The sequence below is a fragment of the Manacus vitellinus genome, unplaced genomic scaffold (genome assembly GCF_001715985.3).
Source record: "Manacus vitellinus isolate BGI_N305 unplaced genomic scaffold, ASM171598v3 scaffold_6_pilon, whole genome shotgun sequence".
Classification (NCBI taxonomy): domain Eukaryota; kingdom Metazoa; phylum Chordata; class Aves; order Passeriformes; family Pipridae; genus Manacus; species Manacus vitellinus.
In genome coordinates, this window is record NW_021940750.1 from 33,974,569 (window position 1) to 34,118,747 (window position 144,179).

Sequence of the window (144,179 nt, forward strand, 5' to 3'; positions counted from 1 at the left end):
TGACTATTTGCTGATGGAACTTGGAGCAGTAACATCCCAGCCTGTGCCTTGTGTGCAGGTTTTCCCTGTGAATCATAGCATCAGTCACATGGGGAAAAAACACACATCTTTGAGGATATCCTGCATAATAGGTTTCTCTGAGACTAGGGCTGCAAGTGTACATCAAATATTGACAGTACACAGTCAGTGTCTGGAATGGTGCTGAGGGTCCTGGAATCAGCCACTTGGATTTTTCAAGTTGGTTGCTGGGAGTAGAGTTTCTGGCCCAGCTGATATACACTTGCATAGGAGCAAAGAATAATGTGTGTTGGCTCTGGATTTACATTAGCTCAAGTGCTGTCCCTACCTGTTTGATTGTATGTTTTTTTTATTCATACACCTTGTACTTTAAAAATGTGATTTTTTTTTTTTTTCTTCTTCCTCCTCCCCCTCTCCCCCCAGTATTGTGGCTTTGGAAGACATGTAGGCTTAAATTAAAGTGTTTCTTAAAATACAAAAGCATCTACTTTCATTAAAGAAGCCTATCAGGATCACTACTTCTGGTGATTGAAATTAGCAGAGCTGTGATGTGCAGGAGGCCGGACAAGATTGTTATCTTCCCTGGCCTTTAATGATCTGTAGAACTGCTTTAGTGCTGTCCACAACGGGAGCTGTTTGACAAGCTGTCAGATTTTATAAGGATATTAGCAAGGCATGATTACACTCACTTTACTGGTTATAAATGTGTATTTGTATCTGTAATAATAATACTGAGACAACTCGGGTGGTGGTTTTTTTTTTTTAATGATTTACTGCAAATTTGAATCACAAGTAACTTCCACAAAACTTCACTTTGAAAAGAAAGGGGGAATTTACACACACTAAAATGTAACTTAATTAATCATCTAATAACTGCAAACATGCATTTTGTGGGCATTTTCTGAGGTGGAAAGACAAGTTGGTGAAAGAGTTCACTGCTAATTTGAAATTAGGAACAGGGATGCTTCAATTTAGAGGGGGATATAATGACTTGACTTTCAGTATGAATGTTGCCATGGACTACTTTAGGTCCCAGGTCCCACTCTGGGGCTGTAATTTCTGTTCTTAAAAGAACCCTTTCTTCCTCTGTACTTGGCCTTTTCCAGCAGGTGATGAGGCAGCTGCTTTTCCAAGGTCTCAGAACACAAATTAAAATAAAAACATCCTTTTATGTAGTACCTTCAATTGAACGGAAGCATTAATGTACCCTATGATGTTAGGTATTGTCTACATTTGTGGAATTTCTATAGAGGCAGTGTTAGATACAGTAAATGTTTAAGGGCCCTGTTAAGTGTGACTGGTAGGACAAGCTAGATCCTTTCATCTCTTAGTTGCTGTTTTTAATAGGATCTGGCTTGAAGGGTTTTGAAAGTTGTTGCCAGGTGTTTGATTACTGCTGTGTCTCAGGAGATAAGGCTTGTTTTGTGTATGTGCACTTGTGAGGAGTTTACAGAGATATTTTTGCCAGTCATCTGTGGGTATGTCTACATGTGTGTTAGTTACAGGCAGATACAAGCTCACTTTGCTTATGGGTTTAATATGTTTATATCCTGTGCCTTAGCAGAGTTTACAAACCCTATTAACATGGGTTTTGAGATGCTTTGAGCATGGGTAGAGTGCGTTTTTGTCTGCCTGTGGGCATAGCCCTATCGATTTATGTTTGTAGAAGGAAAACCTTAGGCAAAGGGAGTTGCTCCTCTTGGATTATGCTATCCCTTTGGATGGCAAGAGGCTGCACAGCTTGCAGTTTTCACAGGACCACCGCAGGGCTTCTTAGCATAAGGATTACAGGTGGGTATTGATCACCAGACTGTTGTTGTTCCGCTCACACAAATGTGATTTGCTGGGCTGATAAAGGCAATTCCTACTTGTTATTTAGGTTGCATAGAAAATGCACAATGCCTTTTGGTGCCCAGTCAGGCATTTTAAGGATTCAGGGATGGATATATGCTTTGTTGTCAACAATGCAGTACAACCACTGAAAGGCTTGTTACAAGACTGTATGATCAAAGGATAGCAGCCAACTTACAAAAAGTGGTATTAGGGAAAACCAAAGTACTCTCATGCAAAGCGGTTGATTGATCTGACATAGGACAGCTAGAAAACAGTAGGTTTGTAGGTAGGGTTATCTAATACTGTTCAGGTAGTGGCTACTGAAGGCCAACAGTCTCAGCAAACACAGCAGGAGTATTTGCTCCTAATACAATCTTGTTCTTGCTATGAGGCCGACATGACCTGGCGATGTGTGCTTGCAGCCCAGAAAGCCAATTGTATCCTGAGCTGCATCCAAAGCAATATGGGAAGCAGGTCAAGGGAAGTGATTGTTTCCCTCTACTCTGCTCTCACGAAACCCCACCTGCAGCACTGTGTCCAGTTCTGGGGTCCCCAATGTAAGAAGGGTGTGGACTTGGAATGAGTTTAGAGGAGGCCATGAAGATGATCAGAGGGCTGGAACACCTCTCCTCTGAAGACAGACTGAGAGAGTTGGGGCTGTTCAGCCTTCAGGTACTGGAAGGCCACAGTTAGGTCACCACAAAGCCTTTTCTTCTCCAGGTTGAACAATCCCAATTTTCCTCTTAGAAGAGGTGCACTATCCCTCTCATCATCTTGGTGGCCTCTTCTGGACTCACTTCAACAGGTCCATGTCCTTCCTGTGCCTGGGACTCCAGAGCTGGATGCAGCACTCCAGGTGGGGTCTCATGAGAGCAGAGGGAGACAATCACCTCACCCAAGCTGCTGGCCATGCTGCTTTTGATGCAGCCCAGGATACAACTGTCTTTCTGGGCTGTGAGTGCCCATGGCCAGCTCGTGTCCAGCCTCTCATCCACCAGCATCCACAAGTCCTTCTCAGCAGGGCTGCTCTCAATCTGTTCAGCCCCCAGCCCCTGTTGATACTGGGGGTTGCCCTGACCCAGGTGCACCACCCTGTAAGAGGTTTGTTAAACCTCTTGAGATTCCCATGGACCCACTTCCTGATCTTGTCCAGGTTCCTCTGGATGGCATCCCACCGCTCAGGTTTATCAATAGCATCACTTGGCTTGGTACCACCTGCAAATTTGCTGAGGCTGCACTTGATCCCTTTATGTCATTAATGAATATATTAAATAACAATGGTCCTGATACGGACCCCTGAGAGACACCACTTGTCACTGAAGTCCATCAAGATGGAGAGGTAGGAGTGGCTGGACTTGCACCATCGAATTTAGGCATCTCATTTGTATTCCAAAGCTATCCCTCTAACTTGTAGGGAATGAAATGTAACAATGCTATACTTTGTATCTCTAAGGGAAGATTGAAGTAAACTGTATATGTTGCATAGTTAATGATAAAGAAAGTTTTGGATATGGTAGTGATGGGCTGTGAGAATTTGACAAAAGAATTATTCAAGGTGTATAGACGGTCACAACTAAGACAAGAAGTACGGAATTTAATATAGGAATGATGTAAATTGGAAAACTTGGTGCAAGCAAGATAGTGTAGGTTACTGAATAGTCATCTAAGGAGAGCAGTATTTTGAAGTCTTGTGTTCCTTGTCTATGGCAGTTGGACCCAAGCAACAAGTCTGTCTACAGATGTGTTACCCATGTTTCCAAAACTAGGATCATAAGAACATAGGACTGGGAAAGGATCTTCAGATCTTTAAAAAGTAGTCCAGCTTCCTCCACTGAAATGGGTCATCCTATCTCTAGATCACCTCCCACTGATGTTTTTTACCTGCTCTTCAGAAACTGTCTCAAAGGAACAAGATTTCTCAACATCATTCTGTAGCAATTGCCAATATTCACTTGGCTTTGAAAGTTTTTTCTTGTCATCTCTGCTGAAAAGTAGCATGATTTCTATTTTCCCTTCTCAAGTGGATATGGAAAGTAATTTGTCACCAGTCTCTATTCTACCACTTTTTGTGTACTGAAGGATTCTGATCAATTTTCTCTCTTCTAAACGAAATAAACCACACTTCTTCTAGCTTCCTGCAACATTCTTGTTTTCTAAACTGCTTTTTGTCCTATAGACACTCCTCAAATGTTCTGTCTCCATCTGTGTTTTATATGGCTGGGATCATACTTCACCTAATGAGATTCCATAGGAGGATCATTTGATTCTTTGGGCAATATCCTCTACCTGCATAAATCCCTTAGTATCTGCATACTTATCTTTTCTTTCTCATGCAAGCTGGGGCCAGCAGAATGGGGTCAATTACTTCTATGCAGCAGTATTGTATCTGAAACTAGGGGACAAGCATGGACATTGCTTCCATCCAAGTCCAGAGATACTGGAGGCACAGGATCCCACTTTCCAACAGGTAGCTGATGACAGATTTCTGAATTTACTTGCTGAAGTTCCTCTGCTGAAGAGTGCTATTTAAAATGGATTCTTGGATGGCTTTTTTTTAGAGCAGCTGTGGGATGAACAGATTGGAGAGGGAGGTGGTGTCTCACATATGTGCCACCTAGTAAGCAAAGGATCTTGAGCAGACTCTTCAGGCAGAGTGTGGCCTGCTTGTGGTTGAGGAGTTAGAGATTCTCTTCATCATTCCTTTTCTATTAATCCCTGTTTAGAAGGTTGTTTTGTGGTTGTATTTTCTTTTTTTTACCCCCTTGATTAAGCCCCAGCAAGAAGAAAAAGGAAAAACTCTAACCCACTACAGTACTGCCTAAATTCAGATGTAAATCCAAAATTTTTTAGCCAAAATGATTTTTTTTTTTTTGGTAGAAGCAACTAAACTGAGACAGTGGAACTTAATTAAGATGCAGAATAAGTGAAATCCACTTTTTTAATAACAAAAACTGCATGGCCTGCTAACTGTGCACTGTATGCAGCAATTTGTAGCTTGCAAGAGGAGCGCACAATGGGCAGCCTTTTGTTTGTGAAAGCTAAATCGTTCCTGTATGGTCCTCAAATATTCATTTACCACGTAATTGATAAAATGAGCGAGTGAAAGAGACACTAAGAGGGAGTAATCCAATGCCAAGCACTGGTTTTCGTAGTTGATTTTAAATCTACATTACGTTAATGATGTTCATTTGGAAAATGTGTCCACTCCCTAACTTCTGCCGCTGAGCGTTCTCTTAATTGGATTCAGATGGTTGGACTGAAACAGTTGCAGGGTTCGTATACATATACAGGTTCCAAGCACTTTTTTTTTCCTATTCAGTCTTTGTGAGCCAGAGTTGCTTTCACTGTGGCTGTTGTCCAGACGTTCTCGAACTCCCTCGTTAAAGATCTGTCTGATAGAAATGGGCACAGTTCTGCTGGGACAAATGTGCTGAAGATCTCATCTGAGGCATGACTCCTCTCCATTGGGCTGGCTGGGTTGGGTTGCTGGTCTCTGGCCAGAGTTCATCAGTGAAAGAGTTCATCTTGCCAGGCTTACATTGCAATTTGTCATTCTGAAAACACAGGCTGTTGACTAAATAATTCTAATAGTGGGAACAGCCTTTTGTTTCCAGTAAAATGATATTAGGAGTTGATGTTTCAGAGGCATTTTGACAAGGCAGCATGTTTCTGTGTAGAGGTGCTGTGCTATGATTTTCATCCCTATGCTGAAATTCAGAGCTACTTTATTATCTGAGCAGCCTGACTGAACTCAAACTGTATGTGAAGTAGAAGTATTCAATGTGGTGAAGGTATCAGACAGCATCATTTTCCCAAGTAGCTGTTCTAACACATAAGTACGTGGTTTGCTTTGAAGAGGAAAGAAAAGTTGTGACTTTCTATGCAGTTGTGACTCTAATAGGCACAGTTCTTATAGTCTGATTTACTGTGCTCACAGGCTAACCAAAGTTTACTCTCTAGTTTCAAAGAAAAATAATTATGGATGGGAAACTCTTTAAATAAAAGTGTCTAACTTCTATCAGATGTTTTTGTGTGAATTTCTGAAAGGCAACTTCATCTAAGCAACTATTTCTGAAAGTAGAGTCAAACAAAGACTTTTCAGACACCAAGTGTTGTGTAGTGATAGATGTGCAAGTATTTCCCCAAACGCTGCTGTTCAAGGGGATAATACCTTGTTGAAGGTTTATAAGAAATATAAGAGGAAAATTAAAAAAGACACAATGGCTGTTGGGAGACGGTGTTTTCATATGAACAAAATCAGTACTGAATTTACATTGTGAAGTTATAGTAAGCCACAGACCCAAGAGGGAAAATTAAAAGATTACTTAAAACCAACAATAAACATGCAAATTAAAAGTCATCAATTTTAAATGAAGTCATGCACTATTAAAAATAAGCACAAAATTACATACTAGTTTGGATGTGTAGTTTATAGAATACACCAAATGTTAAAATTGAATGAAATTAAGAAAAACATTTTCCAAAGGCAAGTAAAATATCTGTTTAATTAGATTGTAAAGAAAGGAGATTAAAAGTAATATTTTGTGAAACAGTAATTACTGTTTTTCAGAAGTAGTGAGGTTCCTGTGTGTTGATCTAAATTTAACGGTGATAGCAGATCTCTTTGGGGTCTTTTGTTTTGTTTGTGTCTTTTAATTATTTTAAATGGCAACCACCACCTTTATTTTGTTTTCTTTGCCCTGAACACACTGCATGGCTGTTTGCTCTAATACTCTGCCAGCTCATGAAAGTAAATCTGGGAGATCAGCTCATACCCTCTGGTTCTGGAAGGTTAAAAGCCAAATCATTGCAGGGGACTATACAGCAAGATAACAGGAAAGGCAGCTGAAACCATTGGGAGGTGGGTTGAGGTGCTGATGGGAGCCTGAGATGTAAATAAACCAGATTGCTCTCATTTCCTCTTTCCACTGTATTATGCATTCCAATAGCACTATTCATCTTTATGACAGACACCTATTGCTTTAACTTTACTGCGGGCCACTGAAGTACATTAAAGTGGGCAGGAAATGGAAATAAATAGAGTTCAGTGGAGGCTGCCGGATAACTAAACACACCACAGTCATTTTTAGTGTGGGGGTCATGCGTTTTTTAGCAGATTTATCATGTTGCTTGACTTTTGTTGGAAAGATGGGTGCCGTTTAAGAGATGCAGTATACTTTTTTTTTTTAAGTAGGAAAAGGTGCTTGGGTACTTTGTTTTCAAACTCTTTGGGATAACAGAGATGAAAAGAAATTGGGTTGAGCCTCAGCTGGGTAGAGTCAGTGGGATATGTCTGTATGCACTACCTCAGGTTGTGGTTAGAAACAGAATAATGTGATTGGAGATGTGAAGAAATCCTGCTAGCAAATAGAATGGGAGGAGGACCACAATCCATTGGTTTAAATGAATCTTTCACCTAAAGGTAGTGAGGCATTCCTGTAGGGAGGCCGAATGGAATTTGGCCTTAAAAATGCATTTGCTTGTTTTTTAAATGCCTGCACATTTTGCTCACTTTGGAAATGTGGATTGCTCTTCTGCTTATTCAGAGGGATGTTTTCAAGGATAGCAAAGTTACACTGCAAGTTCCAGATACCCTTAACCAGCGGGAGATAGGACTTCAGGTGAATTCTGTTTTTGTGAAGGCTTCATGTGTTTGTTTTTCCTTGATTGTTTATATTCTGATAAGATTAAGTCAGTTACGTGAATGAATTCACAACACAGGTTACTTGAAGACTTACACCTCATATTTTTACTCCCTTGAGATAGTCAGATAGTTGGAAACTTTTCTTAAAAAAAAAAATAATTATTAGCACTGGTCTTTTTTTTCTTTGATTACACTGAGCAACCCCTGGGTTTGCTGAGTATAATGATTTTGTATTTTGGGGTTTTTTTGACCATGACTGCTTTATAGTTGAAAGCAAGCCTCAGCCTTTAAAGTATTTGTCAATATAGAAGATAATAGTGGATATTTCACAATGTCATGTAAGATAAAAACTAATTTGTAAGCAGCGCGGCAGAAATCTGGAAAGACAATTAAGACAAAAAATCATTAACATTGATTCTTTTGCACTGGAATAGTACATTCCTGTCTCCGAAAGCATCCTTTAAAAATGTTGTTCACCTAGGTCTGTGTTTAATTATGTATTATAGTGTGACATTCAGTGTTTCTTCTTTCTTTTTAATTATATTTATATTAAGAATTTAATTCAATTCAGAATACTGCTCCAGATACGCTCGCACTGCAGAAACTATTGCCAGGCAGAATTGCAGGTAATTACTGAGGCTGGTTGTTGGCAATTTGACTTTTCATCATTTGTTCGTCATCGTTTGTTCGCACTCTGTGGACAGTTCCTCACCGAAAGGATTAGGTTACAGATGGGTGGGTATTACTTCAGGGACTTCTTAAGTGAGAATCCAGATGCTTTTCTGCCTCCTTTCCTCTTGCTTAGTTTGGGAGTTAGAAGTCAGTAGCTGCAGGTAAGTTTCAAAGCTTGTATCTTTGTTTCTCTTATGCAATGGAAAAAAACTCTATATTGCTCCTTGTTAATTGAACAGAAAATCTAACTGCAAACTTTAAGTTAACTTTAATTTAAGAAAATTAGAGATGGAGCTAAAATGTCAAAAGAATCTACTGGAAGTGCAGTATCCCTGACAGACTGTTTTCAGAAAAGTTTAGCTACAAGAAGGTAATTTGTTATTTCATGCTTTAAAAACCTGGCTATGACTTAGGTACCTAAGCTGAAGGAAGGTTTTTGGAGATATTGGCCTTTGGTCACATCTCAGATGTTTTGAATATGTGTGTAGTTTCAAGGGCAGTGGTCTCGGGGCTGTGGTGTTTTACAGTTTTGAGATGTGGGTTTTGTTTGTGTGCCCCACATGGTGTTACTCGAATAGCTGAAGCCCTGCTTGATCCTCACTTGCTTTCATGTGGAGGCAGCAGAGGTGAAGTGTACGTCAGAGAGGGAAGCGTGAATTACAGTGACTGTTTCTTTCTCTCTGTTATGTGTTGCTGGATGTGTTTTCAAACCTGTGCTCATTTTCCCCACTCATAATTTCAGAGGTAAAGCCTGAAGGCAGGCTTCAGGCTAAATGTGCTGGTGTTGAAGGAAATGGGTTTTTTTTGCAGTTTTTCTGAGCTGGTTTTCTGAGCTTACTGTCCTGCCCAGTTGAGCTTGGAAGGACTTGCAAGCTCTTCTTATGTGGGCAGTTTGCATGTGTATGTTTAATTTCCTAGCAGCAGTTGGCAAGCTGGCTTGTGTCTGTAAGAACTGCTTGCTGAAAAGCAGTGGTAAATTCAGGCATTTCAGAAAATTTGTCCTCATATAACAACACGTAATTGTCTCATGCCTTGACCTTACTGGGGGCTGCTGGGCTCCCCAGTACAGTTGCTCCTAGTGGGACCACTTATTTTACAATTCTAACAGTCTGTGATATTTGGATATCTATAATTTGTATGCAGAAGTTAACGAGTTGAGTCTGAAATTAGGGTTTTGGTTTCTGCAGTAGGAGGGGAAGCTGTGAACATTACAGCATCACAGTATTTTGCTTATCCTGCTTGTTCAGGAGGTAAGAACAGCATTTGGAAAGTAGGTGTGACAAAGACAGCATAGTTTATTTATGCTGTGGAGGAACAAAAGAGTCATGTTCTTTGTAGCACAGCAGACTAAAGTGGTTTAGGAGCACTGTTTGGAATAGAGGCTTGTACGTTGTACATTTAGTTTTCACACCATTCCCCCCAGCGATTTGCACACCCCCTTTGTCTGGGCTGCCTCTCTGCTGGTGGAGCTGCAAGAAGGATGGCTTTAGCTGCTTCACCCCTCCTGTGTGTGTGTCTAACACATTTGGTCACTCAAGTTTTATTTCTTCCCTCTGTAAAACTTGAGAGTGTAACTTCCACTCCAGCCTTGTTAGGGCACAAGCTGCCGAAGCAGGGGCTCCCCAGGACCAGGCATTGTCACCGGATAGTAAAACCTCTTTAATGGGGCTGGCTAAACTTTTAAGTTATGGTTAATGTTTTTAACAGTAACTTGTGTTTCCTCTGGCCTTCACGCCCAACCATTAGCCAGGTGTTTTTGTTGCACAGAGTGGAAAAATAAAAGTAATCTAACTGTCCAGCTGGGCCCTCACTGAGGTGCTGGAGGATGTTGGCCACAGATGCAAACTGGGGGTCACAGAGGCTGGTTGAGTGGGTTAAGAGGCTCCTTGTAATGCCTGGAAAAATATAAGCATTGGAAATGAGATGCCCTTTTTTTTTTTTTACCATAAATAAATTACAAGGTTTAAATTTGGCATACTATGTGCCCATATGCTTTTGCTCTGTGTAATTTTCTAAATATATTATTTTCTTTAAATTTATTTTTGTTCCCCCCCTTTAATATGGCATCCACTTGATTTCTTTGTAACTGCAAGACAGGCCTGACTCTGATGTGCCTCATGCTGTAAACTGTGTTTATGGAGCTAGAATTGGGGTCATTAATTTTCTTTACATCAAAAGAAGTAATTTCTTTTAAATGAGAAGCCTGTTTCACCTAGTAATTCGCTTTAATTGCTTATTTGAAACTTTTGACATTTGATAGCAATTTAAACATTGCCAGATGAGGCTCATGCAATTCGGGAACCTGCAGGTGCTTCCTTGTGTGCCCAACTTGGATCAAAGGAGTGAGCCCAGGGATGTGCCTGGCCGCAGACGGGGCACCCAGTGCTGGAAGGTGCTGTGTTCTGGGGCTGTTTGAATAGATGCTGTGTGTCAGCCTCAGCAAGAATTTGCTCAGAGGGCTCTCTCGGAGAGGTTTCTGTGGAGCACAGAGCATGGTGTTGTTTGTTTTTCTTGGGAGATAGACTGTGTGGCCTTTGTTTTGCCTAAAGCTAAATAGTGCTTGCAGCACCAAGTCTCTGTGTTTAAGTCTAACCAATAGCACTTTCTGCTGAAGGGTTAGAAAAAAGTTTCTGAAATATTAATTATTCCCTTTTTTCCCTGACTAATATCTGTTAATTTAGTATTATCATCTTTTGGGAGGTTTGGAGGGAAAGAATTTCCCTCCTCTTGAAGGGTAAGCAAATGGTGCAACTTCAGAAGCATTTTTATTAGGATCTAAACCTCAATGAAGAGAAGAGACAAAAATGAAAGTGTCTTTCACTACATTTTTTATATTGATTCACTAATGTGAGTGCAATTTATTGTTCAATCAGCAGCAGGAGTAGCTTTTCTTAGCCTGACAAGTATTTTTTTTTAAGTCAGTAAATAAACAATAATTTAGATTATTGCGGAAAGAGCAACTTTTGTTAATGACTTTTGGCTGTGGAATGCTAGATATACTCACAATGGCTTCTATCAACACTCTGTGTGTCTTGTGAGAGATTAAAACTATTCCAGGAATAGTCCAACAGCTGAACATGAGATGAATTCTGTGCTGCTGCTGCAGAAATTAGGCAGTGTTTTAGGACTTTCTGAATTCAGAGCAAAGCAAAGTACCAGTGCCAAAACTTCTTTAAAGAGTTTTATTGATGTGCATTGTAATTAAAACCAGAATTAATTTTCTAACAGGACATTCGTTTCCTAGAGAGCAATTGCAGCTTGGCATAAAGTAATACACTTTTAAAAACAAGAACTGGTCTGGGGATATCCCCAGCATATGTTGGATGGCAGACTTATTAGCTACGTGTGCCCTCCTTATTAACAAGCAAATTAAATATTTTCACTTAAAATAATTATACAAATAAACCTTTGGCTGTGCTGAGATTTCATTAAAACCTTATTTGTTTGGAGAGCTCAATGAGAGTGTGTTAAGTTGGGTCAGTTTTACTGCATGGCATTAGTCTCGATAGCAGATTTACAACAGGGCTGGATTTAATCTCTTGACTAATCTTTACAGTAGCAGGCTTGGGATGGGAAGGAATTTGTGCATTCCAGGAGATAGGTAACTCTATCTCTGAAGTGGAAGCATGGTGCTGGGTTTTAAAATGTCTGAGGAGCCTTAAAATGAACTGGCAAAGGGGTGGTGGGGAATTGCTTTGTAGAAACAAAATAGGTGTTGCTTTTGAATCAGCTTCTTAGCATGTACATTGTCACACCTTCACACACGGCTGTAGGCTCAAATCTATTTCTCATCAAAGCAACTGTAGCATAAGGGAATATTGCAACCATCTGGGTTGCAAAGATCAGAAATAACGGTCCTTGCTAGCAGAGGAACCAGCTGTGGGCAGCACCACGTAAACTGGCTTTTATGCCACTTGATTAATCATTTCTGAGGATGAAGACAGCAAAACGTTTACCAGGTCATACATTAATGTTTTAAAATGCTTTAAAGTCTAATTTGCCTGGGCTTCTGGTGGTGGTATGCCTTTGAATCAAGTTATGATATTTGTAGGTTCAGCATCTCAACTAACAATGCTCCTGAGCATGGGAAACACAGGCACTTTAGATGTCTCCAAAGGAGAGTTAATTAGAAAAATGAGCAGTTATCAAGTACACCACAGCTCCACTGTTTAATTCTGATGATAATTTTCATGCTGGGTCTGATACAAATGAATGCACTTAAGGTTTATTAATCCACTGCAACCTGTGAGCCTGTTGAGGTATTCAGGGTAAAAAAGACTGAGAGTTACCAGAACAGATTTAAAGTACTTCCGTGAGCAGAGAGCAAATCAGAGAACTTTTTTTTCCTTTCTTTTTATGTTTCTGTATTCACTCAGTATGGGTTTTTTTTTTTCCTTTCTCCACTTCTTTAGGACCCACGATTATCAGCTTTAATTTTTGACAAGCTTCAAGTGCCTGACTATTTACAGAAAAACAGGAATGAAGGAGAGAGCAGATGCGAAACTTGTGCCACTCACTTGAATCAGCTGAAGCAGGAAGCCATTCAGATGATGCACACCCTCAGTCAAACCAGCTACCCAGAAATGCCCGACCTCCCGCCCGGTGCCGGGGCGGTGACCAGCATGGTACCCAGGATGGTCACTGTCTCCTCCCAGAGAGACCTGCCACTCATTGCTGGGCAGGTGGGCAGGCAGCCTGGGAAGTCACCAAATCTGTTCTCTGCAGCAGAGAGGAAGAAGGGACTTGGATGGTCTCAAGGCGTGGGCGGTTTCCCGAACTCCAGCGTTCAAGTGACGGTGGCCCCCAGCGGTCTCAGCGGCGCTCTGAGCTCGGTCACCATCCAAGCTCAGCAGTACCTCGAGGGCATGTGGAGTATCTCCAGGGTGAACAGCTTCCTGCCTCAGGCTTGTCTAGTAAGTAGCAATAATTTAGCTGTTTGAGTTTTGTTTAAATGTGTGTGGACATACAGAGAGATAAAGATAAAACTTGAGATGTATACATATTTATCTTAGCGGGATCAGCTAATGGTATTCTAAGCCATGTTTCAAGGGCTGAAAAAGAGCTTTGAATGATGTTCTATCAGATGTCACAGGGAATTTGCTTTCTTATCTCAGATGGTGAGATCCTTTCCTCAGATGTTTTTGCACCTACTTTAGCTTCACATACGCAGGCGATGTTATTTGTCTGTCACCTACCAGGTAACCCCTTTAGAAAAACATAAAAGGCCAAGTTTGTCACATATGAAACTCTGGAAGCTTCATGGGATTATATCAAAGGTGAACTTGACCCTCAAGTCTAGCACTGAGCTTCTGATGCTGTGTACAATTCAGCAGTTGCTGTTGATGGACCGTGATGAGCATTAATCTTCAGGTTAGATGTGTTGCAAAACAGTTTGCTGCTGAGTAGGGTGCTCAGAAGGTTGCTTCAGAGCCACATGCCTGTAAATGTCATTGCACTTGGATTTTAAGCATTGGTGTTGATTTCCTGTATTCTGCGTGCATTTTAAGAACTCTTGTGGGAAATGAAAGAGCTTCATAGAGGTGCATGTTACTTTTAAAATCAAGTTTATTACGTATTTGTGACTATCTATGGAACTGTGCTAAGAAGAAGGATATAGTGATTGGTTTTGACTAAGATCTATTCCTAAATGGTTTTCACAAGGTAGTGAACAGGGGAGTGTGTGTAATGATGAAATGTGTACAATTTGAAGTAGTGGTTTTCACTTAAAAGATGTAACAGATCCTGCAAGACCAGGTATGTTGGTGCTAGACAGTTTTAAATTTAACATAATGCCTTCTGTGCTGTTGTATGTAAACACTGCCTAATATTGCTTCGTAGCTTCAGCTGGTTGAGCTCCAAGATCATCAGTGATAAATATTTAACAGTGCTGCTGTGTAACATTACTTTTGCAGCCTGACTGTTGCGTTTTCTTCCAGAAAAGGCTTGGAGGCATGATTCCTCCCTCCCATGCTTCTCTCATATGGAAATTTGTGAATTCACCTACATCCCATCTCTGAGGGGTTCCCATTTAAATCCAGTGAATACCCACTGGCATCAGATCACTCAATGAGAAAAGGAAAAAACCTGGCCCATTCAGCTCTTCATAGTTTGTAAGGAACTGCTGCTATAAGAGCTTTTCTCTAAGATGTTGCTCCATGCACTAGGGATAAATTTGGCCAATGTAAGTGTATGATGTTGTCTTTAAATTACCTTTTAAATTCTGTGTATATCTCAGAAATGTAAAAGGAAAAATGGGAAAGCTACTGGGTTAAGAAGCCTGCACTTTGAAAGCAGAAGTATTTCCATTTGCCCGCTCATTCCTTGTCTGCCCTTATTCCTGTCCTAAATAATTCACTAACAGCCAGCTCCAGATTTCTTCCTGCTTAACCATGCTGACTGATAGATGTGGTTTTCCCTAACCACTGTACTATTCTAACATAAAACTGTTGCCTCATTTAACCCCTGTGAAGGAAAAATGTGTATAATGCAACAGAGATTAAGTGCGATCAAGAAATGTGCAAAGAAACTCAGTAGCCTGGAAAACAGTGACCTTTAATGAAAGGACAAACAAGCTGTTGGAGACAGCTTGGATGTGATCCAGGCACCTGCAAGGGCATTTTCGATTTATAAGCAGTTTTTGGAGAGGAGTTAGTCTTCAGTTGTTTTATCTCTTTTAATTTTTTTAAAAAAAATTCACTTACATCCAAGTGTAGTTACCGAAAACCGTGCGTGTATCTCTTTCCAAATTCTACTTCTTGTGTCTGTCTGAATTCTTCTACTGCCTTTTGTGTTATTAAGAGCCTTGTGTCTGATGAAGCTGTTTGGGTGGGTGAGGCAGAAAGTGCTTCCCCTACGCTCTTCCCCTGAGGAATCACAGGTGTTGAAGGAAATAGGATTGGAGAGATTTCAGGAAAAATCTAGTATAGCCCTTGTCTAAGATAGCATTCACTGCATAACATTCTTGTCCAATGCTTATCTGACCTCTTCTTACAATTTTTCAAGGACTGGGATTTCCCTATTTCTCTTGATTCTCAAGTCTGAACTTCCTTTCCTATTAGAAAAGTTTACTTGATTTATTTCCTTTATTTTTTTTTGTTAAACCCTGGTTAGAGAGATAATTTTGGCTTTTCTTTCCTGAAGTTGAAGGCAGAGTTTAGGTTTCAGATTAACCCAGAATAAAGATGTAGATGTATATACTTTTAGTGATGCCTTTAGTAAACTTTCCCATCTTCTTGTAGAGCAAAACTGGTCTGGCCAGAGGAATTCTGGAACAAGTAGAACTACTGCAGTAGAAAGGACAGCACTGCATGTACTGTATGTGTGACTGTATCTTGGAGTCTTCAGCCCCAGTTTAGGCAAGATACTACACAAATGGAGAAGAAAAAGATGGATCTTTTCCCAGGGAGTTTACACTCTTGGTGGTGATACCAGCTATTTTAACCACTCTGTATATTTCTGTTTCACTAGGAATCTTTTTGCCTTTTTTGCTTACCAAAGGGTACTTGAAACAAGTGCTGAACTCCCTGGTGGGAAGCTGTTACCCAATTCCTAACCTCTCAGTGATTTAACTCACTGAGGCATATGAAATGAGAGTGATTAATTTTCTAAAAATGGGAAGGCAGGTACTAGGTGAAGGCTGGGGTTCATCTCAAGTATTTTTAGCTGCCCAAAAGACAGTTGTTTGTTCTAAGCTAATTACTGAGGCTTCTCTTGTAGCTGTGGAAGAGCAACAGGCACCTCCAAGAGGTGCCTTGTCCTTCTCACCTTGGATGAGTGTCCTGGTCTGCCTTGGTCCACCGAAGGTGCCTGTGGCTTTCAGCTGGTGCTGGCAGAGCCCAGGTGGGTGATGTGGAGCAAATCCTTGCATGGTTGGCTGATGCAGGGTACTGTGTGCCCAGTGCCTTCTGAGAGTGAAAATACACCCCAGTGTACATCTGCCAGACCTCAGGAGACCTTGTACCTACAGACATTTCTCCAGGATCCGTATTTTTTTATTCATGGTTAGTTTTAATAGTGATGGTAGTGGAATTGCCTGTGGAGAGGGAAAAAAATGATTTGATTTTTTGCTCCTCTCATCTCCCTCTCCAAACTCGCATGTATTACCTTGTAATGTCACTTACAGTTGCGAAAACACTTCTGGGCTGAACGCTGGGGGTCACAAGTGCAGGACATCGTAAATTTTTAATACATGTTTGGAGTTCAAGTGTGAAAAATCCATTATATAGATTATAAATTTTTTGAACAGGAACGTGTGTTTGAAGCATAGTGAGGCTGCTACTCAGACCAAAATAATAACTGGGCTTTGGGAGCTGTGAAGAGGAACAGTAATTAAGGATCTGGAGGAAGGTTCAGGGAGGGGAAGAGTAGGATTTCAACCAAGGTGCAAAAGGTGAAGATGTAATCAGTTGCTTTACCCAAGTGGCCTGTTGTGAAAAATTACAAATAATAATCACCAGTAGCAGTGATAAGTTGTCTGACCAGACAAAAAGCACTGTGGAGAGAGCGGGTATAACTCTGGGTAAGACAGGTGATTTGTAGTGGATGCCTGCCAACTTTAATTAATAAATAGTTTTATATTGATGTTTTTAGTTCTAAACTGACAAGTGAATATAAGGTTACTACTCAAATGAAAAAACATTAACATTGCTCAGCACTGGCACTCAGTTAAATGCAAAAGCAAAGAACTGAGGGTAATTTAGGCTTCTCAGATGTGTTGGAATCTAACTGAGAGGTAGAATATTAAGACCACTGAAAGTACGTTGTAAACCTATTAGAAGTATCTGCATTTATTTTGTATTGTGTGAAAAAAAAGGTCTTACTGTGTGCTTTAAATTGACTGTGTTATTATTATGCAGTGTTATGTACTGCATAAAAGTGCTAAAATAGCCATGCCATGTGCTATAAAGACATCACAGTGAAATAGAGCTTGTTTGCAAATTGCTTTTTCTTTTATCTCTGTGCAAAATGAAATCCTTGTCACACTATTTCTTATTTGAATACATACAATTGGTACTGCTTATAAGGCAAAATATTGTGACTCCTTGAAACTTTACCAGTTTGTAAGTTGTTTTAAAAAATATTAAAAAATGCTCCACTAGGAAATTGAAAAAGTTGGAGTGCTGTAAAATTCAAAGTGACTTAAGTAAAACTTTTAAAGCGTATATATGTAAAATTGTAAAATTATCAAAAACTTCGTGTACATCCCTGAGAGTATTCACAAATTTAAAGTTAGGTGTGAGTTTATGGCCTGGGTCTGCAAGGTTCAAAGAGGGAGGGTCTGCCCACAGCACATGTAAATGGGTGTACAGGTTATAAAGTTAATTACGTTTGCTTGTCTTATGTGAAAAACCTCTGAGTTATTTTAGTCACAATTCAAGCTTTCCTGTAGTTTCTATGAATAAGTCTTTTCCTTACCCTAATCTAAACCAGATGGATTCGTCAGAGAGTAGTTCAGCCTCTGACTTTCCTTAAAACCTCTTTGTTTGTTTATAGCAAGGGTGACTTACATTTTGTTTAAAAGATGCAATAAAAAGCTGACTGCAGAAAACAGAAGAATGGCGAGATTTACTTTCCAGCATTTGCTTTTTTACTTTGATAAATGTCATACCAAATGGATTTTTAAATTAATTTTTAAAATCCTTCTTGATAGCTTTCTCAGTGACCTTTTATTAATACAACGTGGGAAATATATTTTGTAATGAAACAATTAAAATACAGTGTGTTGACCATAAATCTTGTCTGTGAGACATATGGATGTCTTTGAGCTTTGGGATATTTCTGACTCCATGTATAACATCTTGAATCTCAAGAAGTCAATGTCAGACAGCTGGTGGGGCCAGGACTGCATAGAGGCTTTTTTGTCTTCCTTTTAGCTCCAGTGGTGTTGGTGACATTGCTCTTGTAGAGGAAGTTCATGAAGGAAAGGGGGTGGCAAAATACACTACTCTTCAAAGTTACTGAAGGTCACTTTCCATAACAAATCTCCACGGGAGAAGGAAGCCTTTTGCTCCAAGTTACTAAATGCTTTCTCATACTGACCTGATATAAACCCCCCATGGAAAAGACCTTTCCTGTGACTGCTGCATCTCTGCTGTGCAGTCATGCCTTGCTTTGTACTTTGCTGCCTTAGCAAATGCAGAGGGAGGGACGTAATGTAGGAGGCCAATGCTGCCACTGTCACCAAGCCCCTGCCCCAGCAGCCAGGTGGCAGACTGGATTGGAAAGTGTGAGTTGCAAATTCAGCCTTAGCCATCCAGATTGAAACCGTGGCCCTCTGTTTTGTACAGTTGCTAAGATCTTTGTGCTCTCTTATTCCAGCTTGTCCCCAGTGTAGGATGCTGAGGGTCAAAATGAGGTTACTTTTTAATGTATTTCCAGGTATCAGAGTGATGTAGGAAAAATGTCAAGAGTTAACAGGAAGATTATTGGCTACAAGATGGAAATGAGCATGTTCTTAGATGAGGGTGTGGACTGCATTTCTTTATGTTGTGTGTTTGACACTTCCACAATAATACTGGTTTTACAGTTGTGGGACAGGGTAACTGTTTGTAGGACTCAGACCCTCTTGTGGCTCAAATTACAACCTGAAAGCAGTTCTTTTGATCTTTCACCGCTGCAGGGTAAGCAGTTGTTATTACAAGTCTCAAGGGGAAACAAGTCCATACTTGCCTTTGTTGACAATTGAAGTCAACAGGCAATAATAAGGAATGTTGGCCCAGACTTCACCTGTAACTCATCAGAAGTAGGTTTAAGACAAGCAGACTTGAAAGATTATGTGCAATTGATAATCCACTGGATTTACCTTTCGCCCACAGGTCATTGTCTCATCTGGCAAATGTATCGTAAGGTACACTAAATACCCCAAATATTTAAGTTTTCTACTCTTGCCTTTCAACTAGTTTCTTTGGGATGGCCTTTTCTGTTCACTTCATTTTCTTCAGCTTCTTTTGCTTCCTGCTGGTACATTTATACTGTGAATTTGCTCTCCTATGAATTCTTCAGTGTACTGATGGTTAATCAATGCATCCCATGCCACCCCAACATTTCAAATCACCGTACAAGGAAGGTTTGTACTTTTTAGCTGGAGCTCAGAAGTGTCATCCAGCATTTGAAAAAGGCTTTACATATCTCACATAGAACAGCTTTTATGAGGCTACTGTTGCTCTGCACTGGCTATATGGGTTAAGGGTGGGCTGAAGCTGAATAATGCCCTTTGGGTTCAAAAGTTAATACAGCAGTGAAATTGGATAATTTCAGACTGAGTTTAGACTTCAGTTGTGTGCAGGCTGGTGGAGAGAAAGTCTTTTGCAGTGGTCTCTGTATACCACATGGAAGGAACTGATTTGCACAGCTGGATGCAGGTGTGGATTTCCCAGTTGTCCTGCTTGTGTAAAAATAGGATTTGAACCTTTTTTTTTTTTTTTTTTTTTTAAGTGCTTTGAATATAACATTTGCTCCATAGGTTGTTTCCTGGAACTGTGGCATGTTGAGGTTGTGGGACTCCAGGCAGTTGAGCTGTGTACAGTGTGAGCATTGCTGAAAGCATCTCCTGTTGTTTTGTGGTATGAGTAGCAGAGCGTGGGGCAAAAATTGATGCTCTTTGTTACTTGCAACTAGAATTACTGAGGTGCCCTGGGTGGTAGCTTCTGAGAGGAGGTCTAAAAACCATCAATAGAAAAAGCATCTACATTTGTGTTTCAGCACTTAGGAGACAATTTATGATGTATAGAGTTCATAGATATTTCAAGCATTTCATATGTGTGTGTTTAATGGAATGGATTGCCACTTTACTGAATATAGCATCAAATCAGCTCTGTTAATTGAAAAAGATTTTTCACATTATTGCTAATGATGTGACACAGTTTTGTTAGAGATGGTGCATAAAATAGTGCTACTTGAAGTGACATTAATGTATGCATTTAAATTCCTTTTTTCCCATTTACGTGCATTATTGATTTTATTTCATTGTTGAGCTGCTAATGGATTTATAATTTGAATACAGTCACAGTAATCAATGATAAGATTATTAGACTTAAAATAGAACTTTAAAACTATGATGAGGTAATTTACCAGTGACGTTATAGTGAGTGGGCTGCCCAGCCAGGAGAACTGAGTGGATGAGGTCCTCCATAGACAGATAGGAGCAATCCAATGTTCAGAAGCCCTGATCCTTCAACCACCCTGATATCTGTTGGAGGGACAACATAACAGGGCATAAACAATCCAAGAGGTTCCTGGAATGTGTTGGTGATAGCTTTCTTCTCCAAATGATAGAAAAGCCAACGAGGAGAGGTGCTATGCTGGACCCTGGCTGTGATCGGTAGCACAGAGTCCAGTTGGAGCCCTACAGCCAGTGGTGCTCCCCAGGGGTCAGTACTGTGTCCACTCTCATTCATCTTACTCATCAATACCCTGGATGAGGGACAGAGTGCAGCCTCAGGAAGTTTGCGTAGGATGAAAAGCTGGGAGGAGTGGCTGATACCCCAGAGTGCTATGCTGCCGTTCAGCAAGACGTGGACAGACTGAAGACATGGGAGAAGATGAACCTAAAGAAATTCAGCAAAGGCAAGTGCAGGGTCCTGCACCTGGGGAGCATTAATCCTATGTACCAGTACAGACTTGGGGCTGACCTACTGGAAAGCAACTCTCATGATCCTGATAGACAACAAGTAAAGCATGAGCCAGCAGTGTGCCCTTGTGGCCAAGAAGGCCAATGATATCCTGGGCTGCATTAGGAGAAGCATTGCCAGTAGATTGAGGGAGGTCATCCTGCCCCTGTACTCAGCCCTAGCGAGGCTGCATCTGTAGCACTGTGTGTAGTTCTGGGCTCCTCTGTTCAAGGAAGACATGGAGATCCTGGAGAGGGTCCAGGGGAGGGGCTGTGAACATGATGAGGGGACTGGAGCATCTCTCTTATGAGAAAAGGTTGAGGGAGCTGGGCCTGTTTAGCCTGGAGAAGAGACAACTGAGAGTGGATCTTATCATTGTATACAAGTATTGTAAGGACAGCTGTCAAGAAGATGGGAGCAGACTCTTTTCAGTGGTGTCCAGTGACAGGGGAAGGTGCAACAGTCACAAAATGAAATGTGGGAGCACTGGAACAGGCTGCCCGGAGATGTTGTGGAATCTCCTTCTCTGGAGACATTCAAAACCTGCCTGAACACAATCCCGTGCAACCTGCTCTAGGGGGAGATGACAGTGGAAGGATGAAGAAGGGGAGAGTGGCCCTTGTGATGCCTGGCTTGGGAAGGGTCTGGATTTAGTTTGTTCCTGCCAGGTAGCTGTGTGGACATCCCCTTGAGTCTGGTCAGCCTTTCCTGATGACTCTGAAATACTTATGGGGGCCTGTGGGAATAGCACAACCTTCTGTTACTGTTAAACTAAGATTGTAGTGAAAAGATTATATGGGAATGGTAAGAACATTAATAATATCCTGCTGGGTCTCAGCTGCAGCCCATCTAGCCCAGGGCTGTCTCCAGCAGTGAAGCTGGAAATGGCGTTTAGGGAGAGCTGCTCTCTGCAGTCTGCTCATACTCCCCAGTGCCCACACTTGGAAAATTCACAAGGAGGCACTGTCTGTTCCCTTTAGTATCTGTTTGTGGACCTGCTGTGCAGGAATTGATCTAATTCCTTTCTGACCCTGCAAACACTCTCTACCTCCACAGCACTCTCTACCTATGTCAGCAGGTTCCACAAGTTTACTGTCCCAGTGCACTTCCATGACTTTGTAAACCTTAATCAGCCTGCCCTCAATCTTCCCCCCTCCAAGCGAGAGTCTCATCCTCTTTCATCTCTCCTCCTGGGCATTTGCTTCATCTTCTTGACTATTTACTTGCTTGTCTCTGTCATTTCCCTTACTCCACTATCCTGTCTTGAGATGCAGGACTAGGACTCATAGACGAGGGGCAGACACTGATCTCTTCTCTGTGGTGACCAGGGACAGAATCCGAGGGAATGGCCTGAAGTTGTGTCAGGTGGATGTAGGTTGGACATCAGAAAAAGGTTTTTCACCCAGAGGGTGGCTGGGCACTGGAACAGGTTTCCCAGAGAAGTGGTCACAGCACCAAACCTGATAGAGTTCAGTGCTTGGATGTTACTCTCAGGCACATGGTGTGACTCTTGGGGATGATCCTGTGCAGGTCTAAGAGTTGGACTTGGTGATTCTTGTGGGTCCCTTCCAACTCAGCAGATTCTGTGATTGTGGTTCTCAGTATGTAAACACCCTCCTTGTTCTTTGTGCCCTGCATTGTGATGTCCAAAAGTTTTTTTTCTATTTTTTCTTGGCTCTGAATCTTGATTCAGAGGAACTGTCAATAACCCTTGGATCTTCCAAACTGTAGCTGCAAGTTTTGGGCTCAGCACTGTGGAGGAGTTATTTAGTTATTTTTCCCCATGTACATGTCTTATCTATGTCAAATCTCACCTGACACTTCTTCGCTCACTCACATTTGGGAAATTCTTCTAGAATTCCTTAATACTGGCATTTGGCTACTTGAAAGAGCTTTGGGACATCTACGGGCTTGCAGATTTCACTCTAGTCATGGTGGATCATGGCTGTCTGTGTGCCTGGGTTACACAGTTCCCACGTTGGGAGCAAACAGCACACAGCAAGGAACAGCCAGAAGACAAGAGCTGCACCTGCACAGCTCCATCCCTCATTTGGGCCCTCAGTGCCCTTCAGCAATCATCCCAATGGTCACAGCTGTGCAAACTTAATGCTGCTTCGTGAGCTTGCCTGTAATTGAATCTTAGTCTGGATTTGGGTGTACTAAATACCCAGTTTTTCCTTCAGATAATGAGGGCTTGTACCTCTTCAAGTGAGATACTAGTCAATGGGTGGCTTGCATGTGGTAGCTGTCAGGCAAATTGATCCCAAGGGATGTTCTTTTTGGAGCAGTTACATCTAATATGTAAGCAGTTCAAGCATGATTGAAATAGAAATTAGGTATGACAGTCTCCGTCCACCTTTGCCTTTATTTGATGACATTGTATGTCAATCATTATAACAATATAGTGATTATAATAAAATTGGGAACATGGTAATTCCTTTGCTGAATAGAGAGTAATCAAGGTACAGTGAGATTTGGTTGAGTTGCCTAAATAATTGAGAAATTCTGCTGTGGAATCAGGAAGGTGGCACAAGTTCTCCCAACTCAAAGCTCTGTATGTGTCCTGCGTTTAGTGGCTGTTTGAAACACATCTGGCCTTGGGAAGTCAGTCCTAATGGAAAAACATTTGTCTTCTTGTTGGAAACCCAACCCTAAACTGACAGAAATTTGCATTATTATGAGCTTGTTAATGAATTCCTTTGCTTGCTTATATCAACCTCTGACAAAAAGCAGGAGTTCAACTGTATATTTGCCCACTTGAATAAATACTCTGAGCAGTACACAGCTATATTTTTTGGCTTTGGAGGCTGTAACTATTGTAATACCTGTCAGCAGGAAAGGCTCTGGGCAACACTTACTGCTTGCCTGGAGGCGTTGGAAGAAACAGTTCCTCTAGCCTGGCTGTTTTAAATCCACTGCACATGAAAAGTCCTTATTTGAAATGTTAATGTGCAGCAGGATCTATGTCCTTCTTGACAGCTCATTTCATGGCTTCCTGACTTTCCAGGTGGTGGGTTTACATGAGCAAATAGGAGGGTGAGGTTCATGTGACTGGTGGTCGGATATCTGTGAAGAAGGAAACAAAAAGAGCATTGCTTGCTGTCTCTTTTGGTATTGGTGTCCAGAGTAGCTGAAATGTGGAACAATTGGTTTGTCACTGCCTGTTGGCATCTTTGCACTACCAGAGCCCTGGCTTCAGAGCCTGAGAACGTGGGAAATCTGAAGAAAGGAATGACATTTCATTTTGTAGATGCAGGTCAACCCAAAACCTTAATAGATTTCTCAAGGACCAAGGATCATGGTTTAGGAGAGATCTGGCTCAGACTGAGATCAAAAACCCCTGATCAGAGAGAAGAAGCTGCTAATTCTCCATTCTTGTACTGTCAGGGGTGCCAGTGCTGGATGTAGCTGGGTGCATGTGCCCTGCACTTGGAGGATGAGGTCTTTTCTGTGTGTGAAGCACAGACTACTTGTAATTTTTGGTGGTTGAGATCCAAACCCTCAACCTGTTTTAGTAATTTACATATAATTTCAAAAAGCAAGAGCTCTGAGGTTGTCTTTGGATCGCCTATATTACTTTCCAGTCTGTGACAGCAGATGGGCCCTCCTATTTCTGTTTAATTCTATTTCTCTGTAATTTTTCTCCTTCTGCCTCATTTTCAGAGATCAGTGATAAGCCAGGTATTAGCAACTTTTGCAGCTAAAACCCTTTTTTGAGAGAAGGGATACTGTGCTCTGCATTTGATTTGCACTGAACACGAGATGCATATAAAAGTTTGAAACTACAGGTTTAGGCATTCTGGTTACCACATCACAGCTGCAGGTTATAAAATGACTACAGTAGTGTATTGTAGTTATAAAATGCCCCAGTTATTTTATAATGAGCCCTGGATGAAACAACGTCAAATGGCAGTAAAAAAGTTTATCCCAGAACATGTTTCACTTCAACCTGGCATATGCTGCCCTGTTAACTTTATGTAAAGCTTGTCAGTCAGGAGGAGGAATTTCACACAGAAGACGTGTGCAGGACTTATCCATGCTTACTTGAAAGTGGGGTTTATGTTATGAGCATTATCCAGCTAGAGATTTACGTCACATTTGTTCCAGTTACTGGTCATGAGAGTCTTTGCATGAATCATTTAGGCAGAAAATTATTGTTTTATCATATACAAACAGTAGCTTTAATATATTGCAAAATCATTAGATCGAGCAGTTTTTACAATTTAATTGACTGTGACATTCTACTCAGAAAGGAGAAAATGGTAAGTTAAAGCAAATACTCAGAATTCTGTATGTCTGACTGCTGGTCAGAAAGGGATAAAAACAAGAAGAAAAGGGGGAAAAAAATCACCAGTACAGACTCAGGCTGTACTAGATCAGCTAGAGCTTTACCTGCAATACACTGTTGAAACCCTGTTGAGTGCTTTCATTATGAGACTAACTTTTTGAAATGAAGTAAATTGTATTGAGTTCTGACTCTGATTACACAGATGTGTTAGACTTGTTGAGGCTCTTGTAATTTTCTCTGTTCTGTCTTCTGTGATTCTCTTCTTGATAGCCTTTTGCAGTTCTATCCAACCTTCTGGTTTTCTTTTGCCACGACAGTACTGTCCTGGGGCTAATCCTGGGACTAGTTTTTCTCTCTATTTTTATAGTCCCATGTTTTTCTTGCCTGTCACCAGATATATGTTTTGCACGTGTTACAGAGATCAAGTGGCATGACTTAGCTTGGCTTTTTTGGATCCCTGGACAAAGGTCAATGTCCAGATAATGGAAGTATTCGGGAAACTGAAAACATTAATGGTTTAGTTTTTGGCTTTGCATTTCAAACTTGTAAAGAGCTTGTTAGGATTGTAATTGTCCTTTGGATGGTAATGGCTTGACAGAGTACTGCGTACCTGGATATTTCATTTATGGCCAACTTCTTTACAGTGTGATTTTGGACTAATCTGACTTGTTTAAACCCAGGCAGATGTTTCCTGCCATCTAGCCACGGCAGAGAACCTGTGTAATGTGAATGTCCCTGCTCTGCCCAGCACACCTCTGTAGCTCGAGGATGTCTGGTCACCTCCATCTCTTCCTACTCTCTCCCCCAGCCTTTGAGGGGAGTGTCTTAAGCGGGAACAACTCATGCTGTAATTTCTTGTTGTGGTCATGCCAACTTCAGCTGTGTGTGTGGACGCTGCCAGATGGAAACACAGCATGTCTAGCTCTTTTCCCATGTCCTCAGAGTGGGCACTGGGACCTGGTACCAAAACCCTCCTGTCTGTGACATAGGAGAAAAGGGGTCCTACAGAGCAGTTTTGGAAATCCTTCCTTTGAGGTTTAGCTTGTTTCCAGAGGGTTAATGGCTTTTGTCTAGCGAACCTTTTCTTAGAAAATTAAAACAAACATTACTTTCTAAATGTGGAGGCCTATGACACTTTAAATATTCAGTGCAGTCAGTAACACTTTATAGTGACAAGATTATGATTCAGCATTTGATCATGAGCGATTTATGAAAATTCAGTAAATTTTGAAGCACGGTTCCCTCTCAGCTGCAGTCTGGAGTCTTCTCTTTGTGCAGACTTGCATGCTTGAAAAAGTCATGCAAAGTTGCTTGCAGTCCTTTAGAGAATTATATTTTCCATACACACTTGAGAAAAAAGTATGTGTTGAGATGAGGAAGGAGCATGAAGTAATTCCTGCATTCTTTTTTTGTGGTGTGACAAGCTGAAGTGCCCAGGTCCATCACCTGTCTTTAGTGTTCTTGCCTCAGGGCATATGACTTGAACCTGGCAAGTTTCCTCATACCTGAGTCCTCCTCTTCATCTCCTGAGAGATGTAGCTGTCTCAGGGAGACCTGAATATGGCTGTGCTGGAAAATCCTGTCACTTTGGATGGTGCAAGCAGTCCTTGAAATGAGTCCTAAACTTGGAAGAAGTTTTGTGGTTTTTCAGCTTCTCACTATGCAGCAAAACTGATGGTATCTCTGTGTTTAAGAATACTAATTGGGTAGTTGAAGACAAATAAAACTATATGGGTTGTCTTCTGCAGTAGTTTTCTGATCATTTTTATTTTGCATGTCTTCACTTTTTCTCCCTTTACAAGAATCAGTGCCTTGTCCTTGGCTTCCCTTCATCCTCCTTTCATGCACACACAGAACTGAGAAAAAAAACTTCCAGATTTATCCAGAAATTACAGTTTGAGTTTTTGAAAGTGTGTTTAATGTGGGAATGGCAATTTACAGACATCCAACTTAGATATGTTGTTCTGGAAAGTATATTAACCATTTGCTATCTGAAATATCAGATTTGATTTGGATATTTCAAGTTACACGCCTAATATGTCCAAAATCATCAGTCTCTTAGAAATACAGGCTTCTAAGTTCTCATAGAAATAAAAAAGTGGTGTAAAAGGAATATGTGTTACACATTGATCATATTTTTGTTAAGTGTGAATAGCTTTTACAGGAATTGATCTGTTAAGAGGTTCCAGTCAGTTCTTACAAGTCTCTTACACTTTACTGTAAAATTCAGTGACATTTCACACTAACTCTACAGATTTCATATTTAGCTTTAGATCGTGCTATCATTGAGATTATACGCTAGTTAAAGTGCAGTTAGTTAGAAATATGTTGCTGCTTCTGCCTTTTTTTTCCAAAATTTTACTTAAACATAATTTTCTTTGTTTCAAGGTCCATTGTGTAATACAGCCCCTGCTGAAAGAGAGTGGGAAAAATGCGTTGGGAATTAACCTTGAGCCTGCAATTTTTAATCCGAGACAACATCTTATGTTGGAGGATTATGGTTGTCTTCCTGAGAGAATGTGGGGGAATATTCAGACACTAATGTGACAGTGTCTGCCACTGTGGTCGCTGGTTGGGTGTCATTCTCTTGCTGGCCATCAGACCATAGCTGCTGAGAATGGAAGTCCCTGATGTGCCAGTTTTTAGGCTCCTCGTGATGGCTCCAAAGCTTCTGATGTAGATTTTTTTTTTTTTTTTAAGTCTGCAAATTGCTAAATCCATAGTAAGCTCCACTTATTTGTTAGTGCTTTGTGTCAGTTCATGTAACTCTGAAGTTTAGATATCACAGTGGATTTTACCCATCTGCGTTTTTCTCCATGCCATGTACCTTCTGTGACTGGTATAGGTCAGGACCACACATCTGTTGCTTCAGTGCATTAATGATCAAATACCTGCTTTATCGACCCTCTCAAGGTTCATTACTCCATCACTTAGTTATAAGCAATTAACCACATGAGTGGATCTGATCCTTTTCCAAGCATCTCTGTTCCTGGCTGTCATTGCCAGTAGATCATGGATGTGCTTTGTAAAGCACATTTTCTTGCCATACCATTTCTATGTGCCAGTCTCGATCTCAAGCAGTGCTTGGTCTGTCTTTCTGCCTGCGTCGCTAAGAAATCCGATCTCGTGAGACCTCTGCATTACAAAGTGAAGGATTTTGTAGAGGGTTATTCAAAGTTTCCAGTTTGGCTTCTAGCGTGAGTAGCTTTGCTAGGATTAAGTTAATCTGCATGACTGTTCTTCTGTGTCTCAGCCTCAGATCTCTTAGGTGAGCTCTATAAAAGTACATTTTTGTGTAGCACTCTATGGTGAAGCTTTAGTCAGCCACTCCATAATACTGATAATAGTACTAATCTTTAAAGAGCAGATGTTCAAAAGAGCTGGGTGTACTTTTTGCTTGTTGACTTTGCTGGGAACTGGGAATTCAGCACTCAGTCTATAGGAATGACTCCAGAGGAAACACCAGACGTCTTTTCATGCACCTGTTGAACACTGCTTGGTTGACAGAGTTTTCTTTTACTTGGTACCTAATAACAGGGTATTGCCTCAATTAGGTATTGCCTCAATTCTCATGAGAAAATCTCTATTTGTGTTGTTGGTGTGCGAGAAAATTGAGGGTGTGTATGTAACTGGGAAGGCCCTATTACCATGTTTGCATATCTGTAGTTGTAAAACATGATCTATGGCAGCTGAAAATTTAAAATTTGGTGGCATCCCAGGAAATACCTAATTGCATTTGTGCTTCATTACAAGGCTGTCTGCTTTCCTGGAATTTATTTTAGCTAATTAGTTGGAAATGTCAAAATAGTATTTCAGATGACAGAAATATCATATATTATCATACATGAAGCAATTAACTCTTTTGACAGATATTTATTGTAGTGTCATCTTTAATTAAATCTTCAGGACTCCTAGACATAGAGCAGGTTTTTCCGAAAAGGAAGCATCCCAGCACTTTCAATGAGCATTTGACTGATGGGGCTTAATTGAAGTCGGTATTTGAAAGAGTTGGTGGCCTAAACACGAAGATATAGACATGACACAATTTCACAATACAGATGTCTGATATTTTGGCAAAAATTTCAAAATAATCATCACCTTCCAAACTTCTCAGACACTGCAGATACATTATGCTGGAGAAGATGCATCTCCAGTCGCTCCTGTTCTTTCGCTAGAGTAGTCTGCAGGAGAAAAAAGTGTCATACACTTGTGCTGCTAGGATAAATAATGCTGAAAAACAAGGCAGTATATATGTTTTTTAAAAAAAAAATCAATTTTTTATTTAGTTCTTGGAGTTATTCATGTGGAAACGTGTTAGAAATGTGACTGTTTGGTTAGTTCCTCTTAAACAGATAGGTCCTGTAGATGATGTGCCACTGAGAAACAATTCCTGACAGTTATAACTGAACCAGATAAACAGTTCTGCCAGCTCCCAAATAACACTGTAAAACAAAAGGGTTCTGCTTATCGTTTTCCATTTCTTCATGCCTGTCAAACTATTTAACTGTGCATTACCCATCACAAAGGTTCTCTGTGTTTTTCTGCTCCTCTGCTGTGGTCATGGTTTTTACATTCTCTGTTGCTGCACCTACTGTGCTACACTTGTCCAGCTGTATCACTCCTCAGCCGCTGCTGATCTTCGCCTTCAAAGACACTCACTGGAAGTGCTGCATGAGATTTTCCCTGCTGTGGCCATGTATTAACTAGTACTAACCTGTGCACATGTTTTTGTTTTTGTTTTGTTTTTTTTTTTCAGGCAGAAACAGCACCAGAAAGTGGCCGAGATGTTCCCAGTGTTCAGATCAGCTCAGGGCAGCACAACTCCGACCCCTCGGGAGCCGGAGGCGTGGCAGCCTCCCAGAGCATGGTCGCTCCGGCTGGAGTCTCGGCAGGTACTTCGGCTGCAGCTTCGTTCTTCATAAGGTAGTTTTTCACCTTTCTGGTTTCCCTAACTGCTCGTGGGTCTTCAGACAGTTGTGAAATGCTGTTGAATCTTTGCCATGGGTCGAAGGTGTACTGTGTGATGCTGGTTGCTGGGAAATGGAGTTGGTCACCTGGTCGTGACTTTGGCTTTCTGCTGCCACTGGGGTGCAGGGGTGTGATGGTGACGCCCTGTTTCTCTCTGGAGACCTCAGCAGGAACTTAACCAAAATCCTAGAAATTGTGTGTTGGGCATTTTCTAGTCCTTAATGGCCATTTCTACCATAAGCCTTTTATTCTGTAGGTTTCCTTGATGCTAAAACTCAAGTACCAAGTTTAAAAAAAAAGTTAGATTTTTATTCAGTAGCATGGCCTACGTGTCCAAATGAAAGTTTTTACATGGTTGGCAGCAACAGTTAAAGCAGTTTAAGACATTCTTTTCTTAACAGTAGCTCAGAACAATCTTTTGCTTTCATTCCTTGGTCTTATAACAAAAATGATATGTTAGGTTTGTTTGGATGTTTGTTGTAATTAGCAATGTTGATTAAATGCAATACGCTGTCAAGCAGATGGTATTTAAAACAACAAAATTCAGGGCTTTGTACTTGCATTCCAACTCTTTTTTAATTCAGAACTGAACATATTTTCAGACAATATTGAAAAACGTATGTCTGTGAATGCCAGTAAAGTCAGATTTATGCACGGAGTGAGAATACTTCTTATCATTTAATCACAATAGTAATTGTGTTGTTTCCTTTTCATTGCTCTTTAACATGTTTTGTACCATTAAATAAATGATGTTTACTATAAGTTGCAGCCTAACCTCAGAAGAAGCTGAACTTCCCAAGTTTTGTTTTTTTAGAAGAACATAGTGCAATGAGTCTTAAATGCCTACATATCACAGTCTGTCTGTACACAAGAGGTTTGGAAATGACTGCTCTAAGAGTGCTCTGTGTAAGTTAGTGGTTTGTCTCTGTGCTGTGGGTTTGAAGCCAACACAGAGAAATGGTTGCCTACAGAGGATGACTGGTTTAATTTAAAGATAGGTATCTGAAACGAGTGGGACTGGAGAGGAAGAATAAGGGGAAAAGCTCAGGCATCTCTCTTCTTGTTTAGTTACCTAAATAAGGACAGATGAATATTCTCCAAAGTATCTAGAATGGATAGCAGCACAGCTTTCATTACTGTGTTTCATATTATGGGTATAAACAGTGTGATTTTAGCTTAATCTACTTTGGATTTATTTCAGTGTTAATCCGTATGTCACAAACAAATGTAAAGACTTGTCCCTTTCATAGGGTAAGCCAGAAAATAAAATACCTTCCTTGGAACTGAAAGAAATCGGTGCCTAGCAGTCTGAAATAAGACCCAAAATCTTTTCTACCATTGATGCTTTTGTCAATGGTCAGCAAAACTCAGTTCTGTTTTTATTGTGAAGCGATTGTCATTAGCTTGAATCAAAAATTCTTGAAGTCAGCAGCAAGACTGCAAATGACATCACTGTACTTTGGATCAGGCCCTAATTGCTTCTCATGAATCTGTCTTTGCCTCAAGTGAATCAGAGTTTTATAGCTTTAGCAGCTATGTGCTAGCTAAAACGTTTTAAAAACCCATTAGTACCTTGCTTATTCCCTACCCGTGTTTCCTCTGCTCAAAATTGTTTCTCTTCAATTTTTTAACCAAAGAACAGGGCTGGTTGAAATTTTTGTGTGCAAAGCACTTCTGTTTGTTCTTTGTGTTATTGTTGATATGCAAAAAATCTCACAAGGGCTGGGGGAGAGAGGTCCTTCACTGATCCCTGGCAGTCATAAATATGTTGATCAGGTCCTCGGGTGGGTACCATTGCATAGTCCTGGCTGGGCTGCTCCCCCAACGTTGGCATTAACCTCAGGAGAGGCTCCCTCTGCCACTGCTCCTTCTCTTCTGACTCCTCATGCCATAGGGACCTTTATGGATCCAAGTTTTCATGCTGAGTCTTCCTCCCACCCTCAAGGTGAGGAGTTCTCAGCAGAAGGGGAGAGGAAGAGGAGAAGATCTTCAAGGATGAGCGAGTTACCATAGATCCTGGGAGAAATGGCTTATCCAGGGACCACAGGTATTAGGATATCAGCAGTCTGGTTTTTTTGTCTGGTACTGGTGGGCTATCAGGCTTCTTTGCTTCAGCCTTTCCAGTCCTGTGTGTTTCCCTTTGCACCATCCAGCCGTGAACTTGTTGAGGAAGAAGGTCAGCCCTGCCTCGAATCCTTTGCAGCAGCGTCCACTTCTCTCTCCTTCATCTCTCTGTTCAGCTAATCCTCTCTCAGGAAGCACCTGGAGATGAAAGAGAAGTCATGGCAGTAGTGTTAGGCTGCAGTCCCTGTTCATTACATTTGCTGATTTTTTTTTTTCCTTGCTGTGTTTCACTCCTCAACCACTTAAATTCTGAACTTTGTAGCAAAGCCAGAGTGTTACTCATGTTATGCAGAGCCTGGCACATTTTGTTCTTGTGGAATAAATGCAGTTAATATATTGATAATCCCCCCCCACACACACATGCACACATACACACATATATATTTTATTTTTTGCAAATCATTGGACTCTCTTTGACCAAGTCTATTGAGGACCTTCATCTTTTTACATGAGCCTTCTGTAAAAGGAGCTCTGGTTGAAACTTTTGCCTTAGAAATAGAGTAGCAAGGTAAAAATTTGCATGCATATTAATGTTCAGTATGTTCGGGTGTAGGGTTAGTTACTTTGGAAGACAAAGCCTTCATATGATGCTTGTGAGAACTGCATTTGTGATTTCCTGAGCTATAGTGACACTAGATATATACTTTTCCCACATGAATAAAGGATTTCAGTCTTGTTCTTCATGAAACAGCATTAACTGTGCTTGTACAGCACAATTAGCTTTTGGATTGTGACATGGTTTCCTGGCAGCATATAAATGTCTTTTTCACATTAAAGCTAGAGTTCCTATTTGGTGAAATAACAGCCTGACACTCTTGCTTGTGAACTGTTTTTTTTTTTTTGGTTGGTTGCTTAGTTTTGCTCCGGGTTGTTCCTTGAGAGTCAGAGTTTTGTGTTTCAAAGATCACAAACTCAAAAAATGGTACAGAAAGTTCATTTCCTCACCTGGAAAATAAAAACTAAGAGCTGAAGTAAAACTTTTACCTGGTGATAAGACGGTACCTATGATTAAAATGAGTATGTTTAAGGTATTCTTTGCAGTGAATGCATTGATTTTGTTAAGCATATGTGCAGCCCAAATCTACATATTCATCCAAAACTCTTTCTCATTTGAATGTCATATTTAATTTCTTGAAGCTTAATTATCTTCTGCTTAAAAAAAAGTATTTTATTCATTACCAAGGAATGCAGAGAAGTGCTAAGTATTCAAAATCAAAGCCAAATATTAAAGACAGCAGACAGAAGCGTATTAAGAAATTAAATCAGTTTTAAGCTTTTTTCCTCACTGTGATCTGTCACAGAAGGAGGAAAGCTTTGATTAACATCTGACTGTGTCACGCAAGCAAATTGCCAGACATTACTCAGTGGTTGTGTTACCGAGGGACCAGAGGTTTTAGCAGAAAATGGAGCTTCTCAGTAGGTCACTGACAGAATAAGAAAGCTCAGGTAAAAAGCACAGCTCATGTTCATGGATGGCTGTGAAGAGACTCCCAGTTCACCCTTACGATTCAAGAGGAGAAGTTTATTCTTACATTCTTCAGATTTAAGAAGAATGCATCTGGCCTTTGTCCCTTGGTGTAATATGAACTGTGCCTTGCCTAGTGCCCCATGCTTTATACCTCTTTTCAGGTGTCCTTTTTTTTTTTTTTTGTATAAGGAACCTGAACAAACTTTATATTATTAAGTGAAAATATGTGAGATAATTGTAGGGCCCTTCTGTGGGTTATGCTTGCAACTAAGTAAATATTGGCATATTTTGTTATAAAACTGTAACAAGCTCTTGGGCTTTTTTGTCACCTGGACACCTAGGAAGGAGAGGAAATGGTGTTTCCAAGAACAGGCAGGAGAAGGGCAGTGATGAGGAGAAGAGGCATGCACTTGGGAAGAGGTTAATGGGCTATCTGACAAAAAAGAAAATACCACTCCCTTGGGAGGTGAATCAAGACCCCCAGTAAATCGAAGCTGTCACCATTAACACACCATTTCTGCCTGTTGGTGGCTGGTGACAGTGGTGGCAGCAGTGCCTGTGTTGCTGTTGGGGTGAGACCATGGGGAGCTGCCCCCAGTGCACAAGCTGGAAGGAAGGTTTGAGCAGTGACAGGGCAGCTAGGATGAATCAAAGCTGTTTAGAAGAAAATGGATATCAAAGCAAGCAGTGTTGAGCAGAAGACAAACTGTATTAAGTCCGTCTTCTAAAATTGTCATCTTCTTTGATGTCGAGTTGTTGATCTTTTCAAACTGTCTTAGTCACAGGTTGCACTTGCTGCTGTGGCACTGCTGCCTTTGAAGCAGGGAAATGTTTCTGTAGTTGTAGCTTCTTTCCCTTGTATCTGCTTTCTTTTGTTTGACAAATTACTCTTCCAAACATATAACACTCACTATGCACTCACTGCTTTTCAGTTTTCTAAATTATTTCCAGTGTTGCTGGGCTTTGCTAGATTAAAAACATTTAAGTTAATAAATCTGGAGACTTACGGTGGTGAATCACACCCATTATCTTTCCACTCTCCTCTTCCTGCATGTTTGGGAAAGCTGTGTCAATTTAGACATGATATAAAACATTGCACATGATATACTTTTGCAAGCGGCTTTTCTTAACAGAATATACAATCTCCAAGTAGTGTAATTGAACATCTGAAGAGTTAAAATAAGCATAGTTGTCTTTTTCTAGAGTCAGGATATTCCATCATATTTTAATGCCTGTGAGTTTGGATTAAAGAATCTAATTATTCACTAATGAGCAGTAATGGTACATATAAACTAAGGGTCACTATCCTATTACAGGCACCTGATGGTTCACTGATAAGCATTTGGTCATTAGATTGACCATAAAATATAGTCAATAATTGAGGTTACTCATAGAGCAGACACCTTATCAGCTTTAGGCATGGTGGGACAGCTTGTCAGTACTCTGTGTCCTGATTGTGCTGTGACTGAGCATATGATTAGGGTATTGAAGCAGTCTGTATCTAATGAAACTGCAGGAAAGGCATAGCAATATTAGCACAACCACTAAATGACTAATGTGTTTTTGTTCCAAGCCTTAGACACTTCAATTAGTTCCAATAAACTCTGATCTAGTGTAGCGGTAGGCAGAGAATTCAGATATTTTGTGTACAAGCTTTCATTACACTAGTCAGAATTTGTAACATTTAGGGGACAGATGAAATCTGTGGGGCTTTGAATGAAAAATGGTGGAAGTAATAAAGGCTGCCATTACTGTTTTTACTTCCTTTTTTTTCCAGGTTTTTTTTTGCATTTTTTAGATTTAGAATATTGAGACAATGCCTAATGCCTGATTTAAAAGATGAAGCTGATAGCAGTGAACTAGATGTCTACATTTTGCTTTAAGGTCCGTTCATGCAGTTCATGTAGACTTGTGCATATAATCTAAACTTAGAATGTGTTCCTTAGCATTTTCTACCATATGGAACATTAGTCAAATAGTCTTGTCTTGAAAGCTTTTGTAGAGATATTGATTTTGCTGTGCTTCAAACTGGTGCTGAGAAAATAACCTCAGAACCCATTCTTTTATGATTTTTTTTTCCATGAGGATGCCTTAATTTTCATAAATTATTTAATATGGTGAAGGGTGCAAAATGCCTTTTGTCTTTCTGAACTGCTGTTCAGGCTTCTGTAATACGACCTTGGAAAGTAACCATAGAAACATGTTAAAAGCATCAACTGAAAATCGGTAGTTCAGTTTGACAGTGATGCAAATTCTGTGAAAGCAGATTATGATGTATTAGGAACACTTGAGGCATATATTACTGCTAACCTGTTAAACCTGATTATTCCATGACTACCAGTGCTTTCAGAATTTAATGCAGGGGGGAAAAAGAGAAGGAAAAAAACCCATACTTTTTTTTAAGTTGCCGTGTTTAAGATGTTTCTAAGTAAATCACCTCAGCCTGTCATTCTCTGTCCTGTTAAAAGCAAGAATTATATTTTTGCTAAGCTCATAATGTAGTTCCCTGTATTTAATAGCTGTAAACTTTTGCCCAGTACCCTGCTGGGATGCACTGGTATCCTGCCTTTGTGCAGAGCTGGCACAAATTAAGTCTCTTTGACAGATAAAGTGGATAACTGGGTTATGAATAAGCAGTAGTTCACCAAAAGGTGAGGAAAATGTTTAATTCATTGGATCCTGAGTTAGAGATTTTTGTGCTGACCTGTAGTAGTTAAGCTGGTCTGTGAGGCTGAAACAGAAGTGCTTACTATAGTAGCAGGTAACCATAGTAAATTCTTGATAAATCATGGGTCAAGAGAAGCAGCCTAGTCACTTGTTAAAGCTTCTTCAGTAAGCATAACCCATGCCTAAGGAATCCTGCGTTGAGGGGATGTGGGAAAATTTTCTTTGAACTGGTTAGCGGGGAAAGCAGGGTACCAGCTCTTCCCAATTAAGGCTGCTTTGCTGGCAGATTTATCCCAAACCCATGCGTGGTTTGTCTCTAATTTACAGTGTCATAGCAGTATCATGGGAGTTGCAGGGCTCCTCAGGGACATTGTGGCTTGCTGGCATTAATGCAGCCCAACAGCCCCTCTATGCACCATCCCTTCTTTGTTAAATGCCTGGAATGCCCCAGTTTCTCTTGCGACCATTTGGTCGCTGGTCAGGAAGGGTGGCTGAGAAATTTGTGGCTTTGGGGAGAACTATGGATGTGGAGATGAAGTGGAGCATCCAGCTGTTTCAAGGGTCAGCCAGATACATAATTATTCTTTCCCCCTTAATGACCTCCCTACTCTGGACTTAGAAAGCTGGAGCAGCCCGATCCCTGCAGTGTCCTCCCCACTGCATGGGGCTGGAGAGAGGGATGCCCTCCTGCCCCCTTTCTCCTCTCTGCATGGAGCTGGGAAGAGCAAGAAAGCCCTCATGCAGATGTGCAAATGGAGAGGGAGCGGGTGTCACCAAAGGGCTTGCCTTGTCTTGCTGGTGCCATGCCGTGGCTGCTGGAATGTGGTTGCTAGAGAGCAAACATGACTCGCACGTAGCACAGCACTATGTGGGGACAGGGGACAGGGCAGGGTGTGAGGCATTGTGCAGTATCTTGTATCATCTCAGGGCAGCTTAAGCTTTCCTAGTTGCTGTGGCAGCATAATACCGCCTGTAATTAAGGACAAACAAAGAGTGCATGCTTTAGGTATATCCCGTTTCACGTTAGCCTGTAAGGAGGATAAATTAGGAGATAAGCCTGAATTTAGTAGTCTTTGTCCTTGGGAACACAAATTACTCTCAGGACAGCATGTTTAGCAGCAGAACATCGTTACTGCTAATACAGCATTGTACATTTACACAGTGTGTTATCAGCTTAGGGTGAGCCAGGCCCCCTGCTATGGAGAGCTCATCGATGATGACTGAGAGATTGACTGGGCAAACAGAGATGAGGCAGAGAGCCGTAGTTCAGCAAAGGGAGGAGGCAAAGAAATTGGAGTAGCTGAGAGGAGAGGGAAGGCAGAGTTTGGATGTCAGCACTGCTGAGTTAGAACACTACTGAAAGCGTGAAAAATGTCCCAAAGTCTAACAGATTTGTGATCGGGATATGCCTATTGATTTTGAGGGGACAGACACTGAGTGATCAGCCAAGGTGGAGAGCACATGGTGACGATTTGAGAGAGCCTCAGAGGGAACTGGGTGGTGACCAGATGAACCAGCACTGGGTATCTGTGAGTCATTGCCTTGGAAGATGAAGCTCCCCATATAGAGTATTAAGGATCATGGTGTATGAACCAAGGAGAGATGATGCAAGGCATCAATGTCAGGGACATGTTGGAAGGAGAAGCCTCACTTGAATAGCATAGGTTGTAGGACTTGTGGCTGAACAGGTTGGGCAGGAGATGGCAGAGTGAAAAAAGGAGGGAACCTGCTGCCAAACAGATTGGCAGGAAATATGAAAAGGAGGAAACAGTGAAAGATGGGAAAAATGGATCTAATAATGTGGGAACCTCATGATTAGGTCAGGATTTTGGAGAGGATGTTCTAGGTCTTCCAAGTTCATAGCAAAAGCAGAATTGGGGCACAACAAAGCACTTGCAGTGTTTCCTTCTGACAGAATACCTTAAAGATCTTTAGCATGTGAAGCTACCCCTAAGGAGGACTGATTTTGGTCAGCTCTGAGTGCCTTGATGGATGATAATACAAGAGGTTCTGGAGTACCAGAGGCAGCCCCTCCAGGAGATGTGTTGACTTTTTGAGCTACTGTAGGTGGTTCAGTACAGATGGCGGTTGCAGTGGTTGGGTCTTGGATTAGCTCTGTATTCTGACAAGTCCTTGATGCCCATGAGGAAGAGCAAAGAAGAATAATTTAAAACAGATGTGTCCACAAGTATGCCAGAAGGGAGACTTCAGAGCTACCCAAGTTTGAATTTATTTGTGCGGGTAAATGGTGGTCAGTGGATTTTAAACTAGGGAAAAGTCTGAAGTATTTGACTGGAGTCATGCAGATATTTCTTCTTACTTTGTCCTCTCTTGGATCTTCTGCTTGCCTGGACTTAATATTTTCTCCCTTAATTTTAGGATTTTTTTTTATATGATCCTTTCTATATTTTCTCCTTCCTCCCTAGCTGAACACACTCGGTCATTCTGTTTTCCTGACTGTATGGAATCTCGCTGTTGTCTGGCTACCGGAGTCTCTCTTTCCGTTTGGCTTTTTCCCTTCTTTCTGCCCTTCCTAGCTTGTCAAGAGGAGTACTTCTCCTGCCTCCTCCTCACCCCAGCCTTCCCAGTCTGCCTGCTTTTTTGGTTCCTGGACTCCTGAACACCAGCGCTTGCTCTGACTCCGTTATTTGGGGCTCCTCAGCTTGGCAGCAGTGGCAGCTGCACTGGTGGTTTTGCTGCAGTGGGAATGGAGCATTCCATAGGTAAAATGATAATGGTTACTTTCCTGTGGGGATGTACTTTGACAGTTTGCACCTGTTTTGTAACTTTGTTAGTGACTTTCAGACTCTTCCAGTAACATATTTAACTATTTTAGTATGTTGTTAAGACAGACAGACTTAGCAGGTGAAATAGTTAAACCAGACTAATAGTTAATTGAGTATTTAGTTATCATGGCTAACTTGCAGTCAATCTAACACTAAGTTTATGATGTGCACGATGTGGTTTGCAGGGCAGATGGACTTTGAAGTGACACTTTCTCTATTCTGAGCAACATTGCTTTGCTTTCTTGTGCTTGTGGCAAAATAAGACATCCCACATTATCATTTATAACAAAAATGAAATGTCAAGCCAAAATAATGCACTAGCACTATAGCTGCAGTGCTTGATCAACTGCAGGATTACTCTGAAGATACTTTTAAATTCTCTATGAAATATCATTGCATTTTGGCTTTCTAAAATTTCCTTCATCTTTCCTGCTGGAGGATGGAAGATGTTTCTTTTGGCAGGACATTTCAAACAGCTTAGCCAGTACCTTGCTTAACATCAGTATAGTGCTGCTCTTGGGGTTGCTTTCTGCTTTGTTGGGCTTTTTGTGTCCACAGTGGTGGAGCTCACTTACTAAGAAGCACTGCCCTATAGAGTTTTTACTGGGAGGAAATGACTCAGTGGAAGTTAATCAGCATAAAATGAATCTAATCTAAATGTTATTACTGAAGCTTGTTGGAGTTCAGGGCAAGCTTCAGAATATCTTTTGATACGGTGTCTCAGCAGGTCTTCAGGAGTCGCTAATTTCTACTGAAATTTGAAATTATCATCTTTGAGTCAGAAATAGTCAAATCTCTCCATCCTCAGTGAAGGAAGAACATGCATCTCAAATTTTCCTGTTAAGTGCTATTTTAAATGGTGCTGTAATTTCAGCCCATTATACCTCTGAGAAATATCGCTTCAGAACTGATGTCAGTTAAATAAATCATAGAAACCCTGGGTTTAGAAGCCCATGTGCCCCTCTTCTGTTTAAAAATAGTCATTGTGTGTGCACGTGACTCCTGTACTTGGGTGATTTCCTCTGCATCATTTAGTGCTGTCGGTGACCATTTAACTCACTAACAGTACGAATAAGTAAATGCCCCCCTGGGAAGTTATTTGCTTGGCAGTATAGGTGTCAAGACTTTGACTAAGCATCTGAAATAAAACCCAGCTGAAGTGGGAATGGATCCTCTGTGGATTTTTCTAGATGTGCAATAAAATATGGAACTGAGGGAGCTGAAATTGATGGGAAAGGTTTGCCTGTGGGCATGGCGTGTGGGGGCAAAGGAAGGTAACCTGAAAATGTAACTCACCCCACAGCTTTTAAGGTAAAGGAGACATTACAGTCACAGATGCTCACTTGTATTCAGACTGGTATATGCAATCAGGAATGTGAAAATAGTGAATTTTCCCCCCTTTTAGTCCTCCTCTTTCCTGTCAGATACTTGTCTGAATGTAGTGCTTCAGACGAACCCTTGTTAGTGATGTCATGTATTTTTTCTCTCGTCTTTTCCACTTACAAGTGCATCTATGTCTTTCCTGGAGCAGCCTGAATGAGTAGAATGCTTTTACTTTTCATAGCAGATTGTTTTTGATGAATAACATGGAGTGTAATATCTTTTGTAACAAAAAAAAAATTATTGGCTTCTTTCTGTGCACTGGGAGCTGATACTACAGAGCAAAATTTTAAGTGATCTGTTTAAGTGATTACTTTAATAATGAAAGGCTAGTTAACACCATTGCTTAAATTTCATTACTTTGTAGCTTTAAAAATGTCTTTATTACTTTTTCTTGACAGAATACAAATGAGGCTAGAATTCTGTTTTGCTCAACCTGACTGTTTCATGAGTCTGTGTCTTGCTGGCAAATAAGTCCAACCTTTTTTGCCTAAGGAGTGTGCTTAGATTGATGTGATTCTGCCTGCTTTAGCTCAGTTAGGTCATGAAACAGAGCTGGGAAATACTGCTGGTGTTCAGGTAGCTGTATTTTCACTACATAGCTATGCAGTGTGTAGCCTGGGAACTGACATATTTCTATATTAGGTGTTGACAGTCTTGCTTACTTAAAGATTAACCTACACAGGTTTTCAGCAGTTTGTCATATGGTACAATTGTAAACAGTGAGTGTGGAAGTGCAGCAATATGTTCGTCTGCTGTTGCTTTGTTTAACATCATTAGTGAACAGAGCTGGAAATGGTATGTGGCAGGCTGCGGTGACTAGCTGTTATTCTGCTGAGTGTATGTGTATATATATAAAAGTCAATTCCTGAATGCTGGTCCTGGCTGCTGAAGCAATGTTCTTTGGCCAGAAAAGCATCTTAAATCTACAATCTGAAGAGAATACGGAGCTGACGTCACCCATGACAATTCTGTAGCAGCAACCTTGGAAGCTGCTGCTTTGGGAGAGCAGAAAAAGTGGCTGGAGTGTAACTATCAGTGCTTGTGAGGATCTGCCCTTTGGTGTTTCTCAAACCTGGGGAAAAATTACGGAGAAGCATAGTGAAAACTCCTCCTTGAATTCCTCTATGAATATTACTTGAGTGCTTGAAGATGGGCTTGATTGGTTGCTTCTGCTAAATTAATAATGTGGAGGGATCACTCTTGGTTCTGTATGGCATGAAGAAGCTCTTCTAATTTCAGGGTACCCAGCTGGTTTGTTTTAACTCGTCATCTTCTAGAGGTGTCTTTGAGATTATCCCAAAGTGGCTTTGTCTGACTTTTCTCTACGGTGCCTACATTTAGGTGACACTTGATTATTTCTCACTGATGTGTGAAGCCCTGATTCCATACTTTATGAAGCTGTGAATACAGTAGGGGGAGAACAACAAGGATAGTCATAAATCAAGGAAACCTGACCTGTGAGGAAAGGTTGGAAGGATTATAACTTTAGAAAAGACTGGGGTATGGTAGTGGCTTTCATACAGGTAACAGCTTCTGCAGGAGAAGGAAATAAGCTTCTCTGCATGTCTGCTGGTGAGGTGGGGGGAAGATAAAGAATAAGAGACATGAGATGTGAATTTTCTAAGAGTAAGACTAGTTAAAAACTGGAATTGATTGCCTTGGGAGGCTGTGGACTTGCTTTCACTGGAGGTTTCTAAGAATAAGTTGAAGAAATATATATTGGATTGTATTAGGTAAAGTTCATCCTACCCTTTAGCATTGGGAAAGTGTAGATAACTCTTAAAATCTCTTCTGCACTCATCTTCTTCCAGCTGCGAGAAGATGCTTTTCCTAATAAATAGCTGATTTTTATTTCTGCCTCGTGGATTTTAACAAGAGATAGTAAGAGAAAAGTAAGAGGTCAAAGTGAAATCCAAGCCCAGATTGCAAGCTTATGCTATGTGCAAGAGGCAAAGCATGAACTTAGTCTCGTATTGGGGATACTTTCTTTTATAATGCTGGCGTGGTAACATCCCCACAATATTAAATGTGGTTTGACATTTTGGAATGTTTCAGAATAATGGGTTTCTATTGAAACTTTATTACCATCACCCATTATAAAAGTGCCATTGTTTGAGGCTGTGCATTGTGATCCAGATGAAATGATTATTTATTGAGGAAGTTGAACCACGGAAATAAGGAACATTAATTGTTTGTTCTTCCTGGCAGTGCTTCTCAGCAACATTGCTGGGACAGCTAAGCAAACAAAGGTTTGGTGCTGTACTTGTGTAGTGGTACTAAGTGGGGAAAGCCTTTATATCCTCCTGGAGCTATATATGCATCCCAGGAACCTCTAAGCTTGTTCTAGGGGGAAGAAGAGACCACAACCTCAAAGTTTTATGTGTGTTTTAGAAGTGGTTTCTTGAGCAAAATTTACTGTAGAAATACAGATGATGCCTATCCTTTCCAAACCTTCACATCAGACTTAGACATTCCCAGTTTTCTCTTTAAAAATGTCTTTTTCTAAATCATATTTTATTTTCCACGTTGCATGCTGTTAGTGGAAACTGATTTTTAATTTTCCTTGGGGTTTTGGGTAGCAACTTCACTTTTTCATTGTGCTACCTTTTTTAGTTTTAGAACCACAAATCAAACAGTAATAGGGATAAGAAAAATAATAATGCCAACCCAAGTGTATTCTGTGAGTTGTGGAAGGCTTGGGACAGAGTGCTGGAGAGTGTATTGTAGGACATCCGTCTATTTATTATCTATATTGATGAGTAATTAAGGAAACAATAACTGGAACTGCAGATATGATGATAGGCTGTGACTTTCCCACTGCTTCCTTTAGGGCTGGTTTGCAGTGGGAAAAGCTTGGGATATTGGTTATGGGAGGTGATTGATGCATTGTTGGAGCTGGGAAAGTTCAGGAAAGCTTTGCTTTAGAGTAGACTGATTCTCAGTGTAAACCTGCAACTACAATCTTGAAAACTTTGCAGAGGGTTTAGAATCAGGATAAAAGTCACTTCCATGATGTCTGTCAAGGTCAAACCAAAAGTCTTGAGTAAGCATTCTCTTGAGTAAACTCTGAATGTCAGGCTATTTAAGGCCTGGACTGTACACTTTGGCCTTGACTCTTTCAGTGAAGCCCTTAAGCATTCTCACAATATGAATAATGATTGTGATCTCTGAAAGATAAGGCTGGCTAATAACACTAAAACTGTTAATATGTAATGAGTCATACTGAAATGAACGTGCAGAAGTTTTATTTTATTTTTCTTGTCTGTGGATGTTAGTACTGGGAAGCAGGACTCCCAGTTCTCTTTCTGACTTGTGGCAGTTTGTCCATAAACCCACGGTGTCAATTAAGTCCTCTGCATTTATCTCAGTTGACCCATTTCTAGTATGCATCCCAGAACATATTTCACATCCCTCTTCCTTCTGAAGCTTAATAAATTCCACAAAGTGTTAAGCAAAAATTTTGTAATTTTGCATAGTTATAAAAGTTTCAAATTTAGTTTTCTTTTTTTTTTTGTGGAGAAATTATACCCAGAAGGAATGCTTAAGGGATTTAAACTGTGCTGTTTACTTTCACAGCTATAATGTGCAGAACGTGTGCAGTGAGTGTAAGCTAGAAGCAGCTTGCTGTACATCAGACTATCTGAAGTGTCATGCTAACTACATAGGCAGAATTTAAAATAAAAAATAGTATGGTTCTTTCAATGAGCAGGCTTTGTAGAGGCTGTTGTTGCACAGTCTTGTTCCCTAGATGCTAAGCATTATGTAATTGATCTGGCCATAGTTTTCCTCACTGGTCTCATCCATGCATGGCAGAAAACCTAGTAATCTGTAAATTGTGTGGGGTAAGGAGACTGTCCCTTGTCATTTGATATTTGAGTGCCCCTGCGTGGGCCATATTTTATTTTTATTTTCTACTGCGACACGTAGCTATGAGGAAAGAACTCTCCAGAGTGTCTTAAAAGACATCTTCTATTAAAGAGGGAAAGAGTTAAACAAAATGCAGACAGTAGATCTCACAGCTGGAGGTAAAAGTAATATACATGGATGTGTCTCATGCTTTAATTGGAAGAGAAGCTTAGGAGTATGGAGCTTAGTTTCCATTGCAAGAATGTTTTGTAGAAGAGTGCTTGTGAAGGCTGAATGGGGAAAGCAAAGCTGGGTGGGAAGTGTATAACTGTGACAAAGCTGTGACAAAATGCTTGGCAAATGCCTGGAGAAACAAATGGCTGTAATGCTTAAGTTTTGCACAGTATTCCCTACAGGTCATAATTTTTCCTGTGAGGAAACAGAAGTTGATGTTGAAGAAGGTCAGACAACCCACTGTAGTGCTGAAGACGTCTGTGAGGGCTTCCTGCGCAAGATTAAATTTGAGAAAAAGAAGCAAATCAGGCAATAGGCATGGCACCCAATTAGGCTCCTACAGAAAGTGATCTGGTACGAGCCCAAATTCTGTCTTTCTGGTGCTAGGCAAAAAAGGCCCAGTTTAGGAGAGCCTTGCCTGCCCTGTCTCCATGGAACAAATTTCTCCTGAGAAAAGGAATGCTGGAGAAAAGACACAACTGGAAACTTAGGTATAGATTCGGTAATGGGTTGTTGGATAAGGACTGCAGAAAATCCAGCACTCTGGAGTGTTTCAGCATTGGTTTCATGTAAATACATCCTCTCATGAATTTTTCTGAAGGCAGGAGGTTTGTGAAGTTGGATTTTGTTTTAATTTATTTGGGCCCCTGTCCAGACCAGCTTGGCCTATTTTTTGGCCTAATGAGTACTTGACTGGGATGCCACCGAGTATGTTGTTGGTTCTGCAAGAAGTTCATAAGGATTGATGAGTCCTTATGCTGTGCTCTTTGCCTGGGCAAGTCCAGGAGCCCAAGCCAAGCATATGAGGGCTGCTGCCCAATTGGCTTTTTGTTAAAGAACTGACTGTGCTTTTTATGGGGGCTGAGGATGACAATTGCTTGAATTCATATTCAGAGTGCATGGCTTGATAGTGATGTTTTATCTAAATCAGCCTATTCTTTCCATTAGATCCTTAACCTTTCCCAAAACAACAAATAAAACCAAACCCCGCAAGCTGTTTGATGCTGCTGGTACAAGATATCTGTGATGTTCCAGCTCCAGAAACAACCTTGTTTTAATATCAGGCAAAGTCATTCTTGCATTCAGACACAAAGAGGTCATGATTAAGCTTTGTGCTCTGTTACCTGACAAGAGATGATTTTTAAGTGTGAACCACATACATCATTATTAGAGCTATTGGCCTGTTGCCCATCAAAGCACTGATTATTTTCTACAACAGCTACTCCAGTTCCTCTCCTTTTAGTTTCCTGTTATCTCACATGGACATCGGCAGTCCCTTTGCCAAATTTCTTCGTAAAACTGTGGCACTCCAGACTCATAGGAAGAGGATTTATCAGCACTACAGCAGTTAATTGCTTTAGCTAACAAATGGCATTGTCCTTTGAACAGTGGAGATGCAGAAAGGTGGCGCATATTGTCAAAAGCAAACCACTTTGGAAGTTGTTCTATCTTGGTGTGGAAGTTAAGAGAACTAGTAGTGGATTCACTATCTTAGATCTGCTTATCAAAATGTCCCAGAAATATGCTACTGAGGTATTTTGAGAGATTCTGTACTTCTAAGAAGTGGAATTTCTCTTGATTTATTAATATGCTTTGCTTAGCTAGGCCTGTTTGGGAGCAGTTACTCCTTGAGTATTAGTGCTTAGTTGGCTGCGTGAATACACAATTCCTCAGTAAATTTGTCCTTTGTATCTCATTCTCTTTAATGTATGTTTCCCAGAGGAGCTCCTTTAGCCAGATCTGTTGCAGGAGTAATTATTTCATCAGGATTTAATGTATAGCTTGATTGCGCTTTGAAGACATTCTCTTGAGGAGTTTTTATAATTTCAACAAGGGATCATAGCATGTAAACAAGAAAATAAACATTATCTTTCATATTAATCAACAAGATGATTAAATAATAATCACAATTGTTAATTGGTACTTGGAGATAGAGGCTAATGACTGTCTTGAGTTCCACAATGGCAGTACCAACAGGTAGAGACTCTTTCCTGCACAGTAAAGCTGTATATAATTTAGGAGGCATTACAGTTTTAATGTGCAGCTGCAACCACTGTGAAGTTGTGCAACTGTGTGCCTGGTGTCCTATTTCAGGCATATGTTTTCATACTGAATGAAGTATTAGCAAGGGGATTTGAGATTTAGGCAGTTAAATCAGTTCTCATTGCCACCAACCCGCCGAGGTTCTGTATAAACCCATGCTTGTGGTATTTTGCTTCGCTGTGGGATCCAGTTCCTGCTGGTTTCAGGATGCAGTTGGAGTCAAAAGCTGCTTCTTTCCTCAGAGGCAAAAGTCTGACTTGCTCCTCAATAGACAGTGGCTTCAGGCTCCCTCTGAGTTTGGAACTAGAGCCTCATTTTTTCATCATACGAATCTTTGTCTTTTTCTAAATGCTGCAGTGTTTATAGAGGGAAAAGGGAGCACGTAGGGGGTCCGCAACTCTGGAAGTTGAAGTAAAAAGGTTCATAACACACAAGTTTGGGAATATAGAACATAGGACTGGGAATTTTGGAGATCTGTATTGAAAGTCCTGCCCTTAGTGCTGACTAGCTGTCTAATGTTGACTCAAATGTGGCATTTTGCTCCTCAGATACAACCAGTTCTTTGTATTGTTACTCATTTGAAGCCAGTAACACTGCTAGAAGAAACTGTGCGGCCCTTCTGCTCTTAGTGTTTGGTTTTGCTTCTAACCTACCATAAATATAAGAAAAAGGAGTTTCTATCTCTGATCAGCTTACTAAACTGACAGCCTGAGACTGACTGACAACAAGATTCAGGGCAAGGTTAGAATTCTAGATTTACCCTTAATTTGTTATGACAGCAAAGCACTGACTTAGTTTCTCCATGTCTGTTGCTTATAATACTTCACAGATGCTAGTGCCAGTTTGATCTCACTGAAAAGTACTTGGAGATCTTAGGCTGAAAGACATGATGAAAATATAAAGTAGTCATTGTATAAAGATACTTTTGGTCATCACATATTTATAAACTAATATGTTCAAAGTGACAAGCTGTTTTGTTGCAAGCATGGACCAGAATAGGGATTTGTCCCCAGAAGACCTACTGGCATCAGTAGCATGGCCTCAAGTTGTCCACAGGTGCTGGCAGTGGAACACTTTGCAATTTTGCAAATTTTGAACATTTTACAATTGTTCAAAGTAATGTTAAAAAATAACATGTTGGATGCTTTTACGATACTTATTTGTGAGTGGACTACTATCTACTGACAGCCTCAGGGTCAGATAACACATGTGTTATTTGGGTAGTAAAGCTCTCCTTGACTTCGAGAGAGCTGAGATTTCACCCCCACTGCCACCTCCAGATACCCAGCATGTGCTTGCTAACACATATTTTTATTCTACTTAAATCTGCAGGGTGATTTTTTTTTTCCATGTGGGTTTTGATGTAGACTTGAGTTTCTGTTGTTGTTTCTTGCCGTATTGTTCAGTGTTGCTGATGGGAAATAACAGAAAAAAACTGATTATATTCCTATTTTTATTCACAGGGAAGAATGTAACAATTTTAATTGTATGTTCTAATTTTTCCTCCTTCATCTTTTATGTTTTGATTTTCTACATTTCAAAAGCAGCATCATTATCATTCAGCACATTAAAGCATGTCTTTTTAATAGCTTTCCATTTTAATGTGAAAGAATGGAATTGGGGAGGAAAAACCAATCTGTCTTGAAGGAAATTTTCTGTTATCTAAGGATTTTCTGTGCAGCCAACAGGAGAGGATCTTGAGCTTGGCTGACTTGGAGTGTTATTCTCTGCCTTGAGTAACTTGTAGAGTACAAAGAACTACTTTCATAATGTTATCACCAACAAAGTCCATCTGGTTCTGCCAGTGACAAGGGGATTATTTCAGCTTTTTATTATGTCAGTGAGATGTTAGCCTTTTAGGATTCAGATGTTAGCTGTTGGGGGAAAGAAGGGAAAGTTAGATAATAATTGAAACTCTGTTGGTGGAGAAGTTAACTGAATATTTTGCCAGTAATTTTCCTACCCATATTTCCTTCTATTGGCATCCTGATGGTTTATCCTTATGAAATCAGATTAGAATGCAATGACTTGATATATTAAGCAGGCAGTGATGACAATGAGCATCTGTTTGTCTGGTCCAGATTCCCATTAACACCTAGTAACATTGTCCTTTCTTGCTATTACTTTTATACAGAGCAGCACAGAAGCTTAACCTGTCTTCGAAGAGAAAGAAATACCATCCGCCCCTGCCACACACACACGACTTCTCTATTTATGCTACTAACTTTAGTGGCATCCTGCAGCTCTGTCCTCCCCCAGCACCACCATGCCTTCTGAGAGCTGTGTCCAAAATCAAGGACAACCCTGGCATTGGAAAGGTAACTTTGGATTTCAATTTTTTAAAGCAGCTTTCTAGACAAATTTTAATGGGGCTGGAAGCTTTCAGCCTAGAACAGAGCTGGGTTGGCTCAAGGAAAGGGTCTTGGGATAGAGAGATAGCCATGTCCTTTTGAATGTTCCTGTTATCTCCTGTTGACTTTGTGAAGAGTTGACAGGCTCAGGGCAGATTCAGTGCTGGAGTGCAGGCCAGTTAACATCACTGATAACAGTATTGGCAAAGGTTGTTTTGCCCTTCCTTCTGTTAAAGTAAGAGACGAAATTTCCTTTGATGTCATTGGTCCTAAAACAATGCACATACAGGCTTTGCCCGTGGAAGAAATAGTCTCTGCATTGCCAGCAAGGCTCAGCCACTGGTGCTGGTGCTGTCTGTCAGCTGAGATGAAGGAGATACATTGAGGGGGCTTTGTTTCCCTCTGCTTTGCATGTCATTGTAAAGCAAGAGTAGGAAAATGGAGTAGCAGGAGAGAAATATACGTTTCGCCAGCTTAGGAAATGCGGCACCTTTTGAAATGGAAAAAATCATGCTAATTTTATCTAAAATTAATTAAAATAGAAGCCAATTACTTAGAGCTTTATTCATACTTATAACTGTTTAATCACCCACACAGCAGTCTGAACACTTATTTACATAGGCTACAAGAGATTAGTGTTTGAAGATAGAATTGAAGTATGTAATGTGCACAGGAGAACTAAAATATGCACCTAGAGTAACTATACAAATCAGCATTAACAGAAAGAGATTGTCAGCCTAAATACCTACAGCTGACACTTGCTCACAGTGAATATTCTGTATTTCCTAACTCAGTGAATTTGTGCTAAATGGAAAACAAAGCAATAGTTTTGGCTGTTTTAAGCAGGTGGAAACTCACAGACCAAAATGTGGTTTCTTCTGTTTTTCCAGTGTCTTAGAAAAGAGGAGGAAGTATTAAATGGTGAAATACAGAAAACCTGACACAGTAATTTAGAGGTTCCCAGGTGGATGAGGTTTTGCTAAGGAATACCCTTTCTATGTGTGTGTTTTTAACAGAGCCCATTTGTTGTGCCTGCCTTTTTTCTGTGAGACTTAGTACTTGTCCTTGGCACAATAACAGGGAGCATGGCATTTCTGAGGCACGTTCCCTTAGGAAGACTTTTAAGTGTGATTATATATCCTTGTGCCTACGGCTCAATAAAACTATCTTTGCACCTCATAGCACTTGTGTGCCTCCAGCTATGTCTAGCCAAGAAACTTCAGCCTTTGTACTATGCTTTGAGGGTGGCTGGTGGAGCTTCCCGGCAAGACCTGTACTTTATGGAAAGCTCTGGTTTATCTGGTGTCTTGAACAAGATTCAAAAGTCTAATATAGATCAAGGGCATTATCCCAGATAGCAGGAGATTATATGCCTTGAGTCATGTGCTCTACCTACTTTCTTCATTAGTGAGTAGAGCAGAGAGCTTTCCCAGGGAAGAGCTCTACCAAAATGCTAAGGAGTATGGTAGGACCTTGAGCAAATCAGCTGTGGAAGTTTCTCTTTCAGCACAGGACATATATCTGTAGTATGCTGGAAATGTGGGTGGCATTCCTCCCCTGCCTGGCATGTTACAACAAGAATTTCCAGAGTTTATGGGTCAGTGAGTTACTATTGACCCTCAAACTGTCTGTTGTTTAGCTCTTAGCTGAAAACATTAAAAACATAGAATCATAGCATATCCTGAGTTGGACAGGACCTACAAGGATCACTGAGTATTGAAGATGCTGTTTGTTTGGGCCCAGGATTTCAGCTGAGTCCTTCTCACCACATACTTGTTAACCAAAATTTGGAAGAACCCTGTGCTGTGCTGGAGAGGATAGAAACACTCTGCTAATTGAATCAGCCCTTTAGTTCTTACAGTTAAAACCTAGACCATGCAAATGGTGATGTGGTGTGCTAGTTCCTATTTTTAATGGTTCTCAAAAAACAAAGTAACTAGGCATCTTCTCTGATCCAGTTTGATATGCAATACCTATTAAATGTCTCTCTTAACCCATTCCTCTTTTGCAACATCACAAATATCAGTGTTGGCCCATAAAAAAAACCCTCCAGCAATACAGCTTTTTGTAAAAATTGAGTCAGCACAAATGAAATCTCATGTGTCCAAATTCTTAGAACTTGTGGTCAAAGGAAGTGTCACTTCCTTATGGGTGTACTTTAGTAGTAAAAACTCATAGTTTTTTACCTTTTCTGAGCAATGCCAAACAGCTTTTGATAGCATTTAGCTCACTATGCATTAGCACTCTCCATTATTTCCTCTTCATCAACTTCTGCTGATCAAGATTTACTCAGCTGGTATCTCATGATGAGGGTGATGGGAATAAAGTAATCACTTTTATTCCTCACTGCTATAAGTATCATAGCAATTGAGAGAACAATCAGTAAACACTGGCAGTTGTGCTGTGATCCTCTGTTAACTTCAGTCTCTCTTCTAACAGCTTTTTATTTTACACTCCTCCTGCTTATCATTTTCCTAAGGTTTTTTTTGCAGCCTGTCCAGTGATGAGTATAAAATACACACAGGGGACAGAATCAGTGATGAATTATGGAGTCACTTTTTCCTACCACAGCATCTGTGGCTCATGCTGTCCTTGGTTTATGTGATCATTTCCATGTCAGCAGTGTCCCTCACCCAGCTATTACAGCTGGTGGGGCAGCTTTTTCCTCCTCACCTCCAAGGAGAGGAAGTTGTGCAAGAATGATAAATAGAAGTAACAAACTGGAAACCTATGAAGTGTCCAAGATGCTTCAGTGAGAGCAATGTGCCAAACTGAAGAGATGAATGATATGCCAACTGTACCAAAATACCATTTATTGTAAGTGATTAAGGCCTGAATACTACAGCAACTAATTATTATCTGTACCGACACATTCTTAGTAGTCTCATTTCTTTTGTAAATCTGCTGGAAACTTAGAGTAAAGTGCACATTGAAACATTTACAATGGCAAATATGAATGGCTTTCTGTATGGTCCCTGCAGTGGTAATTCTAAATATTTTGTCACCCCAGGGATACTCAAGGTTGTATTTTAGCTGGTATTCAATATGCTATAAGAGACACAGGAACATAATGTGGAAACTGTGAGGGCCAAAAGTAGAACAAGGTGTCCAGAGGGAATCTAGAAGTATAGTTTCACAAGGCTGACTTTGAGACCAGGTATCCAGGCAAAGTGGTTGAAACAATAATAAAGATAAAAATTAGCAGGCAGGGATTAATGCCGTATAGGAGGGATCAGTTGTTGAAGCTTTTACAGATGGAGCACATACATTAGCATTTTGTGGAAGAGTCAATGAACATTAGAATAGGGTTGGTCTGATTTATAGAGTGTATTTGGATTATGTAAAAGCTTTTTGACAAGTGCCTTGACCTAAGTTTCTTAAAAAACTCTAATTTGTCATGTATTCTCTAGTGGCTTAATAACTGGTAGGAAATGAGGGTAGATTTCACACTGAAGGAAAGTTAGCAGTGTTGTCATATGGAAATCCATCCTGTTTGGTGTTGTCTCTATTACATAGTCTGGGTGAGGTGGTGAAGCTGTGTATTCACAGCAGCCAAAGCTAAAACTGACTGTGAAGATTTGGAAAATGATGTCATGACGCTGAAGTTACTGGGTGAGTAAGGAGGCAGATGGACTTTCATATTGATTAATACAGGGTAATGTATGCAAGAAAAGTAGCTCTGACTATGCATGCACAAACAGTAAGCAGTGAGGAAATCAGACATGACTAGAAGCCATTTTAACAGCCAATGTGGAAGCTACAGCATTAGTTTGTTATCAACCTGAACTTCTAAAGAAATGCTTTACTGACTGTTCAGAAGGCAAAAAGATAAAGCATTGTTAGTTTTAGGGGGTCTCTAACAATATGTGATATAAATACATGTTCCTCCTCAGGATCATAATGTATAAATAACAGCCACTCATTGATGTTTTTTTCCTGTACTCGCCTTCTTCCTTGAAGTGAGATCTTTAAAGAAGTTTGAGAGGATGGTAACAAGAAATATAAAGATGTCCCCTCCTCTATCATGTATTTATCTCCAAATTACCTTCTCAGAGGAGAGGCACTCCTGTGACTGAGTGAGAGAAGGACTGAGTCCTCAGACTCCAGCATGCAGAAGCAGCAGTGGAGTGTATTTCACTGCTGGCATAGACCTTGACCCCAGTCAACCTAAACCTTTGGAGAAAAGACCTCACCAAAAAAATTAAGATCTGTACTTAGAATTTTGTCTTCCTTATCCTTACTTGATAAGCACTTTCAAAGCTGTCCTACTGTGACTATTGGCTTATCATACAAAAAACTCCCTTTGGCAAAAGCACTGACTCAATAGCGAGCTGAAGGTGTTAAGCCTTTTTCATTGGCTTCAAAGTTAAACACAGAAATAAGAGTTATTCTGAATTGGGTGATGGGACAGTTGAATCTAAGGAACTGTTTGAAGGCAGCATCTGGATTATTTTGCGTTCTTCTGTGGTGTCTATAGTTGGACAGGTCCTGCCACTGATTGTGGGACCTTTTCTTGAACTTTTGAGCCCAAAAGGCATTTGGGGAAAGGAAGAGGCTTGAATTCTTGCTTTATATAAGCTGCATGACTACAGCAAAGGTAGTTACTGTGCATTGTGAGAACCGCTGGACGAGACAGGATGTGGAGAGATTTCGATGGCCAGTTCTTGCACTTGAACTCAGTTATTGATTATTTTAGCCCAACATCTAAATTTATTCCTAATCTCACATCATCATCTCCATGTGTATCATACAGTTCTGCTACAGTGAAATTGCTATATGGCTTTTATGGTTGAATGCATTTGTTATTAGAGACCTACTTCAGCAGAGAGCCTGTGTGTGTCTTTTACAATTTGAATTTATAATTTCTCACTGTTTCAAGTACTCTTCTGGAAGGTGGAAAATAAATATCTTATTAATTTCTTTTACATTTCAGAAATACTAATTTTTCCCATTATAATAATTTCAGGAGAAGTATGTGGACTTGTCCCATGATATAAATCTTTAATTAAGCCTTTCATTAATTTTCTTTACTAATACTGCAAAATGTTATACACTCTCACAGGTGCTTATAGGGATTGTCAACGTTCAACAATACCAAGCAGGGAAAAGTTAAAAAGAAAAAAAATTAGAATGGTAGGTCTGTCTGCAACCTGTGTTTCATGTAATCAACAATGTTCAAACTCTTGCACAAAGGAAAATCCCACTACCAATGCAAACTGGATGCTGAAAGGAATTTTGCTCACTACTGATAAATGTTACATAGTAAAATTCATACCTTTCTCTTGAATGTGCCAAAAGCATCAGAGTCCAAATCATTTAGCTGAATCCTACTTAAAAGGCAATGATCCAGTGCAGTATGATTCTTGTAACTGAATCATTTTTGTGGTCTCTCTGGGTGTTATTAAATTTAATGTCAGAATAGTAGGAAAGACGTCTGAAAGCCATTTAATATTGTCACTGAAAAGAAGTTAGATTATGCTCAATTTCTGACATTAATGTGCTACTTAAGATAATTTATCATATTGTGGTATTAAGAAAGGCATCCTTTTTACAATGGCTGCTGCGTAGCATTCTAATGTGCTATTTTTCTTTAGCATGGTAGGAAACCTTTTTCATGCAAAATGTTTTTTTTCTGGGATTCTATTCAGCTCATTCTTTATAATACTGCATCACTTACAACAGCAACTTTAAGTGCTTGTCGCTTTCAAGGATTCTGTCAATTTTTTTGTGTTAGAATGACAGAATCCTCCTGTGTAAGATAATTGAAGTGGAGCATTTACAGAGGACCTGAATTGTCAGACATGTTTCTTGGACAGGTATACATATACTGCTCTCCATTTATGAGTTTTAGGCATTTACTTTCATTTATGCTTTACCAAGTGATAGCTAAGGTACTGCTAATATGATTTACTAATCATGCAGGATTTTCTTAAGTGTGCTGTCCCATTCACTGGTTCTCACGATGGTTTGATGACAGATAACAAATAGGTACTTAATTTTGTCATCTTTATTGCTCCTTGTTTCCTAATGACTAAAGCGTTATTTCTGATATAAGTCATGTATCATACGAAGTACTTGTCTATTGATGTATGTAGCACTGTATCATCCCAAGTGTGTGTATCCCTGCCAAAACACCTTGAACTGCTTAAACAAAAATGTGGAAAAGTTAGATAAAAATACATAAATTCTTCTACTTTCACCTTCTGCTGTTTTCACCTTGAAAAAATGAAATAGTTTTCTTCATGTTTTCTGGGAGTGGAGAATCAATTCTTCTTTAACAGAGTACAATATAGAAGTGATTTTTTTTTCTTTTTTTTTAGGTTCTCCCAGGGGAGCTAGCTGGTCTATGCTAGCATGGCAATTTTGCATATAAATTTGCCATCCATTGGTAGTGGCAGTATATGAAAAGCTTGTAAGAACTACCCGCAGTAAACCAATTTAGCAAGGGTTATATATCTGTCAGTTACAATTAAATCCATGAAAAATATTGGCTCTGAACTAGGACTTTTGTAATTTGATTTACACTGTAGTTGAAAAATAAGTGATTTCATTGGAAAACGGTCTTTATTCAACTGAATGTGAATTCTTTGTAATTTCTCACTGAGAAATCTTAATTCAGAGTGGTGGGTGTCTAAACATAGTTATTTAATTAACCTGCTGCTATATGCCATTTTGTGAACATTGGGCAAAATTAACCTCCTGGCTGCACGTTGCCTGTCAAAGATGTGTGTTTCCAGGGAATATTTAGTGTCTGTTCAAATTTGATATAATGACATTTATTGCTAAAGATCAAATTGGTTGTTCATTTAGGAATTATGATACTGCTCTTATGCAGAATATGACCAGCATTTCTAAAATGGATTCCAGTATAGTGCCATCACCTTCCCAAAATACAGACAGATTAAGTCACTTTATTTTAGTAAAAAGGCTTGAGCCCATATATTTTAAAATTTTACATGCTTTTTAATCCATTCCTTTTACTTTTTCCTTCTCCTTCTGTCTAATTTGAAACTTGACAACTACATAAGCATCAAATGCTAACAAAACATCACTACAAAAACATAAACACTGCACATCCATTGATTTCAGAGGAGGTACCATATGTTACAGTTATGCCTGTGCTAACATACTTGACTGGGTCAGGATCTTAATTTCCTCACCATTCAAAATGCCATGGAGTCTAGTCATTACCTAGTGAATTAGTGGAGTCTTTTCCATCTACATGTCTGCCCCTCTTTAAACTGTGTAGAGTATTTGGCAGCCTCCACTTAGAGATGAGTGAACAACTTTGATCTCTCTCTCTCTCTCTCTCTCTCTCTGTATATATATAAATTTTTAATTGTCTAAAACATGTAGTAGAGGTCCATGATTAGTCTTAAGAACAGAATTCAAATCATATGGTTCTTTAAGTGTGAGATGGTCTTTCCCCTTTCTCTGGTCTCTGAGTTTATAGCCTTTCCATCTCTCTTGGTTATGGGGTAGTAATCTGTGAGAACCTGACTGTCAATCTCCTGGCTGTTTCTGTCTAAAATTGTGTAGAATTGTGTAGATCATTCTCTCTGTTATCACTGGCTCTCTTTTCTCTACCAATTCAGCCTTGGATGTGATTTCTTCTGGGACAACACATGCCTCACTGGTCTTAGGGGAGTTTTGTGTTCATTGACATGTGACTTTGTGATAGCTCCATTCAATTCAGCATATCCAAAATACATGGGCTTTATTAGATAAAATTGCTAGCTTGCCTCTGACCATCAGTCTCACGTTCATGTCTTGCTGTCAGAGTTGCTTTGAATTTTGGATTTCACATTTTTTTGGTCTGTCTCTTACTTTTTCCAGACCTGCCTTCTGGCAGTGACATAAGCTTGATGTTCTGCACTGTCTTGATGAGTCCAGAAGTCAACTCATTATTTTGGTTGCTGTGACTCCCTCATTCCATTCTCCTCAACTCCAGCTCGTTCAGTATGTTCGGGGGAGGATCTGGAATTCACGAGTCCACACAAAAGGGTCCCACGGGACTGGCACAGTGGAGAAGGTCACAGCATGGGAACAGTGACTGCCATGTGGTGATGGGGCAGGAGGTCTCTCCTTGTGACCCTTAGGTGTGAAATGGGGCAGCCAGTAGCAGTGGAGGAGGAGAGCTGCAAGAGGAGGAAGGGCTGGTACCAGCCAGCATGTACAGCCTTCAGTTTCTGAGTTATTTCAGTATTTAGGTGAAAATTGTTAAATATGCATCTAGATTTTACTTTAATAAGGGTCAAAGATCTCAAGGCCTAGAGTTTTGGCTCAGGACTCCAACAGTTTACTGAAATTTGAGTAGATCTGTGGTTTTCTAGTGATCTCATCAGATGTTTCTAAAACTTTCTGGGGTTTAGTCCAAGAATTATCCACATTGCCCTTGTCATCCACACATGGGCCTTTACTTCCCCCCCCTTTTCTTTTCAGAAATGTGCCCTTTTGCCAGTTTTTCTCCCTTAAAATTCCTTATGTTTGCATAAACCGTGGTATGATTTTTTTTTGTATACTTCAGCATCCATCCATTAGGCTTGCCCTTACATAGCTGGAATTAATTCTAGCTTGCAGATGTTTTCTTTTGTTGCCTTTCTTTGCCCTGACTTCCACTGTAGGCTGACAGACAGATAAACTTAAAAAAAATAATTCCTTGATTGCTCTGAATGTCTCTCCCACCCTTGCCAGTGAAGGTTAAAATTACATCCATTGTTGCGCTGGGTGAGGGGTCTCTGACCTTGTGCCACCAATTTCTAGAGCTTTTCCAAATTAGGTCCTTGTTTATTTATTTTTAAAAATTCTTTATCTTGTAATGAAATATTCAAGATGTATTTGCTATCTTCTTTTCCCAAACACTTTTGATTTTAATAGGATTTCCTTCAGCAATTCTGCTGACCTACTGGTTTCTACAGAAACATGAATTTGGAAAAGTTCAGCAATGGGGTGTGAAACCCCAGTGTACAAAACCCACCAGATCAGAGCCAGTTAATTAATGAGATACTTCAGTGGTTTGCATGATTTAGGTTGTCTTCAGGCACTGAGAAAAATGTTACTAATCTGCAAGTATTGTGATGTTTGTGTTTATTTTATTTGCAAAAATGGAACTCAAATATAAAGCTAACCTCCTTTTCCATCAACATCCTCATTAAAATAGAGCCTCTATCCAGTATTTGATGTCTGTATGAATGTCTGTGTACAAAGTCTTGTATCCTCCATGATTATAAACTTCCACTTGCATTTCTTTTTCTTGCCCTGCACTATCCTCTGCATTGAAGAAGAAATACACAAAAGGGGGGGAAAAAAGGAGTTAGTAATAATACCTGGTTCTAGAAAGAAGGGTCATTTCCATCACAGGATGGATGTGCTGTCTTAGCTCTCCTTAAGGAGTGTAAGAGGAGGTCAGGGCAGGATGCCCATAACCTGGGATGACTTTTCTGAAATCACCAAATCTGTATTGTCTTTCCTTTTTTCTGTTCTTTCTCTCTCCCCTCCTCCCCCATTTCTTTTAGCTCTCTTTCCACCCCCCACCAGACCTGTTCTTATTCCTTTCAACTTGTCTTATTCTTCCATTTCTTTGTTCATTCTCCTCTAAATTCCTTATCTTGTGTTTCCTTGCTTTTTACAAACGTTACCAGTAGCTGGTACCACTGCAGCTGGAGTTGACCACACAAAGCTGGACATGTTGTTGAATAATTGCCTGTGCTGGGTGTGATCCTGAGTGGGCCTGAAATTATTGTTATTGCACTTAATTATAATAATTCATTTTCATAAGTGAATAAAAGCATTGGAGCGCAGTTATTGCTGATTCGCTCTCTAGTTATGGGCCAAAGTTACTTTCAGATTTATGAGTTCACATGTTATCTTGAATCCTCCCCTCCCTGCAAGCCCTTGTATCTGAATGATTTCCTGCACTGCACATTGCTGTCCCTGCAGGTGAGCATGTCTTTTGTATGAGAACTAGATAAAGAGACCCAGGAGAAGCTGCAGTTAAATTGATCCTCAAGGCAAGAGCTATGCTAGCTCTATAGTACACTGCTTTTCCAGCAGTATTCATTCCAGAAGAGTACTGGGATGAACTTCAGAGCTGAGAATATAAACCTGTCACTTAATATTGGTCCTCAGACACAGGCGTGCAAGAAGTGTAAGAAGAATAAATAGTATTGCACCAAACCTTTCCTTATGCACTTAGAAGTTTGTGCATGCACCTGGGATCTGCCTGCTCTCAGTTTTTGCTGTTGCTAAGGGATATGTTTGAGTAATCTTCATGCTTGTTGGTACTTTCATGAGCACTTCTGCTTTATTTCTGAGAGAAATCAGTCTGGCTCAGCATCATGAATAAGTGTGACACATTATAACCCTACAGTCTCTGGTAGATACCACTTATAGATTTATTTAGTGGGCAGAGAAACTAAAGGTGTAATCAGTGTTTTTCTACTGGCAAATCTGCTTTTAAACATTAAAAGGGGAACTCCCTTCAGCTGATTTTCTCTTCCTACTCCCATTTGTCTTGAAAGCTCACTTCCAGTGTAAAAATGAAGATGACCCTCGAGACCTGTTAAGTTTGGGATCTGATCCAGTATGGGAAGCTATTTTATAATCTTTCTGCTTCAGAGAGGTGGTCTTAAAAAGCTAATTTGACATGCAGGGTTTTTCTGAGGGTGAAGCCATCATTGTGTTTAGGGGGAGCAACTCCCTGATGAAGGTAACTCGATGTTTAGGTCAGGAGCAAACTAATTTTCCTCTTATCCAAGCTCTGGCTGCTATAATCTAATAGGTGGAAGAGAGAACAGAAAGGACTGTTTAGATAAGTGCTCTGAAAACAGCATATATTTTAAAATTCATTTTAATCAAGTGAACCTGGAGTGGGCATTTGTACTTACACATATTTATACATTTAGGTTTTATTTCTTTTTTTTTGCCCAAGGGAGGTTATTTCTATAAGCACCCTGGTAGCATGTCAAGGTTGAGCTAGCAGGCTAATACACAAAGCTGGCTTCATGCAGCTTTTATGGGGAAACAGCCTTGAATGTGTCACCTCTGATGCACTTTGCTTTTGAGGCAGCTGTTTTATTTATTCTAAGGTTTGCTTGTTTTCTGCAACTGTATTTTCATATTCATATTACCATGAAAGGGGAAGGAAAAGAAAGTGTTGAATAAGGGGCTGCTTGAGTCAATAGGTGGAAGAATTTGCTGCTACCTTTGGTGGAGCCTCCTGCAGTGCTTATGGGAAGGGTTGGTTGTTTCTTAACCTCTTTGTTTGGAAAAAATGTTGGGGAAAAGCTTTTGTAGCTGCTTTGTGGAAAATATTTTCTGTGAGGGTGCTTGAATAATTGTGTAGGGATGCCTGTGTGTAGGTTAGCTGCCATAGAGAGGAGGACATGGAAAAATGGAACAGTTGAGAACTTAAATGAAATGTTCAAATTACCTGCCCTTCCCAGCTGATAAAGGCAGGGACAGTTCAGTGTTGTGCTTCCTGCTGTTCCCACCTGTCTGCTGTAGATCATCCTGGCTTGGGCACTTCATTTCACTGCACACACTGGGTGCAGGTGTGTATGCCATCATCTTTTCATCTTGTCTGGTATGAAGGGCAGTCCCAGAGGGTGGCTGTTTAGATAAGTGCTCTGTTCGCTGCCTGCATTTCCCATTTTTTGCTTTGCTGAAGTAGGTTTTATTTCTCTGGATCCAGGAGTGACGGGGAAGTGCTGACTGTGAAGTCCATTCTTTTTGCAAAGACACAATGTGTCAGTGTAATATGTGCACACCATTTTAATGACAACATTATTGAAACATAGAAAGTAGGAGTTAAATTGTTCTGGGAGATATAAGGTTAAATTTAGCAATAAAATGGAGAATCATTCTTTATCAGAGATGTGAGCTTTCGAACCTGGCTTCCATGTGCAGTATCCAGCTCAGGGCTGAAAGTGAGCCCGACTCATAGAAACACAGAATTGTTTAGGTTGGAAAGGATCTTTAAGATCGAGTCCAACTGTCAACCCAGCACTGCCAAGCCCACCATTAGACCATGTCCCCAAGTGCCACACCCACATGTCCTTTAAATACCTCCAGGGATGGTTTCTCTACCACTTCCCTCAGCAGCCTGTTCCAGGGCTTGACAACCCTTTAGGTGAAGAGTATTTTCCTAATATTCAGCCTAAACCTCTCCTGGTGCAACTTGAGGCCATCTCCTCTTGCCCTATCACTTGTTACCTGTGAGGAGAAATCAACCCCCAACTCGCTACAGCCTTTCAGCCTGTTGTTCTCTGTAGAGAGCGATAAGGTCCCCCCTGAGCCTCCTCTTTTCCCAGCTCCCTTAAGCTGCTCCTCATCAGACTTGTGCTCCAGACTCTTCACCAGCTGTGTTGCCCTTCTCTGGACATGCTCCAGCACCAAAAAGTCTTTCTTGAAGTGAGAGGCCCAAAACTGAATACAGGATTTGAGGTGTGGCCTCACCAGTGCCAAGTGATGACTCATCAGTAGGTGACTGTGTGCTCTATGTCTGGAGGGTTCACCTGGTAGATTTGCAGTAGAGGGGTTCCTCTCTGTCACTCCCCTTCCAAATCAAGTGCAAGTGCTTTAACAGGAGTGGATGTTTAGTGGGTAAGCAGCTGTGTTGCAGAGGAAGCTCCTGGTGGGTGCTGTGGAGAGTGCAAGTGTTCCAGCTATGGTAGCCATGGAGGCTCTTCATCCAGTGAAACTACCTGGTTAACAGTGGTACTGAGAGAGTTGTCTGGTAGTTGGATAAGGAGATAATATTGTTGTTCAGCTTGTTATTGAAACATTTCAGACTGGCCATGGAAAAAGTAATTCTGGCCAAGCATTGCTTTTCCTTGAAGTTTGATCCGCTGGGCAGTTCAGAGTTGTAGTTGCACCTGTAATGGTAATTTACTTCAATGCAATGTGCATAAAACATGTTGGTGCTGACCTTGGAATAATTTCATATGGATAAATGGTTGTAAATAGGTGTGAGGCAGTATTTCACAAGTTTTTCAAGTAAGAATATGATTTCCAGGAAACTTAAAAGAAGCAGGTGTGCAGCCGTTGCTGAACTTTCCTCACACCCAGTCATTTGGCTCCCATAAGCTGCTTTGGAAATCACAGATAACATGTCTGAGCTTTCTAAAAATATTGTTTTAAAAATCTTTGTGTAGGATATTATCACTTGTAGTGTTGCAATAGAAAGGTACTTTGCGAGTGGTTTTGTTTCAAGCTTTTTGACTTTTTAATGGTTTGTGGGGAATTTTTCCTTCCTTTTTTTCTCCATTAAATCTGCAATTAACCACTAAAAAGCCTAGCAATAACAGCATAAAGGCATCTGCCTGGGAAAGTTATGAGAAAAACACCTCTTTATTAGAATAATGTGAACAAGGAATTGAAAGTTTCTAGATTTACTTCAAATGCGCTAACTGTCTGAGCCCCGTGTTATTCAGACTGATTTTCAAAGTGTTATGTCCTTTTGGCCACACTGAATGCTTGAAAGCTAGGTCACTAGAATTTTCTTTTCTTTGGTGTGGTGTTACACCTACAGTGGATCATACCTGCAGGTCAGACATTTATAAATTGAAATGGTAAAATTGGAACAGAATCAACTGAAGAGACAAAATGCACCTTTAAAAGCTAATTACTTCAGTGAAGACCCCAAGCTGGAAAATCTGGCTCTATGTTTGTCCCACGGCTGTTCTGACACACCTAACCATTACAAACAAATACATCATGGGAAGAAGAGTGGGTTTGGGAGGAATGTTTTGCATGTGTTTATCTGTAGCTGGGAACTCAAGTTGTCGCTTTCTTCTGAATTCTTGCAGGTGAAAGTGATGGTAAGGATTTGTTCCTCTCAAGGAGCACATGAAACATCTGAATCCATGTCCTTCCTAAAGGTAGACCCACGAAAAAAACAAATCACGTTTTATGATCCAGCAGCAAGTGGGCCTTCGAATGCAGGTCACAGAAGAGGTGTTGTTGCTGTCCCAAAGATGTTTGCCTTTGATGCAGTTTTCCCCCAGGATGCTTCACAGGTACTGGAGTCACTTGCATAAACCTCCTGAGTCTTCTCATGGCCACTGCATTTGATTGCCTGAAGAGTTCCTTCTGTTTCTGGGGAACTTTATTTAAATGAGTTACCTTAGTGCCTGGAAAAAAAACATGGTAATTAACAGACAAGTAGGTAAATTCTTACATTTTTCAGTTTGGTTGAGATGTAAAATTAAGGAATAATATCTGGGGAGATGGATTTGCTGACTAAATTACCTTCCTGCACTTTCTCCTGTTAGAGCAAGACAGACAGCCAATTTGAAATTCAGTTTCCATCCATTTGATGGCATGGAAATAAAGTCCTTCCCCATGGCTTTCAATGAGAAATAAACATGTGCTTAATGTTAAACTAAATGCTGTTGTTAGGAGCAAAGATAAAGCTAACCCCTTGGGATTGCTGTACTGAAACATTTAGGGAGCTTTAATAGTCTCTTCACCTTTTCCAGTTTATACTGTGGTTTTGACTGATTATTTTATCTTGACTGTTGTGCTGATGGTGGTGTATGCCTTTCTTTTGGCCTGTAAAAGAGTATATTTGTACAGTAGTAGCCCCAGACCTGAAATCAGCTATACAGGAGGGATGGCTGGTCTTGGAGAGGATTGTGATCTGCAGTGTATTCAGTGAGGTTCTCCTCATGGACACCTGAAGTTTCCTTCTGGGGAAAAAAATCTTCGGTTCAGGAAAAAAATCCTAGAACAACTTTAAAAAGAAGAACAAATTCAACAGTGTATGATGAACTATGCCAAGTTTGAACTGCTGGAAAGAAAATTAGGGTGAAAAATACCACAAAGCATTCAGGATGAAAATAGTCTATTAATGTTGAGAAAAGATGACAAGATCTAGTTCATAATCCCAAGCTCAGATCTTCTCCTAGTGTTCTTAATTTTTTGGGTCCCAGACTATAGATATGAAACTATCTATTAAGTCTAAGTTCTAGCCAAGCACTAAAAAGGGAGAATAACTTCCCCCACACAGCAGTGCCCAGAGCAATGGTAACCACATCTGGAGGCTGTTTTTAAGATCCTGCTTGTGTTCAAACAGGGTCTTTGTGAAGAAATATGAAATGGTGATCTCAACATTAGTCCAGAACTGGAAGTGAGTGTTTTTCCTCACTTGTGCTGCCAGCCCTGCTGCAAGTGACTGGTCACAGCCTGCTTCTCTGCTGTTTTTGGCACCAGTCCTTCAGGCTATTGACCTCTGGTTTGGGCTGGCTTTTCAATCCCTTGTGGTGGGCCTGTTGGGTGGCCTGTTGTGGTGTTTCTGGGTAATGTTGGCCAGTGCAGCCACTTCTGTGCAGGCGTCATTGCTGGAGGCAAACTTGCTGCCATGCACCTGCAAACAGAGCCTTATCATTTCACTGTAGTTACATATTTACACCAGCCCTCTCCCTTGCCCCCAGTTGCTCTACTTGATAGATCATCATATCGTGTATTTGAAACCTTCACTGACGTGGATAAACTGGTTTTAACACACTCAAATATTTTAGCAAGTTCTCCTTATTGATGATGATGTTTCCCTTGGAAAAGGAAAATGTGATACTGTGAAATCTTATTCAGGGATCTTAATGCATTTTCTTCAGTATGGATGTCTTTTTAATTCTCGTGAGCACTCCTCAGTAGCTTAATTTCAGTGGAGTTGCTACTATTACTGAATAGCCTTGGCTAAGCTATTATACCAGCAGGAAGCCTGGTTGGATAGCATTCAGTCTGCTACATTAGTCATAGAATCAATATTCCAAGAGAATAGGTTTAATAGAATTGAAAACTATTTTAGGCTGTAGTAGCATATTTTATTATTTTTTTAAGATAGCATAGTTACTAAAACAATAGGACTGATGCCACAAAAATGGGGAGAATACTGCGCCTCAAAAATATTGAGTCATTCATTTCATTACAGAAGAATAGTAAAAACCACAGCAGTATATGTCTTTTACTTATTTGTCTCCAATCTTTCTTTCAGGCTGAGGTATGCTCTGGAACAGTAGCAGAAGTAATTCAGTCTGTTGTGAATGGTGCAGATGGTTGCATATTTTGCTTCGGTCATGTCAAGCTTGGTGAGCTCCCAAATTCGTTACAGTTAATTACTATGTCAGTCTGGTAATTACATGCTGTCAGCTCCTGGAACAATAAACCTGGAGTATATGAATAGATTAGAATTTCTTTTTAATTAGCTTTGCAAACTTATCATGGTTTATTTCTACACCGTGACTGTAAGTTTTAATTTGAAAAGGTAAAATGTAGCATCAGATTAGCTTATTCAAGAGCAGGTTTATGTAGGTGCGCTGTGATGAAAATCAAAAGATCAGAGATGTCTTTAACATTAATTTGCTGTGGGTCTGACTTACAAAAATTTCAAACCTAATTGAATAAATAGTAATAGATTAATAATTACATACTTTGAATTTTTGCATCTGTTCTTTGTATGGCATTACATGCAATGTACAGTGGTGATATGAAGAGACACTGTCTTGTACAAGAAAGGTGAATTATGTTCGTGTTTGTCTTTTCATTCTAGGAAAATCTTTTACCATGATTGGGAAAGATAACTCCACACAAAGCCTTGGTATCATCCCCTGTGCAATTTCTTGGCTCTTCAAATTAATCAATGAACGTAAAGAAAAAACTGGAACTCGTTTCTCTATTAGAGTATCTGCTGTGGAGATCAGTGGCAAAGATGAAAACCTTAAGGATTTGTTAGCTGAAGTAGCCACTGGCAGCCTTCAGGATGGCCAGTCTCCCGGGGTTTATCTGAGAGAAGATCCAATATGTGGAACCCAGGTATAATGAATATCAGAGCATAGATTTTTTTGAGCCTGACTTTCTTCTACTTTTTATCTCCTGTTATCTGACAACAATTATGACAACTTTTAAGACAGTAAAAAAAATTTATTGCTTTTAATTTATAAACCCTTCTCCCATGGTGTACATATTTGTTTCTTTTAGTGCCCTGGAGATTTAGCCAGTTCAGCAAAAGAATAATAAAAAAATGTGCCTGTGCTAATTAGTCATTTTCTTGTTTATATTCAAGCTTCAAAACCAAAGTGAGCTAAGGGCCCCGACAGCAGAGAAAGCTGCCTTTTTTCTTGATGCTGCAATTGCTGCCAGAAGCACCAGCAAACCTGAATGCGAGGAAGAGGATAGGAGGAATTCACATATGCTCTTTACTCTTCACATATACCAGTATCGCATGGAGAAGAGTGGCAAAGGAGGAAGTATGAATCTTCTTGCTGTATTGTTTATTTTCAAATTATGTGGTCTTGGGTTAGTTTTAATAATAATTTGCAATAAACTTAAAAAGAAAAAATGAAGTGAACTCTCAAGCCAGTTGAGTCACCTTTAACTTTTGTAGCTGTGGCCAGTATCTGGTTTCCTCACAATTAATATTTAATTTGGTCATTATCACATGCTGTATTCATTATTTTCCTCATTTGAATACATCTTGAATACCAGGTTTGGCTTGAGTCCATGCAAGAACGTGATGTACAACTGTTTTTCCCCTTTTTGTTTTAGTGTCCGGAGGACGCAGTCGTTTGCATCTCATTGATCTGGGGAGCTGTGAAAAAGTGCTGAGCAAGAGCCGAGATGGAGGAGGCTCTCTGTGTCTGTCTCTCTCTGCCCTGGGCAATGTAATTTTGGCCTTAATTAATGGTGCTAAGCATGTGCCATATAAGTAAGTGAATTCTTGTCTGCATTAGCTTAAATTTGTGGCTGGTGTTACCTGAGAAATGAATTGCAATAACAACTTACTCTTCACCTAAGATCAAGTTAAAGGAAATTCTGTCAGAGAGGGATCTGTCCTCTTTTAAGGTCACTTCTATATTACAGACACATGTATTTATTCATCTACTTGTCCATATATACATACACACAGGTTTCTAAATGTTACAATGTAAAATAAAATTCTTAGTTACATGGTCAAAAATTATATTCATATTGGTATATACTGAAGTTGAGTGAAATGTTTGGGATAGTTTGGTTGTTGAAAAAAGTGGAGGGAAAATGGCCAAGATGTTTTCTTTCTATCTCTTTTTTGTTTCCTGGATTTGGAATTGCGGCTGATCTCAGCCAGCTGGACATCAGTGAACAATTTAACCAAAATTTCATAGGATTTTCTCTTCTTTTTCCAAACATAAAGCTTGTATTGAAATTTCAGAAAATATTTGAGAGTTTGTCAAGTATGGTCATCAAAAGGTGGTTATTTCTGTTTGTGTTTTTTAATGACACATCTTCTCAGTTAAAAAAAAAAAGAAGACCACCAGGTTGCACATTTGTTTAGCAGAAGTGAACACTTAGGTGTATTCCTTTGTGGAGTGTACTTGACAATAATTTTGTGTCAAACACACCTGTGGGGAGCCCAGCTGAAAGACAACAGCCACACTGGTGATACCCTTACCAGAACTTGGCCTTCAGTCCTTAAATTTAATTGCTGCTTGTCTTCATGCATTATAACTTTGTGCTGTTGTTATCAATCATGTCATTTCACATATTTATCTAGTGATGTATCTCAAACAGGTGTTGTTTCTTTCTGTATTAGGCAGAAAGATATTTTCCTCAGGCTAGTTGCTAGATTTGTGTATGGAATGGAAGATGGATGGGTTAGAGTAGGGAAGGGCAGAGCCTCAACTTTGTCGCCTACCATGGTTTAATGAGCACACAGGACAGTAGTTCCCTCAGTTGGACTATCTCAGGGGGGCAGTAGGACTCTGGGGAGCCCTGGGGAGAGGTGGCTTGGAGACCAGTGGAGGACAAAATGTCACCTCTCTTGTCAGCTTTACTATCCACAGTGGAGGATTTGCATCACCAGGAAAGCCTTCTGCTTCTCTTTGCTATGTCAGAGCAGACCATAGGTGGTAGAATGGAAAGTAGATTGGTTGGGGTGACACAATATATTTCTGGTATCTAACATTGTTGTATTTGTTTAGAAATTTCTTAACATTTCTCTTGACTTAGTTTTTTCTTATTATCAAAATCGTTTGCATAGAGTTCACAGAGTGCAACTATCTTGGTACTAAGTCTGTTCAGCTAAAAATACAGCACTCATGAGCTGTTTTGGCTAATATGAGCTAAACCTGAACTAACAGTTATCAGTCAGCTGCTTTACAATTTTCTAAGTAACAAAGAAAATGACTTATCATACTGTAAGTACACAGGCAGATAAATTAAAATATTAGTATCTTTGTATGTGTGCATTTAGGAACGTTTGAAGTGCAGTCAATAATAGGAATATATTTCTTATCTACATGTAGCATACATGCATGTATCCTATGAAAGCAAAAGCATGGTTTGTGGTGTAAAATTCTGCAGAACAAGACTGTGATTTCTTTAGGTCACTCTAGCATTCTCATTTGTTGCACAGGGACAACAAGTTGACAATGTTGTTGAGGGAATCACTTGGGAACATCAACTGCAGAACTACTATGATTGCACATATTTCTGACTCCCCAGCCAATTATGCAGAAACTCTCACCACCATTCAGCTTGCATCGCGAATCCACCGAATGAGAAAGAAGAAATCCAAGGTTGGTTCACAAACAAGCAGAAATTAATTCATTTGAAAATGAGTTTTCCTAACCTCTCGGTAGGGGAACATGGGGTTTCTCGATGGTAAGAAGTAATACAAAATGCATAAAAGCTCAGGAGAGGAACTGACAAATGACTTGGCACTGAGCCATCATCTTGCCCCCAGTCCTTAATCCTGAAATTCCCTTCTTTTTGTTTCAAGCACGTATTCTTTCTTTGCCTACATGTGGAACTATTTCAAAAGCTTCTATTTGTATTAATTGAAAACCAATAAGGAAGGAACAGAAAACTGTTGGGGAGAAAGATAATGCATAATATTTAATGGAAATTATCTGAAAAGGTGTGATTGTTATATTACTCCTAATACAGTAAAATCTATGTAGCGTGACCTTGTTGTTTTAATTCACCCTCCACTCTAATTTTATTTTCTCACTATATGTAGTGGTGATAGTATACACAAAGCATGAAGTATATAGCAAACTTGACCTTTTGATCAATTACATGTACATATATATCCTTATTTATCAATTAATATTAATAACTTTTCCTGTGCTGATCATTTGCAGTATGCATCCAGCTCCTCTGGAGGAGAGAGTTCATGTGAAGAAGGACATGTCCGGAGACCGCCCCATTTGCGACCATTCCACCCACGAACTGTTGCCCTTGACCCTGACCTTCCTGTCCTGAATATATCCAGTGATCCCGATTATTCCTCCAGCAGTGAACAGTCTTGTGATACTGTCATATATGTTGGTCCCAATGGGGCAGCTTTGTCCGACAGGGAATTGACGGATAATGAAGGTCCTCCAGAGTTTGTTCCCATAATCCCATCCCTAAATAAGAAAAGAAATAAAGACAATTCTGCTATTGGTAGGAGTTCTGACAAGGACCATTTTAAATGCAACACTTTTGCTGAACTGCAAGAAAGGTTAGAGTGCATTGATGGAAGTGAGGAGCCCATGAAATTTGCTTGTGGAGAAATCTCTGTTGGGTCCAGTTGTAGTCCTGTTCCTGGAGGTACGGAAAACACCCAGTCTAAGCTGATAAAGGAAAAAATATCCTCTCCTTCTGGAGGATTTAAGAAACCAATTCCACAAGAAACTGCATCTCCCAAGAAAGGACATAATCTTCCTTTCCAGGCTGTTGTACCAAGGGGTGGCAATGGCAACTGTCAAGAAAATAGCACACCTCACTTGAAAGCAGAGGTTTCCAAGCTGCAGAGCAGAGCTGACAACAAAATAATAGACTCCATACTGGAGGGAGAGAGAGAGACAATCACTGAATCCCTGCAGTCCTCAAGGTGTAGCCCTTCAAGGAATCCAGAGCAGAATAAGGCCCCAGCTGAATGTGTCATTAAGGAAAAGTCCTCGTACATGAAGAGACCCTTGCCAAGCCCAGCACCTCCCCCTCCACAGCAGAGAGAGCGCTCACTGGGCTCCAAAGCTGAGAATTTGGAGCTGGACAATAGCAATGCAGTTCGGACTCCTCCCGTGGGAATGAGCAAACAGATGGGAAACAACCCTGAGCAAAACCCTGTAGGAAGCACATTCCTGGTTGGTAGCAACACCCAGAATCAGTCAGGTGCGATAGAGGTTCACAGCTTCAGGTCAGCGTTCAGAGGAAAGTGTTTTGATCGGGATATACTGACCACCACAGTGACTTTGCAGCAGCCTGTTGAGCTGAATGGAGAGGATGAGCTTGTTTTCACAGTGGTGGAAGAGCTGTCTATTAGTGGAATTATGGATAATGGAAGACCTTCCAGTATCATTAGCTTTAACAGTGACTGTTCCCTTCAAGCCCTTGCATCGGGTTCGAGGCCGGTCAGTATTATCAGCAGCATAAATGATGAGTTTGATGCTTATACCTCACAGGAGACTTCTACTGGTGTAAATATTGATATTGTTGTGCCCTTTGCTAAGGATCCCTTTACCAGCAGCAGACGTTCCTCCATCAGTTCATGGCTTAGTGAAGTCAGCATCTGTACAGTTGAAAGTGATGGAGCTCAGTCTAGTGACAGTTTTGTCGCCCAGTCATCTTACAGCTGTAATAAATCCGAGGAACCCTTCAACTTGGATTCATCCCATTTATGTGTCCCCCTGAAAAGCGCTCTGAACGACAGTGGATTTTGCTTCTCTGAACTGGAGAGTGAGAGCTTGAGTTCCAGCAAGCTGTCCTCAGGCATCAGCAAAAGCCCTCAAACCTCTGAAACTACCAAAGCATCTCAGATAAAAAGTGCTTTTTGTGTCACTGATCAGCCCGTAAAAATTAAATTTAGTAATTCTCGTGATACACCTGTGATAGAAACAATACATTCTAGTCTTCCTAGGAAAACAAAAACTACCTCTTCTCCAATCCACAATAATACTGTCCTCAGCTATAAAGAGCTGCAGAATCCACATGGCATATTTGAAGATCCTTGGCTGTTACGCACCGATTATCAGCTGGAAGCAAAACCTGTGGACTCATTGCTGTCTCCAAAATCTCACACGTTTGGTACTGAGAAGCAGCCAGAAAAGGCTGCCCAGTATTTTGGCACAGCATCCAGGCCAGCGAAGTCGCAGACTATGCTTGCCTGCTCTCAGAGGGTTGTGGATGGCTGCGAAATGGCCTGCAAATCTTCCAGTGGAACTGCAAAGAAGTCAGAAGTTGTGATGAAGATGCCACAGCTGAAGAGAGGAGCCACCACACTTGGAGTGATGCCAGTGTCACATGCTAACAGTACTTTGCCAGAATCTGTGACCCGAGGGAATTCGGATGCTCCCTTGGCCACTGGCAGCTTGAAATCGTCACTGGGAAAGAAGAATGCACCACAGAAATCAACCATGTTGCCCAGGCCAGGTGGGCCAACACCTCCAACGCCTCCTGTACGCAAGTCGAGCCTGGAGCAGAAACCTGTCGGTCTGGGTAATGGTGGGGGGAAAACCTCTGGCCTGGACTTTGCCAGAGCTTCCACGCCAAAGGCTGAAGATGAAGCAGATTTACGGTTCAAAGCTGGGTCTTACTTCAGTGAAAGTGCCAGCAGCAAAATGAACCTGAAGGGTGACCACTCTTTGCCCAAGATGACGTCCAGCTTAAAGGCGAAGACATCAAAGAGTGAAACTGTGCACCGATATGGGAGCCACATGTCTCTGGAGAGGTGCGACAGCCTGACATCGGTTGGATCCAAAGCAAGTGTGGTGAGGGAGAGCGGGAGCACCGGCAACAGCCGGGCAGGGCGCTCTGTCCCCAGGCTCGGGGTCCCTCCTGCTGCTTCCAGTGTGGGTTTACCACTGCCCTTCGCTACCCCTGCACCAGGTAAAAACAGCCAGGCAAAACCCACTGCTAACCAGAAGGTACCAGCCAATGGGAATAAAAACCGGGGCCTCTCTGCCAGCGGGTCAAAATCTCTCAGCTCCTCCGTGAAGTCCCTGGCACAACCTGCAGGGAAGAGCTCTGGCATGGTCCCTGGTGGGAAGGCAACCCCCCGTTCTGTGCAGCCTGTCAGTGGCAAACCTGGCCGAGGGACCATCATGGGGACCAAGCAGGCCATGAGGGCAGCCAACAGCCGTGTGAATGAGCTGGTGTCAGGTGGCTCTGCCAAGGCGGGCCACTTCCGAGGCTCCACCGACTCCGACAGCGGCAATGACAGTGGTATTAACCTCAGCGATGAGAAGTCACAAATCCCGGTTCTGCCATCCCCATACAGCAAGATCACAGCACCACGGCGGCCGCAACGCTACAGCAGTGGGCACGGCAGTGACAACAGCAGTGTCCTGAGTGGGGAGCTGCCCCCAGCCATGGGGAGGACAGCTCTGTTCTACCACAGTGGGGGCAGCAGCGGCTACGAGAGCATGATTCGGGACAGTGAGGCCACTGGCAGTGCCTCCTCGGCACACGACTCCATGAGCGAGAGCGGGATGTCCTCGCCGGGTCGGATGAGGAGCCTTAAATCCCCCAAGAAACGATCAACAGGTAAGAAATAAAGGGGCAGGTGTCCAGGTGTGTCCGCTGGTGCTCTGCTGCATCCCTGGGGATGGAGGTGTTTTGTGGCATCTCTGACAGAGAAGAAGCGGAGGTTTGGAGGGGTCTCAAAGCAGGGAGGTGGACTGCGTGTGCCTGTGTGTGCATGTGTATTGCTGTGACAGTAGCTACTTGTCATTTATTTCACTTCAAAGCTGCAGGTGTGAGACAGGTGCTGTGGTGGAGAGGGCAGGAGAGATGCAGGGTGCCCCAGGGTGCCAGCAGCCTCCCTATGAGGGGGGAGGCGGCAGATGGGGGATATTCCTTCCTCCCTTGGCAGGGCCAGCAGTGAGCACAGCACCAGGGTGGCCCAAAACAGGAGGGTGTTATGGGTGTGTTGGTAAAAGTGAGGGTGCTGAGTGAGTGCTGATGAGTTTTTGTGAGGATCAAGTAAGTGATCCTGGAAGACTGGTGAAAGAAGGGCAGTGAGGAAAGGAGGAGCTCTGCTGCTAGGCATCTGTGAGGGAATGTCAGTGAGAGGGCTGGGACTGTAGTTTGGAAACAAAGGAAAGACCTGGAGGGGAGAAGAGTGTTTGTGAATTAATGAGGATTGCTGAATGTGCATTAGATTACCTAAAGATAAGGCTTAGAGGCAGAACATTAGGGTGCATACATAAGATGCAGTGACTCTTGGGTTAATGCTACCAGCTAATTGTAAAATTATTGTACTGCATGATAATAGTAGTTATATAAAGAACTTTTAGTGTGTATGTGTGGACACTGTAAGCAGTAGGAAACTGATTGAGCAGTAGGAAACTACTGACAGTAGCTGGGAAGAGGCTACTCTGGCTCACTTTCTGTGTCTGACCACAGCTTGCCAAGGTGGGCGTTTGAGAGCCAGGTCCCCTTTCCTTCTCTCTGGTGCCTTTCCTTATTGCTTTCGCAGGTGGTGCTCATGTAAGTGCTTTTGTAGTCGAACGTATTTGTAGCCATCTTCAAAATCAGGCTCATATAACTGCTGTTACAGTATTCGTTTTTACTGATCTAAGTTGAGGTCCTATGGTATTGTAAAGAATCTGTAGCTGATAATCAACAACCTCCTTCAGCAACCTGAGCGTACTGACTGTAGGAAACACAATAGAACTAATATCAGCAATGCTCTGAATCTGAACTTTTGGTTGGAAAGTGGTGATTATTGCAATCCCTGTAGATATCCATGATGCTCAGTTCTGCCAGTAAAACCAAATGAGTGAAGCTGATGTAGATCTCATGGTGCTTTCTGGTCAAGGCTACCGAGTTGCTTCATCAGGTGATAAATCATTCTGGAAACTTAGTGCAATGTTTGCCGCAGTTCTCTTTCCGTAGCATATCAACCTCTTAAACCTTTCCAGCAAATCAATATTAACAGCTGTATGAGTTGCACACATATTGAGAAGGCATTACGCACTGATGGATTTGTATTTGTTTTTGCCCCAGGAAATGCTTATAAGGTCTTTAAAAATGACAAACTATTTCTTTTTCCAACTGTAATTGCTCTATATCAGTAAATTATGTATTACTTTTTTTTGGAGTGCTGTAGACTTCAAGAAAGTAGTGTGTTTTATACATGAAATGAGGTTTACTAGGATGTGCATCAAATATTTCTTATGAGAAATGTTTTCTTCAGACCCTTTATTATCCTAAAATAATTGTCATCTTTGCACATTATTAGAGGTTCTTGGAGTAGCTTCTGTTGCTCCAAACTGTGTTGGAGTCCTGCAGTCTCTGGATTTAAGGACAGATCCTACTCCCATATGTCACTGAAAACCTTCCCTTATCCTTTAACCTCATCCTTGGAGAAATGATGATGACCCTGGCTTGTACAGTGGAAGGATATGAAGTTTTCTGACTTCTTGCATGTGTTTGGTTTTATCTGTTTGTCCTCTTCAGAGGACCAAAGTGGTTACAGGATCAGAGTTACAGTCTGTGGTTTTATCTGACAGGATGATAGTGGTGTTTCAGGCTAAAAGGATTAGTGTGTGAGAATGGTGAACAGGTGTTGTAGAAGTAGAATCAAGTCTTCCCCTTTTGAAAACATTCCTGTTTTGTTCTTATTACTTAGAAATTAGCAAGGATGAAATTAAGAATGAGGGATGTTTTTCTCAAGAGTGTATAAAGCAGGTAGGTCTTCAAGTATCAGTGGCTTTGTGTTGCTTTAGGAGTACCAGCTGGAATTTTGTCTTCTTTTCATGTTGAAGTTCATGACAGGGCTTACCTGACAGCCTTAACTTGCACTTACCTCTCCTGCAGACATCTCAGTCCAGAAGTTATTTTGGCAGCACTGTACTCTGAGCGGTGCTGTCTCTTCTGTTGATATGCTCCCTTTTGTAAGAGCAGAAGTAAGACGCCTTACCTCTTAGTTAATTTTTTAATTAAGAGGAAGAACTTAAGTACTAAATTTATTGTCACTAGTCACCCCAAACCTGCTTCTACTTACTGCTACTGTGTCATTCCAGCTTGTTTCTGGTGGCTTTCAGCCCTCCCTTACCTAGGGATTGAACTGCAACCTTGTTAATGTGGCCTGACCAGCTCTGTGCATGCTCTCATCCTTGACCCATATAGTGTAAAGATCAACCTTTTACAGAATGAAGAGAGACTTATAATCACAAAAAAATGCTGGACACGAAAGTACTAACTCTTGTAACCAAAAGTATCAGCATTTTTGAAAGACATAACTCATTCTCTGCGTCTTGAAACTTGATCCCTAGCAGACACATCAATGGTGGCATGTTTCCTGGTGTGATGTTTCTTGGTAGATCTGGGAGCACCCCTACTGAGGGCTGCCAGAAGTGGTGAGTTTTGTCATGCACTGATCTTCCGAGTGCTGCTACAAAGGGGTCATACATCTCAATGTTAGAGGTGGCTGAAGTTGCAGATTGGTTGGTTGATGCCTTCTGAATGCCTCTCGATCCCACAAAGTCACTGATAACTGGTGGTATTTAGCACTCTAAAATATCAGTAGTAGTTCTGGAGGGAACTGTTTGGTCTTTGCAAAGAGGTAGTACAATGAGAGGGACCTTAGCCTTGCTTGGCTTTAACTGGAGGAGCAGGAGATTTCCAGATGCATCTGCCAATATCAGTATTGGATTACTCACCATCTCATTGCCTTTGCAAGGTAATGAATACCACTGTAGTGCACCAAAGAAAAATCAATCCAGGCAAAATATTTTTGTGAGGATAGAATAAAGAACTGGTGTTCAGACATCTGCTTTGGGAGAGGAACTGCTGTTACTCCCATCTGTGAACCAAGTGAGACATACTTTGTCAAGGCAGTAACTCAATTAGCAGCCTGAGGGTATTTTACAAAAGGGAAAAGATCAAGAAAAGCGTTTCTTCCTGAGTATTCTGAGAACCTAGATCTTTTTTTAATTGACTGCAGTACAGTCTGCAGTGTGTTAAGTCTCTTAGAGTCTGAGGAATGCTTGTTTTCTGTATTTTAGGTCTCCAGCGTCGTAGACTGATTCCTGCTCCACTGCCAGATGCTGCCTCCCTAGGAAGAAAACCCAGTGTCACTGGCCAGTGGGTTGATCTGCCACCTTTGCCAGGCACTTTAAAAGAGCCATTTGAAATTAAAGTTTATGAGATTGATGATGTGGAACGATTACAGCGGCACAGACAAGAGGAAACTGAGGTCAGCACATATTTTACAACAAATGTAGACAAGTTAAATTACAATATACAGACAGAGTCCTTGCTTGAATGCTGGAATGGTGTTCAGGAAATTGATTGCAATTAAAGTACTATAATTATTAATTTTACAATTCATATGTTGGGGTACTCTTAACACAGAAAATGAAAATGATTACTGTCTGAAATTAATTGTGTCTAACATGACTGATGGTGTAAATGGAAGTTACCAATGAATACATTATGAGAAGACTTCATAATCTTAGCCTGACTGATGAAACCTTACAGGCTCCCTCAACAACAGGGTCATTAACTCTTTATGTAGATGACAGAATTCTATTAGATCAGGGATACATTGAGTTTAATTTACTTCTAATTGGAAAACACTTCAGCTAATTCTATTTTGAAGACCAGAATTCTATGTTCTACTGATGCCTTTTTCCCATTTCTTTCATAATAGCCTTTCCAGGATGTTGAGAAGGTAGGAATGCTTTTAAGAAAATAAGAATTCATCTGTTGTAGTATTAACTGTAACTCTAACATTATCATTAGACTGTGTTTATAATTTTCACTGCTGGAAAAAATATTTATCTACAATCAGTAGTAATTTCAGAATGTATTAAGAGATGCTTGCCAATTCAGAGAAGTGAACAAATGCTCAAGTGATGTAGCTTGCTGATCCTCTACATTAGAATCTATTAATGTAAACTTCAAATAAAAAGACCCCCCAAAAAGATAAAAAACACACCAACCCCACAACCAAACAAAACAACCCACCTGCTAACTCTTACAAGGAATAAGCTTGTGTCAGACTGTTGAAAGTCAGTTCACAACAGGAAAATTCATGGAATGGTCTTTTCTGTGTCTTAAAAGGGTCTGATGTATTTCCACACCAAGCTGAAGATACTAGAAAGGCGCCAGCAGCGAATCAGAGAAATAAAGGCAAAGCATGAATTTTTGAAGGAAGAGTTGGAAGAGACAAAGTGCAGGTTGATGATGGATCCAAATAAGTGGAAAGAAGACTGTAAGTATTTTGCAAAAGCGGGTATGATCAGCATCTAACAGATTTTCAACATGTCAACAGTCCCACTGAAAAACCTGAGCACCTGATAAGATATTTTGCTGAATCGAACCCTAAAATAATCTGTGACTCAGTCTGTGTTTCTTTAATATGGGATTTGAAAAAAAAAAACACCCTCCAAACCAACCAGAAGAGAACGTCAAAGTGGTGCAGGGACACACTGTGATGCTTGTTAATATTAAATATTTATATGTCCGTGTTATAGCTGGGAAACTGAGACATGAGATTTGTTCACAGACTGAGTGCTCTGTTTAACTGGAGTCTCAAGGTGGAGTTTTGCATCTGCTGAACAAAGTGGGGGAAAAAAAAAATCTGAGTTCAAGAAAAATTAAATTTTACTTTATGTTATTGTCTCTCTTGTGATAGAATAACGTTTTATGATGAGCTGTTTCTCTTACTCAGTAATTTTTTTGTCTGGCAGTTGAGGTGGATCCTGATCTTGACAAGGAGTCACAGGAGTACCTGGAGGCACTGGAACAAGTGACAGAAGAACTGGAGCAGTGCGTTAATCTGTGCAAGTCACATATCATGATAGTGACGTGTTTTGATATTGGAATAACAGATGCGCAAGATGGAGTAAGGGAAGTGGAGGTTTGAGGAGAGGTTTTTCAAGGGACTGAAGGAAGTGAAGCTGGGTTGTCCGACATGGAGAAGTAAAGAGATAAAGTAGCTGGGAAGCGAAGGAGGAAAGGTGAAGACTAAAAAGCAACAATGAATGTTGTAAGAGAAAGAAACAGCTGAGGGATGGGAATGTTCATAAATCATTTGGTGCCTCAACGTGACCTGAGCTGTACAAAGATAAAAGTAGGATCAAGTATTGCTTCTACCAGAGGGAAGTGAAAAAATTTAGTACAAACCATGATGTTAATTAACAAACAAACATACAATGGAAGTGCCTTTAAAGTTCATTTGATTTTTCATTTTTGTATTTGGTGCTAGAATTAAAGCCAGCAAACCTAAGCAGACCACAAAATGTATTCCTACGAAATATTTTATACTGTATAGTGTATTTATGACTATATGTAAAAACCAACAACATTGTAGCAAAAGCAATAAGTAAATTATGTTTTCATACCTGAACTTGCCTTCTTGTTTCATAGAAAAGCTGTTTTATGTAGCAGAATTAAAATTGTATTATAATTGTTTTCTTGGTTAGGGTTCAAGATATTTTTATGAACATTTATCTATTGAAAAGGAGTATTATGGCATTTTGAGATGATTGTTTTACCTTCAGGTTTTGTATTATTACTTTTTCAGATCAAAATAAATGTTTGTTTTCCATTTTATATATACATATATAGATATATATTAACTGCTTACCTACTTCCTTGGTTACTAACCTCAATTTTCACAGACCTGGTCTTTTTGGAGTCGTAAACTTAATGTGAGGAAGTCTACAGAGGGCACTGTGGTTTGTTTTGGTTTTCTTTTTTCCTCTCTGACTGCAGGAATTGAGAATTATGTTTATTACCAAAACCATAAAACAAACAAAAAAAAGGAGCAAAAAGTTTTTGTAAATGTTAAGTTAGGTCCATATTTTTATATAGTTTTGACTATAAATATAGCATTTGCATTTTGAACTTTTAAGACAAATAGTATATCTTTTTACAGTTTTTCTAAGGAAGGCAAACCCTCAGGATCAAGTTTATACATGCTGCATGAGATTTGTGCTTTTTTGAAGGAGGCCACTTAAGTGTGGAAACTATTGATAAATTGTTGCCAAACAAATACTTTTGGAAAGGTTTAATAGTGTATGTAATACCACATTTCATAACGAATCATATTTTCTAATCATCTTCCTTTTTATGGTTTTTTCAAATCCTTTGTATAAATATGTATTATAACAGCTTGCTTCAGTTTTTATCTGTGAATAAAAGATACATCTATTGTTATGAGTGCTTTTTGCTATGTGTGTGATTTTAATGTTCATAAGAGAGAGGATGGCCTGTGGTACACTGTATTAAATGTCATATTACTTTGTCTCTTTGCCAAGAGACATATGAGTGGGAACAGAGATAGTCATGATAAACCAATCAGGAAAGAGACGAAACACCAAAGGGTAAAATAAATAGTGATGATAATACTTATAATCTCTTAGCACTTTATAGTTTACAGAACAAAGACCTGTGACTCACATACTTGTTTTCCCTGATGAGAAAAAGCAATTAAAAATGGGTCTAAAACCACAAGAAAACTAGGAACTGGAATCAACCCCTGAGCCCCTTAGGTCCATCGTGGCAAACAACTACATTCATTTCTCTCTGACACTGCTGTGTCAGACAGTAGCTGTGCCTGATCCTCAACTCACTGATGCTGGCTGGGGTCACTCCACGCAGGGTTAATGTAAAGCTGATGCTTCTAATGACATCACCTCCAGTAATTTTTGCAGCCATTTGTCCAAATGCCCCATAATGTGTGAAATTTTCCCCTCCCTCTTTTTCTCTCCTTATGTAGCCCTAACAGCATGGCACCTATGCACTGAGTTTTCTTACCATCACAAGAGGCCTGGGAGGAGGGTTAAATTCCCTCTCCTCATTCTGCAGCTGGAGAAATGGGAGAGTCAGAGCAAGAGTTTGATGCTCAAGTATCTTTGTGACTTTGTATGGGTTACAAAGGGTATCCAAAGGTTTATCCCTGGAAAAGGGTGCACCATGTTTACTTAATAACATTTGGCACTATGTCAGGTTGTACACAAAGGAATATGGCATCTAGAATTTCTTGAGGATCCCCCTGCTGATACCCCTAAATACCAGATATATTTATTAACTTGTATATCCCGGCTATATTTACTTTCTAGGTGCAGAAAGTCGCAGTTCTTTCAAAGATAGAATCAAAACCATGTAGTGATTTGGTTGTGGTTTTTTTCAGAGCAAGGATCAGATAAATAAATACAATCAAAATAAAAAAAGGAGCACCATGCTGAGGAACAAGTACTTATTAGCAAAAGGGAAAACCTCCACAAAAATGAGGGCAAAAGCAGAATGTATTCACGAGGAGCTCTGCACTTGGTGTTATGATCTGCATTGATGCCATTACACTGTCCTCTGGAGATGCACATTTTAATGGTGCTGCAATAGGATGAGTTGACCTGTGGTGCCTCTGCCCTGGGCACACAGTCTTTTTCAAGCTAACCTGTAATGCCCTTTTGAATGGACACAAGAGGTTTTGTTTCTTTTATTTATTTGCCAGGCATTTTATCCTCTCCTTGGATAACAACTTCATTGTTTCTCCCCCACCCTTGCAGTATTACCCTCTGAAATAAAAATCAAGCTACTAATCATCCACCCCAATTTTCATAAACCTGATAATTTGTTTTAATATTCTCCTATATACTGTTTTCTGATCAGACTTGCATCCTTTGATACTTTCTCCTTAATTTCTAACTATGGTTATGTTTGCCACAAAGAAGCAAATGAGACATTTCAGGGCTGCTTAGTTCCATGTCAACATGGCAATAGCATGCATATTAAATGCATTTAGCCTCTGGCTTGGTGACAAAAAACAAGCCTGAGATGCAAAATGAGGTGAGGCACTGATGGATGAAATACAGAGTTTTCCCTATGCAAATGCTGTTATTTTTGGTAGTTGTGGATAGTAAATTATCTTTCATATCTCAAGGCCTCAGGAAATATTCCTTCCTTTTAGGTTACTTTTGCAGTTCTGTCTGGTTAGAACTTATACAAATATATACTTAGCTTATTATTCAAGTCTATTTTGCAAAAGGCTTAATTATATAAGGTTATAATGATAATTGCAAAATTAGGCTGGATGCTTTATTTTGTTCCTTGTCTATTGAAATTTAATGATTTAAAATAGCCATTAAATTGCACACTTAAAAACCTGATCATGTTGAGCTTGTTATGGTATCGTATAAAACTTTAGAAACCCAGTGGCTTTGGAGTATTGCCTGAATAACTTTTGGCAGGGATAGTTCACATTAGAATTCTTTCTCCCTTGCTTGCAGTTCTTCCCATTAAATCCCTCACCTTCTCCTTGCTGGTGCAACTCCTTCTAAGTTCCTTAATATCCCAGTTTACCAAGCAGCTCACATCACGCTTATTTCCCCAAAAGAGGAAAGAAACGTATTGACAGCTGCAGGGTTTTTTTAACTAATGCAATGGTGACTCAAAGCTTAAAAATTAAATTTCAGGGACACAAATTCCCTTTTCTTTGAACCCCACTTCTCACCAGGTTTCACAAACCAGGAGGCCAGAGGTGAGCTTGCCTGTGTGTGAGGAAAGAGGAGAGGAGAAGTCATGGTCAGGCATGTTTCAGGAGGAGATGAAGTATGGCCTGGAACAGAAACCAAGTTAGAAAGGAGGACTCTTATGGGGTGACCACCTCGAGAAAGTGAGGAGAAACTTCTGAACATGGCTTCCATGCTTACTTTTGCCTTTTCCCACCCAATGGTCATGGTTCAATATATAAAACTACTCCTGGGAGATGGGATTTCAACTCACTTGTCAGGATTTGCAAGTTGGATGGACGTGTTAGAGGAGTCAATAACCACTTCTGTAAGCTCTGCTAACTGCACACTAAGCCATGTACATTGGTGGGGACATTGCTACATTGCCAAAAGTGTTTGCAATTGTAGTTACTACAAACATAGATTCCCTATAGAGAAATCAAATGCTTTGTAGACAAAAATTTGTTTAAGTTATGTGTCAACCCTTTTACCATACAGTGCTTCTGGTCCAACCAGTTCCAGCTAAGGCAGTTCCAGGACACTGTAACTGCAGTATTGAAACATCAGTACTAAAAGAGAATGCAATAGAAATATGAGATTATTTGTTCTTTTCTCAGCATACAGAAAGTGTTTCATTTATTTCTATTTCAAGGTACCCATGTATTCTGTTTCTAGTTATAGACACGTTTTCCAATCACTTGCATTTTATTTTTAAACTTATGTGTGGAACATAACTCCAGAGGCAGCTGTTGTATAGTGTGGCTATAGGCAGGGTTTCAGGCAAAAATGTTAGCTATAAGATGACCTCTGTATCAGATGTCCAAGCTGGTAAAAGTGGACACAAATAAAAAATGGTGCCATATTTGGGCCCCAGTTCGCTAGAGCATTTAGGCACCTGTTTAAGCAAGCAAGTAAATCTGGTTTATATCCAGCAAAACACTCCAATTTTGGCTTATATCCCATTGACTTGGATTTTTTTTGCTCCAGGGCTTCAGATGGTGTAAATTGCTTTAGCAGTGTTTTAGCAGAGCTACATTGACATTCACTAGATGAAAATTCTGCTAAAAATATTTTACTTATCGATGGTATTTAGGAGAAAGGAAAGAATAGCTCTGTTGATGCACAATGATATCACAGGTGTAAATTAGAAAGCAGAAACTGCCTCCCAGGCTACTCCTGTATGTAGCATCTCATGGCTTCGTGCGGAATTTGACTTGCAGAAATATGTTTGTGAAATACATAGAATAAGATATGACCTCTGACAGTGTAGGTGTTCAGGGAGATTTATTATCAGACCTGAGGGGAACTGCCTGATGACGGGGTGTGTTTGGCATGACAGTAACCTTACAGCGGCTTACAGAGGAGCCCATTGCTTCGCTCATAGTTTCCCTTCCCAAGAGCCTTCCCTCAAGAGAGGATGGGTGGGACAGATGAAGGATGGTGGCAAAGTGAGAGGAATATTTCAGAGCAGCCCATGCAGGGACTCCAGGTGATGCACTCTTCCTCTGTGGCCTGTTTTTACTTTGTTTTTATGTCTTTTGCTTCTGACCGTTGCTTTCAGCTTGAGACAGGTCATTTCTGGGTATGGCTACATATTCCTGTGACCCCCATATGAGAGGGAAGGGCAAGTGTCCCTTGACTACGTCTCACTGTGGGATGGTCAGTAAAGAGATGCTCTTACAGCAGACACAAATAACATTTCTGCCATCTCTCCAATGCATCAACACTTCTTCAGTAGCATAATTGGCTTACTGCACTTCTGTATGAATATATTCTGTTGACAATAGGACCTTTCAAATCTTGGTGGTAAGAAGGTCTTTCTGAGACAGTGTTTGTTTGTTGGATTTGTCTTTCAAGTGGATAGCCCAGGCCCTGGAATGAACAAGTACAGCTTTATTCTGCTAAGGTTTTACTTCATCTATTTCTTTAGTAAACATTTAGTAAACATTTCCACAGAAGCTTCCTATGAGGTGGGGTAAAGGAAGGTAGTAATGCACACTTGCTGTCTGGGCTCCCTGGGACGGATGAAAGAGTTTGTTGTAACTTTGGGAAGACTTGGTTTTGGAGCTGTGCTGTTGACTTCAACAGGAGAAGAGACAGGTCACTATTTAATTCCTGGCACTGCTGGTGTTAAAGCAATATTAGGTGACCAGAAGGAGCAAAGCCTTCACTTCCAAGGTAGGGAAAAAGCAGGTCCATGCCTTCTTGTTATCTGGCTGTTCTACCTGAGGTCAGAGGATTGCCTTAGATTCTGCCCTTCAGAGTGTCGGGGACCTAATCAGGCTGTGGAGCTCCTGCCACAGCTCATGTGACTGCGTTTAAAGCACATTTTAATTGATCTGACCTTGTATAGGAAACACCTTTGGAGTCCTCATATGCTGCTCTCTGGGAGGCAGGCACAGTGCTTCAGGGCACAGACAGTAGAGAAACAAGCAGACGTTTCAGACTTTGGCCTTTGACTGGGAAAACTGACTTTTAAATATTGGCTCACCGGCACCTTTCCCTGTGTCTGTAACCACGACCCTCCATTTGTCAGCACCTGGCACAGATACACTTACAAATGCTGCTTGTTTTGAAGGGTGCCACTCATTTTGTTGTACATTACCATTTAAATGAGTTACATTTGTACCTAAAGGCTGCAGTCTCATGGGGCTAAGTGCTGTACAAACACAATTTTTTAGCCTAAATAGACAGGGTACGAGGAGGAAGGACAAAGTGCACTGCTGTGTTTCCCTTCAAATTGAGCACATAACAGTTCTTAAAATATGTCTCTCACAATGTCCTTTGCTGAGTATAGAGCAAAACCTTCAGCTGAAAACCTTTATCTGAAACCCTGCAGACCCAATGGGATGCAATTTTCGAGCTGCTCAGTTTTCAAAGTGAAGATGATGATAGTTACTTACACAACAGGAAATGAGGGAAAGCTTTGCTTCAGCTTTTGGGGAGAGAAACAGAAGGAGGAAAATGAAATAATGTATACAAATACATCCATAATGGAAGAAAATGCCAATACATGGATTGTGCACTTTGCAAAAGCTGTGCTTTCTGGGCAAGAACAAAGGAGTGGAGAAGACTGGGGGCAGCCGTGTACTGCTCCACTGTTTATATCCTTGGTCACATTTATGCTCAGCCTCATACCAACCAAATAATTTGCAAAACCCCTATGTATAGCTTTGAAGTGTCAATTTTCTAAAATACTTTTGCAAACACAAGGTTTCTCTGTTTTCTCCTTTTCCCATTTAACTGCTCAGTTTTGTGCCATACTTTTCATTACAGTGTTGGGTATAGACATTAAGCTGTGATATTTACTAAATCCAAATTCAAAAGCTAGAACTTCATGCTGCTAGGATTTTTAAATATTTTTATTTAAGCAACTATTGAAATAATGCATATACATCCCATATCCATGCCCCAAAGAACCTCCAGCAAGACAGATTCCAATTGCATGGGATTTTTGTATATAATGTCCAGTAGGCAGCGGAGGAAAGTATTGAATGTGGAAACCAACTAATTTTCTTAGTTTCAGACCTTATTATATTTCCCTATTTCTTTACTCTTTGGAAAAAAACAAAATGCAATCTAAGGTCTGGTATATTCTTGAGTTGCCCTTCAAAGGTCCTGTGACTGGAAAAATTCTCTTCTCTGGTCTGGATGTTGAAGTTACTTGATGGGGCTATCCTTGATAGACAGCTGACCCAACACTTTTAAGTAGCATCAAAGCATTACACTTCGATGGCAAATCTAATTTATTTTTCCTTTAAAATCCGAACTAGGGAAGCTATTCTGATTAACTCTGTAAGGAAAGACTTCCAGATATACTGACAACACATTGACTGGTTTACCATTGCAACTAGAGGTCCCTTTTCAGGTGTGTAATTTAAATACAGGATTGAAAGTTTTTGTAAAATTTATCCCTCCATGGTGCTCATTTGATGTGCTATTTGAATCACTCATATTACAAGATCAGCTAATATAATAGATAGGTCTATATAAGTTGGGGATACTGCTAGGAATCTTGGCTCTGTATGCACCAGGTGTGCAGCTGTGCACTCCTTGTCCTCCAAGGCCTTTTCCCATTAGCAGTGTTAATAATCAGGCTAGAAATGAGCACAGCAGTCTGAGAGCACCATATGCAAACTAACTGGGAACCTTTGGAAATGCTAGTGCCCTGCCTTCCCTTCTCAGGCAAGAGCCTTTCTCTGCTCCTTGCATATATGCAGCTAGTTCATAGTTTTCTAGCTGAGGGTAAGTGAGGTGCAGGGCTGCTCGTGGCACTCGAGGACCCATGCAAGTTGTTGCGTGCATTTGAAGTGGCTTCCACTGAGTTGCTGTTTACACAGAGCTCCTGATACTTTGCAAGGGGTGATTTAACTGTAGCCTCCCACAGCAATACGCTGCACAGGCACTAGTTCTGCTGTTTGTATGTTAAGTTTAAAATGTGGCAATACTTCAGCAAAGCTAGTGTGACTCTGTGTTTACAAAGGTGTTGCATCAGCCTTGCCTTTGTTCTGCTCTCATCTTATCAGAGTGAATGACTGATGAGTTTTGCCAGCCTGCAGGGTGTTGGCATGTACTCTTCTAAGGAACCTGTTGCTGCTTTTAATTTCTGAAGTGCACCAGCGTAGGCTGGGGAGAGGGTCAGAGCATGACTGAGCAGCTCCTCTGGTTGACAGAAGTGTCTGTGGCAACCAGACTATAATTCAAGTTCTCCTGCTAGTTCCCAGTCTCTGAGAAGGCCCAGGTCTAGTTTAGCAATGTCACAGATGTCAGTGACAGCATGGCAGGACCCTATGGGCCACCTGAAACCTTCCAGTTTTTGTCACACTGCACTGCTGTTGCCATTTCTTGTACCTTAAGTTTTAAACCATTTAATATCAAGATGGGGGGGTTTTGTTAGCAATTACATGCATCAGATTATGATCACTCCCATGCCCAGAGGGATGTGAGACTGATGAAGAAATAACAGCTTTCCCCGTGCATTTGGAACAAGGAGTGAAAAGGCTGTAGTCTATTTGCACGCAGAGAGCGGTGACCATGTGGAAGGACTCAGCCTTGTACTGCAGCCAGCTAAAGTGATGACTTGACAGCCCTGGCAATATGCTGGTGACTCACCACACCTATCAATCCAAGAAGAGCTGGAGATTTGCTCTGTGTAAAAAGAAATCGCTCTTTTTATTTGCTTTATGTTGATTTTTGCCTTCTCTAAGATGCATTATGAACCAAAGACAGTGGTAAGATGTTTCATACCTTAGCAAATAGGTTTTTTTCCCTCCATTTTGTCCAAACCTGAACTTGTCCAGGGGCCTTTGAATAGAAATACAGTTTGCTTTTTATACTGGGTGTTTCAGACATGTTCTGACTACATCACAAAATGACAAAAGGAAAACTGCAGAACACAACAACAGAAGACAACCTGCAGCTGTTAGTAACTCTGAGTTAATTGTTCTCCATTAGACCAGTGCCATTCCCAAACACACCAGTGATAGACGCAACATCAAAATTAAAGCAAGAGAGCTTTGCCTCGTGTTTTGCACTTCAGGCAGTGCCAGATACCTGGCAGGAGAAGCAGAGAAGCACAGTTTCTTACAAACTTACAAACACCTCCCCTCCATCCCCTCCCATTAAAGCTGAGCTCCCAGTGGCATTCCCAGCAGACAAAAAGTAGCCTGTGCTGTGGCTAGTGCAGAGCAAATTGAGTGCTGCCTGCCCGGCCAATTGCTGCCATGGGGACTACGAGACGCCTGACTTGCATCCACCCTTCCCTTGGTGGAGGAGTTAATTTCCTCTTCTATCTCACTGCCAGTTTTCATGAAACCCTGTGAGAATGTAATTATCGCTGAGATTTCTGTCCTTGGTCAGATTTGTTTGATGTTGGGCAACCATTCTCCCAGTTACTGAGGAGAAGGGGGAGAGTGGTGAGATGTGCAGTGCTATTGAATAAAATGGCTCAGCAGTTAGATACATTCCTATGTGCAGTATATATCTGAATAATTTGCTTTCACAGCTAAGCATGGTATTAAAACAGAAAAATATACAATGAAGCTACACAGTCCTGAGTGATTCAGTGGCTTCTTGTCTTAAACTGAGGTCATCTGCTATAATGAGATACATCTGAAATAGGATTTTGCTTCTCTCAGTAAATAACACCTTTCTCTGCTTCATTCCCAGGAATGAATATTGTAAGTAGTTGAGAAGAGAGGATATTGGTGCAGGTGGTTGATCTGTCCTCAGTGGGGTTAGAAAAGCTGAAAATAACTCTGTACTGGAATTTGCTTATGAGGATTTCTTACAGCTCCAGATTCTGATAACAGATTACACTGGCACAGCTTTACCTGAGAGTACACACAGGTAAATGTAGCTTGTTTGAACCTACATCAGTATTGATGAAGGGAGGATTTAGTCCTCAGGCCTTCATTCAGGAAAGCACCTGTGTTCTAGAAAGGATGCTCACACACTGGCTTAGCTCACTGCCATGCCTCAGAAAGCACTCCTCTAATTTACGGGCTTTGTGTGCATTATTGAAGGGTGGCGAATTAACTGGAGGTGGAAACAATTCTAGCACATTTCTTCAGCTGCTGGCAATACATGTAACTCCATTGTCTTTAATAACAAGTGCTAATTTTACACCTGTTAAGGACTTGAGAAAGAGCAGCTTGGCAGTGCTGTGCCTTCTGGGGTAGATAATGAGCCATTTTGTGTCTCCGAGTCCTGGCTCTCTCACTTACTTGTGCTGGCTGAAACATTACGAGGGTGAGATGTGGATTTTATTTCCTGCCAAGGCTCTTATATTATTATTCTGCCTCTCCCTTGCTGCTAGTAGCCATATGGGTGACTCTTTCAGGAACGTGCAAGCACTGTTATTTAGTCTTAAGCCTCTGTGTAAATGGTTTGAATGACTTTCTTGACCTGTGCGATCGCTCCTAATATGAGAAGAACATCTGAAAATAGTTTTGACTTGTACATACCTTTGTCTCTAGAAGTGAGGGCAGTCCTGCCTCAGCTTTGGAGCAGTTTGAGTGAGAATATTTGAAGTCACTAATTGTACAGGCCATCTGCTGTGGAGGGGGAGAGCTGAAAAATGGTAGGTATTGTCTTAAGTGTGCGTAATCCAATTTTTTTTGTGAATGCAGCCTTTAATCACCAGTCTTCCAAAGTGAGGCATCTGCTTCTGAATTTAAGTAGCTGAGACTAATCAGACTAATTCAAGTCTTTCTGCAATAGTCCTAATTGATCAACCTAATATCTTCGCAAAAAAAAAAAAAAAAGAGAATAGTTGTTTATTTTTGTTACTCTTTGCAGTAAGGAAGATGAGTCTTTTAATCACTTTAGTCATGAAAGTTGATGTAGAATTTTGTTTACAAAATACACCTGTTCTCATTTGTTGCTACTTCAAAGCCTGCGCTGTGCTTTAAGGAGAAGAAAGTGCTGACGTGTGTATCTCCTACCAGAGTTCCCTTATTCTCATCATAGAGCAAAAAGTTATGTTACCATGAAATACAACTTAGCCTGAAGTGGATGTGAATTATTCTGATGTAAATTGTTAGTTTGAACTGAAGTATTTAGTCTGAGGAGAAGTTTTCAGTTAAGGCCTTTCTCATGTTTGCATGCCATGCCAAAATACTTTTCAAAGCTGAGCACCCTGCTGTGAAATCATTAGTATTTAGGTGCATAGTATATGCACTCAGCAAACATTAAAGCAAGCTCTCCTTAGAAGAGTGCCATTGAGGATAAACTGAGGAAGAGCAAAGGCACACAAGTTAGTGAGTCAAGTAAGTTGTAGTCTTGGCTCCTTGTTCCTTGCTCTGGCTATTGGAAGATATCCCACATCCAAGAATTATCGGTCTGATATTGTCTGGACCTGCCCAAATGTTTTGAATCAAATGCAGGAACATTATTTATAGGACAAAAATGTGCTTCTGAGGAAAGGGTACTCATCACTGTAACACTAACAAATCTGAATTCTGCTAAACTTGCCTCAGGTAGGAATTCACTGATATTTTTACAATTGGATATTGTCACGTTCCTGGAGAAAGTTTATATGGATGAAATGATTCATTTTATTATACACATAGACACACATTCAGGCAGAAAACTGTGGTAGCAACAAAATTGCATTTCTTTGTTTTGTGATCTTGTTAAAATCAGGTGTTTTATTTGCTGGTGTTGAAAGCTAGAACAGGCCTTCCTTATAGCTTCAGATAAATCCTGACATTTCACACAGGCCTCAACCCTGGGCAGATTATTAACCCTTGAGTGAAGTCTAATGTATAGTGAAAGTTATTCATACACTTGAGCCTTTATCTTAATAGTCATTTTCCTACTGTATTAGGGAACAGTTTACTGTGCCAAGGGCAGAAAGCTCTCTCCATTTCTATTCAGCAGGCGCCCATGGCGCCAGACCTCTTTCTTAAAAGGCATGGAGAATAGCTCTCGTACTGTTCTTATGATGGTATCATAAGAAGAGAAGAAACCATAGTACTGTACATAGCAATGAAATAATGCCTGTTGGTTTGTAAGGCTGTAGGGGAAAATAATCAAGGGAAATGGCAAGGGTAATCCAATGAGAGTTAGCTTAGAAAAATCTGGCATTACACAAAGTCAGAAACACATGACAGCTTCCAACTCGCTTCATTTCACTTAGTTAATATTTTACAGAATGTTTGCATGTGTAGTGCTGATCAAAACTAAGATCTAGTCCATGTAAACCTTTTACCAAGTAAATAAACCAACATCCTCCAAAGAATACTTAAGTATAGATAATAATCTTGGCTTAATATGTCATGAGCATTTGTTACAAATGTTTTCATACTTTACCCTTCTATCTTTTACAAAGACAGCACAATAGCATTTGTAGGATGTGTCTGGAATGGTTCTTAACTCCCAGAAGTTGCAGCATAAAAAAAATCTTACTAAATGAAGTTACTTGAATGCTTCCTTTGACTTGTTCTTTTCTATCATGTCACCAGGCTAACACTTTGTTGTCACTGCAGTGGTAGAATGAAATATCTTGGTATTGCAGGTGTTGCCACAGCCCAAGATATATTTAATCACTTTGAAAAACTAAGTCTTGGACAGTCTTGGTCATAGTCATGGTGCTTTCATTTGGTTTGCTGTTCTGTTGGTGCTGTTGTTGGAAGTCTATTACATTATAATCCCAGGAGGAGTTGTTAATATCAAGTTTCTGATCTTTAAGTAAACAGTGAACCAGTTCTGTTTAATGTCTTTATCAATGATCTGGATGAGGGGATTGAGGGCACTCTCAGTCAGTCTGCAGATGACACCAAGCTGGGCAAGAGTGTTGATCTACTGGAGAGTAGGAAGGCCCTGCAGAGGGATCAGGACAGGCTGGATCGATGGGTTGAGGCCAGTTGTGTGAGCTTCAACAAGTAAAGTGGAGGGTCGTGCACCTGGGTCACAGCAACCCCATGCAGCACTATGGGCCTGGGGAAGAGTGGCTGGAAAGCTGCCCAGTGGGAAAGGATCTGAGGGTTCTGTTTGACAGCTGATTGAACATGAGCCAGCAGTGTGCCAAGTTGGCCAAGAAGGCCAATGACATCCTGGCTCGTATCAGACATAGCGTGGCCAGCAGGATCAGGACAATGATTCTCCCCCTGAACTCAGCACTGGTGAGGCCACACCTTGAGTGCTGTGTCCAGTTCTGGGCCCCTCACTGCAAGAAAGACATTGAGGTGCTGTACTGTGTGCAGAGAAGGGCAAGGGAGCTGGTAGGGGGTCTGGAGTGCAATTGTTATGAGGAGTGACTGAGGATGCTGTGGTTGCTTAGCTTGGAGAAAAGGAGGTTTGCGGTGGGGGGGACCTCATTGCTATCTACAACTACCTGAAAGGAGATTGTGGTGAGATGGTGATTGGTCTCATCTCCCCAGTAACAAGCAAGAGCATGAGAAGAAATGGCCTCAACTTATGCCAGAGAAAGTCTAGATCAGATATTAGGAAAAATTTCTTCATGGAAAGGGTTGCCAAGCATTGGAACAGGCTGCCCAGGGAAGTGTGAAGTAACCACCCCTGGAGGTATTTAAAAGATGTGAATGTGGTGCTTAAGGACATGACTTGGCAGCGCTGCATTAACATTAGACTCGATGATCTTAAAGGTCTTTTCCAACCTAAATTATTCTATGATCTAGTAAAATTTGTTAAATAGAATATCTGTAGCATTGTTACCAGAGGCTGCTTGGGTACCGGGCTCTTTGGTAAATTTAGGCAGGGGGCTCTTTATAAACTGAGAGGCTCAGAGGGGCTTTTCTGAAAAACACTGAGTCTGGGCAACCAGTTGTTGACTTTCTTTTGCATATGCAGTGGCAGAAAGGCAAGTAAGCTGTTGTGAAAATGGAGGAAACAGAAGGAGCATTTGGGAGAAATAGTGAGAAAGATGGACTAGGCAGGACTGTACCAAAGGTGTTACTGTCAAGAAGTGGGCTTGCACTGATAGCAACTAATGGGAGTGCTATCTGTCTTACTCGATTGCAGTCTCTACTATGATGTTTTGGGGGCTTTTTTAACTGGAGTGTGGGTATGAATAGGGTTCTTTAATATGTGGGAAGTGCCTTTCCACCCTCAGTTGGATGTTACAATGATCTCCTCTTGAGAAAGGATAGTATCCTGTAGACCCTGTATCTTGTCTCATGGAGGGATGTGATTAGCTTAAGGGTCTTTCTCTCCCTGCTTGCCACTTCAAGTTTGGGTCTACCTGAATCAAGCATAACAGATCTGAAAGTAGCATTTCAAACCTTGCTCTACTAAATTCCTTTTTGAGGAAGCTCTAATCTTGGTATTGTTTCATAAATGCAGTACTGTCTGTAAGAGCTAAGGTTCATGAGGTTCTTCTTGCATATACTTTTGCACATGTGTCATAAATTTAAGTTCTGGCATTTAGTTAGGGTGTCACAAACAAAACCTGTGTGGTGGTTTAAAAGATGCTGCATAATCCATTCACTTTTGTCCACATCTTACTATTTTGCCTGGTTAAATCCATCCTCTGTGCTACAAGTTTAAGACTACAAAAGTTAGAGTAGTGCATGTGTACTTTAAGTCGAGGTTGCTTCTTTCACATTCTATCCAGGTTAATCCACTTCAGCCAAATTTTTTAGCTGAAGCATTTGGAATCCTTCCCTTATACGGCCTCATTTGATTCTGCAAATGTCTCTGCAGGGATACAGACAGATGAGTATCTGGTTAAGGGCTAAATGGAAATGAAGATGTCCTTAAGACAATTTTAGGCTTTCCTTATGTTGGAATAGTTCTGCTGTTGAAAAGCTTTGAGAGCATTAGACCGAATGGGGAAGAGCTGGGATGTGAGGACAGATGATTATGATTTGTTTGGGTTTTTTTGAACACAGACACTTCCTTAGATATCCCTCTATGGGAAAAATGTAGATACTTAGGCTGTATCCTTATTGAAGGTAAAGCAGAATGGTTTTACTGAAGTCAGACTGATACTGCCTCTATAGGATCAGGCTTTAAGTCTTTTTCATCACTTTGCAGAGCAAAACAGGTGTGCTTTCCTCTAAAGAACATTGTGTTCTCTTTGGAGCTTCATTGATGAGCAAAGAGAAATCTTTCCATTTAAATAACTATATTTTATATTGATGACAATATGCCGAATTCTATAACCCCTTCCATCTCTCAGAAGGATCTTAATAAATCCATGAGTTTTGGGACACTGTTTCATCTGGATGTGGTAGATGGATGTAGATGTCATGGGGTCTTTAATTTTCACTCTTTAGATTCATTCCCCTTCTTTCTGATTAATTTCTCTATGGGGTGTCTGCCTTTTACATCATGGCAAATGGAGTGCCGGGGGGAGGGAGATGTAATGTTTTATTAGGAGCCTCTGTTTAATGTAACTGTGCTAGTCCTGTGAACTAAATATGCTATCAAATGTAATTCCCCTGAGATGAACAGACTTAGTGATACTGGGAGAGCTGTAGAACATATACAAAGCTTGAAAAGCCAAATCTTTTCTGTACCTTTTTTCTAAGCCTGACCCAGGGGTCTTTTCTGTTAATCTTAAATTTTTCTTTCTTGTAGAGAAGGAACGATATTTCAATGTATAGTATGTATTTGACATCTGATTGAATGAAAAGGCTGGAGCTAAAGTGTGATATGTATTGCAGCAGCCCTGGGAACATATCAAAGAGAGGCTGAAATCAACACAGTGTATTAGGAGCCCACATGTACAAGGCGTGTTCTCTTATTAAACAAGTTTTTGAATAAGTCTATTGATGCACAGAACTGAAGGAATTGTGGAGTCAAAGCCAATATCACTCCATTATGTCTCTGCTTTCACATCTTTAATTCTATAAGACTAAGTAAGGTCCATATTGCTGCTTCTGTAGATTGCAGGCCACTGTTTTCCTTCCCTGCCTTGGTTAGTGTGAGGTGGTGTGGTGGCACTGGAGCTGAAGCATACAGGAATGAATGCTTATCCTGTAGCTTCTCTCCTCTCTGCTGGGAGAGATTAGTTGAGCCCCCATTACATTTTCCTACAAAGCCTTCTGCATATTTACGTGTGTATCCAATTCCTCTGCTGCTGTGAGGCAGAAGCTGCACAATCCAAGAGGATTGCAGGGCAATCCATATGGCACTGATAGGCATGAGCAGTAAGTCGTGATGTGAAGTTACAGCACACTAGCACAAACTTGCCCACATTCTCGGGGCTCCTTGATGTGAAGTCACTTTATACTTTGAAAGGATAGGTGGAATAAGCTGCTTTGGGGGTGGTGTGTAATCTCCTCAGATTAACCTGTGCTTTAGCTCCTATTGTCTAAGGCTAAGCAGTTGGCAATTAAGAGAGGAATGATTTTCCCTTTTTACATGTGAAAAACAACATTACTGCACAAACAGTACTTGCTTGTGCTGTGTGTGGCTGGGTTACCTCGACGGTTTCTATATTTATCTAACATGTCTTGCTCTTGCTTAATTAGTTTTACCCACTGGTACTAAGGATGAACCTAGAGATATTTGGAAGCATGCCAGCCACAAAACAAAAGGTGTATGGGAAAGAAGTGACTTCAGATCTCCCAAATATCAATCTGGTGCTTAGCTATTAAGCTACCTTCCTTTTCATTACTATAAAGAACACTTTGAATCTGCCACAGACTATTTAAGGGATCTGAGGGCAAGACACTTGGTTTCTCAATCTCTGTTTACTTCTGCAGTGGTACAGTAATTGCAACTAAGTGGAATATTATGAAGCTTATGTGATTAATAAGCCTCCTTGAGAAACCCAGATGCAATATACTGTAGAATGATGTAACAATGGTATCTTTACTGATCAAAAAGTGATTACTTCTCATCTATAATTAGAGTCTAAATTTTTGTAGCCAGTACTCACTGAGTTCACTGCCCAGAGACCTTCCTGCTTCATAAACCAATGATTTGAGTGCTATATTGACAAGTCAAATTTATATTAACTAGAAGTATAATCGAGGACTTAATGCATCCTCAGTAACATATAAAGAAGTGTTTTTAAAAGAAGATAGCATTCTAATATGAACTAAGTGTTTTTCTAGTATCTCTTTTCCAGTTAGAAGGGGAAAGCAATGCATACAACTGCAATTTTCAGTTGAAATTTTAAAACCTAGGCTCTGCATGTGATATTGGATCTAAACTAGTGACCTTTGAATGCATACCTACCTTGTCATAACAAATGCTCCACTAAAACACCCTGCCCTCCTCTAGCCAGTAACTTCTTTAAACACCATGGCTTCTACTGATCTCTGCTTTTGCTGAACTACCTCCTGTGATGGTATTGTGGTCTGTGGGTAAACAATTCACCAATCAGTACAGTTTTACTACAAAAAGGGATAATTCTTGAATGGCATTTTGTTGTTGCTGTTACAGGCACTCTGCAGAAGTGCTGCCATGCACAAGCATCTGTGGTTACTTACACTTCCACTACTAGCTTTTTGTCTTTTCTGTATTTCTTTCCTCCTTGGAATTTTTGTCTGCATTCACCATCTCAGGCCTTGAAGCAAGATGTCAGGAAAGACTTCTTGGGAAGAGGTGCTCTTTCTTCTCACATGTTGAGATTTCTTCCTCAGTGAATACTTGTTTCTTAGCCCCTCATGCCTCCACTCAGGTGTTCACAGAACTCAATCTGATTTATTGTTGATGTTCCTCCAGGAAAGGCAGTGGTAACTTCTGTCCTCCTGATGCTTGACTTCTAGTACATTTAGGGTTGAGTTTAAGAAGTGAGTGCACCTTCTCCTGGAGCCAAACTGCTGTGTTGTCTTGGGGAGGAAATTGATGTTCTAAATACTTTTGCCTGCAACAACACCCGTGCAGGAAATATGTGTGTCCCTGTGATGGTCTGGTTGCTGTGGCTGAGGCAGCATGCTTAAGGGTGATACAGGGGCATCATTGATAGCCAACTCTGAATCACAGTTTAAGTGACCAGATTCTGTTTACAGTGCCATGGGTTGGAACATTCTGTGTCACAAGTTTGGACAGAAGTCTGGAGTCATGCTTAGTAACTGTGCTTTGCAATACCCCCTCCCGACTCACTGTCCAGGGAGTGCTATTTCGTATCGGAATGTCCACCTGGTTTAGGGGAATTTGACCCCTAGTCCTTCCACATTCACCCTTAAAACCACTAGACTGTGGTCTGCTTTATTGTCCTGTTGTGACAGTGTAAGGGACACAAGTTACCAGGTTTATGCAGTGGGGGTTTGTAGTGGTGACATGTTTGAGCAGGTCATGAATTGTTCTGTGGTGGTGACCTCTGCTGCCAACCAGCTCTGTGGCAGCTGGAAACAACAGGGGACACTCCTCATGGGCCACAACCTCAGCTAGTTAGTATGTGATTTTTCTGCTCAAATGTATTTAAACAAGAAATATTTCTTAATGAAGAAACTGATGGTGCCACCTAAACCTACTGTGCTACCCATCACCTCACTGGGGTAACTTTGACTGAAAATAAGGCATGTTGAGACTGGGGAATGGACACAATACATGTTTTATGTAAAAATAAAAATCAAACCACAAACAAAAAACCAAAAACACACACCACATTATATTTGTGTATACCTGTCCTTTTTCCCAAAGCCCAAATTATCGATCAGAAATGTGTCTCATTTAGTAACAAATGAAATAAAATTCTCCTGACTTGTGTGTTTCTGATGACAGACAGAAAGGTTAAAGCTGGTAAACTTGTTTTAAAAGCATGCTCTCAGATCACAAGCCTCTGAAAATGAGTGTTGGGTGCTTAGAGGAGCTTTATGAGCATGCCTTTTGTTAAATAGCTGCTCTGATCTTGCTTATTCAGTCTTTAAATTAATGTGTAAAGGATGCCCATAAGCAACCAGCAGCTGAATTGACTGTGATTAGATGGATTATTACTATTACTCAGCCCAACAAGTTGCTATATGTTTTGTGTACTCAAGCAAATTTTGCTGTGCAGGCAAGTGGAATGATATGCACATGGGCTATCATAAAATCCCTCAAAATATCCAAGGATTAGACAAACAGATTTATGGAGCTGAAATAGAAAGGAATTGCCTGTGTTTCTAAATTAGAGGCTTTCTGGCATTTATACACACAAATGGCTTCTATCTCAAAATACTACGTTTTGAGCTAGCATCAATTCAGTTACTCCCTTTCTCCCCCTGCTAGGAAACAGGAGTCAATTTATCAGAGCATCAAACTGATTAAAAAGACATTATCTGCTGTATGAGCTCATTTAAAGAGGTCTGGAGCTTCCACTGGGTTGCAGTGTTTGGTTGAATTAATTTCTCACAGTAAAAACACAATCTCTTGGTTATAAAATTCTTTAACTCTTGGGGTAAAATAACTAGGAAGTTCTTAAAGTTTTGAAGCCGTGCAAAATGCAGAATGTTGTGTGGATCCCTGGTGACAAAGTAACCCTTGAGGGTCTGTGTCATATAACGAAGAAAAGGCTTGGTAGTACGGACCATGAGCCAGGTCCCATAAACAGGCACTTCTTCCTGGGATTGACTGACCTGGGCTCTGAGCTCACACTCTTCTTAGGAAGGACCAGGGGCTGTTGCTGATGGCCTGGGCTGAAGTGTGCTCTGACCTGCCTGCTTCAGACAGTCACCCAAAGGATGGCCAAGGGAGGGTGGAAAGCTTTTCTTTCTTCTGTATCATAGAATCAGCTGGGTTGGAAGGGACCTCCGAGACCATCAAGTCCAACCCTTGATCCACTACTGCCATGGTTACCAGACCATGGCATTAAGTGCCACATCCAGTCTCATCTTAAAAACCTCCAGGGACGGAGAATCCACCACTTCCCTGGGCAGCCCATTCCAATGCCTGATTACCCTCTCTGTAAAGAATTTCTTCCTAATATGCAACCTAAACCTCCCCTGGCACAGCTTAAGACCATGCCCTCTTGTCTTACTGAGAGTTGCCTGGGAGAAGAGACCAACACCCACCTGGCTACAACCTCCTGTCAGGGAGTTGTAGAGAGTGATGAGGTCTCCCCTGAGCCTCTGCTTCTCCAGGCTGAACAACCCCAGCTCCCTGAGCCTCTCCTCATAGGACTTGTGTTCCAGTCCCTTCACCAACCTTGTTGCTCTGCTCTGGACCTGCCTCAGCACCTCAATATCCTTCCTGAACTGAGGGGCCCAGAACTGGACACAGTACTCAGGGTGTGGCCTCACCAGTGCTGAGTACGGGGGAGGAATCACTTCCCTGGTCCTGTTGGCCGCACTGTTCCTGATCCAGGCCAGGATGCCATTGGCCTTCTTGGCCACCTGGGCACACTGCTGGCTCCTGTCCAGCTTCCTGTCAATCCAAACTTCCAGGTCCCTTTGTGCCTGGCTAGTAATTCCTGGAGAGCTCTGGAATGGAGATTGAGGTAGAAGCTGAGCACCTCGTGAATGACAGGTAAACCTGGTTTTGAAAAAGAATCTAGACGTGTGGATTTGTTAGCTGAGATACAGTGATTCTATTACCAATTAGGGAACCACAGGAGTAAGACAAGGAATATATTGAGAATGAGGGGGACTGGGAGGCCCTGTGGACTTCATTTCCAGTTCCTTTCCAGGCCTTGCAGTTGGAAGGAAACTTCTAGAATTTGTTCTGATATACAGAATGTGTTTTAATAGCTGACTGAATTTTTAGATACCAATTTATCGTTCGTTGTCTAGGAGAAAACAGATAACTGATGACCTTAGTGCAAGACTGGAAATGACCATTAAGATAAATTCTTATTTTGTAATTTCCAGGGGTTCTTTGTGGAAACTTTTTGGCAGGAAATTCAAGCCATGAGTCAAACAGTTTTAACACAAACAGTATTATTTCAATCAAGGGACCTCCTTTGGAAATAAACTATAAAAATAGAGGAGAATGTTTTAGTTCTTCTTTAAGCTGTTGTTCAAGAGTGCATTTAATAATTTTAAGGCTCACTGACTGCAGTGTCTTACATGTATGTTAAAGTATTTTATTAACTAGAGGCATATTCCCAGTGAGAGGCAAGCACTCACGGACTATGGACCTTACTCCACAGGTCTCCTATTTGGTCCATATTTGTATTTGCCACTACAATACAGTTATTTTTCTTATTTTTTTATTGGTGGTTTGTTAGAGCCTCATAGACTACTCCTCTGACTGCTGCTTTTGGGAAGAGAAGGAAATTACTGCAACCTACACAGAAGCACTTTCCCTGGTCTTGAGTCTGAGACAATGTATTTCTGATGGCAGTTTGTTGGATAGGTGATAGCCTGGGATCAAGAAGGCATAAATTATGTGAAAGCACAATAGCAATACACTGAGATGCTGTGGTATTTTTTGTACAACTTTATAATGAGGCTGGATCACATTGTTATTAAAGTAGCATCTCCTGAATGGAGAGGGGAGGGCACCAGTGTAATGGTGATTTTTGTCCTTTTGCAGTGATTTCTGAACAGCTTACAGAGGAAATAAAGAATTCTCTGTATTTTTCTAGTGCTGTAAATCCCCTGCAGAGCTGTTTGTTTTCACATTATGCTTCCCTTGGGAAGACCTTTGCAGCCTAGGCCTCCCTGGTCTGTTGTGAGCACACCCAAGGAAGTGTTTGTAATCAAAATAGAGCAGGCAGAGAAATGGCAGGAGATGAAAGACATGGAATAACATATTCGGAATAACAGGTCATCTCTACCTCTTCTTCCAGCCATGGGCTCAGGCCTCCCTGTACACACTTGCATGTCTCCTGCACAAGCTCTTCCCTGCCTACTTCAAATGCACATTCTACTGCATGCTGCATAAATGTGAAACCAACATCTAGGCAAAAACTTCAGATTTGTTGGCCCTGAATAGAGTGTGACAAGTTGAAAGTGGGTCTTTCTTGCTTGACCTTTTTATCCTTTAACGCTCTATTGTGGTTTGCTATGTTGATAAAGATGCTGAGCTGAAATAAAGACAAGAAATGGCACTTGTATAACCTGAAGAATATCCACTTAGTTTGTAAAACCTAGCTAAGTGTATCCAGTGTATAAGTTAATCTTCAATCATCTTTCTAAAGCTTGTAGATCAATGTATTTTAATCATATTGCGTGCTATCAGTCAAGTGTAAAAATAAACTTCCTTTTTAAAGATTAATTTACTTAATTTGCAAAAACCGTATACTTAATGTGCAGGAATTTTGATTTTTTTGAGAGCTCTTTGAATTTTCATTGAAGTAAGATTTCTGTTTATAATTTCTATTTCTATTATATTAGAGTTGACAGAGAGGGAAAAATGAATAGCCATCTGCTAATCAGTTTATTTCCCGTAATGAAAACAAATGTGCAACTTCCCTAATCTGAAGGGCATAGAGCACTAACTTTGCAGGGAGCCAGTTACTTGCTGTCCAGGGAGGCTGCTTTCATCTTGCAGAAATAGCTGTTTGTGGAAGACCTTGATTGTGAAAGACTGCTGCTAAACTTGCCATGACTGTTCTGCCTGAAGCCAAAGGGGGCCTTGGTAGATACTGCAATGTGCAAGGCCTGTAAAGCAGATATCAATTAATATCTTCAGATGCAAAAGGCTCTGTACCCATGTCCTGAGCCTGGTCCTGCTTAAAAGTCAGGCAGTTGGTAGTGATCCTAATCCAATAAACCCTGCTGTGGAGTAGCGTCCAGCGCACTGAGAAATGTGATAATGTGAGTGTAGAGTTTTTGGAGTTATGGGCAGGGTCCAGTAGCCTCAGTTTCTGGGTCTAAGATGAGAAAAATTTTAGGCTGGTAGTTGCTTTGTCCACTGCAGCTTGTCTAATGCTGCAGAAAGTATGGACTACCAACTAGATAGAAGCTGTGTCTTCTTGTACCAGGTGATGTCTGAATAGTGTGAGAGTAAGCTCTTGCAAATCCTCCTTAATTTCAAGTACAATGTGAGGTGGAAGTGGTTTTTCCCTGATCTAGTGGCTTTGTAGCACGTTAATAGAAAAACTGAGAATGTTCTTGCTTCAAAATTGAGCTTGGGATATGGATTGAAGAGGAAAGTTTATCTAAACAGATAGGATGTGTCAGTGATAGGTCCTGTACACAATTAATCTCTCTGCACAAGCACAAAACAAAACCAGTGTTCTCTTAGCTATCTCTTAATCTCATTGTAGGAATGGCTTATATACCTGAAAATCTGCCTCTATGAAGGTACCGGTGAGGGAGATAAAAATATTATTGAAAGTAATTCTTACTAATGTTGAACTCTGTTAATGAAGATGGTGTTGAAAGATTTCAGTGTTACTGTCAGGCAATTAAAAATATGTCAGATTTAAGATGTTTGTGGGCTGTGTTAGACTGGCCAACATCCTGATGGAAGGAGAATTTCCAATCCAGAAGTGCTGGTGTGAGAAGGGGGGAAAAAAGAAACACTTTTCTTGCCAACATGTTGGTAGAGGGAACAATTTTCCTTACCAGCATCCTGGAGCAAGGATTTTTTTTTTTTTCTGACTGTACTAACTCTTGCAAAACTATTTCAGCGTATGAAATGTGTATGCTGAACAGTGGCAGTTGTGACCCTTTTTACAGCTGCTGCTGTTCTCTTCAGGCAGAATCGAATGAGGAGCTGGCAAGGTATTATCAGATGAATCAGTCCATGAGTTGTGGCTTAGATCCTGAAGAGCAGCAGTAGAACTTAGTCTATATGGATCTGGTGCTTGTGAGATCTGTGCTGGTCCAGGGCTGGCTTCCAGGCTGGAGCAGATGGAAGGAAACAGTGGCCCTGGAGCCCACAGAGAGCTTGGAGAGGGTAGGACTGTAGCAGCTGGGAGGGAGGTAACATGAGACAAGTCTCTCCATAAAGTTTTGGGTGCAGAAGTTCCTCACTGCTGTTGAATTGTATATTGTGCTGCTTGCTGCTTTTGAATCTTTCTACTGTGGGAATAAATCAGCAATCCCTGTTTTCTGTTGATTTAGCATGATGGCTGTGATTGTCCCAACAAATAAATGCCTAGGTAATGAATACTGAGGAGTGAAAAATAAAACCCTTCCAAGCAGACTGGTGCTCTTATTTTTCCCCTGGCTGCTCTGGCAGAAAGCAGGAACAGGGGAACGGGTCAGTAACTCATGTCAGAGTTGGTAGCTTAGTGCATCAAGCCTGTGTGAGCTTAGCAGTGCCAGTTGGACCAGTCTGCTTTGAGACTGCCCATGAGAGTTCTCTTTTGACACAAACAGAGAAAATAAGCATCAAATTGGAATAGAAATATGAAAACTTGTTTCTGTATTGAAAGCTTTTGGAGAGCTGCAGCTTTGTGACATGCCTCCTTCCCAGTTTTATGCTGTGGTGGTGATTTTTCTGACATGGAATCTGCAGTGAGGAAGCAAGGGAAACACAATTCTCGCTATAAGCGCAAAGGTGTTCACAGTCATTAGTTAAGGAAAATTTGTAGTTAAGTGGAAAACTGTGGGCTAGGGAAAATATTTTACAGGTTATGGCTTTTGAGTATTGAGCATCAAAGAAAGTCCTAAGTCCATGGAAAAATATGTGATTTATTAGAGACCTTGTTAGAAAGATGGTAGTATATTTTTATATGTGACTTCTCCATGTTAACATGGAGATTTCATGGACTGATCAACAATATGACATGACCTAAAAATAATAGTGCTTATATAGCTTTCAAATGCTTGCTTCCTTTTAAAGTAACTTCTCAGATTCTCCAGCTCCTCTAGAAAAAAACCCAACAAAACTAAAACTCTACATTCATAGTTAACGTTTGCTGCTTTACCTTTGGGAATCTGTAGATGAGTATATGAGAGTGAATGTAGATCATCCTCTCAAACGTGCTGGGGTTTCTTCAGCCTCTCAGCATCAGCATATTTTTATGTGTACCCTCTACTTTAAATACTGTGTAAGCAGAAAAATGAGCTTTATGTCCGTTCATACAGGAACAAAACTGGCTAGGACATCCTGAACTAAAGGAATGTGACGTACCATGGATTCATGCTTTAGCCTGTCTGAACTGGAGTGCTTTCCATTCTTTCTCCTTTAATTCCTAATTTTAAGTCTTCTCTCGTGGCTGTCCTTGGTGTAACATGAATTCAACCATTCTTGTGATCCCTGTCAACTCCCCAGGGGTTTCTCTCCCTTTCCTGTATTTTATGAAAGAGTTGATGAAGGAGCTATCACAGAAAAGAGATTTCCTCTTAGGTATTTCTTTGGTGTAAAGCTAAATCAGATTGTTTCCACATAACTCTGAATTTCAGAGATAAGTCTTTTAAAGAACCTGAAGTGCATTGCTCTCTTCTCTTCCTCTCCCCTCAGTGAATGAACCAAGTGCTAGTTCATGTGCAGTCCAAGTTTGCCTACAGCTTTTGATTCAAACTGCTCAGCTGATGTCTGTTGCTGATGTTTGATTTGCCTCTAGTCTATAACATACTGACACTCAGGTATCTGTTTCACCATGAAGCTCACGGGCAAGGACACAGATGGGGTGCAGTTAACCTTTCCATAGAGGAACAGACCAGCAATTACTGGCTGAGAAGCGACCCGTGTAGGTTATGTGCACAGACCGGAATTCAAAGTTCTGCATGTGATTCTGGCTCTAGCACATGCTCTGTGTACATGTGCTTAGTGAATATTATTTAAGCCTTATTTTGGCCTAGTTTAATCAACACTTTGGAATAAGCTGGTAGGTGAAGTTTTGGAGGTCTTTGAATTGCAGCTCCAAGAGATTTCATTTCACACCAATTAAGATCTGGCAATATCTTTAGCTAGTAAAAAGGAACCTCGTAAGGAGAGGAGCACATCAGTTTAATGTTCATATGGTAATTACCTATTTTGGGGTGACATTTAATAGGCTGAAGTTCACTGCTCTTCATTTTATCCTTTTGTGTGGGGATTGCTGGAAAAGAACGTGTACTTAACATTTTGGGATGTGACAAAGGAGGAGAAAATTATACCCCTTGGCTTTGCTCTTTTGATCTTGCATTTTTACCAAGGTGAAAATGCAGTGTGACTCAGATGTTAGCTACAAAGTACCTCTAGTGTTTTTTTTGTGTAGGACTTGCAGAGAAATTGGTCATTCAGATAGCAAAAGCATTTCTTTAATGAAAAAGAACTTTTTTTTTGGGGCACTTATCCATCCTTTGAATATTTGTGGTTATTCAGACTATGCAGTTACTTTGCAACAGGTGAGTTTGGTGATATTTGAAATAGAGCAAAGGAATTAAATCTGCATTAAATCCTATTATACATGAATGTCAATTTAATCTGTAGACAAATTGAAGGATCTGTAACTTTTTTTATTTTATTGTTTTGTATGAAAGCAGTATCAACACACGTGTGTTGACTTTTAAATGCAAATAATTAACCTGTCCAAAGAATTATAACAGGGGCATAAGCCTCAGTTTCAACCAGTGAAAACTAAAGCCACTGGGATTTACCTGCCTTTTTTTTTCCTTTTCATTTTAGCATTTTAAAACGGACAACTGAACATTTGAGAATGAGCAGTTTTAATAACAATAAAAGTTAAGGTTTCTTCACCATGGGAGGATATGGTGTGTATGAGACTGTCTCTCAAGGCTTCATGGGGAGCTACTAGTAGGGAGGGGAATTACATGGAGTCTTACTTCCATACCATGAGTCTGTCTATTGCAAAATGAAGGTGTGGATATACAGGAGAAAAGTGAACCCACTGTATCTTCAAGTTACACTAATGCATATAAAACTTAGTGACTTTTCTCTGAATTTTTTTCTATTTCTGAAAAATCTTCTCTTTAGGCAGGTACGTACCTGTTTTCAAAAAAGCAAGAAATTTATGCCTGAGGAAATATAAATAGCAGAAGGTGAGAGGAAAATGGACAAAGAAAGAACGTGGATGCTGATAACAATGGAGCCTGAGAGGCATATTTAGAACAGCAATTCCCCTTGTTTTCAGACACCCTGCAGAACAGCAGGAGGCTCTTCAGGGTGGTTTTCTTGTGTTGCTGAGAGAAATGAAGAAGTGTTTCCTTAGAAAAAGGCCCTTTCTTGGGTGATCTTGTGAGAAGTGAATCTTTACTGCTATTCCTCTAGTATATTTACAATAAAGATGCCCAAATAATTTTAAAAGGTCTCTTAAAAAATAGACTGTTAAAATGCATCATGGTTCAGGATTTGTATGGAGGAAGAGAGGGAAGAATAAGATTTTTTGACCAAATCACCTGATCCAAATTGATGGGGAGTAGTTTCCTGAAATCACTAGTTCTGCTGCTAGTTATGAGTCTGGCCCATTCATCATTGCTCATACCTGAGCCTTTAGTCTATAACAAGAACCACACATCTGCTGGTGAACATGAATTGGATTAGTACACTTGGAAGAAGTACACCAGATAATTATAGCTGTTTCTTTTAAAACCAGTGTTGTATCCTCTTCTACAGAATGTATTTTCTGAATTAATCATAACAGCAATGCTGCTGAAGTGAAGCATCAGAATCTGACTAGTGTAAATCTACCAGCCAGAGAAGTTTCTTTAATTTATACCAGCTTGAGGATCTGTCTCAATGTTTTTTATTGTTCTGATAGAGATTTTGTCTGAAAAGAACAGGCAATAAAAGATTTTTTCAATTTGTCTAAAACTGGACTGAGTACAGTAACAAAAATAACTAAGAAAACCTTCGCAGGGTTACATCCAAATTTAAGTAGCAGAGTTTGCTTTGAAATTGAATCAGAAGTAATTTTAAAACTTCTTCTTCCTCTAATATTACAGGCTAGTTTGTTTTGGGTTTAAATTAAACTTTTGCCTTGATTTCTTGCATTATGAAAATAAGAATCAGTTGCTCACTATGTTTAGCACATCTGTCACAGCAACATTCAGAAGCAATTTCTTTCAGACTCGGGAACACCCCTATTATCTAAAGAGCAGTGATGTAATATAAAGTAGTCATATTAATTGTTTGTTGAACAGAAATTTGCCACATTCTCATCTCTAAACAACCTACTGTATCATAAGGGGAAGATCAGACTCTTTTCTCCTCCCTCAGAAGAGGAATTTTTTTATTAAAATGTTTCTTCAGAGTGTCTTGTAGTGTCAGAAATCAAAGGTCATAAAGAGAGAAGGCAGGGTTTATTTATTTCTACCCGGCTGCTCTAATTAAAGGGTCAGAAGCAACCAGAGAGTCTCAGTTCCCTTTGGTTCTCAGTAAACCTCTGCAATTTATTCTGGAATGGGTGGAGAGGAGGGAGGATAAAACAGACATGTCCTTCTGGCTGCTGATCTTTTAAAGTCTTTGATCACTATCTACTTTATTTTTTTGATTTTTTTTTTGTCTGCTTTGCAAGAGGAAGGAGCAGTGCACAGGTAAATTAAATAAGTGCATTTAAATAATCAGGCATCTGATGCAGAGAGAAGGACAGGAAGGAGTGCTGCTGCTGTGAGTTGCAGAAAGAAACAAGTAGCAGTTTCAGTTCATAATTGTCTGCCTGCTCTTGCTTCAATGTTTGTCTTTAACATTATTCAAATGTATATATGCTTTTAAATTTCTTTGTTCCTGTTTTTCTGTTTAAAAAATGTACTGAAGAAATAAACTCAGTGGGTGTTTAAGTCAGTGAATATAACTGCAGCTGCCCTCTGGGCTCTGTGTGGAAGTGGTTGAATCTCAGGAACCAAAGTGAGTGTTTATGGGCTGGAAGGTGGTATGTACTCTGCACCAAGGCATTTGACCCAGGATGTCATGGTCTTAGGGTGTCATTACAGCCTGGTATGCTCCAGGAGTGCTGGGACTGTTATAATGTGCAGCAAAATCATGCCTACCCTCCTTTCATTGCACTGAGTTCTCATAATCTGTTGCTTACGATGGTGACTGTGCCAGTGTATTTCTGTGTATATATATGAACATCTTTATGTACACATAAGCACAAGTAACTATGTGGTAGATAATTGATTTACCTCACTCATGCTGTTAATTTGCAGAACTCCCTGCCACGAGGACTGATGCTGAGGGCTAAGACATTCCTGAAACAATTATACTGTTGTGGTTAAATCTCAATTGTGTATGGGCTGAGGTTAGAGAAGAAGTGAGACTTTGCTCACTTGGTTAATAATATTGGTCAACTTTCTGGTTTCCAGGTTTGGGTATTTGGTTACCCGGTTTGGTACTTGCTGTATGCACCTGTGTGAATTGCCTGAAAAGAAGGGTAGAGAGGGAATTAACACTTGAAGATTTGCTTCCTAATTCCCTCTTCAAAGCATCATATTATTTGTTGACTGCAGAACCAGTAACATGAGCTATGTTTTTGGTGGAGTCAGTTCCCTTGTTCTTACCAGGAAGTGCTAGTGTTTTCAGTTTTTCAGCTTTCATCTTGAGTCTTAATATTTGATATTAATCTTAAAGCCCTGTCAATCTTATTTCGAGATATTATCTGAGTTTCTTGGTTTAGCTTTCTGGTAAGAAGTTTAAAAAAGTGATATAATTACTCTAATAAAATCTCCAAATGCTTGTGAACAATGATGGCATTTCTAGCTGCTTCCTGATTGCTGGAAACATGACTCAGAAGGTCTGGTTTTTTTGAAGTTGGATGACACTATACTTTACCAGCTGCAGAAGACCTAGTTTTCAGACTGTGGTTAATTTATGAAGATTGTCTTATTTTGATTTTTTTTTAAAAAAGATTTAAAGTAAATAGCTTTATGTTGTCTGTGTCTGCTTCTATTTATCAAAGTTCCTTTTGACAAGTGTAAACAAAAAATAAAGCTCTTTTCAGTTGTCTACACTGTCAAACCTTCAAAACCATCATCTGGGGGAGGAGAAAGGTGGTGAAGGAAAAATAGTCTGTCAAATCCGAGATAAAGGGAAACATTAATGGTGGAGTGAAGACCTGAAAGCAGGCTCATGCAACAAAGACCATTAGTGTAGGAAGTGCTGATCAATGATGTTACATAATTCACAACAAATATTTATGGCCAGGCTGGTGGCTAGCAACAGCCTCCTGAAGGCATTAGAAAATTTGTCTTTTATTCTACTCTAGAGAAACCATTTTAGACAGAACCACTTGGTGACAGTGACTGCAGCATCATGGAAGCAAATGGAGTGCAGTCAGACCATGGCCAGGCAACTGAAATAGGCTTTGCATTATCTCGCCCCCTATTTTAATTTGTGTGGAATTTATAAAATATGCTGGGGGCTCCAAACAGCAGTGCTGACAAACCTGAGCTTCACATGTGTATGGGGGAACGTATACTGTTGTAAGTGGCATATTACAGAAGGGTAAATGGAAATTGTCTCCTGAGCAGTTTTTCTAAACCTTGTTACATGCTGATGTTCTATCCTTTTAATTACCAACAAGCTGGCATTTATGGCTGTGTGTAATCAAGAAATGGAAGATTTTATAACACCTTTTATCCCCTGACATGTGGTGAGGGAAAATCAGTCTGTTTTTATCCTCAGGCTTCATCTGCCATAGGGCAAAGTTTGTCCAGTTTTCCCATGCACAGAGGTTTTCATTGTTTCTGCAGTTTTCTGCGGACATCCACATTGCCCGTCTGTATCTGTTCCTGACGTGAACTCAGTCGTATGTTGTTAGGTGATGAGTACCAATCTACTGGCCTGTGCATAATAAAACAACTGTGCCTGCATTTTAATGGCATATTTAACTGAGTGGTCTTGCTTGTTTTGTTGTGCTTCTGCTGTTGCCAGTAGTTTCAGGATGGTATTACGATATACTCAAATCGTGCCTGTTCCCAGGCCCCCAACTCTGCTGCCAGACTTTCTTTTAGGCCAGGAGGACAAGTTTTGGTGGTTTATGCATGGCTAGTTACTCTAAATACTTTTCATTCCTACTTAATGTCTATTCTAGAATGGTCTTTCCTCAATTTGTTGCGCCTCTTATCTGTACACCTTAATCCCTTCCTCTTCATTTATGATCTTTGCAAATGATCAACTACAGCTCCCCTAAAATGCTCAAGATTTGTTGCTGTTGGTGCTCAGTAATTTGAAAGTTGAAGACTGAAATTGTGCTGTTTGATCTTTGGGCCAGTGGAGACTTTAAATGTCACAGAGGTGGCATGTTCAGACTTCAGGGCTGAAGTTGGTTTACTGCTGACTGTATGTATTCAGTGCTGGTTGTGAATGAACTGTTAACAGGTCTGCTTTTTGACTAAAACAAGAATGAAATGTAAAGAAAAAGGAGGCTAGTTAAAAGCACAACAGGTAAAATGTGATCCTAGTAGATTTTAGGGTAGGTTTTAACCTATACTATTAGCTGTGGGACACTAGTGTTCCTTATGGGTTATGGACAAAGCTGGTGTTGCTGAGATTCAAAGCAGAAGGTTTAATTTTAATTTTGCATAATTTCATGCTGATACATTAGTAAAAGTCCATTGCCACTTGCTTTTCATGTAAGTGAAGGAATTCCTATTAATCTTTAGTTTATTCTAAACCCAGGTTTTATTTTACTCATTTCTAGGAATATATGTAGATACTCTAGTCCTCCAGTAACATTCTCTTTTTCTATTTACCAGATTGACTGAAGAGCTATTTGATTTTCTTTTTTGGGGTGGGACAGGCAAATGCAGATGCCTGCCTGAAATTTTGCTAGTTGCTGCTGCCCAAGTAGTCCGAGACTGTTAAAAATATGTAAATCTCCATGAAGGTGCATTTTATTGGGGAACTAGAAAAGCATTAAAATACCGAGAACCCCCCTAAGGGTCTTCTTCCCAAAATTCCTCTCAAAACAAAACCCATGGATCCTCTGGGGATCCACCCTCTCGATCTAGAGTAATTCTTTTCAGAGATGCAAATGAGTAAGTTCAACTACTTGTGTAACATTTCCTTTCTGAACACCTAATGACAAGTAAGCAAAAACTAACTCCCTGGTCTAATGACTCTTCTTCATGTTCCTTTATAAGTTCCCAAATGAAACTCTTATTCAAAGAAAATGTCAAACTGTATCATCTAAGGAAATGAAATTATGATTCATTATGATCTGTGGGATCAAAGTTTCAAATGTTTTATGGCAGCCTGGGCAATCAACTTAGAAATTTTCTTTGGTGTCTGTCAGAAAACAACTGATTGTAAGCAGTGCACTGGAATACAAACTTGCCAATCACATGTGTTGACTGGTATTTCTGATGTACACTGGAAAAAGAATTTGTCTTTGAGGGAAGGTTGTATTATTGATCTTATGTGGTTGCTATTCCTTCCCCATATTCAAGTTAATATGGAATTCTAGGTGCACTATTAATCGTATTTGCTAGCATAGCTGTAAGAATACGCTATTAAACCAATTGACTGAATTTTTGTTTGTTGAAGCATCTTACTTCCTGCTTTACATATATCTTAATTGCTTCAGGTTGTCTGAAATCTTTTTAATGTTCTCCTAGAAAATGTTTGAGATCTCTTCGCTGTTCTTATTTAGGAATTCTATATGGTGTATGCATCAGGCTCCATTTGAGTTGAATGTGTAGGGGGAGATTGATATTACAAAAGCAGTTTGTTTGGAACGTTCACTATTTCTTTGTAAATATTAGTTTATTTTTTTGTCTCTGTGTAGGACTAATGCTTGGCAATAGCTTTTTCTTTGAGGGACTACTGTTTGGTCCTATGCAAAATGTCAGTAGGGGCTAAAGCGCAACTTAAATCCTTTAGATAAAGGTTCTAATGAGTTTAGTGAATTGATGCTCTTATCCTTTGAAGGCAAACAGTGACCATAAACTTTATCAAGGTCTTTCATCCATGACACTGGCTATAGACAAGCTATAACTGGACTCTCCATAGGACAGGAATTTCAGCCATTGTATCTCTTGGTGGAGCAACCATGTCCAAATACAAATCTGTTCAGAGCATGCTCAGGTTAAAGGCTTCCAGGAGGCCATAAAGCTTTGGGGTGAGATGGTCTTTAAATTTGGATCTCTAAGCATTATTCTGACTATGAATTCTGGTAAGATGGACTCTAATGGGCTTGGCATGTTGTTATCCCCTTTGCATGACAGCTATGTTCAGAAACAAGTTTAAAAGGAGAAGATTGCCAGCCATTGCTAGGGCTGGAAGTCTTGTAAAGGGTGAAGCAAAATACTTTGCTTCAGATATACCCTCAGATAATGGGAATGACCCATTACCATCTTGTACATCTCAGCTACCAAAGGTTTGGTTGCTCGTAGAGGTGTCAGCTGAAGGAATCCAAGAGTTGTGACTGCTGTTTGCATGGGATTGTTAATGAATGCACCATGTGAATGACTCTTCTTGCTGGGTCTTGAAGGCCTTCTACTGAGATCTGCAGAGTCCCACACTGGGAAAATCATCCCTGTTTTGTCAAGGTTTTTTATATTAGAGGCTTCTGATTTCAGCACCTGTGCTTCTCTTTGGCCTTGAGATTACTGTTTTACTTTCTTTGGGCATGAATTCTTCTCTGTTTATTCTTGCACAAAAGAAAGAGAATGTAGCCATAAAATATAGTCAGTTCCTCAGCTGGCATAAATCAGCATAGTTCCACTGGCTGCCCTAATTTAAATCCAAATTTGATGAAATAACTTCAAATAGGGTTGCAGAATAAATTAAGTTGATAGAAAAAAATCCTTAGGTGACTAAAATCCAAGTCTAATTTTCCAGTAGAAGGGCATCAGCTGCTACCTTGTGCTGTCACAACCTCATATTGGCTGCTTATGGCTCAGTAACTGATATTGGCTGTGAAGGAGACACTTGGCTGCTCCTTTGGCCAGTGGAGAAGAAATGTTGGCTGCTGGCTCTTGTGAGAGAGCAGAGCTATAAAATGAGGAAATAATAAAACATGATGATTTGGTTAGGGTCACAAAATATTGTAAATGGAAGCATATTGGCCTTTCTGCTGTTTTTAAAGTGCTTTGTATGTTGACTAGCCAGCTTCCTGGATGTCTGCATTGCCTTAACTGTTTGACTGTTTAAAGGTGATATATAAGGGGTGGAAAAATAAACTGTTGGTGACCTTTTGTGTAAACTAAGGCTCAAAACAACAGTTTTCTTGAATTTATTTCCTTTCAGACCTTTATCTTATTTTGGCAATGAAGTCTCCTATGTCCAGCTCCCACCCCCAGAAATCTTGGTAGTTTATAGGATAGTACAGGAGAATTGCAGTGACCAGAACTTGTATTAACATGTTTAGACTGGTATTTTCAACCCATCTATTTTTGTGTAATTTCTGTTTCATCTGAGAATTACAGGTGCCTCAGAAGAGCAAATATCAAATAATAGTGATCCTTGTTAGTGTACATTATTCCTGCCATGCCAGGAAATATGAACAATTGCCAGGAGTGATGCACAGCCATGACTTGTAGTTCACATGTGAGCTTTCTGCTTCACAGGGGTAAGCTGGCTTGGTTTTTATAAAACACTGAGCAGTCAGAAGATACGGGCTCAGCATGAGTTCTGTTAACAAAGACTTTGAATGTGAAACCATGTGTAAGCACTGAGGGGTGCTGGGTGTCCCAGGGTGAAGGGCAAGAAAGAGAAAGTGTAAAACTGCAAGTCTGGCCCATTGCACTGTTTCGGTCTTGTGCATGTGGATTTCAGAGGAAGGTTGAACCAGAGTGTGTAGGGCTTTACTGCTGAGTCTTATATGAATTACCTTGTACTGTGTGGAAAGCTTGGAAGTGTTTTGTATTACTATCCTTTCTGCCCCAAGGCTCATTGTTGTGGATTCCACATTCATTCGTGTGGACTTTTTCTGAGCTAGTATTTTGTAACTTTTTGGGTGTAAAAAAAAAATTAATTTTTTTATTTCTTTCCCTTTTGCTGCTGGATGCAAATACAAGGATAATTATGGGAGGGTACAGACACTTGTGACACATCAAGAAATATTTGGTACATTTAGATAGAAAGATCAAACTGCTTTTGAGCCTGATGTTCAACACCAGTCAGTACCTATCCAGGTGAGGTGGAGAGATGGGTAAAAATCCTTCTGTGGACGCAGACGGAAAGAACATTCTGTGTGAAAACTCAGTAGCCTGTTATTGGGGCACAATAGCTTTACAAGCCATGAGATGCTCTTTTGCCGATTCCCATCTAGGAATGTCCACCTGTGTGCAATTCCACCAGGTCTGTGGCCTAACAGATGGTCTTAACTAATGAAAAGAGTCATTTTAATTAGTCCATCTAAAGACATTTATTCACACTGGTGGGTGCTCCCAATAAAGTTTCAGTGACTAGGATCTGTGTTGCTGGCTTCCAGCAGTCACCATCTGTTTGGTGGCAGAAACTGGCTGTGGTATCACCGCATGTATTTCCCACTCCAGTGGGCTGGAAACAGGTTTAAAGCTTGGGGAAGGAGGGGGAAAGGTCTCCCAGTTACTGCCTACAGCAGTTTGAAAGATGTGGTATCCCTGCTTCCAGACCTAGGATTACAACAGCTTATCCTGCTATCTCTAGCAGCAGTTTCAGAAAGCAGCTTTGGAAATCATGCTCATTTCCTCTGGCAGCAATTCTTTAATATTTGAGAATACCTTAAGTGTATTTGCTAAAGCTCTTTCTTAGACTGTTGGACTATTTCTTAATTGAATGTAGAAAATCCCTCTATTTTTAATGACTGTTAGAATATAATCTAAAATAATTAGAATTAGAAATGTCATGCCAGTAATGCTTATTCTGAGAATACAGGAGTTTACATGCTAAAGAAACCTCACTGGCTGCATATTAAAGGGAACCACTTAATGGCAACGCTCAATTAAAAATTAGGAGGGATGGTAGGGAGTTGGAGCAGTACAATAGAAGATTTGCAAGGCTTTATTGCCCATGACTAGTTTGTATCCTCTGCACACTGACAAACTAGTTTAGTTAAAGGGATAATTAAACCAGTGGGAAATTACAAAATTTCCTGGAGGTGAAACACAGGCTGGACATGAGACAGGAATTGTGGGAATTCAGCATCCTTTAGGATAATTCTGACTATAAGTATTGTTTACATATTTGACCTACTTACAGAGCTTCCCTGGACAACTCCTAGATCCTCTCCATTGCCAAACCCTATACAAACTCTATTTTTTTCAAGCTTTAATTTTCATGTGTGTTTAATGAAAGCTTTTTGCATGAAAAGGGTAGTGATAGTATTACATTTTGTAATTTTTAATAAAGACTTCCTCCTAAGATTTGATCAGACAAAGTTAGAAGTCTGTACTGTTGAGAGACCTTCCGAATCATTGTGACTGACACCTGCTTCTTCTAAGTAAATAAAGGTATAATCATTTATTTTCTGTTTTCTGTGGTTTCATTTTCATGTCCTTAAGCTTTTGCTGAAATACTTTTTTCGATGTAAAAACTAGGGCACTGAGGCCAATAACATTCCTTTAGGAGGTACTATTTAAAAAGCAATCACTCAAATCATGAAACATACTAAGATTCAGAGTTGCTGTCTTCATAGTCAAAGATCCGGTAGAAGCAGTGGTACCCATTCTGGATCAGTGCATTTATTTTGATATCCCCTCCCCTCCCTCTCCCATGCTGATGTGATCAGATTTTCATTGTTAAATTATCTGCCATTCTCAAAAGGCCTGAAGGGCAGCCTTGAGGTCATATTCACGCCAGCTGTCAGTATCACTTGTGGAACTCCTCCTCCTTCAAACTAAATTTACCTGTTGTTGTTGGATAGTTGCCATTTTGTTGACACTTAGAGACTGACTTTTGGCAGATAAATGTGCCTGACCTTTCCTCAGAGGGACCAAGAGTTTTCTTCCCTGGAGACAAATTGGTTTAAGAGGCAGCCTCATGCCAGGATGTGTGCAAACTGCTTTACAAATGATGGGTCCCACTTCCAAACCCCTACAACTTGGCTACCCAAGCTGTAATTTTTTGTTGCTGTCCTACCTAGTCATGGACCAGGGTCCTGCTGTTTGGCAAACACAGAATCAAGGCGTCCTCGCCCCAACATATCTGTGTGAAGTACAAAGATGGCAAGAGACAGTGGCAAACAATATGATGTAACTCTGGGCAGACCCAGCTGTAGCTGCAGGCTATTGTCAATCCCCCCACATGGTCATAGTCACAAAAATTAAAGGATATGAAAGTTAGCAATGAAGAGCTTCACAAGGAAAAACGTAAGGATGTGTATTTGAGAGCTTAGAAAGGAGGGTCAGATTGGCTCATGTGCTAACTGCAGGTAGAAGCCAGGTGAGAAACGCCTTGTAAGAGCTTCAAAATAATAATGTTTATACAGATTAATGGGAAAATATCTAATAGAAACTCTTAATCCAGAAGAGAAACTTCTGTTCAGGAATGAGTACAGTAAAATTGGAGAGGTTTGACTATAGATTTACTCAATTCTAATACATTTCCCATGACATCCATTGCTTGCCATCACCTGAGATAGGTTTACTTGGCCTGGTATACTTTGATCTGTTTCAGAGTGACCTTGATTTTATATAGTATGCAGTAAAATCTGCTGTTTAAGATGAGACACTGGACCAAGGACTGGTTTCAAACATGTTCCATTTGCTCGTGCCCAGAAGACCTGGACAGAGAGTTGAAGGTGACATCTTTAATGGCTAAAAGCAGGACTCAACAGAAAGTATCTGTCTTAGGCTAACTCCTTGAGACAACTCCTCTGCCAGTTGTGCATGGTCCACCAAAGCCAGTCCTGTGGCTCCCACACAGTGAAGAAATTCCAGAGGCTAATATGGGGTATAATTGGAAAGGAGAATGCAGGCGTAATTTGGGCATAATCAAAGATGCTTTGTGAGGACCAGATAAATGGTGAAGGTGTTAGGCCTGGTGGCTATCTTCAGGCAAGCTTCAGCTAAGAAGAGTTACTGGATACCCTTTTGGGTCGAGATGAACTGTAGGGGAGAATTTCAGGTTAAAGCAGATAAATGGTTTTTAGACCAGTTTTCTGTTGAAACTATACCTGAGGCCATATTCATCTGAATGAAGTATTTAATCTGGAAGGTTTTTCTCCAGCTCAACGTTAAATTTTAGGAAAAAGGAAGTAAAGTGGTGCTGGGTTCCTATTTTAGCCCTTAGCACAATATGAAAAGCATTAATCTGGGCGATGCTTTACAAAAATTCTCCTGTTATTTAGGTACACTGTGATTTTCCCATATGACTACCCTTGCAAGACTTGTTGTCTAGTCTGAGATAGACATCTCTGGTTTTACTAAAAATATCAAACAATGTCAGTTTTCTCATTGTGAAACAGTAAAAAAAAAAAAAAAAGTGTAGGGGGTAATTAAAGCTCAGGATCTTCCTTGGCATGGGAAGACTGATTCACATCCAGTTCTACTTCAAGTAGACTAGACTGCACAATTAATATTTTGAGAGGAAAAAAAGACAATGAAAAGAGCTGGTAGATGAGTAGTAAACTGGGGTACTGGGTGGATTTTGTAAAGATCCAGATCTTAAAATAATTGTAACTTGGGAAAGAAGCCATAACAGGAAGAGACATTTATAAGAAGAGGAAAAATGAGGTGAAAATGGACATTTTTAATGTGGAAGTAAAGGGCTGAAAATCAGAAAGCTGAGAGATCTTTGTGATGAGAGAAGTAATGGAAAGTGAGTTGCAGGTGAGGACTGATTTCAACAGGATCATATGAGAAGGAAGGATGAGGAGATGTGCAACAGAAGAGATCTCTAGTTTGAAGATCTGTCAGTCCAAAGGCTTGATCCAAAGGTCATGTTAGCTTTAGTTTTCAGATAGGCTTTGTCCCAAGTCTTTGAGCTTCTGAGATTTCATCTAAAACAGATGATTTATTTATTTATTTTGTGAAAGGCAATTCAATTAGACCTGTCATCAGTTACTTATCATGGTACTGAAATGGTTAATATTTTTGTTGTTGGTGCTACATTGTTGTTGCATTTATTATACCATATGTTCTCGCTGGGGTGTCTAGCTTGTATGAGCGTCCTTGAATTTTTTAAACAACCTGTGTTGCCTCAAATGCACAGACTGAGTTCCAGTGAAGATGCTACTTTCTTTCCTGAGTTGATTTATGCTCTAGATTAAGCGAAAATGAGGTATGGTTAGGACTGATCTCTGAGGCTTGAAGCTCCTTTGAAAAAGTCCCTGCTGAGAACTGGGAGTTTGTTTCTAAGCCTCTTAAAAGGCAAATCCTGTGTTACAGCAGTCTCATTTTAATGCTGACAGCAACTGACAACGTGTGAGGATTCTGTTTATCCAAAGGACAGGTGTAGCAAACGACCCGGACCTTCACCTGTGCTCCCTCTGATACATTGGAGTAAGCTTGTAGGCTTTTCTCCTAGACTAAATTGCTTTCACTACCTTTGGCCATGGAGCCAGTTTCTGTAGGAAATATGCCTGGAAAACCTGACCAAGTTAATGCTCTTGTTGCATATGCTTGAATTTTCTCTGTCTCTATCACTAGTTGAGCTCTGAAGATTATGGTGGTTTGGGGAGGTTTTAGTCGAAAATGCCTACAATTGAGGATGATCTGAAGATAAGAGGAGCACACAATCTTCTCAGCAGATCTTTATGAGAGGGGCAGCAAAGCATATTTTTTCAAGGTCTTGGAATATCAGGCAAGGATTCAACTCTGTTAATTTAACTGCCTCAAACAGTAGAAGATGTAATCTCTGATGCTTTTAGCAGCTCAAGTTGTAGGCATTTATGTTTGTGATATCTGAGCAATTACTCAGAGTAATAAAAGTTTCTGAATTTTCTTCGGAGTTTCACCTAAGTCCTGTCATGCTCAAGTACCTGAGTCTCTGCTTTTCAAAAAGCTGATTCAGGGTCAGAGAACACATTCTGACATTTGAAAGCTCGTGCTGCTTTACAGCAGAGCAGGATGTATCTTTTTCTTGTATGAACTGAGGTTGGATTGAAGCTTCATTCCTTGTAACATTCTATGCAACATCTTTTAACAGAATTTGCGTGATCAAAGCTTCCCTGAGCAGAACTATTCGTTACTATTCCAGCCTGTGTACTTCATTTTTTAGAGTTCTTGTGGTTTGAAGTTTTCCAAATGATTAAGTTCCTCTGTGAAGGAGCATAAATCAGCAATACACAGAACAAAAGAGGAGGGAAAGCGAATGTGAAAATGCGTTGCTGAGAGCAGTGGAAAAAACCCCCCATCATAATTACTATTCAGATTGAAAACCTATGCAAGGATATATTTTCCTCCTTTTTTTAGCTGTCTTCATCTGAGTTACCTTTCCCTTTTCTTTCATGCGTGTTGTTGGAATTTTAGTTATAAAGCATGAACAAGAGAAGTTAATTTTAGCTTTTGTGAGTTATGGTTGTGCTTTTCATTTTCCCGCAGGTGTTCTGCACAGCAAGACAGTCTTGTTGGGTCTGTTGTACGTTGCCCACACAACATTACTAACACGCAGCTGTGCAGAAACATCTGGACAGCTTGACTTGAAAGCATTTGGAATGTGTGCATGTGAATTTTTCCTCTAGCCATGTAGGCATGATGGGTAAGGTGTTCCATGGGCCACTGCTTCTCTGGCCTGAGCAGTGGAGGGCTTTGATGTCTTGTTTCTGGTGTTTTGTTTTTGGTTTTTTTTGTTTGGTTGGTTGGTTTTGTTTGTTTTTTGGTTTTTGTTTGTTTGTTTGTTTTGGTTTGGTTTTGTTTTTTCCCTTTCTCTCTGTTGCAATTTTTTTTTTAAAAAATGCTTCTTACCTCTTCCAGGAATGCTGGAGCGTACATAAACCTTATTTCTGGGATGGAGGATTGGAGGGAGAAATGGGAAGCTGCTTCTTCTCAGCTCAGACATTCGACCAGTGTAGGCTCACACCATTGATACTGAAATGCTATGCTGGAGGCTAAATGTGTCTTGCTACTTATAGAAACATCATGCACTTCGTTGCTTTTTACACTGCTGACATTTTTAATATCCCCTCTTAGCCCTCAGGTCTTTCCCAACTTCCTCCAATCTGACCTTTTCCCGTCTTAGTATTCGTTTAGTCTTTCTAGGCTTTTGAAGCTTCTAGCTTATTTGCTGTTTTGATCACTTCTGTACCAGGCTCCTGTGTTACATGTAATGGAAAGTGCAGTGGATCTGTATGCTTTAGCCCTGTTGGGGTTGTTTGGGATGCTGCATCCAGAAATTTGGGGGCTGATATATTGTTTTTGACTGGTTGCTTGCAGCGCTTGGTGAAAATGATACTTCATGAGTTGCTCTATTCTGATCATCACCTTTGCTTTGAGAGGCTTCTTGGCTTGGTATAAACACAGCTATGTTTCTTCTAACAGCAGCTATGCCAGCAATATATTTTTATTTCGAATGTAGTGAAAATCAATTTGACTCTTTTTGATAAACTTGACTGGTAGTCTAAACAGCTATTGAATAATATGATTTTTTCTGGTTGCATTTGATCCATCTGCTACTGAGCTTGAGAGAAAGGCTCCAGATGGTAAGAGGAGAACTGTCTCTTGCGATGGAGTGAAGTTTTTGGTGATGTGGTGTGGTGTTTTTTTGTTTTGTTTTTTTTTTTTTTAATTGCCCATTGAATTCTAGTTTAATGCTATACTATTGTGTAACTACTCATTTCCAGTTTTTTTGAGGTGGTTGTGGCTGATGGGAATCCTGAGGTTAGATTCCTGGCCATATTTCAATGTGGTATAACATCTTTTGCTTTTTCAGTCTTCTGTTTTCTCATCTGTTTCCAGGTCTTTATTAATCTCCCAATTATACAGCCTAAAGTTGTGCTAGCTTTTGAGTTGGTAGGTTTCCTGTAGAGGTTTCCAATTTCAGCACCTTTGAATGTTTCTGGTTTTCATTGCTGTAGTATGGGCGTAAAACCAGAGGTGACTAGAGCTCACTGCCTTCCTGTTTAATTGCATCTTGAGCCCTAAAATGTCTAATAACCTGAAAACTCAGAGAAGGAGCTATCTTTAGCAAGGTTTACTGGTACACCTTTGCAGCACAGAAGATGACAATATGCTTATTCTGCTTGTGGTTTTATTTGGCCAGATTTGAGCCAGATGTGAACAAGTATAACTGTCTTAGTAATATGTTGTGCTAGTAAGCCTTTTATCTCAACTTATTTTGGCTAGGCAGAGACTGGAGGCTAAGGGAGCAGATGATGTGTAGAATTACCCAGCTGCATTCAGTGGCAGGAGCTTTCCTACTGAAGAGACCAAGTCCACTTTGTCTAGGAGTGGTCTATATGATGCAGCCAGCATGGCTGGCCTTGAGGTGGGCTGTATGCAAGGGTCCACCTTGGGCTTCTGTGGCTTTGCCTACTAGTCAGCAGATCCTCCTGCTTTCCATACATGTATTTCTAGCAGTCATTGCACTTTCCACTGGGTTCAACATCAGGGAAGTGTATCGAGTGATGTAAGAGAGGTTTGTTATTTAATATTACTGTCCTCTATGAATATAATTTCTGTCTCAATCTACCTCACATGTTCCCAGCCATTGCTGTCCACTGGACGAGAGCACTGAGGAAGTTATATCAATGGGACAAGTTCCAACTTTGCTCTTCATGTATGTAGCTTCCCTTTCATTTTTCTCTGTGCACTGAAAAATGTTAAAGGCTTTTACAGTAAATGTCATCCTTGCAATGCATAGAAGGATAAAATTGGTCCAGAATTTTGAATAGTTCAAATGTGAGAAATACATCCTCAAAAGTGATTTTAGTCTTACCTAGAATAATCAACCTATGTAGTTCTAAAAAAAATACTTATTTCCTAAAACTCAGACCTGTCCTTGGCAGTTTGATATTTCCTGCCCACTGATATTGCCATTGATTTACCAGTTTGATGTTTGGAGTTGCAATCATGAAATGGTTGTTCTAATGGGTTAGAAGCACCATGGAAAGGAAAAACCATGTTTATTTTCTTATGGCTTGCAGATTAGTTTTATCTGAGAATGTTGTACTGAATTGGTGGTTACTTAGATGTTCATCTAATAAGGGAAAGCATAGGCAAGATAGTTACTTATTTCCTTTGTTTGCTAAAAGGACTAGGAAATTTAAGGAAGCTGAGTGGGTGTTTTGCTGTTTCTGTCAAGAAAATACTTTTCTTGCAATTACAGTCCTTTTTTTCATACTGACAAAATAAAGTGCTGTCAATCTGACCAGTATGAAGTACATTTTAAAGTGCAGGAGAAATAAATAAGCAGTTTCTGACCTGGCATTTTGAAGGTAAGGCTGATGCTCTGTCACTAGCTTGGCTGACTCTCAGAATGGTGGCAATGACAACTTGTTGTGGTTTTGTGTTTAATCACTCTTACATGTTCACTTTGAATACCTGTGTCTTAGTTTCCAAATTGTTTTATTTTTTTGTGTAAACTATTCTATTTTTTTGTGTGCACCCTGGTGAATGCTAAATTACATAAGGAGGTGTCAGGATAAGGACCTCTCCTGTCTTCACTGTTTGCAGTACAATTGGTACAGATGTTCTTTAGACTGAGGTCTTACCAGCATCTGGGTGAGATGCTGAATTGGATTCTGACTTTCGGTTTTTGGTTAAACTCTCTTTCATGCAGTGTTTTCAAGTGCAAATGAAGTGTCTTGCAATCTCTTCTGGAGTAACTAGAGAAAACTTTTGAGAATTCAGCAATTCCTGAAGCTGCTCAAGGTAATATCAAAACTAAAGGTATAATTTCTTTTTTTAAGGTTTCCAGCTTGGACCTACAACCAAACCCCAAAGACCTGTGTTTTGGATCCAGAGGTTTGAATCAACCCTCAGTCCTCTTGTCCAATATCTTGGAGGGGAAGTTGTAGTTCAAGATGAATGCAATGCTTATTGTTCTTTCACAGTGGATTATCAGTTACAATGAAAGTTTATGTATGTGGATAGACCCTGGAGAGACAGTTCTGTGTTAGCAAGGTTATTGTTTTTCAACTGTTTGGAGTAAGAGGAGCTTTATCTATTTAAAGCAGTTTGACGGTTGGCACTACAATCTACAAAAATTATTTCCTTGAGCTCCTGTTGCAGCACAAAGCACTGTTACCCAGTCTGGATTCCTGTGCCTTTTTAGCCAAAGACACTTTAAGAAGTCCAAGAACAGCATCTTTCTGTTTTATTAATGGAGCAGGGTTTAAATCCTGCTTGACCTGTGAAAATCTGAAGACAGTCTTACACGTTTTAGTGACATCCAGATTGGATTAGTGTAATTCTTTGTTTGTACTTCTGCCAGCATCATCATTCAGAAATTACTGCTTCAAAACACAGTAACGAGAATGATCTCTGTCACTGTAGAAATAAGCAAGCTAAACAATCCAGACTTCTCTCTTCAGAGGCTTCCAGCTCTAACAAAATTGGCTGGAACATCTGTTTTCTGTCTTAAACTATTTAATGATTAGGTTCCTAATTGTTTGACTGGGTGTCTGTGTAAGCACAGACCCAGGCATTTTTGAGTTGATGCTGGACTTCTGGCACTAAAAAGCAATACTGCATAGATAAAATACGATCAATTTTTATGAAACGCTTTTTAAACAATGCCACCTTCAGTGTGAATTTTCTGGAAGAGCTTTTGTTAAATTGGTTTCTTGTTAGTTGCAGCTAGTACAGCTCCTCAGCTAATGGTATGTTGCAGATTTTAGGATTACTATTTTAAAGAGTTGCAGTCTAACTTGGAGATACCTCCTTAGAGGTTATTTGATGTATAGAGACTCAGTTGTCATAGAGGGAATAGTTTGCTGTTCCTTACAAAGACAGAACACATGAAGACTGAAGTGTGTCTATTTCTGTCTGTTCAGTGCTTTGTAGTTCAGGAAAGAACAAAACCAAATGCTTAACTTTAACCACATGCTTTGCTAGAACACATAAGCAAGTGTTCAAATGTTTCCCTGTGCACTTTTTGGAATTAGGTTGTATTGAAGTTATTATGCTTTGTCAAGCTAAATGTGATTTCTGCATATTGTTTTGTACAGCCCCCTCATAATGGAAACCTGGTTCTGAGGAATGTTTTCTGGGCTTGCAGCCATTGCATCTTTGCAGGTGAAGACTGAATCTATGAAGTTACTTTTCTGAATGTAAAATGTGAAGAAAATCACCCACCAAGGAGAATATCATAAGAAGTTTCTGTTTTCTGTGTTGGTTCTTCCCACAGAAAACTGACTTTTTCTCTGTGGCTGTCTTTTTAAACAACTGATACCAGAGAGTAAATCAAGAGTAAACTTATGGAAAAACTCACTTAATTTCAATATTATCCTCTCTGGTTTTGTTATCAATATAATTCTGCATTTGTGTCATACAATGAAATGGGTCAGCAGAAGTTTTTAACGTTCCCAGAATTCAGGTCATGGGTGTTTGTTCTGAGCAGTGATGACATGTCCTGCTTGCTCTCAGTAAAGAGGCAAGAGAGGTGCATGAGGAAGTTTCTGAGGGTTTATTTATTCTCTCTCATTCAGGCTGTATCAGGTCATCAGTATGGTGATATTTACCAGCATAAGTATACTCCTACTTTCCTATTTCCAAAACATCATCACAGCAGTGAAACTGGAGGCTTTTAAGGCTGCCTGTGTGTTGCTACTTATAATATTGCTTCTGTGAGTTCCATTTTTTTTTTTGAAGGTAGAACTACCAAATACTCCTCCTTTGTACATCAATCTTCTACAGACCAGTGTCATCTTATTCACAGATTAGTACTTAAGTTTTTTCTGTAACTTTTCTGTGTGGGTCAGATATGCATTTTTGTCAATGTCTTTTTTTAATTAATTCTGATCTAGTAATGCATAAGTGGTTTGCACAGAAAAACAAGATGATTAGATATTTGAGTAGAGAAGAACAAAAGGACATTTCATCAACAAAATATGCTTTAACTATGTAATTTCTTCAGTATCATCATGCTTTTAATTCAGCATGCTAGACTGCTGAATAGAAAAGCCAAGTACTTCTGTAAGATGTTTATCCTTAATTCGTACTTACAGAAGAAGCTTTTTAAAGTGTTTGAAATGTTTTTCCTTTAGGTGTGTTTGGAAATTTCACATGAAGTGTTCTGTGATTTAAAAGTGTGAATTCAACAATTTCACAGAATAGACCAACTTCAGCAAAACTTTCCTTGGTTTAATTTTTGTGAGAAATGGAGAGAGAGCCACACCAAAATATCCTGGTATCTAGCAGAGTCAAGTTTAGGAATACAGCAGTTTCAGGGAAGGGACTAGAGCCCTATCATCCTTATAAACTGTGATGCAGCAGCTAGTACCTCAACTAATTTACAGTAGTCCCTACCTGTATGTTAGTTGTCTACAGCAGATCTGAGAAAATTTGAATTTGTTTAATGTGGAAACCATAGATATTTCTAATAACCTACTAGTTGGCTGTTCATGTGGTTTGGGGAAGACTGAGGACATAGAAACAAGCAGGTCTCTTAGCATATGCTGGACCACATTAACTGCTTGTAACACATGCACCAGGACTGAGGAAAGCATGAATGAATTCAATTAAAGCAAATTCTACTGGACCAAATTCTTCTTTCCACAAGAGGTTCCTCCAAAGAACTATTTGCAGAAGGGAACTCTGCGATTGACATCTGGTCTTGTAACCAGTGCAGGTGCCTGCATTGCATGGATAGGTTGCTGATTTTTACACAACAGTGAAAAGAGCAATCCACATCTCTGTTGCCAGCGTGGGACATGCTGAGTGGATGAGATGTAAGATTGTCCTAGGTCTTGATTTCTTGTGAGATGGGGAACTTGCTGAAGCACAAACATGGGATTTCTCGTGGTGGTACACCACCATTCTGTCTCCCAGCACAGTGAAATACTGTGAATAAACTACCATAAAGGGCAGAAAAGAAAGCTCAGAAAAAACATGAGTGGATGTGTGTGGATGTGGTTTCCTCCCGCATTTTAAGCTCTTCATGTTGTAGCTGATTTCCTTTAAACATGCGGTACACGTTGCCAGCATTTACTTAAAATTCTATTCCCCCAAATGATGTTAATATGTTGCAAACTATTCAGCTGGGAAATGTGCAGCGCAATTTCTTTCCTTTTAAGGGTTGAGAGGTCCTTATCTAATGTTTCTAACAGTTCGTCTGTGAGGTTCTCACTACCTCAGACTGTGCCTTTTATTTCAAAAGAAATTGCAACAGATTTAATGAAGGGAACATTTTGAAACCAATTTCCAGTATTCTTTTCCTAAAGGGATTAAACTACTAATGTAAATGTTCACAATAAAGCAATAGTCACACATATGATGAAATTTGATATCCAATCATTCTCTGGCATTCACATACTTGGAAAGAGTTGATTGAAATTAGTGCACCCTTCAGGTGCCCCTGCCTTTTCCCTCGATTTGTCACACTTTTGAGTGCATCAAATAGAAATTCCACTGGATTTTAACCGATTTAACCCCTGCAGTAGACAGAAACTAATTAACCTCAGTTTGGGGGATGTGGTAGAGGTCATACTGTAGACCTACATCAAGGTACAAAATTGAATTACATTATATATATTCATGGTATAGTTTTCTAGAAACAGATGTTAAAAGAAGCATTTCTGCAAATGAGGCACTAAAAGGGATGGAATTTTTCTCTTTGGTTATGGGGTACAGAGACCATAGATTTTCTTCCTGTTAGAAGTTAGAATTTGTCAAAGTAAGGAAATGAAATACCAGACTCCTGGTTAGAGACAGACTTACACTCTTTGTGGTGAGGAAAAGGCATTTTATTTTCAGAATTTCTGACTGAAATAATTAATTTAACTCTGGATTTCGTTTCTTGCTTTTGATGTTTAAAAGGAAGTTCTCTTCCACACAGTTTTGAATGAATAAACATTTGAAGGGATGTGATATCAAACCAGCCAACCAGGAAATGTCTAGGGTTTTGAGATTTAGAATACAAAACTAACTGTTTTATGGGACACAACACATGTTGCTGGTTGTTTTTACAGACCCTGAGGGTGGTTCATGAAAAATATTTGTGAAATGTTTGCACCTATAAGAAAAGTACCTTAAAGAAGCCTCAGAGATTGATCATGGGGGATTTGAATCACTTCAATATTGATTGGAATAATAACCATGCAAAATCCAAGGAAAGCAGGCTTTTAGTTAGAGCTACTCTATTGTAGTGCTGTTTTCATAATGCAATTTGTTGAATGGTCAATATAGCCAGAGGGTATTTTGGACCTAATCCTTGGAAATGAATCAAGTGCTTTATGATTTAATAAGGATGGAAAATGGGTACTACTTGTATTTGAGTAAAACCTTCTAGTACCATCATCCGATCTGAAATACTTGTTAAGAGAGAGCACTAGATGAAGCAACATGAAAGTGACTTTGAGAGACTGTAAAATGCCCTGAGATATTTTGATTAGGATTCATCAGTTTACAGCACAAGAGTTGGATGGTGGTCAGAGGGATTGCAGCTGACATTCATCCCAATAGCACTAAATAACTGTGTGGGCGAAGGGGCAGCAGAAACCTTTGTGAGAAAACGGCTCTAGGCTGCATGCAAGCAACAACTGTGCAGCTTTCAACATACAGCTGGCTGTATAAACAAATCTGTTTTAAAGATAATTGAAAGTAAATATGAATACTGAGCACGGAGAGCTGTGCAGTACATTCTAACCTGAGGTCAATGGTTTTCCAAATATACTGACAGTGGTGTGTAGGTATGCGGGCAGCTGGTTCACTTGGGGAGCTGGGACAGAGGTGAAGATGGAGAGTAAAGAAACAGCTGACATTTGTTTAATTTAAAAAAGCAAAATAAATCTTGATTGTTTATTGTGGGATTTTTTTCAGTCTTTAGTGAGACAGAAGAGATGAAGTGTGGCTCTGTCAAGGAGACGGGTGAATTTGCTAAAATTTGATGCAACAAACTAAAACAAGGAAACAGACCAAATAGGAAGGACATGCTCATCAAAAATTAGGCATAATTCAGAGCTAGGGAGAGAGGAGGAGAAATCTCTCAGTACTAAAGGAAGAAAAGGCATCAGATAAAAATAAATATACTTGTAGTTTCTAAAATCAGAGGAGCAACAAAACCCACTGAATTTAAATGTCACACAGAAATTGTTTTTTATCCCAAGTGAGGAGCAGGGAATATTACACCATATTTTGAGGAAAGAATTTATTATTTTTCTCTTGGAAATTTTCTGAGCCTTTGTCCATATTGGCAAAAGAATCTGTGTGTGTGTCTATTTTTGTAGGGATAAAGCTTTGTCCAGTCTTTCTGCTTTTCTCTCACATGGTTAAGGAAATAATATAGAGTCTGTTGCTGCTTATTTTCGTATGTGCAGGCCTGTGGCACAAGCAACCTGATTTTGGTCCAACAGTATTAGTAATCCTTTGTGTGAATGTTACAGCAAACAGCAACCATCAGAGATGGTTTAACATATATTATGCAATTAAGTGAAAGAAATACCATGTGCTGCAGTGAGAGGGAAGAAAGACCATCCTGTAAAGCAGGGTCATGGGTAGTCTGAAATTGAGTTTAGGTGTATCCCTCTTGTGTTTAGACTTTAAAAAACTGGAAGTTTCACGGATGTTATGGTTATTCTATGAAAAATAATCTGATTGTAGCATGTTTTCTTTCTGATGCCTGTCAAGCTTGCCTTGTTTCTTTTGCATGATTATAATTGGCAGGATTTCTAGTTAGGTGAAATCCAGCTCATGTGAACTGTCAATAGAGGGAAACAAAAGAAGCCCATAACATTTGTGACATATTCAGTACCAAAGTGTTTCAGCAGCAATGAGAGATAAATGATTGGTTACTCGAGTAATAGCTTCCCTAATGGTCCTGTTGCCCACACACACTTGTTAGCAGACATTGGTAAGAAAAGGAAAAAAATAAGGCAACAAACACTTTGGAATTTCAAACTTAAAATGCTTTTATTTCAGATGGGAAGGTTATGCTCCCAGTATTCACCCTGCAGATTCTGAAATGCTTAAAAGTTTTACCTTTTTAATGTCCCTTGGAAATGCTTTAATTTGCTTGTGCTGACCTTTTACATTTTGATTACAAAATAGAGAAGTGATATTTTTATTTCTTGAGCATAAAAGACTGATTACATAAAGTATATTTTTCCATCAGATCTCACGACTGCTACCTGATTTTTATCTCAGGTTGGTGGAAAAATGTGATTTCTTGGGTAATGGAGCAAACTAGGGAGTATGTATTGAAGGGAACAGTCATGCTATACTGACCAGGAATAGTATTACGTGGGCCAGCTATAGAGATCTCCCTGAGGGCATCGGCTTAGTTTATGACTGTAGTTAAAAATAAAATAACAGGCAAACTGGATACTCACATCAGTTTGGGGGGGAGGCCTAGAATATGGCTAAAGTATAAACACTTTTTTGTTTGTTTGTTTGTTTAAACACTTTTTTGTTTATTTGTTTGTTTGTTTAGTTGTTTTTTTTTATTTCTCATTCCATAGCATTTGCTGTAATTTATTTAAATGACAGTTAACACAGGTGTAACTCATTCTTCTTGTTTTACTAAAATAAATAACTTGTTTTAAGCACCTTTTCTTATGCAGCTGTGTTCACCAGGAATGAAAACTGCATTTCATATTTCTCGGGAAGGTCTTTGTTTGCAAGAAAACCTGAGCAGCACTGACCAGTTAATAAAAGAGATGCTGTAATGACCTCAGGAAACTGAAGTGCATAGAGACCTCATCCATGTCTTAATAATGAAAAACCACAGAGTGTTAAAGGAAAGCTCTGGTTCTGCACGTATTAGTATTTTGACAGCACCCTATACTTATGCCAAGCCCTTTCAGCCTAGCAATGTCTTTATAGAACCAGGGTGCATATGACCAGAGAATAATAGGTATGTCAGGCTGAAAAGTACTTTGAGAAGTAGCTGAATCCAATGCTCTGCGCTGGCACAGGTCTCTTCTGGAACTGTCAAAAATCTTCAGGCACGTTAAGGTCAGTACGGGAGGTAATATGACCTCTCTTGGCCGCCTTATCCTAGTGTGTCACAAGCTTTAGTGGCAGGAAGTTTTTCCTAGACCTCGTCCCAAATTTTTTAGATGCAATTAAACTGATTCTTCTTGTTTACTTCATAAACACAGGAAGATATTTGAATGATTGACCCTCCTTTCTTATTTTTTTTTAAATTACTTTTTATTTGTTTCTGTGAGGTTTGGGAAAGTGTTTGATTTTGGTTAAAGAGCAAAGATGAAATATGTCAGAGACAAGCAATGAAAGTAACTTAGCGACTGGAATTATTCTTCATTTCATAGTTGAAACTCGATGTTTTGTCATGGTATTTTTAATGCTAGTGGTTCATTTCCTTAATAGAACAAAGTAAAGTGGTCAGCTTGCACACAATTTTCTAATTACATATGGGAATATTATGTTGACAAACAAGAACTTATTGCTCCACCAGCATTTTGAAGCACCATCTCCTCTTCACAATGAAGCATTTATAAAGCAGACTGTATTTCCAGAGCGTTTCATTTTTGCATGACTAATTGCATGTTATAAGTTACAATGGCAATTTGTTTCTCTCAAAAGATGCTGCCCACATCTCTCACACCATATATTGATTTATCAGGAGACAGTTGATGAAAGGACACCATTTGAGACACAGCTTTACTCCAAAGATCATCAGCAGGCATGCCAATAAGTAATTGTAAGGCAGTTAAAAAAAAAAGGCAATCTGATAAACACACTTCCAACTCTGGCTTTGTCCAGGGCAGCCCTTTGCAGACAAACATGTTTGCCAGTAAAGTTATGTTGATTCTTCGGGGGGTCGTATGAGCAGTAATTTCTAGAATACTGGTTCCCAGCATGGAGGAACAAGGTTCCATGAGAAGGACAGTCTGTAGTTGCCTTATTCCATATACTCTCTCCCTAAATATCTGCTGAGGAGAAAACACATACATGGAGGCTCGGCTTCTTTTGCCTCTAAGGCTTGTTAGTTTTCCTTGCATAAACTAATGATTCCCAAGCTTCCCTAACTGCCAAATATTCACTTAAATAGGATTCACTGAGCTCATAATGGAGAATACATAATAAAAAATGTATTTCTGGAGTTTGCAGAGAAAGATTCTACCTGCTAAAATTATTCATCTCTTCGGAGTTTCAAGATTGTTTTTCTTAATAATAATGGACCACTCAAATGACTTGATTATCACAGAAAAGCAGTAGCTGTTATATAACTGCACATGCTCCCTCGAGTGATTCCTCTATCTCTTCTCAATTTTGTTACTCTTCTGTTGGGTTCTGACCTCTGCATTTGGTGTATTTTTTCCCATTATAAGCATGAAACCCTTTTTTATTTGATTTACAGCAGTAATGTGTGATTGACTGGACATGCTGCTTTATTATTGCAGAGATGACTAGCTCTCTCACAAACATATACAAGGTCTTACGAGTCAAGAAGTAATATTTTTATGCATATAAAGGAAACCAAAAAGTCTGATTTAAGTTTCATTTCTGTAACAATGCCCTATGGGTTAGTGTTAGATTTATTGTCTGTTTAATCACAATTGAAAAAGTATTTGCAAATCTAATTTCTCAAGAACTCCATCTGATAAGTCCAAGGCTGATATATTTTTCTTGGGCACAGCTGGGATGGCTTCTGAGTGATCAGCTGAGGGAGCATGTACTGTGTTAAGATGTGATATAGCAGAAAGTGGGGAATATCCCTTTTGAGACTGTTTTAAGAAAGAGGTGACAAAACAGGAGGTGAGAAGAGTTCATGGAAATCAACACAAAGGGTAAAAATACATTGCTAGTGAAGGCTGAATAATTTTATTTAATTTCTCTAAGGGTGAGACTGAGATGAATTTTAAGATACCGTTGTGCAGTTTTTTAGGCCTCTCATTCGGGCAAGATAGGTAAGTGGCTGAAGTGAATTCTTGTAAGAAATAGTAAAAGTCAAATATTGCATATATGATGCCTGGCACCAATAAAAAAATGCTTACCTTTTTCCTTGTGTGAATTAGCATAATCCATAAAAATAATTTGGTTTTGTCTTTGGGCTGAGAAATGTCTTTTATCTCTTCAGTGTTTTGTCCTGAAACTTCATTTTGAACTCCTACTTGGAGGTCACTGTTGAAATGAAACCATTGTGCTGGTCATTGTACCTTTTATGAGGAAGCACATGTCCTAAAGGTGATTCCAAAAATATGAGTAAGAAATTAAGGACACACTGAAAAGACTGAGTGATGTATCGTGTCAGTGAGAGGAAGCTAAATTCAGGTTTCCTTGTTTTGGCCTTTTGGAGATGATAACATGCTTCAAACTGAAGGTTAATATGTCATCCAAATACGTGTATTGTAAATTGGGGAATCAAAAGTGCTGCCAGCTTGGATGTGTGCTCAGTGGGAATGTAACACCAAAGCACAAAGTGTCTGCTGTTGGTAGCACTGGTGTAGGCTTAGTCATAAATGAGCTACTCTCTTTCAAGAATAGACTGTAAATAATTCTTTCTGACTTTACCTTGGCAGGGTACAGTGTTAATTTATTTATTTAGCTTGATGTTTAGTTTTTATAAACTATAAAACAACGTGAAAATCACAAGCTGTGAGTTGATTGGATTAATGCACTGAAATGTGAACTCTTGATCTTAGTCGTTAATGGAAGTGTTAAATGTGAGAGGAAAATGAGGTGATGCTTAAAAATGTGCGCGTTGGAAGAGACTGGAAAAAGCAGCCATTTAAAGAGCTTTCCCTGAGCATCAGGGAATATGGTGATTCTCATAGGAGCTGATAGTAAGAAAGAACCAAAGATATGCCTGGAGCCATATTATGGTTATCCATCCTTGTAAGGATTTGCATTTATTTTGTGAGCAGATGATGGGTCTTTTCTATTGAGTTCTAACACAAGTCTCGGAAGAGATTCAGTGTTAAATATTTTAGGATGATTGTCAGAATTTAGAGCTTTGTTTTCAGAGGTGCCATGTGCTGTTCTGTTGAAGATGAATTGCTTTACCGCTTGAACTCTGAGTTATGTGTCTTGCTCTTGAAATCAGGAAATTTTACTGTCTTATTTCAATAGTTCTAACTGTTGAAAAGACCAATTTAAACCCAATAGACTTGAGTATTTGATTCTTTTCTGAGTATAAGCTATGAAAAAGCTTAGTTATGAAATAGAAATTAATTATGGGAAAACAAAGCACACTGTTTTGTGAAATGGAGAGGGAGGGAGTAGTGTGTGCTCTTCAGTGACCTTCAAATACAGTTACATCAAATTCAAATGCTTCCAACACTTTTTATAATTCTATATTGGTCTGTATTTAGAGGGAAAGAACCGTATAGGAATTGCTGTACTGAATTAGATTAATTGCCTGTTTAGGCCAATATACTGGGCAGTACCAGACGGATTGAAAATACATGAGAAATCTCACAATACTACATTCCTAGCTCCTCTCAGTTGATAGGTTAAGCCTTGGAATGTGAAGCTTTGTGTTTATTATCAGGGTTTTTTTGAAAAATCATGCTTAATATGAATGTTTTCTCCAGACTCTTGTCTTGAAGATGGAAGCAGACTGCAGTAATAGATTTATTCTCTATAGACCAGGAGGCTGTTTCCATTTTCTGAGACAGAGTGGCTCTCAGCTCCCCCATGGGAAGGCAGAACTCTCTCCCCCTTTCTTAGTGTGCTCTCACAGCAGTGTGGAGAGCTGCTGCTGATCGTCTCAATTCTACAGTCGGTATTTAGGTGATGTCCCTTAATGGATGCCATAAAAATCCAAGGCAAACATAGAGGGTATGTTAATGTATCATAATATCTTTGTATTGGCTGAAACCTGGAATTTTGAGTAACTGACTTGATGGGTAGCAATTCTTGAGTTTCTGATAAAAAGCAAAATAAAACTTCTAAAATCTGTCACATTTAACTGTGTATTAAAGGGAGGAAAACAGATGAGTCTCCTCTCGCATGGTGCTGAGTAACCAAAGTTAGAATAAATACTGGGGACTGAATGGGTGTCCTCAGAAGATTATTCTGTCTAGATTAGATGAATGCTGAGCTCTGCTTCTCACCTTCTCCACTTAAACTGTATGTGCTAGCAACCCATCACATCCATCCTTGGTGTACAAAGTGCAGTTCCACACTTTGTAGCAGAATTAGACACACTGACCTCAGTAATGTGAGTTTTTCAAGGCCAATATAACTACAGTGAGCTTTTAAGGGATGCTTGTGAATTGTTCAGTAGAGACAAAAAGCAATCTCCAAGTACCATAGAAAAAGATTTTCCTTTTGTACAGAAGCTGTGGGGGAAAAAAGGTAACTTTAATCTACCTTTTGTTTTTCCAAGGTCTCTTAGCACTTCATGTAAATTCATATATAGCATAATACACTGGATTTTTATGGTAGCAGTATTTTAGTTCAAAACATTAATGTCCCTAGAACAGACATAATATCCAATTAAAGCTGGCAAATGCTGTTTTTGGGGCCAGATTGACCCAAAGTTCTAGCAGGTCGCAGCTGTGACAGGGCAGGAGCAGAAAGGCAGGACTTTGCTGCCTTCATAGCTCATAGGGCATTTCACCATTATATCCTTGAGTAATTCCTTAATCATTTGGCACTAAGGCCACTTCAGGTGAGGACTGCGGGTAAAACTTCTTCACTCTTCATGGGTGTTTCTGGGAGGAACACCCTGTTTTCTGTGATCCAGAAAATGTCAGTGAAAGGCTGTGTGCCTTACTTCTGGTTATCTTCACTGTGCTGCTAAAGGAAGCCTTGTGAGCTATTGTCAGTAGGATTACTTATGGAGAACTTTGCATGAGTAAACATGGGAAGTGTTGGTTCACATGGAGGTGCCAAATAAGTGGCAGTAATTCCAAAATGTAAGAAGTATGTATCATCCAAAGTGGAAAACCACAGATACAAACTAGTTATAAAAGAGAAATAATAGATGAGTTACGTTTCTGTTAATGATCTATTATTATAATACTAACAAAGGCAATATAAAAGCACAGAGTATATACAAAGGAAAAAAGAAGCAGATGAGCTAGGGTTCAAACAGATTAAAAGAATGAAATTACTCCATAGGATTAATTATATGTGTTCAAGGATGGGTATGCCTTAAAGTGGGATTTGATTAAATAACAGCATTTTTATTCTGTGGAGCACCCAGTACATGCTTGGAGTGTGGTGCTAGAAAGGTGGCTTGGATTGGCCCAGACTACAGGCAATTCAGTGTTAAAAGGTTGGGTGTTCTTTCTACAGAGTCAAATATAGTAAGTTCTGTATTCAAGTTTTCCCTGAGACATGCCATAAAAAATGACTTCTGCTCCCTTTTTCTCTTTGACAAATGTTAACAACTTTGAAATGCAGCAGAGGAAAAGACTTCTAGATGTAGAAGTTGCTTGCCCTTGTTGCCCTTGTTGTTGAGGTTTGGTTAGAAATTGTATGCTTTTTGTTAGCCTTTTTGTTAGCTGTGCTGTAGTAACTTTGTTTAACCGGTTAGGTGGCAGCCAGGGCACTTTCCCAACGAGATCACATCTTATCCTGGCAATTGCTGAAACTTGAACTGTGACTCAAGCAAAAGAAGTTTCTGCTAGTGCATTGAGAGCAAATGCCTTCAGCTGAAGAAGTGTCACTACAGTAGTTTTTTAAAGGAAATAGCTAAAAATGCAAAGATTAATGTGCTGTTTTAAGGCATGGAATTACTTGCTAAATATAATAACGCGAGTGTGTAAAAACATTACTAATTCCCTGGTAATTGCTGATATGTTGGAGAGATTCTCTGCCTTGTGCTGATGGGGGGGCAGTGCCTGTTTTTTACTATGCTTGCAGAGTGTCTGTGGCTTTTCCAGGTATGAAAGTAGCAACAGGTTACGAGTTTAACTGGTTGGTACATACTGCTATATGGAAAAATGGGCAACAACTGAAGGGAAAATACCACATGGCTTTTTAATTCTCGTTTTTTGTAAAACTCAGTCTGAAAGGGAGTATTCTTGTGGCTTTGCTTAAGTTTTGTGAGACAATATTTATCTGTCTGGTCATGTAGTACGTGCTATACTCTTTGGAAGGTCTGCCAAGGAAGATTTACAGTAATATTTGGCAGCATGATACAAGCATATGGAGCAATACCTCTGAAGCATCATACAGAATGATAGGCTGTTTCTCAGGTGTTAGATGAGCAATTTTAATAGTTACTTTCATGTATTGTTATTCTGAAGCTGAGTATAGATTCAGTTATTAATTGCAGAATACTTCAATTGCTGACTTGACTTCTCCACTGTGTCACCCATTTCTAGTGAAACCTACTTGTATGGGGGGTAACAGAGTCATATCTAAAAAATACATACAGATGTCACAAGCCTTGAATTAAACCTAATCTTGCAGAACACTGAAGACTATTCGAAATGTCATCTTGAAACACATGAGCCAGAGAGCAGAGACGTTAAACCAGATTAGATAGTGATGTCCAGATAAATTCAAGTGATCTCTAGCAGTTAAACATGAAATTGGCGCACTGAAAATTCTGAAAAGATATTCCTAACTGCATTCTTATGTTCTGTAACCATAGACTGAACAATCTAACAAAATTATTCAAAATTCAGGTTTGCCAACTCCTTTTTTTTTCCCTCTATCTGTAAAGAGTTACATGTTAACTGATTGAGCCTCTCTGTTTTTCATGAGCAAGTGCCACAGGAGCCATAATTATTCAAGTATTATTTGACAGTATGTTTGCTTAAAACTGTTGCTTTTTTTTTTTTTTCCTGGAGTGTATTGCATTATTCCTTCTTTGGGTAGCAGAAAATGGATTCTTTTGATTAGGCAGATCAAATGTCTACTGAGACTGTATGAACATAATGCTGACTGCAGGCAGGATTTACCTTGGGAGCAAATTGGATGAAACACCCCTACTACTGCTAATTGGCATAGCCTCCCCACTCTTGGGCTGTACAAAATGATATTCACCACATGGCTCTGTAGTCCTTGCCCTTCAGACTGGGGCTGTTCCCAGACTTCTGTACAGGAGGCTCTTGGGGCAAATGTTTGCATTTATAATTTTTGTTGTATGACTGCTCTGTAATAACCTGTGTTTTTGGAGAACAGTCTTGTCAGTGAAGGTTGCAGAGGCAGAACACTTTAAGGAAAGTAGACAAAGAAGGGCTATGAGGATGGTTGAGGCAAAATTAACAAAAAAACCCCTGAAATCTCGTAAAAATGATATGAGTTCGAATGGCAGTGTAAAATATACATAGAAAAACCTCTCTGAATGCTTTTTTTTTGTATCTTCAGTCTGCTGCTTCAGCATCAGGATATCTAGTGTCAGGGGTTGCTTTCATATCAATCACCAGAGTTTTCTTGCAGTGGGGATAGGATGTGTAACTGTAGCTATAAGAAATTATTTCTACTAGGACAGAAATAATGGTTTACAATACATCAACTTGGTTTTACAATCACACAAGGCATAATTTACATAAGCTCTCATGCCAAATAGAAAATAAGATATACATGCTGCTGTAATCCTGGAAACCGAGACCAGACTGGAATATCTTTTTTAGTGTTTAGTGTTAAAAGGTTTCCATGATTTCTAGAGTTTCTTTGTGGCTTACAGCTGACATTATTCAATTTCAGATGTATTTTATAACTGGCTCATTTGATTAATAAAATGGTGTCTCAGTCCTGTAAAGATTTAGTCTGTGGTTAACTCCAAGGGCAATTAGAGTACATAGTAAGCTAGAAAGGTCTTATGCTGCCCCAGCAGCTCACCTGCCATGCACAGAGATGAGATGGAATTGGATACACGTACAAGAGTGAACTGACCTTTTATTTCTGTCTGTCTCAGTAAACACTCTGGATCTGGCTGAGGAGTTTCCAGGAAGATTTTGTCATGGGCTAATGCTAGTTTTTGACTGAAAATTAATACAAACTAACCTAGTCATGGAAGGAGATGGCAGTGAGTGACAAGTTATTTATAAAATATTTCTTTGAAAAAGGGTCCATGTATTCCAGCGTGTTTGAAAACCCTGGATCATAAAGATGGAATTGGTAGTTGCGCACCATGGACTTAAATGGAAGCCTGGTGAAGTTTGGGGTTTTCTTTGTTAGTTTTTTTCTTTTTTTTTTTTTTTTAAATTCAGCTGGTTTTGACTAGGTATGTAGAGTTACAAGAAACTGCATTTTGATGCTTCCTTCTGAAAATGGTGTGGATAAAATGGGTTCAAAAAGAGTACAGGTACAGATTCAGGGTTACTCACTTTAGGAGAGAATATTTAAAGATCCAGTCTACTGATGTCTGATCAGGGGGGTTGATAAAAGATGTGAAGATGGTGTGGAGAACCATATGCCCGTGTATGGAGATTTCAGTGTTTTCAACAGGAAGAACAACCTCTCACTGCAGTGAGGTTTCCTGCAACTTGGAGTAATTGACAAAAAAATCCCAAAATTGGTGCAACTAGGGAAAAAAAAGACTTCAAAGTAAGAGATCAGAAATCATCTCGCAGTGCATCAGGACAAACACCAGTATCCTCACCCTAGGGGATATCTAAAGTCCAAAAGCTGTTGGAACCCACAGTGGAGAAGGTTGTTGCTCCAACACAAAGCTGAATAAATCCCTTTTGTTTATCCTGTTTGAAAAAAACAAACTGGACCAGCAGACCTAGGAAAACGGTGAAGAGATTTGATGGGCACTTTGTGTGATTTTGTTCAGTGCAACAACTGATGATATCAGATTTTTAAAGATGTTTTCTGAAGAAACTCTTCCTATAGAAAAGCTCTTTACATAAATACATGGATCTGCTTTATTTTTGAAGAACTTTTTCAAGACTGACAACTTGTGCATGTGTTGTGGCTCTGACTGCTGGAAATTTTATCTGTTTTTGGATTACTGTGGTGCTGGACATAAGGTCAAAGCAAAATCAGATTCAGTCTTAGCACTGTCACTTATTATAAACCTCCACAACAGATGAGATTCAAATGCAATGGCAGCAAACCTAGAGCTATGGTTTCCAATAAACTTATTATTTGAAGGCTATTAGCAGTTCAGTGAGAGTGGGAATGTAGCACAAATTTTGATATTTGAAAACCTTATTAGGGAACCAGTTTTGTAATTCATGGTGAGAAATGCATTTGTTCAAGAAGTGACGAACCATTTTTAGCGCCTGCACAAAATTCAGAAGGAAAAGACGGTTGATACAGCATGTGCAATTAAACAATCACATCTAGTGCTTAATTAAATTGTTCAGTTGTAAGGTGCTAAACTTCCTAGAATCACAGAAATAATTATTGATCATCAAATATTCTGCCACTTCTGTATTTGTCATCAGCTGAAACTGGTGAATTATTCATGGATTTCAATTTAATACAGTAAATGCTCTTTCTGGTGATCAAGATCTGTGTCAAATGTCTAAATGGAAATTGTTTTATTTTTTACTGTCTCAGTACCAGCCCAGGCTTGCTCACAGTGCATGCTTGTCACTCCAGGGTAGGACAAGTCCTAAATTATTTCCCCCCCCCTACAAAATATACAATAACTTCTCTGGAAGATGTTAAGCGAGATAGGATGATTGTAGGGTATAGAAATTATGGGATAAGGTGGGAATGTTTTTTTAGTTTAATAAGCTAAGCAGGAGAAGGGAAAAAACCCTTCACAATCAAGTTTCCTTGGACTAGAGAAGCCAACAACTGCTCTAATTTACCACAATATTTGCATATTTTGCATTATAGTTGTGCAAACAGGAGAGATTTAATCCTGCCTGTAAGCATGTCTTCATAAATACCTTATAAAGCCTTCCAGAAATAATAAAATTGGCTGGAAATATACAGCCCTTGGTAGATATATCAAATTTATTACTTTTAGTCCATTCAGTGAATATTTACAATCACCACATATTTGCACTTCTTGGTAAGAGCAGTTTAACAAACTTTACATTTAAAGACTTTTTTTTTCTTGTGTCAGTTGGGATTTTTATGTCTGAGTCAACATATGTGACTATATTTGTGCTGTATATGAATGAATAATGAAACACCAGTCAGAGAATGAGCAAACAAAGAGCAAATTATTTGGTCAGAAACTAACTTTATCAACTATTTTCAAACTCACTTGAAGAAAGCTTCTCTCTGCTTGGTGTCAGTGTTAAGATGGGACCTACTCACATGCAGTGACTGCAACAATAGCTTCTGTGGTGATGTTTGTTTTAGCTCTATGATATTACTCCTTGAATTAAAGTGGCAAAGCAACTATGCTGAGACAGAGAAAGGACCTCTTTTTTTTTCCCCACTGTTTTCTCTAGTGCTGCCATACCTCAGAAAATGATGTAACGCCTATAAAACTAAACTTCAGGGATAGCATTTTTCTTGTTAAGCAAGCCCTTTGATTTCTGGGAAGACAGATGAGGGTTTTGGCACATTCATGTAGCCTGCAGATACTTTACATAGATGTAGAATTTGTGACATTCCATCTACCTAGGCACTGTAATTATCTCTTTGTAAGAAACTGTCTCTCTTCTACCTGTGAGGCTTGAATGGGTTCAGAACCATTCTAAAACTATTGATTTTGAAGTGAAAGAGTGCTGTCAGGAAAACATGAAAGATGTTGCTATCTTCCCTGACTGCTCTGAGTCTGTATGGACTGTTACAGCACTGAAGTACTGAGATGAAATGTAGACATGAACCTCCATCCAGGGTCATAGAATATCATGAGTTGGAGGGGACCCATGAGGATTATCGAGTCCAGCTCCTGGCTCAGCACAGGACAACCCCAAGATTCACTCCATGTGCCTGAGACCACTGTCCAAATGCTGCTTGAATTCTGACAGGTTTGGTGCCATGATCACTTTCTTGGGGAATGTGTTCCAGCGCTGATCCAAAACAAAGAGTTTCTTTGTTTAATTTCTTTCAGGGAAATTTATGATGAGGTATCTTTCTCCTTTGGTTGTAAAATCAGTTTTCATAGTTGCTTCTCACTGACTCTTCAAATATTTGGAGGCCTATTGTGTACCCAGGTCATGTATCTGTTGTGAGTCAAAAAGCTGGACAGAAGATCCGTGAGGGATCAGTTTATAACCACCACTCCTGAGAAATAACTTACTTTTGCCCAGATCTATGAATGTCAATATTGCCCTTTGCACAATGGAGCCACTCTAGTACTGCTGTCACAGACCCTGTGCAGCTGCTAGGATGGGGTACAGATGCCTTTCTTCACTGTAGTATCTGCAGAAATCTCACTTGTTTGGTCTGCTGCGTATGCACTTTCCAGATACACCGTGTGTATGAGGGCTGAGGGGATGAGAATCTCACACGTTGTTGTGTGAGAAAGCCAGAGCAGAAGGTAACAAAGCCAGCACTTGCTGCTGTGCCATTAACATGGAGCATAAAATACAGCTTTGGGATATCACGTCTGTCATTTTATTCTGGAGTTTTTGCAATACTTTGACAAAGAAAGGTTTCCATGCATTTAACCTTCCTTCTGCTCTAACTACCAGTTGTTATGAATTTCTTCTGTAATTTGACATTTGGAATAGTGAGTGATAGAGCTTAACTATTCTTAAAATAAATAAAAAAAGTATCTGAAAACTACAACAAAAAAGCATCCAGATGCTTTTTTGCTTTGTTTTCTTTCAAGTGGGAAGTGTATGCATCATAAGAGAAACTGTGTCTAGGCCAAGCTGCAGCGTTTGGCTTCAAATTATCATTCCAAAAGAGACAGCCACTTATATGTCTCTCTGTAAACAAATAGGCAGAAAAATAAGATTTTTCGAAGAAAATCATCACAAAGGCTTAGACTTTGCAGTAATCCAGAGTGGTATGTCTGCTCTTCCTGTGGAGAACTTTATAGCATGTTTACTATGCTGAAATCTGTCTCTCGCTTTACCAAATGCTTCCCAAGATGTTGACTTTGTCTAACCATGTCCCCTTCATTCTTCACTGTTTATTTCTTTTTGTGCCAGGATTCCAGAGTTGTTTACATGTTTGTAGTATGTGTCCTTTTTTCCAGCATGGTTTTCTATCTCTCTCTTCTAGACTAAGTGGTCACTGTCGAAGACAGTAAGTGGTGCAAAAGTTTTGTCTCACCTCCATAAACATGGAGAGTGTAATTATACCCATGTACTGGCTCAGTGGAGAGTGATGGTGCTGATATTCAAGTGGTGTCTGTGTTGTAGTCTTTCAAATGTTTTTGTTTTGAGGCCCAACAGGTGACTTAGAACTGGTGGATTAACAGCAGCGATGAGTGTTGTGACCAGTGGAGTAATGAGATAAATGTATAAATATGCTGTATCTGAAAGCCACAAAATAACATAAATTAGGGTTATAAGATGGAAATGAATGTCTGGAGAGGTCAGCAGTGGCTTGTGCTGTCTTCTATCATTGTTTTGCAATTTTTTGTGGTGATGTTGGCCTGGAGTGTGTAGCGAAAAAGGGCTATTGTAATCTTAATGTATGGCTAATGAACGGGTCTGTGTGAAAACAGACTTTGAGCAGATCTGTGTTGCTTCTAAACCCATATGCCCTGTGTTTGTTAAAACTGCCGAGAATGAAACCATGCTGATTTACAAAGGAACTCCAGATTATTTTATAAGCTGCAGCCTTATGTTCACTACGATACTTAAGAAAATTAAAGAAACCCTCTTATATTCATTCTTTTATGCCAAGGTGATTTTTAAAAGTTCTTTAAACAATAAATTGATTTCATTTTAGAAATTGTTGTTTGCACAATGATTAAAGTGAATTTCACTAATCTATTTAAGAATGTATTCAGGTTGAGGTCTTAGCGTTGTTGCTTCAGCTTTGCTTACAAACCTGGATGCAGAATGACTGATGTACTACTTGCTGCTTTCTGGAAATGCAGGTATACTTCAAGGTGATGGGTGTTGTACTATTGATTAAGGATTGAAGACTACTGATGACCCCAGAAACTACTGGTAGCACACTTAAAAGATACAAAATACTTGTGTTTAAAAGTGGCTAATACACATCCTATCTCTCGTGGATGTAGTCAGGGTTGCCTCACTTCAGGGGAATCAAGATTTGAAAAGTGCGTGACCTCACTGCTCACAGCAGAACAAGTCAGAGTTCAAGGGAGTAACTGAAATAAAATGTACACAACTGTAAACTGCAGACCTGTGAGCTCAGTAAGAGGTTTTGTTTTTAAAGTCTGCTTTTCAGAGCAAACGTCAACCATAAAATAAAAAATGGGCTTGTTTATATAGGAAATCTAAATTCCCAAGTGCTTTTTCATGCAACCCCCTCAGATATTCTGGTAAGCTTGCTAATGTGATGAATTAGTCGAGGGGTATGAAAATATCCAAATGAAAAGAGGCAAAAAGCTCTGAATTCAGTGACAGGCTATCACAATCTGATGCCTGTCCTATCAAGGTAGGATGGCCAAGCCCCACGGCAGCTGCAGTGCCCACATCTGGCTTCTGTTCTCCAACCTGACAATGTAGGTTCTTCCTTTGCAACTTTTTGGTTTTTCAGTGAGATGCCTCAAGTCCTGAAATACAGAAAGTGCTATTGTGGCTTAAGCTCAGTAATGGCTTCAGCTTATTGTCATCTTTTCTGTATGTCCGGGCTTGGGAGTCAAGTGCTGTCACATCCTCTCCACACCTCAGCCTCTTAACTACCTAGGGATGAGCATGGGAATAAGGAAGTTATGTTTTGGGTACTCCTCTCCAAGCCCAGTGTGCAAGGGACACAGACTGCCCATGACCTGATGCTGTGGACAGGAGCAGAGCTGACTGAACCCTCCAGCAGTCCGTGCTGTTTTATTAAGGAAAAATCTGCTATTTTTTCCTGAGAAAATGGAGGTACTACATGCAGTGCCCTATTTTCTCAGTTCTTCTTGCATGATGACTGCCAAGGCAGGGATGCAAGCAGTGTTCAGTCCTTAGCAATAGTCTTAAAACACAGTGGTGCCAACTGTACCTCTTTTAGTTTCTTTCTTATTCTGTGTTACTAATTTAAACACCGCTAAGTCTAAGTGGTTTTGTCTTTTTATCTTTTCTCCTGAAACATCGAATCAAAGCAAACCCAAAACACTTTCCAGCAGGAATACTGTAAGATTGAAAGCAGAACAAATTTGGATTTTTCCCATGTCAAAAAAAAAAAATCTATTTCATCTTGAGTGTAAGAGAGAATTAAGATATTTTGCTGTAGTTGGCCCCATCAGGTTGTGTGATGTCAGTTCACAGTGCATTTGTGTCTGCTCAGCTTTCACAGTCCCACACAGGAATTTGGCTTTTTGCATCTAATTTTGCTGTTCTTTCCCCAGGTCTTTTCCTTAGCTGGTTTATATCTCCTGTGATGTAACACAAAGAATGTTTACCAACTGTGACTTCGTAGGAGTCCCGTGATTACTGTACAAGGTGGGAGGTGGAGATGGACTGGGCTTTCTTGTCAGGAGGATTCATCCTGAAGTTCTGATACTGCAATTCCCAGAAGGCACTTAGGTGGATATGGCTCACCATCAAGATAGAATTCAAAACAATAAATATGTAGACACATTATTTTCATTTTATAAACTCTCTTATACGTTGACTTTTTTTGTCCCATTTTGGGGAGTCCATAAAATAATAAAAAAAGAATTTTACTCTGCTATCTACCAATAATCCTAGTCAACATGTAAAAATCTGAGATTACTGCTTCAGGTCACAAACTTGATTTTAATTAGCATTCCATTTATTAAAATATTTTTCCTGAGGTGTATCTTTCCATGTAGGGATATTGTAAGGAATGAGGAAGAGAATTCTCAAAGCACTGATTAGAAGGTAATGTCAAATCATAATTCTGGCATTACTTACTAAACTTGAATCATGGGTCTATTTGGATTTTCCCTGTGCATTTTTCCCATTTATTTCCTGGTGGTAAAACTTGGAGTGTGTAGTTGCAGCTTGGGAGCAATGATGTACCAAATATTGTTTAGATTTTTTTATGATTCTTTTCAGCTCTATGATATAAACAGCATGACTGTTGCTGTCTTTTGTGCTTTTATAAGCTTTCTGGCAGTTCTATGGCAAAAAATTTTTTGGTAAGTAATATTTATTGGGTTTTTTAAATGAGATTATGGGATAGTGAAGTTACAACTTCAGTAAAACCTGGGCTGCTGAGTACCCCAGTACTACCACTTTGCTGTATCTGGCTTCCACATTCCTCTCCCAGGCTTTCTGAGATGAAGCAGACTCCAGGCAGCTGCATCTTGCCTTTGTGGCTGCAGTCTGGAGGTACAGGTCATCTATTTAAGACTTTCATCTCTGACTGAGACAGCTTGGGTTAGCTTTACTGTTTCTAGACAGTCCAGCAGAGTAAGCACACTTGCTGGAGGACTGTCTGGGTTGCAGGACACTAGATACTGAAACAATCTACAGGCTTTACAAAAGCTCTGATACCGGTCTTCTGTACATAAGAAATAGTACATAAGAAATAGCCTGTCTATATTTTGGATGCCCAAATTGGCACTTGCTGTATTTACTCCTAGAAACATGTGAGCAATATGCTGGAGGTAGTTAAACTGGCTGCACTGCAGCGTGGGACTGGGCTGAGATGGTCAATCTACCCTGTAGTGTGTAGTGTGCTGAGATGTGTGGACTTCAGGCTGGTTACTGGCATTTAGAGGTCTTCATCCATTATGCAGTATAGATGTTGTTGCAGAGATCAGAGGAACAAGTTGAATAGATTCTCCTGCCTCAGATTGGTTTATGGTTTTTTTGTTACTCCTCAGTGTCCTGGGGTTTATGTCAGTCTC

At 40.0% G+C, this 144,179-nt stretch overlaps 1 protein-coding gene across 1 annotated transcript; it reads left to right on the forward strand.

The window, feature by feature from the left end:
• The first annotated feature begins 12,585 nt into the window (after positions 1-12,585).
• On the forward strand, positions 12,586-79,065 carry KIF26A (kinesin family member 26A). The gene is made up of 13 exons (XM_018083031.2): positions 12,586-13,080; positions 29,820-29,986; positions 48,717-48,900; positions 62,742-62,951; positions 64,928-65,021; positions 65,483-65,745; positions 65,996-66,179; positions 66,478-66,637; positions 68,324-68,486; positions 69,054-72,438; positions 75,906-76,096; positions 76,966-77,116; positions 77,595-79,065. The coding sequence occupies exons 1-13, from the start codon at positions 12,715-12,717 to the stop codon at positions 77,768-77,770; spliced, it is 5,694 nt and encodes a 1,897-aa protein (XP_017938520.2). The 5' UTR covers positions 12,586-12,714; the 3' UTR covers positions 77,771-79,065.
• The last annotated feature ends 65,114 nt before the right edge of the window (positions 79,066-144,179 follow it).

Bases quoted from the DNA above. Each gene is read 5' to 3' on its own strand.
- KIF26A (XM_018083031.2), top strand. From the start codon at position 12,715: ATGATGCACACCCTCAGTCAAACCAGCTACCCAGAAATGCCCGACCTC. The intron at 65,022-65,482 runs GTGAGCTCCCAA...TTTTCATTCTAG, and splicing joins CTTCGGTCATGTCAAGCTTG to GAAAATCTTTTACCATGATT. The intron at 72,439-75,905 runs GTAAGAAATAAA...TCTGTATTTTAG, and splicing joins CCCCAAGAAACGATCAACAG to GTCTCCAGCGTCGTAGACTG.